The 144,179-nt window shown below is 31.4% G+C and overlaps 14 protein-coding genes across 27 annotated transcripts in view; 8 read left to right on the forward strand and 6 right to left on the reverse strand.

Annotated features, from left to right (window-relative positions):
- Positions 1 to 7,115: 7,115 nt before the first annotated feature.
- Positions 7,116 to 8,126, forward strand: LOC108337174 (zinc finger protein ZAT10). The gene has a single exon (XM_017573639.2). The coding sequence runs from the start codon at positions 7,211 to 7,213 to the stop codon at positions 7,925 to 7,927; it is 717 nt and encodes a 238-aa protein (XP_017429128.1). The 5' UTR covers positions 7,116 to 7,210; the 3' UTR covers positions 7,928 to 8,126.
- A 5,420-nt stretch (positions 8,127 to 13,546) lies between these two features.
- LOC108337873 (LOB domain-containing protein 39) lies at positions 13,547 to 15,234 on the forward strand. 2 transcript variants are annotated; one of them, XM_052880535.1, is made up of 2 exons: positions 13,547 to 13,883; positions 14,823 to 15,234. In XM_052880535.1, exons 1-2 carry the CDS (start codon positions 13,700 to 13,702, stop codon positions 15,119 to 15,121), a joined length of 483 nt encoding a protein of 160 aa, XP_052736495.1. In that variant the 5' UTR covers positions 13,547 to 13,699; the 3' UTR covers positions 15,122 to 15,234. The 2 variants fall into 2 exon arrangements, with proteins under 2 accessions (XP_052736495.1, XP_017429962.1); XM_017574473.2 differs by having other exon boundaries at positions 13,548 to 13,883; positions 14,796 to 15,234.
- A 6,716-nt stretch (positions 15,235 to 21,950) lies between these two features.
- Positions 21,951 to 27,789, reverse strand: LOC108338570 (QWRF motif-containing protein 2). 2 transcript variants are annotated; one of them, XM_017575521.2, is made up of 6 exons: positions 26,003 to 27,782; positions 25,435 to 25,554; positions 24,779 to 24,895; positions 24,570 to 24,659; positions 22,698 to 22,805; positions 21,951 to 22,575 (listed from the first exon to the last, which is right to left on the reverse strand). In XM_017575521.2, the coding sequence occupies exons 1-6, from the start codon at positions 27,353 to 27,355 to the stop codon at positions 22,492 to 22,494; spliced, it is 1,872 nt and encodes a 623-aa protein (XP_017431010.1). In that variant the 5' UTR covers positions 27,356 to 27,782; the 3' UTR covers positions 21,951 to 22,491. The 2 variants fall into 2 exon arrangements, 1 of the variants encoding a protein (XP_017431010.1); XR_008250610.1 differs by lacking the exon at positions 21,951 to 22,575 and having other exon boundaries at positions 22,743 to 22,805; positions 24,570 to 24,655; positions 26,003 to 27,789.
- Positions 27,790 to 37,385: 9,596 nt separating this feature from the next.
- On the reverse strand, positions 37,386 to 39,418 carry LOC108337567 (uncharacterized). Its single transcript, XM_017574124.1, has 3 exons — positions 39,197 to 39,418; positions 38,180 to 38,241; positions 37,386 to 37,937 (listed from the first exon to the last, which is right to left on the reverse strand). Exons 1-3 carry the CDS (start codon positions 39,291 to 39,293, stop codon positions 37,743 to 37,745), a joined length of 354 nt encoding a protein of 117 aa, XP_017429613.1. The 5' UTR covers positions 39,294 to 39,418; the 3' UTR covers positions 37,386 to 37,742.
- Positions 39,419 to 45,993: 6,575 nt separating this feature from the next.
- On the reverse strand, positions 45,994 to 48,322 carry LOC108337531 (uncharacterized). The gene is made up of 3 exons (XM_017574083.2): positions 48,074 to 48,322; positions 47,012 to 47,073; positions 45,994 to 46,593 (listed from the first exon to the last, which is right to left on the reverse strand). Exons 1-3 carry the CDS (start codon positions 48,168 to 48,170, stop codon positions 46,384 to 46,386), a joined length of 369 nt encoding a protein of 122 aa, XP_017429572.1. The 5' UTR covers positions 48,171 to 48,322; the 3' UTR covers positions 45,994 to 46,383.
- Positions 48,323 to 50,868: 2,546 nt separating this feature from the next.
- LOC108337847 (uncharacterized) lies at positions 50,869 to 51,985 on the reverse strand. Its single transcript, XM_017574446.2, has 3 exons — positions 51,787 to 51,985; positions 51,618 to 51,682; positions 50,869 to 51,324 (listed from the first exon to the last, which is right to left on the reverse strand). The coding sequence occupies exons 1-3, from the start codon at positions 51,872 to 51,874 to the stop codon at positions 51,154 to 51,156; spliced, it is 324 nt and encodes a 107-aa protein (XP_017429935.1). The 5' UTR covers positions 51,875 to 51,985; the 3' UTR covers positions 50,869 to 51,153.
- A 2,530-nt stretch (positions 51,986 to 54,515) lies between these two features.
- Positions 54,516 to 55,202, reverse strand: LOC128197827 (secreted RxLR effector protein 161-like). Its single transcript, XM_052880648.1, has one exon. It carries the CDS (start codon positions 55,200 to 55,202, stop codon positions 54,516 to 54,518), a length of 687 nt encoding a protein of 228 aa, XP_052736608.1.
- An 8,040-nt stretch (positions 55,203 to 63,242) lies between these two features.
- On the forward strand, positions 63,243 to 72,506 carry LOC108338064 (transcription initiation factor TFIID subunit 4b). Of its 8 annotated transcripts, none has more exons than XM_052880538.1 (16): positions 63,243 to 63,396; positions 63,489 to 63,644; positions 63,918 to 64,125; positions 64,234 to 64,339; positions 65,413 to 65,945; positions 66,114 to 66,215; positions 66,316 to 67,242; positions 69,386 to 69,504; positions 69,582 to 69,669; positions 69,758 to 69,893; positions 70,015 to 70,070; positions 70,145 to 70,201; positions 70,285 to 70,425; positions 71,172 to 71,237; positions 71,312 to 71,576; positions 72,026 to 72,506. In XM_052880538.1, exons 3-16 carry the CDS (start codon positions 64,087 to 64,089, stop codon positions 72,199 to 72,201), a joined length of 2,811 nt encoding a protein of 936 aa, XP_052736498.1. In that variant the 5' UTR covers positions 63,243 to 63,396; positions 63,489 to 63,644; positions 63,918 to 64,086; the 3' UTR covers positions 72,202 to 72,506. The 8 variants fall into 8 exon arrangements, with proteins under 8 accessions (XP_052736498.1, XP_052736504.1, XP_052736501.1 ...); XM_052880544.1 differs by having other exon boundaries at positions 69,398 to 69,504; XM_052880541.1 differs by having other exon boundaries at positions 63,922 to 64,125.
- Positions 72,507 to 73,388: 882 nt separating this feature from the next.
- On the forward strand, positions 73,389 to 77,776 carry LOC108338568 (acyl-CoA-binding domain-containing protein 3). Of its 2 annotated transcripts, XM_017575517.2 has the most exons (5): positions 73,392 to 74,516; positions 75,800 to 75,905; positions 76,161 to 76,261; positions 76,344 to 76,410; positions 77,516 to 77,776. In XM_017575517.2, the coding sequence occupies exons 1-5, from the start codon at positions 73,648 to 73,650 to the stop codon at positions 77,525 to 77,527; spliced, it is 1,155 nt and encodes a 384-aa protein (XP_017431006.1). In that variant the 5' UTR covers positions 73,392 to 73,647; the 3' UTR covers positions 77,528 to 77,776. The 2 variants fall into 2 exon arrangements, with proteins under 2 accessions (XP_052736505.1, XP_017431006.1); XM_052880545.1 differs by lacking the exons at positions 75,800 to 75,905; positions 77,516 to 77,776 and having other exon boundaries at positions 73,389 to 74,516; positions 76,344 to 76,415.
- A 16,988-nt stretch (positions 77,777 to 94,764) lies between these two features.
- On the forward strand, positions 94,765 to 97,491 carry LOC108338693 (subtilisin-like protease SBT1.7). Its single transcript, XM_017575737.2, has one exon. The coding sequence runs from the start codon at positions 94,980 to 94,982 to the stop codon at positions 97,308 to 97,310; it is 2,331 nt and encodes a 776-aa protein (XP_017431226.1). The 5' UTR covers positions 94,765 to 94,979; the 3' UTR covers positions 97,311 to 97,491.
- Positions 97,492 to 97,998: 507 nt separating this feature from the next.
- Positions 97,999 to 100,546, forward strand: LOC108337074 (uncharacterized). Its single transcript, XM_017573517.2, has 5 exons — positions 97,999 to 98,385; positions 98,643 to 98,757; positions 98,860 to 99,438; positions 99,548 to 99,728; positions 100,166 to 100,546. Exons 1-5 carry the CDS (start codon positions 98,309 to 98,311, stop codon positions 100,189 to 100,191), a joined length of 978 nt encoding a protein of 325 aa, XP_017429006.1. The 5' UTR covers positions 97,999 to 98,308; the 3' UTR covers positions 100,192 to 100,546.
- Positions 100,547 to 103,190: 2,644 nt separating this feature from the next.
- On the reverse strand, positions 103,191 to 106,189 carry LOC108338517 (uncharacterized). 2 transcript variants are annotated; one of them, XR_001833042.2, is made up of 4 exons: positions 105,438 to 106,189; positions 104,819 to 105,166; positions 103,663 to 104,509; positions 103,191 to 103,481 (listed from the first exon to the last, which is right to left on the reverse strand). XR_001833042.2 is itself a non-coding variant. In XM_017575438.2 (3 exons), the coding sequence occupies exons 1-3, from the start codon at positions 105,888 to 105,890 to the stop codon at positions 103,886 to 103,888; spliced, it is 1,425 nt and encodes a 474-aa protein (XP_017430927.1). In that variant the 5' UTR covers positions 105,891 to 106,189; the 3' UTR covers positions 103,191 to 103,885. The 2 variants fall into 2 exon arrangements, 1 of the variants encoding a protein (XP_017430927.1); XM_017575438.2 differs by having other exon boundaries at positions 103,191 to 104,509.
- Positions 106,190 to 128,820: 22,631 nt separating this feature from the next.
- On the forward strand, positions 128,821 to 130,475 carry LOC108337290 (peamaclein). The gene is made up of 2 exons (XM_017573783.2): positions 128,821 to 128,993; positions 130,041 to 130,475. The coding sequence occupies exons 1-2, from the start codon at positions 128,912 to 128,914 to the stop codon at positions 130,223 to 130,225; spliced, it is 267 nt and encodes an 88-aa protein (XP_017429272.1). The 5' UTR covers positions 128,821 to 128,911; the 3' UTR covers positions 130,226 to 130,475.
- An 11,250-nt stretch (positions 130,476 to 141,725) lies between these two features.
- The window catches only part of LOC108336435 (putative cyclin-A3-1), a 3,470-nt gene continuing 1,016 nt past the window's right edge, over positions 141,726 to 144,179 (forward strand). For 2 of the 3 annotated variants that reach the window (XM_017572884.2, XM_017572887.2), the window contains exons 1-5: positions 141,726 to 142,065; positions 142,156 to 142,388; positions 142,483 to 142,558; positions 142,646 to 142,722; positions 142,829 to 142,862. In XM_017572884.2, coding sequence (XP_017428373.1) covers positions 141,790 to 142,065; positions 142,156 to 142,388; positions 142,483 to 142,558; positions 142,646 to 142,722; positions 142,829 to 142,862 — 696 coding nt within the window. In that variant the 5' untranslated portion in view covers positions 141,726 to 141,789. The remainder of the gene's footprint in view (positions 142,066 to 142,155; positions 142,389 to 142,482; positions 142,559 to 142,645; positions 142,723 to 142,828; positions 142,863 to 144,179) is intronic. The other variant, XM_017572886.2, reaches the window with a different exon arrangement.

Genomic DNA, 144,179 nt, shown 5'->3' on the forward strand with positions numbered 1-144,179 from the left:
TCAGCACAAGGAATTTCTGTGGACCCAACGAAGGTTGAAGCAGTGCTTAAATGGGAACGTCCGAAGACTGTGACTGAAGTTAGAAGTTTTGTGGGCCTGGCAGGTTATTATCGGAGGTTTGTAGAAGGTTTCTCCAAGATTGTGGGTCCTTTAACTCAGTTAACACGTAAAGACCAACCTTTCTCATGGACAGACAAGTGTGAAGCAAGTTTTGAGGAAATGAAGAGAAGGTTGACGAGTGCTCCAGTTCTAGCCATTCCGAATACTACTAAGAGCTTGGAAGTGTTTTGTGATGCTTCATATCAAGGACTTGGATGTGTGTTATTGCAAGAGAGAAGACCAATAGCTTATGCATCAAGGCAGTTAAAGGTGCATGAAAGAAATTATCCCACACACGATATCGAGTTAGCAGCAGTAGTGTTCGCGTTGAAGTCTTGGAGACACTACCTTTATGGAGCACGTTTTCAAGTATTCAGCGACCATAAGAGTTTGAAGTACCTCTTTGATCAAAAGGAGTTGAATATGCGTCAGAGGAGATGGATGGAATACTTGAAAGATTACGATTTTGAGTTGCAATACCATCCAGGAAAAGCAAATGTAGTAGCAGATGCCTTGAGTCGGAAGCGTATTCAGATATCAGCTTTGATGGTAAAGGAATTGGAATTAATTGAAAAGTTCAGAGATATGAATCTCGGTTGGCAATTAAATCAAGATCAAATTTGGTTTGGTCACTTATCGATCATGAACGACTTCTTGGAAGAAATCAAGGCGGAACAAAAAGAAGATCCTAGTTTGCAGCATATATTGGAATCGTTGGGCTTAGAACAAGCTAAGGAATTCTCTATGGGGACAGATAACATTCTTCGCTTCAAAAATAGAGTATGTGTTCCAGCAAAGATGGAAATAAAGAAAAGGATTCTTGAAGAAGGACATAAGAGTCGTCTTAGCATACATCCAGGTATGACTAAGATGTATAAAGATTTGAAAGAATCTTTTTGGTGGAGCGGAATGAAGAAAGATGTGGCAGAATATGTATCATCATGCTTAGTTTGTCAGAAGGCCAAGATTGAGCACCAAAAACCAGGGGGAATGCTACAACAGTTATATATTCCTCAATGGAAATGGGATAGCATTTCAATGGATTTCGTGACTCATCTACCAAGATCAACAAAGGGTCATGACTCCATTTGGGTAATTGTAGATAGGTTGACGAAGTGCGCCCACTTTTTACCAATCAATCAAAGGTCGTCCTTGGATAAGCTAGCAGAACTTTATGTCAGAGAAATAATAAGATTGCATGGTGTGCCATCCAATATCATTTCTGATCGTGATCCAAGATTTACGTCAAGATTTTGGAAGAAATTACAAGAGGCTTTGGGTACGAAACTTAGGATGAGTTCAGCATACCATCCACAAACGGATGGACAATCTGAAAGAACTATTCAATCTCTGGAAGATCTATTGAGGACGTGTGTGTTGGATCATCTAGGAAATTGGAATGACATTCTACCGTTGGTGGAATTCACCTACAACAACAGTTTTCATTCCAGCATAGGAATGGCGCCATATGAAGCCTTGTATGGGAGAAGATGTAGGACACCTCTATGTTGGTATCAAGATGGAGAAGCAGTTACATTGGGTCCTGAGTTGTTACAACAAACGACAGACAAAGTTAAGTTGATACAAGAAAGGATGCGTGCAACTCAAAGCAGACAGAAGTCTTATGCAGATAAGAGAAGAAGACCACTTGAATTCGAAGTAGGAGACCATGTGTTCCTTCGTGTATCTCAGATGACAGGCGTAGGAAGAGTTATCAGATCAAAGAAATTGTCTCCGAAGTTTCTTGGACCATTTGAGATCATTAAAAGGATTGGACCAGTAGCATATGAAATCGCACTACCTCCACAATTAGCAAATTTACACAATGTGTTTCATGTATCGCAGTTGAGGAAGTATGTGTCAAGACCAGATCATGTGCTTGAAATGGACGACGTTCAAGTTAAAGGAGATTTATCTTTAGACGTCAAACCTGTGCGAATTTTGGATCATCAAACTAAACAACTCCGAGGAAAAAGCGTCAGCACGGTCAAAGTATTGTGGAATGAGAGCACACAGGAGATGACTTGGGAATTAGAAGATCATATTAGGAAAACCTATCCGTATCTATTCTCCTTATGACCATAATTTTCGAGGACGAAAATTTTGTGGTTGGGGAGATTGTAAGACCCAAAATAATTACGATCAATATTATTTTGTTTAGTTTGTAAGAATCTCTTGTTGAGTGACAATATTCATAAAATCATTTATTACGTTAAAAATTATTTTTTTATGAATCAAAGTTAAACTAAGTGATATTATTTTGAATTAATTATTTTTCAGGAATTAAATGCGGAATATGTTAAATAACAAAATTTTCTGATATTGTAATTGACATCAATAGGCAGTAACATTTTTCTCTTCAAAGTTCATGCTTGGTTACATTTTTTTTATTGCCACTTGTTGGTGTTTTCTGAAAATTATTTGTGCTAAGTCATCTTACTAGTAATAGAGGCTTATTGAATGGACGTTAGACTTAGCCATTTAAACACTAAACATTATTTTATTTTTTCTTAAGCTAAGCTTCCCTATGCAATAATTTTCTTAATAAACCGTACCTTACTCTTCTATTCCTCCATAATGTGCAATTATGTTTTGGTTTCCCCACACAAATAGTAGTTATTTACTTTCCAACATAGCATCTTGACTTTCTTGGTTTCATGCACCAAAAGAGACAAAACATGAAATGAACCATGAAATGAGAAAAATGAATCTACGGGAGACATGGAATTTAATTTATGAAAGTTGGGACCCATTCATTTGAAAAACTTCTCCTACCAATTATTAAGTGAATTCTATTTAAGAAATGAAATGGGGGGATATCAAAGGGCAGAGGAGGAGAACGTGAGTTAACTAAGAACTTTCGTCAAATTGTGAATTTGAGAGCAAGCTAAGTGAAAAACTAGCTTTGGACTAGAAGCAGCAGGAGTGAAGGATTCCTTACTGGACTTGAGGTAGGGGAAGCTAAACCATCTCTTAGATATTACAATTTCATATTTCATGATCATGAATCTAATTAGGAGCATATTGGAATTTATTAACAATAGTTATCGGTCTACTTTTGTGAATCTTAGTTTCCTATTATTTTCTATTTTTCGAGTTACCCTAGTACACTGTCCAATTCTACTTCATTTACCGTTAGATGTAGCCAAATATTTGATATATGGGACATAAGACATATTACTTTGCTTTGACAGTTCGGATTATTATTCTATCATCTGTAGTTAGAGAATTAAATTCCGCATGCTGGAGTAATTTGATGACTGCTTTATTTCTGCTACTAAGTCTCTACGGTAAATCATACATTCCCACCTAGTGAACCGTTAGATTGACCTTAAATTTTTATATGTGGACCATAAGATATATTATTCTGCCTTGACCGTTCGGATGGTTACTTTGAGGCCTGTACTTAGAGGAATAAATCTCGCATGATGGAATAAGTTAATGATCACCTTATTTTCTACTACTAAGTTCCCTCGGGAAAACGTAAATTCTAGCCAAGTTAACCGTTGGATTGATCTGAAATTTTGATATATGGTTTGTAAGACATCAATAGTGAATTCGACCGTTTGGATTAGCCAAATAATGTATAAAGGTGGATATATAGATTTCGCATTTTGAGGTATTTGAATTTTCAGCTTAGTTCTATCTTTAAACCACGTAAGGAAAATTTAAGAGTTCCACTTCATCAACCATTGGATCGAACTGAAATATTTATTACAGGTTTTAGATATATATAAATTTATTTTCACCGGTCCGATTTTCAATAAGAAGTCAGAAGCTATAACAAATATATATGTAATATTCCAGTATTATTAAGTGTTTGATAATTTGGATTTTTTTATTGTACTTTTGGAAACTGTACTGCAGTTAGTAAAGTGGTATAAAAAAAATAAAAAATAAAAATTTAGAATTTAGTGGTCAAAGAAATAATTTTGAATCTAGATTTCAACCAAATAAGAATCATCCCATTTGGAATTCTGTGGAGAGAATAATGAGTAAAATAGTGAGTAAAGGTCATCACTGAAAACTATAAAAAACGTAATTAGAACGTTAAAATTGGTACTGCAGTGGACTCTGTGGTCTAAAAATTTCGAATCTGGTGTATAAAGAAAGATGTTTGAGTTTAGAATCCAATAAAACAAGAATCAACTCATTCAGAGTTCGGTAGAAAAATTTATGAGTAAAACACTGAGCAAAGGTAAGATTTGACAACAAATTGTCTTGAATGTGATTTTTGGATTTAATGCAATTTTTGTATGAGATTAGTTTATTGAGATTTGATAGAATAACCATTGATGATTCTCTAGTATTATCGTGTATAACCAGTAGAGATTTATGTTTTATCTCGGTAATTAAAAGGATAATTCCTTTTACCTGAAAAAGGCGATAGGTGGATTCGAGTCCTGTTATTTTCCTCTTACGAAGGAATATGGATGTCTTACCTTAAGTTTCTCTCTCGTGCTGAGTATTGTGCTTGGTGAATAGATGTTGATCACCAAAGTTTTTACTCGTAAGACCTTGAAGGACAAGGAAGATATGTCCGAAGCTGCGGGTGGAGGACGACTCTTATCCACGGTTCATATGAGGAACCGGTGTTGATATATGTTTATCAAATTTATATGTGGGATAGAGCCGAGATAGGTCCAATAGCTGCGTGTGAAGGGCCAGTGTCCATTAGTTGTGTGTGAAGGACAAAAATCGATAAGTCTAATATCCATGTGTGAGGAATGGAAAACAAAGTGAGACTCGTGTCCATTTATTTTATACGATATAATATCAAGATATAACATTTAATGTTATTATTTTGTTGTTTGAAATGGGAAAAACAAGCTTATTTATAACTTATGTCCTTCTGTAATTGGTTAGCTCACCCTATTTATGTGTCTACGATGATCGTATAACTCGTATTGTTATACGAGAGTAGATGATGTTTCAGGTAAAGTTGAAGAAGTTTAGTGCGAGGATGCGATGTGAAAACCTCTATGGGATTTTAGAACATGTATTTTAAATTGTGAAATGTGTGGTTTGTAATTTTAAAAAGTTTTAGTATTTGGTTTGTACTTCAATAAATACTCTTGAAAACTTTGACGATATTATTGTGTAATAATATTAAGTGTTGTGACTTTAAATGTAAATCAATGCTTTGTTTTAAAAAAAAAAAATAATTTACTGTAATACTCTAAAAAGGGGTGTTACATCTGTTGGTATCAGAACAAAGATCTTCAAAGAACTTTTTGGGGATTTTGGGGATTTTGGGGAGTGAACTCGTTAGCTTATACCACATCATACTGCCTCATACACCAAACATCTCATATTTAATATTTTTTTTCATGTTTTTTTAATCATATAACTTTGAAAATAAAAAAAAAAATAAGTATTATTAAGTTTTAGGTATATATGCTAGTTTTATTCATTTTCAGATTACCATTACAAAATTATGTACCATTTAAAATTCAGATAAATATCATGTTTCACATACATCTATCTTTAAATTGACAAGAAAAATCCAACAAGTGATTTGATAATGATATATATAATACAGTGATATTCTGGGTATTTCTTGATGAAAGAAATTTTAATTGTATTTTTCTTCTTCTAAAACATCATAGTAGTTGGATATCTCCAAAATGTTATTTGATAGTTATTTTTATAATTATAACAATAAACATTATAATATTACATGTTAAGACACAATAACACGTTATATTTAAATTATTGTGCACAAAAGATTGCAACTTTAAATCACTTCAGGGACAAGACAATAAGACAACTGGGCTTTTATAAATTATGTCTAATTTCTATCATGACATGATTAATGTATATTTATATGTAAATCAATCAAATAAGAAAACTTTAAGTATTAGTACAGTTAAAATAATTGATATCGTTTTAATAACACAAACTTCCAGTTTTTTTTATGAGCTCATGAAAAGCAATAATTGTACTCATTACACATATAGAATTACTGATATACAATACAACATAATATAATATATAAATAACATCATCTTAAGAATGTCATGGAAATACAAATATAATCATGCAGAAAAAAGAATAAATTATCATAAAATATTTGATATTTGAGGAATTGGTTAAAATTTAGGAGAGCCCATTCAACAAGTCTAATTAATTAGACTTGTTTATAAAAAGAATATACTTAAAACTAAAAACATATTATTTTAATATATTATTATATGAATAATTTAAAATTGAAACAAATTACCTAAATAATTTATTTATTTATAAATAAATCTAACAACATAATTTATAGTAAAAAAGTATGTTAATAGTAGTAGTAAGTTAGAGCTTACGAAAAAGTCTTTGAGAATTAAAGAAAGCGAAAATGTTTTGTGATGTAAATTCCGACATGGAGTGTCGAATATGAAATGAGAGAGAGGCTGAAGAAGTAAAAGAAAAAAAAAGAAAAATAAAAAGAATGAATGATGAGTTTCCAAATTGCAAGATAACAGAGCTTTTAAAGGTCGGCCGAAAAGATGTTGACAAAGAAAAGTATGGTTTGGTTGAAGATTCTTTACGGCTGTCTTTAGATCGGAGTTTACGGTTTTGTTTAGATTGGAAAAAAGATTTGAAAGAAAGTGAATAAATAGATTTGATTTTTTTTGAAATTATTTAAATAAAAAAAAATGTAATCTGAGTGTATTTCAAGAAACAGTGTGTGTAAATAGTAAGTAGAGCTTACGTGTGGAGGCTGCTGTATAGAAAGAAGAAGTCTGTTTTGGGTGGAAGTTTCTCTGTTTTAGATTTTGACTAGGAGCTTTGAATTTGGAAGCAGTGTTACTCTCACACTCCCACAGTGACACCTCTTTGACCCACCTCAGCTCACTCTTGCCCACCAAGAAACTCCCCAAAACGTGCTCCACTATAATCCACCTCTTTTTCTATCTCTTATTTCCAAAATAAAAAACCTAAATAAATTATTTTATATTTAAAATCTTACCTTGCACACCACACCACTCGTCACGCAACTTCCTTCAATTCTTCCTCTCCTTATAAAAACACCAAACCCACTCTCACTCCTAACTCAGTCTCACACCTTCAATTCTTTTCATTCTTCTTTCTCTTATTCATATCCTATCAAACACTCACACACATGGCTCTCCAAGCTCTCAACTCACCCACAGCAACCACTCCGTCTTTCACTTTTCACGACCCAACCATCCCATGGGCAAAACGCAAGCGCTCCAAGCGTTCCCGCGACCACCCTTCCGAGGAAGAGTACCTCGCTCTCTGCCTCATCATGCTCGCTCGCGGCGGCGCCGCCACCACCACCAATCCCACACCAACCCACCGCCACATCACCGCTTCACCACCGCCACAACTACCCACCCCAGATCCTTCCTCCAAGCTCACCTACAAATGCTCTGTTTGTGACAAAACCTTTCCCTCTTACCAAGCTCTCGGGGGACACAAGGCCAGCCACCGTAAACTCGCCGTGCCCGACGACCAGCCCACCTCCTCTGGCATCACCGCCACCAGCACCGTCAGTACCGCCGGAGGCGGTCGTGCCCACGAGTGCTCCATCTGCCACAAGTCCTTCCCCACCGGACAGGCTCTCGGTGGACACAAACGTTGTCACTACGAAGGTAATAACGGTAACGGAAACAGTGTGGTAACCGCCTCTGTGGGGTCTACTCACACCGTGAGTCACGGCCACCACCCCCACCACCGTGATTTTGATCTCAATATCCCGGCTTTTCCCGAATTTTCAACGAAGGTCGGAGAAGACGAGGTCGAGAGCCCTCACCCTGTGATGAAGAAGCAGCGTCTCTTTGTGATTCCCAAAATTGAAATTCCTCAATTTCAGTAAAACTGGGTTGAATTTTCTCTTTATAACATGATTTTTGTGTATCTTGATTTTCCAATTATTGGGAGAATTTTGAGTGCTATTACTTGATTTTGTATATAGTGCTTGGAGTTTTGTTGGATCTTACAGGGCCAGTTCTCCTGTTTAGGTTGTACTTTCTATGCTGCAGATTTTCAATTCAATTTATTTATTTATTCATTTATTCCATTCGATAATTTTATATGATTGAAAATAATCAAAAATACATTTATCTAATTTGGTCCGCCAGCAAGTGGTGGGCATAGTGTCTCATTGTTAATTTCAGTTGAATCCTCGTTTTGCATCTTTCTCATTGTTAGTGGAACTCAACACCGATTCATTCATTTTCAAGGTGCCCAATAATTAATATATTTATATTAAGTTTTTTAATTAATAATTATGTTAGGTGATGGTATAGAATGTGGATCTAATTTGAAGTTGAGTCAGTGACCACTTGAAGAATTAGAAGCTGTTTGGTTTCATTTCCAGTTAAAATCACGTCAATTTCTAACTTAAGGCCAAACGTGTATTTATAGCTTTGAATTTTCACGTCAAAGGTGCAAGAAAACGCGGAACCAAACACGGACACGCTGTCTGTACACTTAAATTGTATTGCGTTTCAAGCATGTAAGTGCATGTATCGTCCTCCTTATATTAAGAGAATAATTTTGAGAGAAAAAATATCACAGTAACTTTTCTATTATAAAATATAGTACGAAATTATTTGAAGGATGTTTGGTGTAAAAAGTATGGTTTATAGATAAGAATGAGGTTTAAGCATTTTACACATTGTGATTAATTACTTATATATGTTCAATTATGTATTTTTTTTAATATATTACATTTGTAAATTAATTAAAAATGATAGTTGACTCTGTTCATTTATTTACTCGCATTTATATCCAATGCATTGAATGCAAATGGTCCTAACATTGCTAAATGCCAAAGTGTCATTAACAATAATTTGTGGTTTGATTCGTTTTACCTGTGTGCGTATTAGGTAAGACATGGATATGAGGTTTTCTTTTACATGGAATGATGTAGAAAAAAAAAGTACTAAGAATTGGAGCAAGAGACATTATCTCTTCAAGTTAGAAAATTAATGACGTACCCAATTTTACCTCAAACTCTCTTTGCATAATAGAGGACAAAGTAATCCTTTCTTGTTCATACTATGATGTTTCTTTCCAATTTACTAAATAGGACTCGACGCGTGGATCTTCACCTTCTCCATGTTCGCACGTTTTTTCTAATTCCGGTCAACACACGTTTTAAACTTTTCACTTCTTGAACAAGATTAGGAATAGATCACATTATATGGCATGCCAATTCAGGATGTTTAATAATGTATAGATCTAGAAGTCAGTGAAGAAAAAGTTAGTGGTGACACGTAATTTTTCAGGATTAAGACTCCAATTAAACTAGATTAGGCTATGGATGTAATTAGATCTACTAAATCATTTTTTATTATTTTTAAATAAACATTCATTTTTCTTATTATATAATATCTCTTATCTATGCATTGTTTCTCCTCCAATCAGATCTAATATTTAATATATCAATTTCCTTTTCAGAATGTTTCCTTTTATAATATTTTATTTTAAAAATTAATTATAAATAACTATATTTGAAATAAATAAAAATATTGGTGTATTCTCTATAATTTGTATTGATTTTATTGTATATATACTTAATAATCAAATTTATTACTTACATCTGTAAAGTAACAAACTTACCAGCATTATAAGTTAAACTTGGAGATATGTTGGTAAAATTTCTTTCTTGTTATCACTGTTTGCTGTATATTCTTTTCAATATAGACGTTGTTCTGATAAATTTTAAGTTTGAATATATGATTCTATGAATATATTGAGATGAGTTGATTATTATGATAAAAAACAAACAACTCACTTTTTGTTATATAAATTTTATACTTTTTATTTAGAATATATATATATATATATATATGAAATATATTTAATTATATAAATCTTATTTGTATTAAACAAACAAATTAAGAGAGTGATTATTTTTACATGTTAAGTTATTTAATTATAGTCGATAATTAGAAATGTATCTAATGAATTGAGGTTATCAAAAGGAGTTATATTAAAGTAAGGAAATTTTTACATGTTAAGTTATAAAGAAAGAAAAAATAAAACAATTTTTTTATTAGAATTAAGAAAATCTAGTGTATCTTTTTTTACAGCAAAATAATCCAAATATATATATATATATATATATATATATATATATATATATATATATATATATATATATATACTATTAGCGAATATCTACTATTATTTTAATGAATAAATATACTTATTTCATTATAGATAAGTAAAGCTTTCATCGAAAAAAGGAAAAACATTAAATTTAGCAGTTAAAAAGAGAACAGTAATGTGGTCCACTAAGTTAGAAGCAGACACCTACCCTCCAACTGCCACCAACGATGTCCAGGTTACTCCAATCTTCCTCTATCTGCTTAAGGCGGCGTTCTACTTTACTTATCAATAAACAAATATATCTATTATCTATTACACTATAAAATTCTAAAGAAATAAATAAATAAAAAACTTAAACATGGTTTTATTTTCATTTAATTTATATTATCGAACTTTTTAAATTTAACAAAACATTGGTTTACTAAAACTGGTTGGTTTTATAATATTTTTATTTTCATAATCATCATCTTATTTTTCATGCTGAGACTAGTTAAAATAACCATATTTAAAAAGAGAAAATAAATTAATATTCTATAATTAAAAAACACTTTCACCCATCTATTATTTCTTTTCAAATAATTACATTTCCAAGAATCTCTCTATGTACATTGGAACAAAAACAGTCTAAAGAATCTTTTGGCTGTTTTCAATGCACATTTTTTTAACTATGTTTTCTTTCTTTATTCCCACGTCAAATACAACAAAAACGCGGATTCATTAATTATTAATTAAAGACGCAATGGAATTTCTATGACCTTTGCATGATAACTATTAACTTTTGATGATAAATTACCATTATCTTTCTCTTACATAATATATAGTTTTAAGAATATGTTTTTCTTTTAATCAGTGTAATAATAAACTTGTTTTTTTTTATCTAGTTTTATAATTTAAAGAATTATGGTTAGGATTATGTGATGATGGATATATATGTAACTGATTAATACTTATAATAGTATATGAGAGTATATATATATATATATATAAATAAACTATGAAAAGATCTGAAATAAACATTAAGATAATAAAATGATTTAAAAAACAAATCGTGAAAGTTATAATACTAAAAAGAACCAATCATTTGAGATGAATTTGATTTCTAACGAAAACTCAATCCAATTAAATGAGTTGAGAAAGTAAAATTCCATGTCCCAAAATTATAAGTTTTTGAAAGAAACATGAAGATGTCAATATTAAACTTCTTAAATTTTATATATATTAAGATAATTATCAGACTAGTTAAAATTATAAAATTGTATGTTAAGTTTATAATTAAGGATATAATTATTATAAAATTATTTTTGTAATTATCATTAAATAATATTAAGATATGATGAGGTGTCAAATTAAAATTATAAATTTTTTGAAATATAACTTATACTACATCAGGAAAAATAACAAAAATATATTTAAAGTCTTCTTAAAATCACATTTGTGCAGTTAATTTTATTATTTACATAACAAATTCAAACATGTTTCCACATTCTTTTGATGATAAATTAAATTATAAATTTATTAGAAATTAATATAAAATTATGCTATACATTTTACATTAGGTAAAAATATATGATTAGATGCAATTATTATTGGTTAAAAATTTCCTTTTCATAAATATATTAAAAAAAAGGTTATTACTCTCCAAGGTGTAGAAAAAAAAAATTGAAATATTTAAGTCACGGTGTCCATACCATACTCTTAAAAATGATATATTGCATTTTTCTGAGTATAAGGTTGGCATCCACTCATTTCCTTTACATTACATGTGGCTTGTATAATGACCACTGAAGAACACACAACACAACGCACTTCTTCCTTAAGTTGTTTGGACCTCAAAAACACGTTTTATGAGAGTGTGCTTCTGTCTCCATACTGTGATGCCGTCCATTTCATATTTGCATCTCTTTTGTCTTCAAATCCACACACACCTTTCCTTTCTATGCTACTTCACCATATTTAACCCATCAACTTTCATTTTCTTTCTTTAATTGCTTTCTTATATTCTGTCTATCAAAATGTAAAATACTTTTAAAAAAATCACAAAATTAATTAATATACTCACGTGTGGACACACATGTTTTTAACTAAATCTTTAATGTTTTCATCAAGTAGCTGTTAAAAATGTTTTTCTTTTATTTAAGTATTTTGTTATCAACAACGTGATTGATATTTTTTTTTCTCAATTTATAGTTTAACTTGTTCTCTTTATAATATTTCTAATTTGTTTTTCGAAAAGATAAACCAACTAACAAGTTAAAAGAAAAATGATTTAATGGATGAATTGAAAATAGAAAAACAAAAATAATAACCATATTTAATAGTAAAAATCAATTTAAAATATACTAAGCAAATTATTTTTTAAATACTCAAATGAACAAAACTTTTTAATAAAATATAAGTTAAAACGACTTAAATTTACAGAGTGTTTAAAATTAATAGAGAAACATAAAAATTATTTTAAGATTATATATCATAAAGATAAAAAATATTTTGTTTTATGTTTTCTTCATCAGTAATTAAATAAAGTATTAACTTTATAAAATCTTACAATTTTAAAAGTAACGTGTTGCTGTGAGAATTAAAATGAAAAAAAATAATTAAAATCTTCATTTTCCCTTGGTTACTTCTGGGAGTTTCTTCTGGTATTCTACATATTTCTTAGAACACTTTTTTATAACTTTTGAAGAATGTATCTTTTACCGTTTACCGTTTACAGGTTTCGTTGAAACAAATGAGATACGATCAAGGTGAGATGTGATGGAAAAATGAGACTCGTAAAATATAGACAATAAGGTCGATAATAGTGACACACCCTTGTTTGATCTTTCCATCACTTTATTTTAGTATTTTCTTTTTTTTTCTACAAAAGTATTTTTAATGAAAACTAGTTTTAGTTAAAAATAACAGAACGGTGTTAGGGAAGAAACAATAGAAATACAAAATCTCATGAAAAATAAATATTAGTGTCTATAAAAGAAAGATGTTTGAAAAAAATGAGACGAGGGCAAGGAGAGGGGTAAAATTAGAATTTTGTGAGAAACAAAAAGATAGAGGTGGTGATATAAAAAAGGGCAAAATAGTGGGCCTTAAAGAAAATTGAAACTGGCCTGCATAAGTGGGCCAGTAGCATCTTCAACGACCCAGATAGAGAAAAATGTAATTTGAATCCATTAGAAGAATAAAATGAAATAAGAATGGAGGCATGTGAAAAGTCTGACAAAACACTTCTTATTCCTCATCATCACAACAAACAATAAAGTCTTATAAATTAATTTTTATATAATAAGCATTAACCTTCTTAATTTATAAAATTAAATAATACTTTGAGTTACAAAAGAAAGAAGCTAACCCACAGAAAAAAGCACCATGAAAATCAAACTCAACCCGAGTTAGTTATTCCCTAATTCCAACTTCTTTCCGCTTTCCACGCTCCTTAATCACACAGCAAGTAAAGTGCTGACACAAAAAACGAATAGTCTGCTAAAACTCGGAAGAAAACCCAAACAAGACATCAGAGAAAGCAATCTGTGAAATGAGTTGCAACGGTTGTCGAGTGCTGCGAAAAGGTTGCAGTGAAACATGTCCTTTGAGGTCGTGTCTGCAATGGATCGAATCCGCTGAATCGCAAAGACATGCCACTCTTTTCCTTGCTAAGTTCTTCGGCCGCACCGATTTAATGTCCTTCATTGCTTCTGTTCCCCAAACCAGAAGACCTGGTACATACAATCCAAACACCTAACCTACTACCCTCTACTGTACTCTCATTCTTTCATTCTACACTTGTGTTCAGATTTTCTGCTCTCTACTTTTCAAAAAATACTCTATTTAAGGCTGTTTAATTCCTAATTTCATATAAATTTATTAATATATATATATATATATATATATATATATATATAGATCAGCTTTATTCTTTGGAATTAGGTATATATAAACCAGTTCTTGGATATGTCTGATCAACATTACGTTTCTGTTTGAGTAAATATATTTTGAGATATGTATAATTCAAGAGGTGATTAAGGTTTGTGTGATTCTCTTTTTAATTTTTAATTTTAGAGTTTTTACTGTTGTTTTATAAAAATTTATACTATCCAGAGATCAACTTGTCATCTAAATTTTTTTAATTATGTTTAGAGCAATTATATTAAAAATTAAAACAACAATTACATGATATTTTTTCAACGTTATGTTCTTTTTCTTCTTTCCTTGTTCACTTTTTCCTTAACTTCACTCTTTTTAGTTGTATTAAACTTCTCAAACTTTACTACAACATCTCAAACTTTTTAGTTATATTAAAAAAAAAGGTAAATATTGGTAGTGTGATTAAAAAGAGTTAAAAGTATTTTTTTTTTAATTTTAATACAAAAATTTACTTCTCATTGTGCCCTATACTATATAATTCAGATAGTCAAACTGTGTTGTTTTATAATTTTTAATGCATTTTTTACTCAAAGTTTTAGTAAAGACGCTATTAAATAGAAGAAGAAAAATAGAAAATGATTCTAAAAATAGAAAAAAAAAATACATACTATAAAATGATTAACTTTTTAATTTTTAGGAATCAAAGTATATCTTGAATTTGTTTTAGAGATATTTGTTTTATTCTTTTTGTTATTCTTTATTATCAGCATTGTTTCAGTCTCTGCTGTTTGAAGGGTGCGGGCGAACGGTAAATCCGGTGAACGGCGCCGTGGGACTTCTGTGCAGCGGAAACTGGCACCTGTGTGAGGCCGCTGTGGAGACGGTGCTCGCCGGAGGCGTTCTTCGAGCGCAGCCGGATACAGTGGCTGGAGCTTCCACTGGTATACGCCGCCCTTTCCGGCCACTAAGATTGGAACATGATGCGAGGGAGATGAATGAGAACTCATCAAGTTTGATGAACAGAGCAGAGGAACCGGAAACGGTGGGTTACGGTGGTCACAAGAAAAATCAGATCTTAAATTTGTTCATGTAAGATAACAAGGGGTTATACATGTTGGCATTATCATGGGAAACTTTGGAATTTTACTAAAAAAATATCAATTCTTAAAATAAATTTCAGTGGTTGAAAAAGTTAATCTTTGATTTTCGAAATAAAGAAAAAGTAATTCATAAAAGAAAAATAATTAGGAGCATGTTAATTTTTGTATGGATTGTTCATACTTTTAAGATTTATTTCCACAACGATGAACTTGTGAAAATAATTGAGAGAAATAAATATATTATAAGTGGAATAAATATAGATAAATAGAATAAAAATTAAATAAAAAGTAAGTATATGTAAATTCAATTTGAGTTCGGTAAAAACTTATACCTTTTATTTGTTAGGTAATATTTGATATTTAATCAAATAATAAGAACAAGAACTTTTAAATAAATTAAAATTAAAAAAAAAACAGAACATTTTTTGGAGACTATTTTTTCTTTTATCCGAATATTTTGTCGTGCAATTGATGCGTTTATATGCCAGAATTTATTCTCCAAACAAATGGAACAATATTTATATGATCATAATTATAATTATTTTTTAGGGTATAGGCCACCTTGGAAGTGTATTAGAGTGTAGGTATGCTTTTGACAAGGCCCTTAGATTAGCCATAATTTCATTAAGTCATAATTTCATTCAAGAAAAAGTATATAAAAGTTAAGTACAGGTAATATATAAAACATATTGTTAAGCATAACATAATCTACTCTAAATAAATAGATTATTTTTATTAAATATCTAAACAAATAGAAAGTTTGTACTTAAATAGTTGAAAAAATATATAATAAGTTTATCAAAGTGATGGAAAAATAAGATCATATAACTGAATCATGTTATGTTACGTTTGAATGTTGTTTGAATGAATAGATTGGAAATGAACGGTGTTTGGGCATAGAATTTTTCACAGAAAAGAAAAGCTTTAAAAAAAGGTGAAAATGGTGCGAAGCACGTCAGCTTCTTAAGTTTAGTTTGGCACGGGACTTTTCCACTGGAGGTGGGTTCCACGTAATCTATTTTGTATTTCTTTTACGAGTTTCTTTTATAATTTTTTAAGCACTATTTCTAATATTTATTTTATATAAAAAATCTTACCATTTTAATTTTCTTTTACTTTTTTATATGTGAGATACGATTTTATTATATTCCCTTCTACTTTTAATATAAGGCACGTTTTAGAAGAAATTGATTATTCTTTTATAAGACATATACTTTTATATAAAACAGTAGGCTTTTTCCTTTATTTTTTTTATTGTTAATTATTAGGGTTAAATATGTTTTTGGTATTTAATTTTTAATGAAAATTAAAAATAATTTTTCTTCAAAACTTTGGTCCAATCTGATTTTCTAACATTAGAAATACATAGATTTAGTCATTTTAACAAAATTTTATTAAATTTATTTGGAGTTTCAAAATATATTTTTATAGTATTTAAGTTGTTTACATGATTTGACATATTTTCGTTTTAATACTAACTGTAAATTATGTTTAAAACATTAAATAAACTTAAACAAAATTTGATTAAAAGAACTAGAAACTAAATTCGTCAAAGTTTCAAAGATAAACTAATTTCAATTTTTATTTAAAGTTAAAAAACTAAAAACATATTTAACCATAATTATTATTACCTTTGTATATTTTTATTAATGAACAATATTTTTTTTAGGAATGATTAATAATGGAAATGAATTTGATGCATTGATAACATTTTCTAATAATTGAAAGTTAATTATTTTCTTCCTACACTTTATCACTTTGGGAATTTATTTTCAACAACACAATGAATACTTACGAAAATATTTGGAAATCAATGACGCTCTTTTACATAAAACAATTTTTAGAATATTTTCATGGGGGTGGGAGGTGAAATTTGATGGGGTGCAGGAAGCTTTAGCCTAGCAGTTTTATAAACTAAATTTCAAGTTTGATGCCAAAATTAAGGAAGGTTTCTCCTTACACCTCCAAGCCTTCTCCATACACCTCCAAATTTTTTGTTAATGACAAAAGTACCCATTTGATCAGGGGAATGTTTTCTCTCTCTTATAATTAGCCCCACCCACCTACAACCACCAAATTTTACTCATCTTGCGAACCCTAGCGTTGCACCTCCATTTTCTCTCTTCCCCTTTCTATCGACCCCTGCAGAAATTTACTCTCGGTCTTTTGACCCCTCCGCAAAATTTCTTTTCCATTCCCATAAATTATTGTATTTTACAATTGAGAATATAAATTTTGAAATTTGAAATGTAGAATTTAAATACATTTTTTATTTTTTATTTCAAAATACACTATTTAAAATATAAAAATTAAATTTCAAATCATACAGTCCAAAATACATTTTTTATTTTACATTCTCAATTGTAAAATCCAGTATATAAAAAATTATATATTTTAAAATATTTATGAGAGTCTAAGTGTCAGAACCCATTTAAAATCCACTAAAAATCTTAGCTGAGTGGATTACAAGTGTCAAGAGAGAGTTCAAAAATTCTCATAGTGGAAAACAGGTGGATGCAAGGAAGTGACCGTTCGGTTTTAAGGGAGGACAATATTTAAGGCAAAATTTTAAACTCTGTGCCACTTTCTGCATGCAAACCTTCTTCCCAGATTTCAGAAAATTTCGTTTTTTCCTCCTTCTCTCTAAAAAGCTTTTACTTCTCTCTAAGAAATTCTCATCTTTTCTTCCTCCGATCACCACTCAAGCACCATTTCTACTATCCCGGCGTCAAGGACTTCAGTTTGAACCGATCAGTTTTTGGTTCTGATCCGGTAAGTTCCTCTCTCTCAACCGAGTGGTTTTTCTGCACATGCAAACTCAGTTTTTGGTTGCATGAGTTTCTTAAAACCTTTCTGAACGCTTTTCTGGTCTTGCATTTGGTTAGCTTCGTAAATCACGATCATAGTCTTCTAAGAAATTGGTGGTGAGCTATTATGTACAAATTGTGAATGTTCGGTCACGCTTAGAGGTAAGAGAAACTTATATAATTTGATTTTATTCTCGTTTTTGAATGCTGGCATGTTCGTTGATTGTTGGATGAAATATGAAGTATGGTTGTTACTGAATTGTTGGCTGTATAAGTATATGAATCTAAGAGATGAGAAACTGGAATGATATTGTGTTTAATGATTTGGTTGATGATGAAATGTTGTTTAAATTATTGATGATTAATGAAAGCTATGAAATGGGTAGGGATGTTGTCGAGAGTCAGTATTGACCATTCAATTATACAAGCGTTCGTTCTCAGTAGCGTTCGTTCTTAATAAGTGTTTGGTATTAGACCAACGCTCATTCGATATAATGTTCGGTTTTCCTGTAGACTCGGTTGGAACTGGATTCTTTCATTTGGAGAGAATTCTAGTTGAAGACTAGCGTCTTCGTTTCGTTTTGTAATATTTGTACTTAGGCGTTCAACCAAGGATATTCGTTCCTTGGTATTTGGTTATAAACTTCAATATATCTATATGTATTTGTATATTTCGTTCGTTCTTGAACACTAGTCAAACGATATCTTATATTTATCAAGCCTTGATTCTATAAGTTAAGTAGTGCTCGGTCTTACACCAAGCGCTCGTACTAAGTAGTGCTCGGTCTTACACCAGACGCTCGTTCTCATTTTCGTAATCTATCTTTATAATAAGAGCGTTCGTCCAAAATCAATAGCGTTCGCTCTCTATAGTGCCCGGTCTTCGACTGACATTCGTTTTCCTTGATGTTTAACTCATTAACAAGCTAAGTATTTATTGACGTTCGGTTTCTTCATATGATTCCGTCAAGTGCTATTATTTGATGTCGTACAGTATCTGTCTTAATTGGTTTCGGCCTAGAGTCTTAGTATTCGGCTTAGGCTTTACGGTGTTCGGTTGAACTCTCAAGAGTCAGTTCGTTAAATTGGCTCACTTAGTAAATAACGTTCGATTCTATTAATCTCTGAGAAGTATTATTGTATTCGGTCCCTTTCACAACCCGTGAGTAACTCTCTTGAGTTGATCTGTTTTGAGTTGGAGACATCTTGGTCTCACTCCAAGTGTTCAGTCTTGTTCTGGGTTAAAAAACTAACGTTCGGTATTTGGTATCCTACGGGATCTGTATTCAAATTGGTTCAGTTGAAGTTTTAATAATGAAAGATGATGGAATATGATATGGATGAAATGACTTTGGTTATGAAAGAGTGTTCCGGGGAGGAATATCTCATGATTTGATATTGGAATGGTAAAGTGTGAATGTGGATAACGCTAAGCTGGCGGTTCATCCTGATATTCCGTGATTACTCGTTTCTCACGTAGAGAAGGGTAAGTCATGTGTGGGAATGATAGGAGGTCCTAGTCCTTATGGTTAATTTGGACAGATAGTATTAACCTCGGGTGGCAGCTGTTGAGGGTATCCCAGTTACTACATCACCTGGGTGCACGAACGTCGTAGCTACATAGAATTCATACAGTTCGGACGGTCAGGGTTAAGTGTTGGTCGTTGCATGCAAGAATGAATTATTTATCCTGTTTAATTGATTTGTGTGAAATACATGTTGATACTTGAATTGAATTACATAAGCTTACCCTATTTCCTGTCTCGTTCGTTTTGTACGTTCGGTCGTTTGTCCTGTTGCAATGATCATCCGTGTGGATGTGAGCAGAAGGAGAAGAGTTGTTGGAAGAAACACTGGAAGAATAATGTTTGGTCGAGGTAGAAGTTAAGACCGAACTGTAGAACCGTTCGGTCAGTAGTTAGTTTATTTGTACGATGACCGTTCGATCATCTTTTACCTTCTTCTTTTGTATGACCGGTCGATATAGGTCTTTTGTAAACCGTTCGGTCTAGATTGCTTATTTGTACAGTTTTAACTTTCTCGTTATTCTGTAAGGTCGTTCGGCTATAACCGTACGTTCTATCTTTTGTAAGAACTGATCTGAAGTATTATGAATGTGATGTTTCTATTATATGATTTTACACTGTATTTTTGGGATGTTACACTAAGTTGAAATTATGAAATGTAGGATCTTAAGGTTTCAAAATTGTGAGAAAGAATAAAGTGAAAAAAAAATTAAATGTTTGGTTTTTCTTCTCTAAACTATTTAAAAAAATTATGTTTAGTTCTTAAACTAAATTATAAGCATGTTTGTTCTTATATTATATCAAAGTTGTATAAAACATAATTTTCATCAAAGGATTATCTCAGTTTATGTGAAACTCAGTACGTTTTTAATAACTATTTCAGGTATCATTTGTTGAATAGATGTTTTATATGACTTTTGTAAAATTTGAAGATGAAATAAATATATAGTTTAATTTAACAACAAAATACAATTTTTACATATAGTTTGGATATGAAAAATACTTTTGATTCAAAAATTAAAATGTTATTTTCTTGGTTCAAAATGTTTTAATGTCATGTGCTAAATTATTTTTGTGGAACAATTCTATTATACAGTAAATTTATATAACAAATGTTACATTGTCGGAAACAAGAAGAAATGTTAAATAAGATAGGTAATGATGTGATAGATTTTTTTTAAAGGACGTGAAAAAATATATAAAGAAAAAAGTATTGCCAAAATTTGTTACAAGTTGATAGGATTAGTTATTTCTTTTACAATATTAATCCTCTGTTCTCATTTAACATAAAGCACATAAAAAATGGAGAAAAATGTAACAGTTTCAAAAAAAGAGTGCTCAAATTGGATTTTTTTTTAAAATTTATTTCAATAATCGAGTATAGTGGTGTGAAAAGTAAAAGAGTTTGGAAGTAAGCGATTTTTAAAATAATTTATTTTATATGGATTGTAGACAAAATCAATTTTGCTAAAGCAAATTTTTAAAACGGGTAAAAAAATTACTTAAAACTGTTAATTTTATGTAAACTAATTATATGTAAATTAATAAACTAATACAAATAAAATACAAAAAGAAAAAGTAATATAAAAATAAACTTTTGATCATAATATCTTACTATAAATTTGTCAAAGTTCATTAAACTTATATACTAATCCTTCAAATGCGTATAATATAATTAATGAATCTCCCTAAAAAAACTCATCAAGAAACAAGTCATATTGCTCGATATAGGTAAAGTGAGATTCCAACCTATTCTCGACAAGTCTTAATGTTCAAGACTAATATCATATATCAAGTAAGAATAAATATATTCTGAACCAAATTTAAGAAATAATGTAATAAATTTAATACAAGTTATCTGGATTAAAAATTGTACTTGATTTAGATAAGACTGACAAAACCAGAAATAGACAGACATGTTAAGTGCTCAAGCTAGTTACTTCTCTTTGCTAAATCAATAATATATTAAACAAAATGATAATTTAGAAAATAAAAAAGATACTTTTAAAAAAAACATTTCAACTTTCTTCTTTCGACTTGGCCTAAACTAAAAAAAAATCTCAAAAACTAATAATTCTAATGGAGCGTATATAGCTACGGAGGCTGAAGAGAGTAACAAATAGTGAAATAGAGAAAATAACCATAGCGAATATATCAATGAATAAATAACCTTAATGAATGGCCAGAAATAGTCACAAGGTGACAGCTCAACCTGGGAAGAGAGAACCCACGAACTTACGTGAACCAAGTTCAGGCTCATTAAATCGGCAGTTCAGCTATTTATGAACAATCAGTTATGGGACCATATTAGAGCTACCCAGGTTGTATCTATCTCTACATTTACCTGAGGCAATTACTCCTAAATTTGTTCGACAACCGACTAATCAGACAACCGTGTAGAACTTTAATGGGTAAATAATAACTTCAAAATTTTAACGTTAATATTTACCAAATCAATCAAATGCACGACAATGTCAGTAACGGACGATAAAAAAAAAACTGAAAGATATGAGTCATTTATGTCAATAACAGATAATTTTTCTACTTGACTTTAAATGACGAGGATGTCAGAAATCAAAGCAAGCGTATTTTCCAAGGGAGTGTAGAAAATACAGCAAATCGTATCCACATTTTGACATTTTTTTTTCCATAAGCTAATACAAACTCAAAAATACAAACATAAAAACAAATAAACTAAAATGTAAAATGCTACACAGTTTATATACATCCTCTAACAAAAAAACAAATAGAAGAATGTGTATACAAACTATCTCCCGAACGACAAATTTCAATCCTCACTCCTAGCACGTGATCAATAATCAGAGAGCAACTATTTGTTACGAGTTTCTTTGTACAATATGATGAAATCCTGTTTGACCAGAATATTTGTACTATCTGTAATTTTTCCTTTTTCATACTAACTAGCTTTTCTCCATCAGTAATGACTGTTTCACGTATTGAAATCAAAGCCAAAACAACCATTCCTATGTTATGATGTTAGCACTGAAAGTTGGCTGGTCAGACAATGTATTATTTGCTTGTTATTTTTACTTCAGTGCTTCTAGGTTGACATTTCAGTTGAGCAACATGCGTTCTCAGGCTACATTCTCTAACCTGCTCAAGATTTTATTAACCAATTTCTAGTCATATAACCGCAACTACATTTAACGATCATCCAAGGAAAATCAAAAAGTACTTTAAGCTTCAATAACACGTTTCCAAAATATGAAATTTACCTGCAAGGTTGTAATTACTGATAAAAGGTCTTTGCACTCTTCAAGCAAAACACGCTCCTTCGCACTTAAATTGGCAACTTCGACAACCATCGAATTTAATTGCCCAACCTATCAATTGCAAACGAATTCAGACATATTGGCATCCTAATTGCTACATTACTCCGATCCATAACAAGTATTTTGATTGATAACAGAATAAAACCAAAGAAGCAGAGATAAGAGCACCAGTCATATTTATCTCGTTTAAAATTTAAAGCCAAAGACATTGGAATTTCTCACCTAATTTAAATATTAACTTTTAATACCTAAAAAAATAGTCCCAATTTCCCTCCCTTTATCTTACTTTTACAAGTTTTAGACAGAGATTGAATTGAGCGAACCTAACAAAAAAAGCAAAACGATTTACATTAAAAATGGCATGCTCTAGTGTTCAGTGTCTTGGTTAATGTAAATATTAATTACCCGTGAACTCCTCAATGCTTTTTTCAGTACCTTTAATTGACACCAAGAGAAGAAAAACTCGGGAAAGATAATAAACTCATTAACCAATGTTTGTAAAACAAGATTCAAGTCAATAATAAACTCATTAGATACTGGATTTAGTTGTTTTCCTCACAAATGGATCCCTAACACTGCATCCCAAACCTACCACGATAGATATCTTGCACTCATACAATTGTGGAACAAAATTGGAAAAAAATGAATGCCGATGATAATCTCCACAGATATGCCAATGATAATTTCAATAAATATGCCAATGATAAATTCAACAGACAAATCAATGATAAACTCAACAGATATGCCGGACGTAATAAAACTTTCCTCCCTAAATAATATGTATTTTTTATTCTGTGAACTCTGCATTTTTAAACACTATTTTTATATATTGCTCCCTTGACCAAATTGAATGATAATGTCCAAAAAGATGGAGGCCGTGACGGGAAATTCTTTACTTGTTCAATAACGAGGATACGAAACAACTTTTGCTCATCATTTCATTTCCCCAAAAGATCCAGAAAACTTTACTTCAGTTGAGCAATAAAATAAAAATATTCACTTCACCACTGTGATATACTCTAATTTCCTTATTTTTCCACCACCATTTTTGCTCTTGGCTGCACAAACATAGGCACTCTGTCCTATATTGGCTAAATACAATGACGGAATTAGGATAAAAGTATACAATTGCGAAAATATTTTTTATTCTGCATCTCCGTCAAATATCTCACTTGATCTGAACAAGAATTTGCTTAAATTGCACGATCAGATTATTTTCATTTTACAGTATTATCCAATTATATATTGCTGAATATAAACTGTCTTTTATTTATATAATAATGTCTCCACTTCCGCTGCTACTCCACAATTTATACATACTAAAGATATCCATTCAACACAACATAGGTGAGGAAAGAATCTCAAACAAATGCATGAAAGTCAGGATCTTTCAAGAAAACAAATTGATATTTATTTGGGAAAAATATAGTCTTTTCTAAGATAATTCTCCAGAATATATTATAGGCAGCGAGCAATTAAACAAATCAACAAATAACACCAAGGATCTTCGAGTATGGAACCATCAGCATTATAGCTATGTGGTAAATTTTAAGAAGGAAGACATGCTTACACAGATTACTACGCGCTTATACATAAAAATAACACCTAATTTTTTCTCTTTTTGACACTTGATAAGATTACACTCGCAGTATAAAACAAAATCAGTTTTTTTTTTTCTTTTTTTTTCACAATCATAATGTAGCCTCATAGAAAGTTATCTAGAAAATAAAATAACACTATATGATCACTCATCACAACAGACATAATTGAAACTCAACATCTGGAAAAAGGAGGCAGGGCAAAAGAAATACGTACCTTAGGTGACAATATGCAAATGGAAGACGCCATTGCCTGCATCACATCCATTGCTGAACAAATTGCATCCTTCAAATTTAGCAAATCTGTCTGAAGCAAGCACAGAGCTCTTCATATTAGTCCCAGATAAGAAGGTACGGAATTGCTATGTCACACACTATCCATAATTAGATAATAAAGAATAAACAAGAAACTGAAAGGAGAAATACCTTTGCCCCACCAACAACAGGAAGACGAAGAGTGCTAGCCCTTAGGGCTTCGGTTGCTCCGGAAAGTGAAGTAGAGTAAACCCGATCCAAAGTAGCCCAATCTTCCAAACACAACATCTGCATAAATAGTTTTCATCAACATTCTGTCAAAGCTGAACACAAAATTCTATGTCATCATAACCAAAGCAAATAAAAATATCTCTCAAACTGTCTGTTTGAGTTTCATTCTGGTCACAGACTAATGCAAACTAACTTTTTCCCAAATGAATACTTTCTTGCTTTGCCTCATTAGAGGGGTGTGTGTGTGTGTTTCCTGTGGTAGAAAAAGAGGTTCTATGATCTTATAAAATAAATGAATGAAACACATGTACTTGGGAACAATTTCAATTAGCCTGCCTACCCGGAGTTTTCTAATTAACTATAACTGAAAAAGAAGATTGAAATAATGAGCAATGTCAATGTATTTAAACCCAAAATAAGCTTCAATATTGAATATGATAGTAATGAAACAAGATGCCATGAGATGCCAGCTATACAGTGAAGAACACGATGAAATGACAATCAACCTAGTGGAGAAATAATAAAGCTTCAAATCAAGCGAACCAAAACCTACATATACACCAGGAAACTTAGAGCAGGGAAGTTGTAGATCTTACTTGATCCTTCAGGATGTTTATTAGCTTAAATTGTTGCTTCAGCAATTGAAACTCTGTTTTTTTGGCTCTAACAGATTCTCGTATTTTTGACATAGCTACCCATGCAGCTTTGAGGCTTTCCTGATACAACGAAGAATATTTACAAAGAATATAAACAAAACACTAGCAAACAGTCAGACAAAACATAAAATCCTTCTCTACTCTGTCTTGCCTTACATGACTTCACCCTTTACATTACAAATATGATCACGTTTAAAAGACAGCCCATGGCCACAGTTTCAGCCACAACAACAAGGCTTCGGCCACGGTTTCCATCTGTAACTGGCAACGTTTATCTGGAATTTCTCTCGATATCAAGGATGTAACAAACCACAACAGGCAGTTTAAAACTTTGATGACATGGGTGCTAATGATCATATGCTAAATTCCAACTAATATAAAAAGTTAAAAACGAAGTTATCAATCCACAATCTTCACTCAATACAGCTTCAACGAATAATGCACAAGCAGGCAAATTCAAACCCGCGCAATTTAATTTCAATACAAAAAAATTCGCAGTAAAAAATACCTCTGCATTGAATGTCTGCGCAGATAGAGCAGCATCGGCTCTGGCGTTAACAAAACGCCACTGGAGGAGCCTGTTATAGAAGAGTCTCAACAAATGCGCATCAGCAATCCGATTCTCCCCAACTTTTCCCCTGGAAACGTCAACCGCGAAACTCAGAACAGAAGGTTCACTTCCGAACCTACTACTCATGCCACCAGCGACGCCGTTTTGCGCACGTGACGGACTTACTCCTCTCGAAGGAGACCACACAGAAGGTGTCGCTAGTTTAGTCGGAGAAGCAGGACGAACCGCGGAACGAATAGGAGAACCTTGAACAACACGGCTATTCACAACTCCACGTGGCGATGAAACAGCAGAATCCAACACTGATTTCTTCTGCACTAAAATCCTAGGACTAGGAGTAGTAGTAACAGTTCCTTTATTTCCAATTACGCTGTTTCTAGAAGACGGAGCCTCTGTTTGGCGCCGTAAACGGTTATTATGCTCTTGCCAGAACCTGGCCGGCATCACGATCCCTCGGGAACCTCGAATTCCATCTCCAGAGGAACTTCCAGAGGTTACACTTTCGGTATCAGAAGCAATAGGCTCAAGCTCAGCTTCAGGCCGAAACTTAGATCCGTTAATTTTGTTACTCTCCGATCTTAGCGTCGCGTCGTGAGAAGCTCGAACATCCGCCATTACATTCTGCAATGACCTAACAACGTTCTCCGGCGCGTCCGTTTGTTTTCTCCCAGGGGAATCAACACATTCCAAGCTGCGGTTCACGCAATTCGCTTGTTGTGGTCGCGGCAGTGATTTTGCCGGCCACCGGTGCCGATCTAGCCCCGTCCTGCCATTCTCTGCATGATCCGAATTGCCATTTCTCACCGGTGTCGGCGTCGTTGCAACCTTCCTCCTCTCCGGTGTGCTCTTCCTCAAACTCTGTGATGGCGGCGGTTTCGTTGTCCTGACCTGGATCGGGAACGACTCGCCCTGGAACGAAACAGACAAGCTCCTTGTGGAAGTGAAGAGCACTTTCTGAGCCGCAGGAGCGTCTGCCAGAGTAGGTCGAGGAGTGCCTTGTCGCCGGCGCTCCGCTGACTGACACCGCTTCAACGCCGGCGTCGGCGTTTGCTTTGTAGAATTAACCGTCCTTGTCACCACCAGAGGCGAATGGCATCGTCGAGGAGGAGACGAAACGGAGGAAGACGAAGACGACGAAGAGGACATGTAGCGAGAAGTAACTTCTCGTGCTTTGGGCCTTCGGGGAGGAGCGAGTGCATTGTCCGATTCAGAAGGTAACAGAGGAGTTCTCCTTGGAGTTGGAGTCTGCGCTCGTTTGGGGTTTATCGCCGTAGAAATCGCAGCCACCATTGGTTTTATTCCAAAATTCTACTAATCCCAATTACAATATTTTCATTGCTATAGTCAAACAATCAACAATATTCAATTAGTAACGCAATCAAAACTTAAAACCCGTTGTTGGAATTCACGCCGAATTTCAGAACCCTAGAAACCAACTGAAAAACGAACAAGCTACAGGAAGCATTGAACGGAATTCGAACAGAGAAAAAATTGCGGGCGTGTGCAGAGAAATTTGGTGTTGCTAATTTGCGAGGAAGGTTGAAAATGGGAAGGAAAATATGACCGTTACGATTTGCCGGGGCTTGACCGAGTAAGAAGTGTAACTGTCGAAGCAGTGGAGTCACACGCTGCGCGATTGTGCTTCGGTTGTGAAAATTAACTCCAAAATTAGAAGAAGCAAGCTCAGCCACCATCAGAGTGACGCGGGCACTGTAGCAAAAGCACGCGCGGATTTAGGGAGAGTAAATGCACTCGCGTGACCTTAAGGGCATTGCAGTAAATACAATGGTTTACGTCAGTTTGCGGTTCTTCGTGGCGCTGGAGGCTTTGTTGACACGCATTTTTAATTTTGATAAAACTAATAAAAATAGATAAATATAATAAATAAAATAAAATAGTAAACACGCATTTTTAATTTTGATAAAATTAATAAAAATAGATAAATATAATAAATAAAATAAAATAGTAAACATGAAAACGACAAGGAGAGATAGAAGAGTACAAGTATGGAAAGTACAAACAAGGGTTGAAGTTGGAATTGGATATTTGCGTTTGGGTGAGGGAATGAATCTTCGGAGAGACGTTACGCAAACGACACTGCTCAAATTTTATAATTGGTCGTTAAGGCGAAAAATTATAAGTAGCCGTTTTTCCTTTTCAGCGTATGGAATTGGACCAAGGTACGAAAAGTTCAAAGGAACTTAGTAGCCTCTTATCGATAACTATCTATATAATTAATTCAGTTTTGGAGCAAGCAGTACCTTGCTTGCTTTAACTTTTCAGTTTTTTAACCTTTATAAACCTTTCACCTTTGACGCAACACAAGGGCCTAAATCGTAAGTGTTTTTATTGATAAAAAAAGTTTTTGTTTGAAAAAATAATAATTATAGCAGATTTATTATGCTATTAATTTCCATTACACGAGCTATTTTAAAGCAAAATTAAAATTATAAATAGTAGTACACGAGAAGTCACGAGGTTGGATGACTTTAAGTAATAGTATTTTTACACAAAAATTATTCTAATACAAAATTTATTGACTTGAGTATTATACTTAAACTTGTAAGTTTTACCATTAGCCTTATATTAATATATTTAAAATTAATGTTTATTTATTTTTTCTATATCTTTCAATTTTCTTTTCTCAAACAATATTAATGAGTTACAAAGCAATATCATGTTATTTGATTAAAAAAATAATTATTAAACAATATTATTTTATTTTAAGAAATTATGTTGAGATTCATAATGTAAATAATTAGTTGATAATCATGTAATTTATTTTTAAGGTGTAGGATTGAGGATCTCCACACATCACTTCTTTACAATTTGATCTAAGCTAGCTTAAGTAATATAGGATGTCCTTAGTCAAAGATTCTTCTTTGCTTACACTCCAAACAGTCTTAATGTATCTGTCAAAAACACTTTGACGTTTTAACTCAATAATTAATCTGATCGGGACTCACAATAAAATATTAAATTCGTAATAAATGCAATCACTTACCTTCTAACCTTTGATTTTTATTTATAGGTAAGTCTTAAGATTAGTGAAACCCTAATCTCGGTCATATCAGTGTTCATTACTCGCTAAGTAACGCTTACCAGTCATCTCGATTAGAGATAATGTTTAGAAATAATTAATGTTGTAGGTTGTTCGTTCGGTCTTCATCCTTCTATGACCGAACAATGTGTATATTAAGTATCTGAATTGTTTAACATTTAGTAGATGACATACCATTCGACCGGTTGTCCTCTTGAGTAGTCTTGTCCGATTGATCCGTATGGACATACAATACACAATAAGTCATAAATAATAATAATTATATATATATATAATAATTATATATATATATATATATATATAATTTAGAACATATACTCTTCTATATAAAAAAGTTTAAACAAACTAGTTTTAATTAGTTTTTCCTAATCTTTTGATTAATTGCTATTCTATTTTCAATAATTATTTTTTTAAAAGAAACCTTACATACAATATCCTATTGTCTTCCTATTAAAGTTTAAATTTGATTGGTGAACATGATTGATCATGTTAAGAGTATGATATATCAATTTTGTTCCTTTTTTATTCTTGGTAAGTTTAATGACTCGTAATTTAGGAAAAATATTGTAAAATGTAATTAGAAGAATTAAATATATTGATTAACTTCTTAAATTAGTGTAAAAATTAGTTGACATTATTTATATTTTGGTTTTATGTCCAATTTATAGAACAGAATAATTAGGTATTATATGTTTTTTTTTGTAACTTCAAATATTTTAGTAATTTTATAATATTTGTAACGTGATGGATGTTTAAAAAAGAAACAAGTATGTCACTGTATTTGTCACAAATTATCTTATTGTTATATCTTTGGTTGTTACATTTTGATTCCTTTACAGAGGATGATCAAAAATGTCATCCGAAAATTTCGTCATTAATTTTAGTAAATATATTTTTGGTCCCATAATTTTATAAATGTATAATTTTAGTTTCTTGAAAACCAATTACACGTCTATTTTTCTTTTTAAAAACTAAATCTTTGATCTATCATTATTTTTATTGTTAGACTTTGCTATGAATATCCAACTTGATAAACAACTGACATTGTCATCATATATCAAAATGCACTTAATTTTAAAAATTAAATATGTAGTTAGATTTCTATTGGAACAAAAAATAAACACTACCAAAACTATGAAAACCAAAAGAAAATTTAAGCTTCAAATTTGAGATTATTAGATAAACGACAGGCTCATATATTTTTTATATTAATTATTCTAAAAAATTATATTTTTGGTACTTTTCATTTATTATTTTATATAATAATAACAACACAAATATATTAGTGAAAGTGTTGTTTTACTCATTTTCAGAGTCATTAATTGAATAGGGGCAAGTTTGTTCTTCTTATCTTTTCCTTTTCTCGTTTTAGTAATAAAACAAAACATAGGATAATGAGTATATGTCCACTTACGGGGACTACAAAATGACTAATCAACTGCAGACATTTAGTCCATGATTTTACACCGTAGACAAATAAACGGCACAATACTGTATACTTATTGGAAAATAATAGATAGAAAACTATAAAAAAATATTATCCACCTCATATTTCAAAATATAAAATATTATTATTATTATCTTAAATTGTTAAATGAGTTATTTTTATATCTTAGCACATTAAATACAAGATCTAACATCATTCATTATGTTTTAATACTATTTTCTGTTATTTCTGGTCCGTTCGAAAACATAAAAACAACTACCAACTAACAAACTTATAAAATATATGAATAGAATCACCCAATTCTAAATGTTTCAACTAATAACTTTAAGAACGATACTCATATACTTTTCCCTAAATCAACATCATCGATGACTAAATTACAACATCATTGACAGTGTAAATACTTTTACAGGTCTTATTTAATTCCAATTAATCACATTTTTTTTTATCAACGTAAGCTCTTCATAAATTCACAATTTCATTGAGAATGAAAATGTCAATTGAAATAAATTTATAAAATGCATCATATCATATAAAGTGTTAAGAATTAAATTTAAACCTAATTTAACCTCGTAATATTTGCATTCAATTATATATTTTGAATTGATCTTATTTTTAATTAATGTGAGACTTACAATACTTTTTTGATATATATAAATAACCGTAATATTAGATACTAACGTGTGATATGATAAGGTATAAAATAACATGTCTAACAAACAACAAATATTTTGATAACGGATGATATAATAGATCGAATAAACAAATTTTTTGTTAAAATAAACTTTAACTTATAATTTTAATATTATGATAAAAAATAAACTTTAAACGTAATTTAATTTTATAAAAGAGAAAAGAAAAATGAACAGTAAGTTGCAGCCTAAGCCATTAGATTATGAAGGGTGGGGTTGCTGCAACAAATTTCTCAGGTATTCTTAAAGCACCTGAAGTTATCGTGAGAATGTACTACTAACTACCAAGTGAAAAAAATCAAGAGTTTTGCCTGGTTGTGTTTCTTGCAGCAAAATTTGTAATTAAGGGCAGGGTAACAGTTATAGCTCTTAATAGGTTCTGTCATGTGTGATTGTCTTACCTAAACTTTACTTTCACCTAAAGCTCTGACCAACGTAGCATTATTTAATTTGCATTTATAAGAAATATGACATCTCTGTGTGCATTAATACCATGTTACAGGTAACTTTTTTGGGGTCATGAGTTAATGCTTTACAGCAAGTAAATTGAAGCGTCATATATGCATGTTTTTTTGGATTTTGGATCTGAAAATGTAGAGACATTATTCATTTCACTTTCGAAAACCAAAATTCAATAAAAATGGTGTATGAACACATGCATGCATTCACTTTTAACGCGTATAGGACCACTAAAAGCTACTTCCTTCTTCAACACTCTATGTCATTATGATTTCTTTTCTTTCCTCCTACCATACAAGAATATTAAAGATCAGTTTTACCATCACCGAAATTCCTCTATCTGGGATTTTTCATACACTTTTCTCACACTTTAAATTCTATGTTAATTAGTAATAAGATGATTTAAGAAGTTGGATAAAAAAATGTGTTTAGGAAGCATAATTTCTCTATGAAGACTTGATGATAAACATCATTAATGATTATAAGAAGAGTTGGAAAACATTAATAATTCAACAGAGATATGATGACAACTCTAGAATATTTAGTGAGGAACAATGATGTTGTCCACAGTGAGAAAACATGGGCAAGGAAACAAAGGGCACAAAGGGGCTCAAGAAGAATAAAGAAACACGAACTTTATTACCTTAAAAAATGCTAGCTAATGAAAATGCTAATTGTTTCGTTGTTGTGATTAAATAAATAAGTAACCTTTTAACAAGAGAAAGAAGGGACATGTTGTTTGACATGATTTTGCAAGCTAAGCAGAAAAGAACCACTTTTCAGGATGCTCCTGCATCGACTGTCTTTGTTCATTCTCTTCTCTTTATATCTTTCTCTTTGCTTTAGTAGTGCTTGTCTGCTTCATCTTTGGTAGGTCCTTAACCAACTTCTCTCCAACAACTACGTACCTATGTTACACTTTTTCATCACTTAATTTTTATTTTAAAACTTGCTTTTCTTTTATGTTCTTGAACTTTCATGTGATTAGATGCCAATTATCGTTCTAAATTTTAATTATTCATACTTTTGGTTAATATCAATTTCATATTACGCAATTTTTTGCCCAAACTTCACTTCCTTTCGATGTGTGTTTCATTACTTTCTAAGAAACAATAGAATTGTTTTTTCTAAAATAAAAAATGCCAAAATATAAAAAGTAAATCTCTTTGAACTTCAATTTCAAACACACGTTTGTAATATTTTTTTAAATAACATTCCTCAAATGAAAATTTAGTTTTAAATATACTATTTTAATATAAAATCTCTATTTTTTTTCATATTACTTATAGCACTCACTATTTTATTATATAATCTCTATTTTTTCTCTTTGTTGTTATTTGTATCACTTACCTCAATACATCTTGTCATGGGGTTTATCGATATGTCCTGCATATATGACTCACTTTCTATTACCTCTTGAAGATTTCTGTCGTGTGAGTAAAATTTGAAGGAAGAACACAATTATTACGGAGAAATTTTAAAAATTCAAAATTGGTTATAACTTCATAACATTTAATTTTGTTGATACAATCATAAATTCAGTTATACATTACCTATAGAGAATGTCTCGTGGTAGGACCAAAAGGATAAGACCAACTCATGTAGCCATGATTTTCTTAACCACCAAACTCTTTCCGTATTGAGAGGATAAATTAATAACATATAAATAATTAGACTTGATTTATATAAGAAAATATTATTACTTTTGAACTAAAATTTTTAAAATAATACAATATAAGTTTTCTGAAAAATGTTGCAGACTTAGGTAAATTTGATTATTGAAGCATGAGTGATTATAACTTGATTGAAGTTGAAAGCATTAGAGAAGAGAAGGTGGTCTAATTTGACCAAAAGATTGGTTGAGAACATTGTAAGAAACGGAGAGTATCAAATCACGTTGGGGAGAAAAAGTGATATATGCGGCATGGTTGGTTAAGAGGTCCACTAAAAAGCGTGTGATGTTAATTTTTTTATGATGACTTAAATTTAACCAAACCCACACTACAAAATTGCACTAGTTACAATCATCACTTGAGAAACACTTCAAACAATAATTATAGGTTTCTAAAAGCTTAACTTTTCACCAAACATGCTAATTAAGTAATATTTGCTCACTTGAAGAACTCGTACCTCCCAATGGGGCTTAAAAAAGTTATTATATGCATTGCTTGAAAGGAAGTTACAATGACATGCTAGGTATTATTACGAAGTGAAGAAAAGTGAAATGGAAAAAGATGAAGTTGTTGGGACAAGAATTGAAGGACTTCTTCACTGGCGGATGCAAAGGAAATACTATACAACCCAGATGAGATTTTGTGTATGATAAGAAGCAAATATCAAAAAGTAAATTTTTCATATTCTGATTGGTGGTTTTGTCCTATAAATAAGAAAAGCTTAACTTTTCACCAAATTAACATGCTAATTAAGTAATATTTGGTCACTTTGAAGCACTCGTACCTCCCAATGGGGCTTTAAAAAGTTATGATATATGCATTGCTTGGTCCCATATATATATATATATATATATATATATATATATATATATATATATATATATATATATATATATATATATATATATATATATACATATATGAGTTGGGTTTGAAAGGAAGTTACATGACATGCTAGGTATTATTAGGAAGTGAAGAAAAGTGAAGTGGGAAAAGAAAAAGTTGATGGGACACGAATTGAAGGACATCTTTAATTGTAATAGTAGGAATCCCAGTGGCACTGGCGGATGAATAAATTTCAGTCATGAAGCTACATTAGAGACAATAATTTTATCTTAAGCAGTAAGTTACTCAACCAGTTTAGCCCAAGTGTGGTATTATTCTTAATCAATTTTCGATTTCAATGGAATGCTCATATGCTTTCACTTCAGGTTTCGATTATCTTCAATAAAACTATTTAATAATAACTAAGATGTGATTATACCGAATAATGTTGGGAATCCAAGTATGAGTTTAAATCCCAAATTAGATAAAAATGAGAAAATATAGTACTATCTATATATGGATGAAAGACCCCATAACATATTGTCTTAAGGTTTTTGGTAAAGAGTGATGTCAATCCTTGTATAGGTTCAAATTTCATTAATGTTTGTATCTTCCCATCCGTGTGGAGATATGTACATGTGTTAGACCTCCCTACAAATAATACCCTCTATGAATTTTTTTCTTACATAATATTTAACTTTTTTTTTGTTATTTATATCACAATATTATAAGTTATCAAGGCGAAGCTATTCACTCGTTGATGAGTTTTTTTGAAAGAAGATTATATGAACTATGACTAATTTATATAAGGGATTGATTTCACTTTCTTTTATAATAACAATGTTATAAATATATTGCAAAAGATATATATACATTGAAGTTGTTGTAATGGTAAGTTTCGTTACTTCTTTTTCAAATATTGGTCAAGCTTGTTATAAAAAACTTTTGTTGAACAATTCTTCGTCCGCAAGCTCTTGTACTACTTCCACAAGTCACGAGATTCATATGGAACAACTGAGATTTGATGTGGATTTCTCAATGGGCTGTTGATCTTGATCCATCTCCTTTATAAATAGAGACTTTTGCTCACCGTTGAAACACACTTAAAACTCTTTTATTTTTTCTGTCACTCTGTCATTCTCTTTTCTCTCTTATATTCTTTTTTACAATATCCTATGTATATTTTCTCTATTAAGAGATAATCTTGCTAATTTTTAAGATTCATAGAAAATTTGGAAAGTTGTAGTGGTATCCTGGAAGCTTACGCAATAAGTTCTTAAAGATAGTGAATCTACACGTCTGTGAAAGTCCTTTTGTTTGTGATTTTGTTAGCTTTTACAACAATTTTAAAGACTTATGATTAATCTCAACAACCCAAATTTGTAGAATTAAAACATCATTTTTGGAACTCAGATGATCTTTGCGAAATTGTTCTCGGATGTGTGAAGAATCAAAATCTTCTATAGTAAGAACTTTCGATAGTAGCAAGAATGTGTGTCTATCCTATTAGACATGTATGAAGTTGTTATTGTTCTCACATCTTCAAAACCTGACTTTATTTCCCTTCAAAATAAGTTGAAGATTGGATTCATGCGAAAAAGGTATGCTGACACATCTTACTTAGTTCTTTGTCTAATTAGTTGTTCAATGTGTACTTCTTATATAAGAAAGCGATAAGAAAGCGAAAGACATTCGTTAATTCTCAAATATGCATATGAAGACATCGTTCGACCAAGATTTGTCATAGGGAACTATTATCGTATGGAGATGATTAAGGATAAGGACATCAAGATCCAAGTCAATGAGCATCACAAGTTGTTGGAAGATATAAAAACAGAGAAAATAATTCAATCGGATGTGTTCGTCTCAGAACTTCATATCGAGAAACTACTGTCATCTTGGACGGACTACAAACAACAATTGAAACACACACATATGTCACTTCTAGAGCAAAAACAAGAATAATGAGGATGTGATTGATAAACTGTTAACACACATAAAGTCTCTTTGGTTTATATAATTTGTTACCAATTATGTTATGTGTTAAGTTCTTCCATCTAAGATTGATTCATATAATTTGTTATATCAACTTAAATGCATTATATTTTATATGAGACCTATGATTCTCTTCTTTCAATCTTTCTTTTCTCATCTTTTGCAATATGTGGGTATTATTATAATAATAATGTTATAAATATATTGCAAAATATATATAAGTTGCCACCATAACGTTGCTTCTTTTTCGGATATTGACCAAGCCTTTTATAACAAATTTATTGTTGAACGATCCCTCGTTTGCAATCTATTGCACCACTTCCATAACTCACGGGATTCATCGGAAACAACTTAAATATCTGTTGTGGATTTCTATATGGATTCATCCATAAATGGAGGCTTTTGCTCACCTTTGAAACACTTTCTATATCCTAGGTATACTCTTTTAAGAGATAATCTTGTTAGTTTATGAGATGTTTAAAAAATTGGGAAATTTTTTATTGTATCGTAAAGACCTATGCTATATATCACATAAGTTTTTAAAGATGGTAAATTTACATGTCTCAAGAAATTTTTTATTTATATTTTATCAACTTTTACCACACTTTGAATAAAAAGAACGGATTTATAGATATTTCTTACATATGATATTTAATTTTCTGATTTTTATATCTCATGACTTATATTCAAATTTAGATTCCCAACACCTTTATATGTACATTTCTTTTGACATCAAATACTCTATTTATATATAATTCTTTCTTACAGATAAAAAGTAAGATTGATACTGGGAGTTAAAAGAAACAATTATCATAGATAAACGAGATTAGTCTTTCACAGCCTTCTCATTTACTAACTCCCTCTCATGGTTATTAGAATCACAGTAACTATTAACTCCCTCTCATGGTCAAAATGAGTGTGAAAATTAAGCAAAGCTAAAATAACTGTCTCATGTTGATAAAATTCCAGTTAAAAATAAAGTCATCAAAAGGGTCTAGGCTTGCTATATATATACCACATATTCGCCAGTTTTAAAGTACATATTTTATTTCTTTTGACACAATCTACCTCATGTTTCAATGAGATACAAGCATATCTATATGCAATTCTATAACAAAGAATATATGATCAAAAAGTAAATTCACATCACATAAGAAGGATACAAATCGATCTAAAAGAAAAAATAAACATACTGAAGCTGCACAAACACAACCCAACAAAAATAGAAATTCGCACGATCCTTAGTTAAAGATCGTACAATGCTCAAAGGCACAACTGGTTTTTTCACAATAGCACACGTGAAAACTAGGATTACTGTCTGGCACACAGAATATAAGCACAACAACAAAGAAAACTGACTAAACGTGAGAACAGTCCTATGTTTATTTTCAGCATGAGCAATCTACCAACACATACTTTGAACAATTTCTTATTTTCCCATAATGGGAATTATGTTAAAGAGTGTGGATAGCGTTCCTCTTCTGACCATAGTGTCTACTATAGCATGGTTTAAGAGGGCAGAAAGTTAGTCAGAATCTCCAGGAGGTGAAGGTTTTGGGATGTATGGAATCAGAGGGCTTCCATGCTCAATAGGATCAGGATATAGAGAGGCCTTTGTTCTAGAACCTGGTGTTGGATCAACGGGATTGTAATCAGTCAGAATCACTTGACTCATATCACCATTGTTGCTGATACCACTTTTAACATTGTTTCCATTTTCCTGAAATTTCAAAGGAAATAAACTGTCATCTCATTGCAAGAGTTTAATTATACATCTTGTAAGTGTATAAAGTTTTACATAATCAACAAGTAAAGTTCATCTTAGTTTTACTTGCAAGGTAGTAATATTATAATGAAATTTACCATGTAAAACCCCATTATAATTAGGTTTTTATTTTCTTAACCAGAAAGGTCAAGGACCAGCCAGGGCTTTCTAGTCTAAGGATTATAAAGCATTCATACCTTCAGTTTCCTGCTTACTGCAATCAGTGTTGCTTTATGACCATTGTTGGTCCCTATGAAATCTGAGATGGTATTATAAAATGTAAGGCTAATTATAAATTAAGTTCTCAACAATGTAGACAATATAATATGCAAAATAATCTACCAGATCTCCTTAGTCAAAATGATAGAAAAAAAAGTAATATGTAATTAGGGCAGATTGATGCAATATTTTGATTCAATTAACTGTCACACAGATCATCGAGAGGAACTAAATTACTAACTAATATATGAACACTGACATATTAATAAAATCTATTTATCTTTCAGAGTAAATCAACGAGTACATTTTAGGTTTTTGAGGGAGTATCTTTACAGACATTTTTAATTAAAAAAAATTGGGAACAATATTAGAAAAACTTTTAGATATATGATTTTTAATTTTTAATTTTTCTCTTTTTTTAATGCTTACTGAGAAACTTCTGTATAAATGGGATACATTTCTAAGCAGGAATGCATTTTAGCTTGTACAAAATTACAACTGCATGTTTAAAACTTTAAAAATGGATTTTACCTGTGTCAAATCATGAATTACTCATACAATTCAAGAACTCATCCTTGGAGCAAAGCTACCATGTTGTCGGAAGTTTCAACTTAGTAGATCATGTTGGTAGTGAGAAAACAATCAACAGAATAATAACAAAAACAGTTTGTCTACTGCACAAAATCGTACCCAAGAAAAAAAAAAAATGAGATTTTTTCCAAGAGTTTGTGGATAGGAAGCTGCCATCTCTAATGCATGTATACCCTTATCTCTCCAAAGATAACCAAAGTAAAAAAAGGAAAAAAAATTATGAAACGGGAAGAAACATAAGTAGTTCAAAACACAAAATTCAAAACACACCCCATGTGTCTTTTAAAGGACGAGCTTGTCTTACATGGTGATAATAACAAACACTTGACAAAGAAATCTAAGATTTTTGCATTACAGAGATCTAATAATTTTCTCAAATAATAAAGGAAAGAAGATGTGTATACCAGGTGACCAAGATGCACTGGTAGGAATTAAGATGTTAAAGAACATCAAAGTTGCTCCAACCACCAAGAGCAAAGCAAAGAAGCCAGAAACCTTCATGTTACCAACACAATATACCTGAAGTGGACAATGTCCTAGAAATGGAGTACTGATATAATATAACCTTTATTGGAAGAAAGTGGTTTTAGTCACTGTTGATTGATGAAACCAAAGTCCACCTCAAAATTTTCCAATATTTTATTATTAAACACTTTTGTGAAGTTGCTTTTTCTGTGATGATAACGTGCTTGAGGACTCGAATTCCACAACAAGCATTAGTGACTGCATTAAAGACTCATCACTGATCACTCATCAGCCTCTTCATTCCCCAATGTTCTATTTAAAGCTCCAGCAATGGCAATAAAATCTCAACAGGCACCGCAGAGTGAATGATGGCAATGAAACTTCCATGCTGCCCTCTATCATTTAAACTTGCCACATTATTACAGGGGTATCCCAATCAATTCTCTACACACTTCCCAATCTGTTAACACCACTCCTGCAGTAATTTTTTTGTAAAGAAAAAAAAGTTTTTTCTTACACCATTTGACAATCACCATACCTTCTTCATCACACATCTTCGTCTTTGCATCTTTAACAAAGAAATCAGTAAGCAATGAAGCAAACAGCCAATTCATCATCTGCAAACCCAGAATCACACACTCATATTCATTCATCACCAAACTTTCCATTCCCTCCAATATTGGCACAGTTCGCCCCGCTCCACTGGGCACAATAGAACACACAAGACAGACTTAATCCCTACAAATAACGATGCTAAATAAATCCGCTCTCACCAATATTGTCCGAATCTCTTTCCGTTTTGGCAGAAAATTTTCATATTGATTGAATATAAGTAATATTCAATTTTTTAATTGGATATTGGGATGCGTATGTATGTATTTATACTATTTCTGTCCCTAAACCTATCTTAACACTCGTTTCCATTCTTGTCCTAATTTAAATTACCACAAACTCACAGTTTATTATATAGTAATATATATAGTATTCTTAGTATTTAATTTTATAATTTTTTACCTACATTCTTTTTTTTTTCTTTTTTAATGTTTGACTTACTATAAAATTAATTCATATTTCAAAATATTTATTTTTTTTATTTGAAAAATTCTTTTTATTTTGCTAAATCAATTTTTATTATCTCTCAATAGTTTGATTAATTTGATATATGAAAAAATTTATTTAGATCTTTAAAGTATTTTTTATTTCATGATATCCATAATTATACATTTCAATATAAGAAAATCACGTAGTTGCAATGGAATAATCTTTAACTAATCTCTCGTTCATCCCTTACAAAACAATTCAGCAAAGAAACAATAATGTCATAGCTAAATGTAGGTAGTCAAGTAGCAAAGAACTACTCGGTTGCTAATGCTTGGAAATTTCGTTGCAAATGCTTTTTAAAGCCTTACTAAAGAAAACATGTTAATCCTTAACTAATAAGTAGCAAACTGGTTGGACTGAATCCCTAGCTAATTCGTAGTAAACTTGTAGCAAATTCCTCGCTGATCTATAACAAACTGATTGTAACAAATCCCTTATTGATCTGTAACAAACTTGTTGTAGCAAATTTCTTGCCGAAATATAATAGTTTATCCCTAGCTAATCCATAATTAATATGTAGCAAATTATAACAACTCTTCTCTAGCTAATCTTTAACTAATCCGTAGCAAAGTGAAACAATTGATCCTTAACAAATTATAAACTTATCTCTAGCTAATCTCTACTATAAGCGTAGCAAATTGTAATAGATTATTATTAGCTAATCTCTAGCAAAATGCATTAGGCCAAAATATTCCATACTCTTATAAAATGCATTTAATATAAATATAACAATATTAAAAATATAATAAATCTTGCCAAACAATTTATAGGATACATGTCAAAATAATCAAAGTCAAGAACATAATGAAAATGGACTTTTAACCTCATAATTGCCAACATACATTATTAAAATAATAAATTTGTTTGGTTAAATTGCTTCCAAACCTATGCATCAAATGGATGTGTCATCACTAATTCATATTTGATGCACTCTATCTACATGCCAATACAAATATTTTGAAGTATTCTTAGACATATATAGGCATTGAAGTCTAGGAACAAAGGGAACATATCTCAATATTGAGTAAGGAAAATCATTCTTATTTGTAGATGTCTTCAATTTAAATTGTGGTTTTTTTACTGCCCAACAAACATTCTTGTCACCATTTTATTTGTTATACAACATGCAGTGATTAAGACATGCATTTATCTTCTTGTATCCTAATTCCAATTCATTAACTATTTTCTTCTAGACATATTAAAGTGACTCAAGTTGACTCATCACAGGTTGGATTAAAAAAGAGTGCGTCAAACCCGGCTCACTTTATGATGAGCTAAAAATTTAACAATCCAACTCAACCCATCATGGGATGGTGACACTAGTGTAACAAATTACTATGACAAAAATTATTTTAGACATTAAATTTCGATTCTATAATCGAAATATGTCAAGACAAGGTAAAAAATGATGGATTTATGGTCTCGATTACAAGTTCAGTATTTTGCTTTGATTCACTAAGAAGTGAAGGATTAAACCATAAATAAAAACTAAAAAGTTAAAAAAAATGGATTTAGCTTCATTGAGCTTATAACCCAAGACAAATACCCTTAATGTTTTGATTACGGTTATAACCGAAATTTAATGTAGTTTTGTTTAAATATTTTTTTAAATATCCTCGTCACCCGAAAAGACTTTGCTCTTCTTCATAGTACTCTTCTCCATTATCCTTGTCGTCACAGTTCTCTTCATATATACGCACTAGGTTTGTCGCTACCAGGAGCGTCTTCCCACCACAATGTTTTTTGTCGTTGCCTACGCTGTCACTCCCGCAATCTCAAAGACTAGACACCGCAACCCTCAGTGACAGGTGGCTCACTCACTACTCAAGTTGCACTCTCTGCATAGCTTATCTCAAGGTTGAATCTTTTTTCCTAAAGATTTTGATTTAAGAATCACTCCTCAGAGTTGATTTTCAGTTTTAGCTTTCTTTTTTAGAATCAATAGTGTAAGATTGTTATTCTCGAAAAATAATTCTTGTATTTAAATAATCAGAGCTCGAAATTGAAACTCTGATTAAGTTAAAAATAATATTTGTTTTCTTTGCAATTAAATATTCACAATTTAACTTTTTATTGTGCTTACAAAAAATGAAAACAAACAAAATTGAGTTTTATAAATTTTCATGATATACATGTTTCTTATCTTGAAGCGGAATTTCTGGCAAATTATTTACCAGAACTCTCTTTGTTGAATACATCTTCTCGCAGTTTCGATCATCCATGACAAATTTGCAACTTAACAGCCTGCCTCACTTTTTTCTTGTCCTCAGGGCTCGCCATGTATTATCATCTTAATATATACTTATAATTTCATGTTAACTACTTTTATTTAGCATAAAAATGTTTCTTTATATTGAGCTTCTTATATCAAATATAAACCAATCATTTTTATTTTTCAGTAGAATTAAACATGAATAAATAAATAAAATGATAATTTCTCACCTCAGAAAATTGCATATGTTATAAAGGAGAATTTGACTCTATTTCTTATTATACTAATTGAGAAAAATATGACGTGTTGTGCAGTGTGTTATTATATATTAACGTAGCAGACATAACAATATATTAGTATAATAAACTATATTAATACCTATTCAAAAAACATTTTGGCAGTGCATATTACAAAAATATACAACGGAATAAGTTGTTTCATTGGGATTGTGGCATGATGAGGACCATGTAGTGAATTAACTCATTTTCTGTGTAACTTTATTTCCAAAAGCTTGTGTGAATTAACCCATGATGAGGATTCTGCAATGAAGTTTAAAATTGACGCCTCCGACTACAATTCTTTGCTTTAATTGATTATGATATAACAATTTCTCAGTATAATAACGATATGCAAGTACCAGAGTTGATACCTTCTTACAAGTTACAACTATTAATCATACTGCAATTTAGAATTAAATGATCAAATAAATCATTACAAGCAATGAGTAATACACATTTCTTCTATGTGAAATTTCAAAATTCAATATCTAGTCTTCTGGATACCATCATTTGCAACTTTATTCTCCAACCTCAAAAAGTGTCTGCATTGGTTTTGGAGACAAATTTGCCACCCTTCGCGCTAACTTTCATTCCTTGCGTGATAAGTTTCTTAGGTGAGGTGGTCAGCTCCTTAAGGATTCAACGACATTTTTTCTAATTTTTTATTTTAAATAAACAAAAATTCACGTTAAATCACGTCATTTAAAAAGAAAAATAAAATCAATGATACACTTTTACATCCATTTGACACAATATAAGGATAAAATGATTTAAAAAATATAAAGTTTTGTAGTTTTTTTTAAAAAGAATAAAAAATAAATAAAAGTAATATAAAATAAATGTAAAAAATTTAGGTGGATTAAATAATATTTTTATTTAAGAAAAATATCTTTTAACGTTATCAAATGATGTCTTTCAATAACCATTTCTACACCATGAACAAGGACAGGAAATGCGTCCTGTTATATCAGCAAATGTTTGGTCTCTAATACCTATTCGAATGAAATCATCATCTCCATTTTTAAATTCTTCCCTTATCATCCCAAATCAATCCTTTCTTTGTAACATCCATGTTCGATTAGATCTCATGACTTGTCATTGGTTTGATACATTAAAACAATAACAATTTCAATAAAAACCAAATTAATTAAAGAAAATTACTTTCAATCAATCGAACATCGTTTATTCTTTAAACACCCCTTTCAAAATCCTAATATTGAATCACAAAAAACTCATTATACGACAAGTTTCAAGTTAGGTAAGTTGAAATTGGAAACGAACATGGGCTATCCAAACACAGTTTAACAAAAACCAAAAGTATTGGTAGCTAGCTATCTATCTTGGGTGTAAGCACCAATATTTTGTATTAGTATATGACAGACCCAAATAAGAGAAATCCCCATGAAATTTTATACATACGCTAACATTTATCAAAGTATAACAACTTTTTTTTTCTCGACAGGTGTAAGAAAATCTACTTTGACGTGTCAACTTGCTAGTGTAAAGTTATGTTTCCACTGTAAGAGAAAGACTAGGATGAAAATACCAAATTCATAGCTTTTCTTATTCAGTTGATTATGGTTTTTAAAACTGACTAACATGAGTTGTGAAGATATTATTTATACTTTCAAGTTTTATATCATAAATTAATGATTTTTTTGATACAATCATAAATTCAGTTATACATTACTATAGAGAATGTCTCATGGTAGGACCAAAAGGATAAATGTAGCCATGATTTTCTTAACCACCAAAATTAATAGCATATCAAGAAATTCAACAACAATTAGACTGGATTTATATAAGAAATTATTATTACTTTCAACTAAAAATTTTAAAATAATAAATTTACAAGTTTCTTCTCATATTTATTCAAATTTCTTACTTTTTTTAAATATAAGACTTAAATGTATGTTTGTATTCCTAACATGATTTTGTATTAAGTTTAAATGTTAAAAATCTAAATTTGAGTTTTGTAATGTATAGAAAAGAAAACTCGTAATTTTATTGTTTTAAAGATGATATATTTGGTGATGAATTAGATAATACAATATAAGTTTTCTGAAAAATGTTGCAGACCTAGGTAAATTTGATTATTGAAGCATCAGTGGTTATAACTTGATTGAAGTTGAAAGCATTACAGAAGAGAAGGTGGTCTAATTTGACCAAAAGATTGGTTGAGAACATTGTAAGAAACGGAGAGTATCAAATCACGTTGGGGAGAAAAAGTGATATATGCGGCATGGTTGGTTAAGAGGTCCACTAAAAAGCGTGTGATGTTAATCTTTTTATGATGACTTAAATTTAACCAAACCCACACTACAAAATTGCATTAGTTACAATCATCACTTGAGAAACACTTCAAACAATAATTATAGGTTTCTAAAAGCTTAACTTTTCACCAAACATGCTAATTAAGTAATATTTGCTCACTTGAAGAACTCGTACCTCCCAAAGGGGCTTAAAAAAGTTATTATATGCATTGCTTGAAAGGAAGTGACATGCTAGGTATTATTACGAAGTGAAGAAAAGTGAAATGGAAAAAGATGAAGTTGTTGGGACACGAATCGAAGGACTTCTTCACTGGCGGATGCAAAGGAAATACTATACAACCCAGATAAGATTTTGTGTATGGATAAGAAGCAAATATCAAAAAGTAAATTTTTCATATTCTGATTGGTGGTTTTGTCCTATAAATAAGAAAACAAGATAGCACAAACAAGATTCTAGGTGGACTAACTGAATTAACTGAAAGAGATTGCAGAGAGATACCTGACCAAACTCAGGCGGCATAGCCTAGAGGGTTACATCTTGCAGTTATACAAGTGAGATGTTGTCCCAACGTTGCAACATTACAGTTCAAAAATTCCTTGTTGGAGTACATACCTATTTCAAGTTCTATACATTTCATCTGCAGATTTGGTCAAGTGCAAGGAGTGGTGGGGGAAGACAAATGTCAAGTACAAAGTTGAGGCTACTGTCATACGAGGAAACATATAAATTCTTTGAAGTTTTGATATTCTGGTGCAAAATGAGTGGAAAAAACAATCAAAGCTAAAATAACTGTCTCATGTTGACAAAATTCCAGTCAAAAGTAATAGTAACCAAAATGGTCAGGCTTGCTAGCTATATATAACAGAGTAAATTCAACATCACATAAGAAGGGCATATATATATATCGATCTAAGAGAAAAAATAAACATACTCAAGTTGCACTTACACAAACTAATATAAATAGAAATTTGCATGATCCTTAGTTATAAGTACGGACATTGGCCACTGCATAGGATGCTCAAAGGCACAACTGTTTTTTCACAACACTAGAACACAGAATATAAGCAAAACAACGCACAAAAAACTGACTAAACAACGTGTGAGAATGAGTCTTATATTCATTTTCAGCATGAGAAATGCTACCAACACATACTTTGAACAATTTCTTATTTCCCCATGAAAAGAAATATGTTCAAAGAGTGTGAATAGCCTTCCTCTTTTTAGCATAGCATCTACTAGCGTAGTTGAAGAGATCAGAAAGTTAGTCAGAATCTCCAGGTATAGGATGATCAGGAGGTGAAGGTTTTGGGATGTATGGATTCAGAGGGCTTCCATGCTGAATAGGTCCAGGATATAAAGAGGCCTTTGTTCTAGAATTTGGTGGTGGATCAGCTGGATAGTAATCAGTCAGAGTTACTTGACTCATGTCACCATTGTTTTTGATACCACTTTTCATATTGTTTCCATTTTCCTGAAATTTCAGAGGGAATGCTTAGAATCCTGAAATCTCAGTTGAACACTAACATTATTCTGATATTGATACTTTAAAAATCTTTTTAATGTATTTTAAAACATCAAAATTAGTGTTTATCAGTATATTTTGAAATCACAGCAGAAATACCATAGAAAAGTCTAGTAAATCCAAATTAGAATACTTAGAAGATACAATTCAACTGAAATAAACTGTCATCTCACAGCAATAGTTTAATTCTGCATATTGTTAGAGTACAAAGTTTTACATAATCAACAAGTAAAATTCATCTTAGTTTTACTTGTAAGGTGAATAATATTAACATCAAATTTATCCCATTATAATAAGGTTTTGATTCTTTAACCAGAAAGGTAAAGGGCAAGAGCTTTTAAGTCCAAGGATTATAAAGCATTCATACCTTCAGTTTCCTGTTCACTGCAATCGGAGTTGCCTTATCACCATAATTGGTCCCTATGAAATCTGAGATGGTATTAAAAAATGTCAGGTTATACATTAAGTTCTCAACAATCTGAACAGTATAATCTGCATGATAATCTCCTTAGTCAAAATGAGAGAAGAAAATTAAGAAAAGTAATATGTAATTGGGGAAGAAATATTAATTGATGCATGATTGAATTATGCTGCCACACACAACATCAAAATGCAGATGAAGATAGGAACTCAATCATCAGTGTCTTTTACCAACTAGTATATGAACACGTTAATACAATCAATTTAATTTTCAGAGCAAATGTACTAAGTACCATTTTAGGTTTTTGAGTATCTTTACAGACATTTTTCATTAAAAAAATTGGAAACAATATCAGAGAAACATTTACATAAACTACTTTTAATTTATATTTTTTTTTCATTTTTGTAATGCTTACAGGGAAAATTCTCTATTTAGATGGGTTACATTTCTATACATGAATGCATTTTAGCTCACAAAATTACAACTGCATGTTTAAAACTTAAAAGCATGTTGCCGTTTTCTCTTTATCAATAGTGTAGTTGGAAATTGAAACCTTTAAATACATGAATTAGTCGTACAATTCTAGAGCAACGCGACCAAGTTGTCCCAAGTTAATTTCAACTCAGTGGATCATGTTGGTAGTGGGAAAACAATCAACAGAGTAATAACAAAAACAGTTTGTCTACTGCAGAAAATCGTACAGAAGAAAAAAAAATGAGATTTTTTCTAAGAGTTTGTGGATTGGAAGCTGCCATCACTAATGCATGCATACATTTATCTCTTCAAAGATATCCAAAGTAAAAAAGGAAGAAAAAAAAAACCGATGAAAGGAGAAGAGACATAAGTAGTTCAAACACAAAATTCAAAACACCCCATGTGTCTTTAACAGATGAGCTTGTCTTGCATGGTGATAATAACAAAACACTTGACAAAGAAATCTAAGATTTTTGCATTACTGGAAGAGATCTAAAATTTTCTCAAATAATAAAGGAAAGAAGATGTGTATACCAGGTGTCCAAGATGCACTAGTAGGAAGTAAGATGTTAAAGAACATCAAAATTGCTCCAACCACCAAGAGCAAAGCAAAGAAGCCAGAAACCTTCATGTTACCAACACAATATACCTGAAGTGGACAATGTCCTAGAAGTGGAGTACTGATATAATATAACTCTTATTTGGAAGAAAGTGGTTTTAGTCACTGCTGATTGATGAATAAAAAAGTCTACCTCAAAACGCGCAAAGATAATGAGAAGATGAGTTTCTAAAACAAAACCTACCTATAATTATTTCCCAATATTTTATTATTAAACACTTTTGTGAAGTTGCTTTTTCTGTGATGATAACGTGTTTGGGGGCTCGAATTCCACAACAAGCATTAGTGACTGCATTAAAGACTCATCACTCGTCACTCATCAGCCTCTTCATTCCCCAATGCTCTATTTACAGCTACAGCAATGGCAATAAAATCTCAGCAGGCACCGCAGAGTGAATAATGCAATGAAACTTCCATGCTGCCCTCTTTCATTTAAACTTGACACATTATTATTGGGGTATCATAATAAATTCTCTACACACTTCCCAATATGTTATAACAATTGGAAGGAAAAATAAGAGAAAATGGTGGATTCAATTTTTTCACTATAATTTTAGATCTATGAGATTAGTTTGAAGTGTTTTGAGAACATCTAATACATAAGTGATCGCTTTAATAGTGGCTATGCCAAATTGGTTATAAATTAATGTTTTGAGGTTCATTTATTCAAGTTAGAGACCCTCGACACATGCCAAAAAATGGTGAGAGTTGGTCTAACCCATATAAAAAATTTGGACTAATTTTGTTGGTCTGTGGACATGTGGCAATAAAAATAAATTCTTGTTTTAATGATTTATCTTTGTTATGCCTTACAAGTACATGTTAAGCTAAAAAATATTATAACAATTAATTAAGATTAAAGATGGTGCATACAATTGTATTTCTTTAACTACTAATTTTCAAATATAATTTAAACTATAGTATAAAATAGATTAAAAACACCTAAGACATTTACTCGTGAACATAAATATAAAGTAAGTGTCATGTGTCACCACATGAGTGGAAAAAGTTTTAGGTGAATGAGTGTTGAGATGGGTCATTAGAATGGGGTATGAAAATGAAAATGTAGGGAGTGAGAGTTTTAAAACATATTAGATTTGGTCTAAAGGGTGTGAAAAACAAAAGAGAATGGTGGGGATATTAAGAATGTTATGGGCTTTGTTTAGAGAGGTTGTAGAAATGAAAATGGTGGAGTGTCGACAGTAAAATGAGTTGGTCGATTGAAAATAGAGGTAAAAAAAAAGGAAAGATAAAGGTTTCAAAATCGTAAAAGGGATTGCAAATAGCAAATAGTTTAGAGAGAGTTGGGAAAAAAGAAAAGGCCTCAACTCATTCTTTTCTTTTCTTTTTTCTTCTTTTCTTTTTTTTTTCTTTTTCTATTTTTCTTTAGTTTTTTTAATTATTTTCTCTAGAAAGAGATTCTCCAAGTTTTTCATCAAAAATCTTTTTAACAAACTTAATTAAAGAAAGGAAAAAAGTTACTTAACCACCTATTTTTCAAGCATTTTTTTTAAAATAAATTTTATTTACTTAAGACGAAATCAGATGTTAACACGTCTCACACTTATTCTTACAAACTAACGAATTAACTTATATGACTTGTTTTATATTGTCATCTCTACTTGACCCTAATCCAAAGAACGACTCCAAAATATGCAAGAAAACCTTATTATGTACAAATTAATTTTAGTCATATTAATAATTTAATAAACTTTTTTTTGAAAATTAAAGCTACCCTTAACTATATCTTATGTTTTAGTTAATCCTTTATTTCCATTAAAAATATTTAACTTTATAAGTACATGAATAAAATTTAGTAATATTAAAGCATCAATTATAACTTGTTATCATCATCATGCTTTACTTAGATTAGAGTTCATTTTGAAATATGGATCTCAAAAGACCGATAGCTTTTCAGTTATTCATAATATATTATTAAGTTTGACATAAATAAGTTATTTTAACTAAATACTATTTCTTAAAAAATATTAAAATATATATTTAATAGTATCATATAATAAAAATACTATATCAAATTAGACAAACAATTATATAAGATTAAGATTTTTTTTATTTTATTTTTTTATATCTTATCCTTTTCAACACGAAGGGAATTGTTGTAAAACAAAATGTATTGCAAAGATAAAATATGTCCTTGGATTTTACAATATTAACTACATCTATTGGTATATAGATATTCTTTAGATGCTTCCTTCCATATTCATAAATATCCCACATACATGCATTTTGTAAACCGTAGAGTTGACTTATGAAGTTCTTGTACAGCATTACTGTCATTTTCTTTAAATATGGCAGTATTCTTATAATGCCTGCGCAGCTATTGCTTAAGGCACCACCGCAAATAATGAAGAAACCTTCATTGAAACATTCACTAAAAAAACATTCAAAGAACCGACCAATAAATTAGTGATAAAATTTACTAGTCACAAAGTTCCAAGATATCTTTTACTATTCATTATAGGCTAAAATGAATATCAATGAAAGAAGAATGAATGTTGCTTGCTGTTGACCAATTATCCTTTTTTATTATCTCATCCTAATTTTATTTTAAAACTTTGATTTTTCTTTTGATAGTTTTTTTATCTTCAAAATATATATTATTTATTCCATATGAGAATTTAGACTGGTAATAATAAAGAATCTGTAATAAAAATAAATTCATATACTTCATAAGTAAGAAGGATAGACATAAGGAACATAAAAATTCTGAGTTGCACAAACACTGAACAACAAAAGTAGGAATCATGATCCTAGTATGTCCATTGATAACTACATAGATGATGAAAGGCACAAAATATACTGGTAAAAGAACAAGTCCTCCATTTTTATTTTCAGCATGAGAAATGATATACCAACACATAACTTTGAACAATTTCTTATTTTCATCAAAAGAAATATGTTAAAAGAGTGTTAATAGCTTTCTCTTCTGAGCATAATATCTACTTAACATAACATGGTTCAAGAGAGTAGAAAGTTAGTCATAATCTCCAGGAGGTGGAGGTTTTGGAATGTAAGGATTCAGAGGGCTTCCATGTTGAATAGGTCCAGGTTCCAAGAACTTTGATGAAGTTGGCACTGGATCAACATCATAATCAGTCAGACTCACTTCACCCATATCACCAATGTTGTTACTATTCCCATTTTCCTAAAATTTCAAACCAAACATAAACACTTGTAAGATACAAATTCAACTGAAATTAAAATAAGCTGACAAGAAAAGTTTAAATTTTCATTCATTTTGTAAGTGTAAGAGGTTTTACATCAATTATTCAACAAGTAATCAACATTCATTCTGGGTATTATTACTTTCAAGGTACTTAATATTAACACATCAAATTTACCATGTAATAATAACATCATTATAACTAGGTTTTGATTGCTTTCACCAGCATTATCAAGTGTCTGAGCTTAAATCCAAGGATTGTAAAACATTCATACCTTCAGTTTCCTGCTTACTGCTGCAATCCGTGTGGCTTTATCTCCACTGTTGGTTTCAATCAAATCTGATATGCAGCACAACAAGACCAAATGAAAACAAAAAGAGTTTGAAGATTTGCTTTATTGAAATAAAGAGTAACAAAATCAAGTAGCAGAAGAACATATGTACCGGAGGCCCTGGTAGGACTAAAGATGTTAAGGAACATCACGGTTGCTCCAACCACCAAGAGCAAAGCAAAGAGGCAAGAAAGCTTCATGTTTTCAAGTTGCTCTAACCAGTTACCAACACAATAAACCTGAAGAGAACAATGTTCTTCACGTGAATTACTAATAAATAACTCTTCTTGGAAGGAAGAAAGGAACAGTGTTTTGAGATGATAAGTTTGAAGGGGTTGAAAAAAAAATGAGAATCTAAAAAAAAATAGAAATAATGCTTTGAAACACACAAATTATTTATATTAATTTAATATATTTTTTTACTTTTTATTTTTCTTTTATAATTGTTTTATCTGTGTAAATTTATATCATTTTCTTATATTAAAACAAAACCTACCTATTTTAAGAAATTTGCTTTTTCTCTGTTATGTTATGACAGTGTGCTTGGGGACTCTCATTCCGCTACAACCTTTGGTGACTGCATTAAATTCAAACCTGCTCAATTCAATTTCAATGCAAAAAACTTTTGATTCAAAAGATTCTTGTGCATTCAATGCCTGTTATGGAAGAGTCTCGATGAATGAATGCATCAACAAAAGGATTACTTGGAGAAGCTGGAGTATTTTATTAGTCTCATTTTTCACCTTGGTTAAATTAATAAAAATCATTTGTTTAATTTAATGAAATTAAATACATTTATAATATATTATTTTGTATAAAAAAAAAACATTTCAACCAAACTCCAAATTCACAAACAAAACATATAACCTAATAATTGGAATCCATATCCTTGAACACCAGGAATATGGTTTTTAAGATATAGAAAAGCAGTGCCCTTAAGATTTATCCATTTTAAAGAGATATAAAGTGTCTTATAAATAGTTTTAAATGTAAGAAAACAGAACAATTTAAGACTTTCTCTTTTGAAATACTAATATTTGAGGTATAGAAAATATCTTAGTTATTCTTTGATATTTAAAAGGATTTAGAGAAAATAAAGTTTTAGATTAATTTAATTTATCATAAAATAGATTTTTTCATTTAAATTTATCTCTATTAAAATTTTATGTCCTATAGTTATAATAAATTTTTTTTTATAATCATATAAAATTTGTTTGTAATTACTTGTAATATGATTATTTTCATAAAAATAATATTCCATTTCTTAAAATGCAACACTGAAAATGATTTATATATTGAATAGTTTAGTATTTATATTTGTCAGGGGTGGTTTTGTGAAATGAGAAGGGGTTTGACGTCTAGTTTTATGAAAACTAAGTCAAGATCGTTGAGTCACAACACAGTTTTCCTTTGGAGTGACACTATGAGTGAGTTGACGTCTATAAATATATAGGTCGATATCAATTGACGTAATTTAACGTCAATTAGTGCATAGTTCGACTTTTACATAATTTTTTTTAATAAAAGATTCGTTTTTTGAATTTTATCAAGCTTGAAAATCAGAAAACCAATTTTTTTATTTGATATATTCATAATTCATCGATATAAAAAGAAAATGAAAGTAAACTATTGTAATCTAACTCCATCTTTCCAAAGGATATCCTACTCATTTTCGCCTTAGCTTCTTGATTGTGGAATCTGTTAATGGGAATGAATTGTTGAACCGCTACAAAAACAAAAAAACTTTACTATTACTTTCATTATAAAGTTGAATGTTGAATGTGATTTGTAAGATTTCAAAACTAAATTATTACCAATTATCTTTATTTCCTCCTTGGATGATGGTCTTCATCCATAACATTATGTAGTACCTGCATGCCTATGAATATGTCTATTTTTTATACTAAACATGGCAAAGAAAATAACAAATATGATAGTCTAAAATTCACATACAAAAATTAATAAGCTAAAGATCAATGACTATCAATCTTAGGATGTATTATTTTAATTTACTTTGCTCTGGGTAGACTCACAACTCTAAACCAAATTCAAACATTTGAAACACAAGTTAATATATTAATTGTAAAAACATGTTCATACAATTCATACTGAAGATTCAATAAATCTAAATATATCAAACAAACACATTTAATGATATTCAGATTTACAAGAATAAAAGCGGAAGCAGAAACACCAACCTCCAGTCATTGTTGTACGCTTGCCTAATTTCTGGTTTCTGAACCTTTGCTCTTAAAACACGATGGTGATGTATATATGAAGGAAAGAGTAGGCTCAGTGACCTGATATGAAATTTTCTGAAAGAGTCTGTATTACTCCAAAAACCATCACAGAGTATATAACGTTAAAAGAGATTGTGGTGGAGAATCATGGGCACGTTTTTTTAAAAACGGTTTTTTATCTTAAAAATAAATGGACCACTTTCAGAATATATATTAACTGATTTATAATATTAACTGAAAAGGAATAAAAATAAATGTGAAAGATATAATATTATATAATATAATATTAAAATGTAACCTCTCTTCTGTATAAGGCTAACATTCTCCCACTTGGTCCATTTTATTCAACCATCAAACCTAATAAGAGACCAAATATATGAATCATGGTGATAGTTCCTCTAATAATGAGTATTATCTCCCATGTACTACGATGTATTTAGTCTCACATCACAATCTCTTAACTTTAATGAATAAACCATATGTCTATTCTAGGTCACAACTAAATGAGTTTTCTCAAAATAATTAATTATGTGCACAAATAATTGAGAAAACATTAAACTGAATAAGAGTTTTATCAAAATGAAAGTACTTACAATGATTGTCACATCATGGAACCAAGTCTCATTCGCGTTACATGATCCTTAAAATTCTTTGGTGGCATGCCTTTAGTTAAAGGATCAGCAATCATCAACTCAGTGCTAACGTGCTCAATAACCACTTTCTTTTCTTTAACACGTTCTCTTATGGCTAGATATTTAATGTCGATGTGCTTACTTCGACTTCCACTTTTATTATTCTTAGCCATGAAAACAGCAGCAGAGTTATCACAGTACAACTTCAGTGGCCTAGCAATTGAGTCCACAACTCTAAGCCCAGAAATAAAACTCTTCAACCATACACCATGTGAAGAAGCCTCAAAACAAGAAACGAATTCAGCTTCCACAGTAGAAGTAGCAGTCAAGGTCTGCTTTTTGCTACTCCAAGATACTGCTCCATCAGCTAACATAAAAATGTAACCAGACGTTGATTTTCGTGAATCAACGCAGCCAGCATAGTCTGAATCGGAGTAGCCAATCACTTCTAAATTAGCAGTTCGTCTATACATGAGCATGAAATCTTTTGTTCCTTGAAGATATCTCATTACTTTCTTTGCAGCTTTCCAGTGGTCAACACCTGGATTACTCTGATATCTTCCTAAAACTCCAACTGCAAATGCAATGTCAGGTCTAGTACAAACTTGAGCATACATAAGACTTCCGACAGCTGAAGCATATGGAATATTTTTCATCTGTTCCCGCTCAAGATCATTTTTCGGGCATTAACTTAAATCAAGTTTGTCACCCTTTACAATGGGAGCTACACTTGGTGAACAATTCTTCATATTAAACCTCTCTAAAACTTTGTTGATATAGGTCTCTTGAGACAAACCCAAAATGCCTCGAGATCTTTCCCTATGGATCTTAATGCCAATGACATAAGATGCCTCTCCCATATCCTTCATGTCAAAGTTCTTTGAGAGAAATTGTTTCACTTCATATAGCATACCCTTGTCGTTGGATGCAAGCAAAATGTCATCCACATATAAAACAAGGAAACAAATCTTACTCCCACTGACCTTTTGGTATATACATTGATCCATGATGTTTTCTTCAAAACCGAATGAAGTGATAACATCATCAAATTTTAGATACCATTGGCGGGAGGCTTGTTTTAATCCATATATGGATTTATTAAGCTTACATACCAAGTGCTCACTATCTTTAGAAGAGAATCCTTCAGGTTGTTTCATGTAAACCTATTCTTCTAGATCACCATTAAGGAATGCTGTTTTCACATCCATTTGATGTAACTCAAAATCAAAATGAGCTACTAATGCCATGATTATTCTTAAAGAATCCTTCTTAGACACAGGAGAAAAAGTTTCTTTATAATCAATTCCTTCTCTTTGAGTGAATCCTTTGGCAACAAGTCTTGCCTTATGTCTCTCAATGTTGCCTTTTGAGTCCTTCTTGGTTTTGAAGACCCATCTACATCCAATGGATTTTACACCATCAGGCAACTGAACGAGATCCCAGACTTTGTTAGATGCCATAGAATCCATCTCGTCTTTCATAGCATCATACCATAGGTTTGATTCTTTAGAACTCATGGCTTGTGAAAACGTTTCAGGATCATTTTCGGCTCCAATGTTGTAATCCGATTCTTGTAAATACACTTCATAATCACTAGAAACTGCTGGTCTTCTGATTCTAGTAAATCTTCTTAATGTTGTGTCAACATCTTGATGAGAAACTTGTTGTTCAACATTTACTTGTTGCTCCTCGTTAACAACTTGATCTATATTATCATTTTCAGCAATTTGTGGAACATCAATTATTGGTTGTTCAATACGCTTTTGAACTGAAGGAGCGTGAATGACTACCAATCTTTCATTTGATTGAGAGGTTTGAGCTTCATAGTGATCTTTTTCAAGATCAACGTCTTGATTTAAATCACTCCCACTAATCAAGTCATTTTCAAGAAACTTTGCATTTCTTGATTCCACAATCCTAGTGTTATGATTTGGACAATAGAATCTATACCCTTTGGACCTTTCAGCATATCCAATGAAATACCCACTAATAGTCCTTGGGTCTAGTTTCTTCTCTTGTGGATTATAAATTCTCACTTCAGAAGGACATCCCCAAACGCGTACATGTCGTAAACTAGGTTTCCAACCTTTGAATAACTCAAAAGGTGTTTTTAAAATAGCCTTAGTTGGGACCCGATTTACTAGATACACAGCCGTCTTAAGTGCTTCAGTCCACAAGAATTGAGGAAGTTTTGAATTACTCCTCATACTTCTCACCATATCCATCAAGGTTCGATTTCTTCTTTCTGCTACACCATTCTGATCTGGAGAGCCAGGCATGGTATATTGGGCAACAATCCCATGTTCTTGAAGAAATCTAGCAAACGGACCAGGTGCTTGTCCATTCTCCGTGTATCTACCGTAGTACTCTCCACCTCTGTCTGATCTCACAATCTTAATTTTCTTTCCACATTGCAATTCTACTTCAACCTTAAAAACTTTAAAGGCATCTAAGGCTTCATCCTTAGAACGAAGTAAGTACAGATACATGTATCGTGAGTAATCATCTATAAAGGTGATAAAGTATTTCGAACTACTTACATCCATATCCGGACAACAAATATCTGTATGAATAATTTCTAGTAAATTTGAACTCCTCTTAGCACCTCTTTTGGACTTGTTAGTTTGCTTACCCTTAATGCAATCCACGCAAGTCTCAAAATCAGTAAAATCCAAAGTACTAAGTACTCCTTCACTTACTAATCGCTTAATTCTCTCAATGGAGATATGTCCCAATCTTCGGTGTCATAAAACAGAAGAATCCTCATTCATAACACATCTTTTTAACCCAGCGGAAACATGCATAGAACTATAGGCAGCGTTGTTTTGCAATTTAATAAAGTAAAGACCATCGCATAATTCCCCAAAGCTAATAACCTTGGATTTATTCAATAAAGTAAAACCAGAATCCATAAAATTAAATGAAAAACCCAAAGGTGCAAGTTGTGAAATAGAAATCAAGTTCTTGCTAAAACTAGGAACATAAAAGGTCTTTTCTAAACATAAAACAAAACCACTGCTTAAAACTAAATTGCACGTCCCAATGACTTCAACAAGTGAACTCATCTTGCTTCCTGAATAGATGTGTTGTTCACTTCCCATCGGTTTCCTTAGATTTTCCATACCCTGCAAGGTATTAGAAACATGGATTGTAGAACCAGAATCAATCCACCATGTGTTATGATTAAAACTAGTCAAATTAGATTCATAACAGACAAAAGCAAACAAATTACCTTTCTTTTCAAGCCAATCCTTAAACTTTTGACATTCCTTCTTCATGTGTCCCTTCTTTTTACAAAAGAAACATCTGGACTCCTTCTTAATAACTGGCTGAGCAGGAATCTTTCCCTTCTTATTAACTTGGTTCTTCTTATTCTTAAATGAAGTAGTCAAGTTCACCTTCTCCCCTTCTTCAATCAATAGCCTTTCTTCTTCTTGAACACACATAGTCAATAATTCATTAATAGACCATTTGTCCTTATGTGTGTTGTAAGAGATTTTAAAAGGAGCATAATGGTGAGGCAAAGTGCACAAAATATAGTGCACTAGGAAAGAATCCGACATGGTAACTTCCAAAGCTTTTAGTTGAGCCACAATGTCCCTTATGCGCATGATATGATCACGCACTCCTCTAATTCCAGTGAGCTTTAAGGATGAAAACTGCATTATAAGAGTGCTGGCAAGAGATTTATCAGATGTCGTAAACTGCTCATCAATAGCCTTCAGTAAATCCTTGACATTCTCATACTGATCAACCGAACCCCGAATTCCAGCGGAAATGTTAGTTTTTATGAACGTTACGGAGAGACGATTTGACCTCTCCCATTTTTCATAAAGTTCAATAGCATCTGGAGTGCTGGTCTCAGTAATACCCGGTGGTTCTGGTTTTCTAATAGCATAGTCTATGTCCATCCAGCCTAAATGAAGAAGAACTCTCTCCTTCCAAATCTTATAATTATCTCCTTTCAATTCGGGAATACCACATTTGATATCAGAAAAATTCGCAGATTGAGAAACTGCAAATCCAAAATCATGTTCATTATCATAATTTGAGACTAAAATAAATGTCATGTTTTACCAATGCAAAACATGTCTTTACTAATAAGTCTATTAACATAAAACTTGCCTGTGGGCTAAAGTCTTACTCAATTAGACTCATTTAACTTTATGATAAAACTATTAAATTATATTTCATTCCTAATTCCTGTGGGAAAATTAAGAATTATAATTAATATTTTATCCTAATTAATTATACAAATGTAACAAAAATCCTGTGGGTATATTTCATCACACTATATATAATTAACTACAATTAATGTTTTAATAAAGTGATCTTTATAATATAATTTAACTAATTAAAGATGCTGTGGCCACTCTCTAATTATTAAAAATTATATTTATCACTAAACATTAAATTATCTTTAGGTCTTATATTTAATCTAAATATAAGAATTATATTATAAATATAATTAATATTCAAAATTTATTATACTAATATAAAATATTAGTAAATATTCCACGCGCACTTTAATCCTAATAAAGTGTATAACATGCCTATAAAAGTGCGTAACATATATACAAATATATTAAGCATGTAACAGTAACATGAAAAGCAGCGAAATTCACTTTCAATCTAAATGTTCAACGCGCATAATTAAATGCCTATCAAACGTGCATATATCAGTAACCGTAAAAGACATCCAATAAAACGTAATAATATATATTAAGATATATGTATGGAAAGCAATCAGTGTGCAGAGTGAAAAGACAATTCTGGATTAAAATCTGAATTAAAACCAGAAGCAGGAGCGTAACTTTCACTTCCAAACCTCCAGTGCACGTACGTATCCAACAGGTAAAGAAGAAAAATAAAAAATTGAAATATAGGTTTATGAAAGATACCCAAAATGAAACGCAATGCCAAATGCCGTTTCAATCATCTTCAACCTTTCAGCATCAAAATTTTCACGGAAAATTTTACAGAAAATTTCACCAAAAATTTCTTCTTTCTCCAGTTTCAAAACAATTAATAAAATTGAAAACACAATACGCAAAGGAGTGAACCAAACAAGGCAGAGGATAAACATGCTGTGATACCAAATGTAAAAACATGTTCATACAATTCATACTGAAGATTCAATAAATCTAAATATATCAAACAAACACATTTAATGATATTCAGATTTACAAGAATAAAAGCGGAAACAGAAAGACCAACCTCCAGCCATTGTTGTACGCTTGCCTAATTTCTGGTTTCTGAACCTTTGCTCTTAAAACACGATGGTGATGTATATATGAAGGAAAGAGTAGGCTCAGTGACCTGATATGAAATTTTCTGAAAGAGTCTGTATTACTCCAAAAACCATCACAGAGTATATAACGTTAAAAGAGATTGTGGTGGAGAATCATGGGCACGTTTTTTTAAAAACGATTTTTTATCTTAAAAATAAATGGACCACTTTCAGAATATATATTAACTGCTTTATAATATTAACTGAAAAGGAATAAAAATAAATGTGAAAGATATAATATTATATAATATAATATTAAAATGTAACCTCTCTTCTGTATAAGGCTAACATTAATATCAAAATGAATTGATATGAAAGAATGTAATACTTAAGTTTGTAACAAGGATTTCAAGTCAGATTTCATCTTCTTATGCAGGGAGTAAAACCATAAAACTTTAGCTTATCTTGGTATGATCATTATCACTTGTCAATAACTCCTATCATGAATAACAAATAGTGAGTCGATTAATTAAATGTTCATAAAAGTGGACAATATCGAGTAACACATACTCATGTATGGCGTGATATACAACTCTCTTTTAGACTCAAGTCATTCATGTTTACATATATGATTGCTTATTTTCTGTTGTGTAACTAAATGGTTTAATGACCTGAGGTTCAAAAAAGTCATACATTGTCTAACCTTGGTCCACTATGATAGTGTCCATGTACCTATAACAATAAAGTTAATTATATATATATATATATATATATATATATATATATATATATATATATATATATATATATATATATATAAGGTAATAGTTTAAATATTTAAAGATGGAAAGACAATTAAAAATCTCACATACATAAGAGTTGTACGACTTAAATGTTTAACATTTTTTCTCCACCAACGACCCTTGGTGCATTATTTAGAGAAATATACAATGACACAAAATACTGGAGGTCAAATACTCTTAACTCCCACTCTAGCTCTATCGGTCCTTTATTCAACTTGTGTAATTTTTTCATCAACTTGGCTAGAGGATCATCGTCTTCTGCTGCCTCATCATCTTCATAGGTCATAGGTTGAGCCATTGGCTATTTGTCAGAATGGTAGAATTGAAAGAAAAATTTATAAAAGTTATAATTATTTATTTATAACTTGAACATAAAAATACTAAGAATAACAATATAATACCGTTGGTGGGCCAAAATATGGCATGATCATAGCCTTAGGTCAAGCTATAAATGTGCTTAAGACCTCCCCACGAATTATATTTCAGAAGTTGGCACTACTTGAGCGTGGACTTCATCAATTGTCACCTGCACGTAGGTCGGCAATAAATGAGCATCATGAATGGTTTGTCCTCCTACAATCTGTCGTTTCATGGCCACTACGTTCGGAGGATCCTCATCAACTAAATAGCTTATACTGACAAGTATAATCAGTAGAATCTACAACAGAGCATGAGCCTTTGGTGCTCGCACGATGTCCAGTTGGATCTTTTGTGGGGATGTCCTCCCTCTCTTCATCATGTGAAGTCTTTCTTCAAGTGCCTTTTGATATTGTTCTTATTGTTGGAGGCGTTCCATAAAGATGCTCATGTCTTTTGATATTATTCTTTTAATATTACTCTTAAATTGTCAATGAGATTTTTTTTTAAGAAAAACATGAGATTTTTTCTTAAGAAAAACATAACTTTTCTTAGATTTGAGATCATTATGTAATTAACAAGTTGTTTATCATATTTAATAACGTATCAGGGTGTTGGTTGAATGATTATTAAATATGATTAAATTTTTATAACTTTAATGATTAATTTTTTTTTTAAATAATTTTTAAGAATACCTATTATGGTTTAAGTTGATTAAACAAACAAATTTATACGGGAGATAACTTTTTTATATTAGAGTATAAACTATTTGTGTGGTTAATAAATATATATTATTTTTTAAATAATGTTATTTAAGAAATAAAATTATATATTTTTTTAAATTTAATTTTATTAAATGACTAACCAAATAATTAGAAATCAGATAAAATAAAAAATAAAAAAAATAGTATAAAAATAATTAATACTTTTACATAAGTTATTCTTTAATAATTTATTAAATAGCCAAATAATTAGAAATTATAAATGAATAAAATTAATAATGAAAAAACAGTATAGAACAAAAGAGTTAATATTTTAAATATAAGTTATTCATTAATAATAGATATATTGAAAATAGATTAGAATTTTTTTAATGAGGGTTAAAATGTGTTTAATGACACACATTAAAATAATTAAATATTTATTTATTTAAAAATAAATAAATATTTTTTAAAAATGCATATAATGGATTAAATTGATCAATAATATAATTCAAACTTTATACTTAATTAACATTTTGGATATTGATATGAAAATTTTAAATTTGAAAAAATAATAATTTTATTTAAGATATAAAATAATAATTTATTAAATATTAAATGATAAAGTTGAAATATATTACTATTTTTACGGTAAATAAATTTGAAACCAAATCAAATTGATAAAATAGTAAAATAATATTTTAGAAAGATACTTTAGTATAAATAAATTTCAGACATAAACTATTTTCAATTTCACATTTAACTTAAGCAATTAAAAACATACTTAATTCTTATTTAAAACTTTTTACAAATTATATATAAAATAATAAAATAACTTTTTAGAAAGATAATTTTAATACGACAGTATAAATCATTTGAATTATTAATATATATACCATTTTTTAAAATAATATTATTTTAAGAAATAATAAAAAAATATTTTTCTAAATTTAATTTTATTAATGATCAAATGATTATAAACAAAAAAGGATAAAATTAAAAATTAAAAAATATTTTAAAAAAAATATGCTTTAAATATAAGTTAACTTTTAATAATTTGTTAAATGACCAATTAATTATAATTATAAAAGAATAAAATTTAAAACAAAAAATAATATAAACAAATTAATTTAAAAATAAAATAAATATATAAAAAGGTAAAATAATTTTTCTGCAGGTAACAAAACAAATATAAAAAAATAAATTAATAAAATAAAATATATAAATAAAAAATTAAAATAATTTTCTTATAACAGTAAAATAAATATAAATAAATAAAAATAAAAAATATCAAATGTCTAAAAATTAAATTTTGATATACTTGTGAATAAAATAAAATGAAAAATAATAAAATAAATTTAATAATATCTTTTTTTTATGTCAAAAAAATATAAATAAAAAATAAATTAAAATGTCAAATGATTTAAAATTAATTTTTAAGGTACTTATTAATAAAATAAAATAAATGATAAGATAAATTTGTTAGGATTTTTGTTTATATTATATAATTATATTATATAATAGATTATATATTTTGTAACATTTTATCAAGGTATATAAATTTAATACTTTTAAAACTTTTGAAGACAAATGCGTTTTAAAGAAGAAGAAAAAAAATCATAATATAAAGTTTTGATCTCTTCAAAGCTTCATCTCTGAATCAGAAAAAAACAATTTCGTTCTTCAGTGCTCGCGAATCTTCGTCTTCAAAACAATTTTACTCTTTGATTGTGCATCTCTCAATCACAACATTCCATTGGTAAAGAGTTTCCTTTGCCCTTTTTGATTTCTCATTTTCTCACGCCCTAAATCTCTTATTCGTTTAATTCTCAGCAGGATGTTTGTTTTCAGGTTCGTTTTGCTTCCATATCTGTGGTACTTTTGAACCGGTTGCCTTTGGGGTTCCGTATCTGTGGTGTCTGTGTCGCGGGTTCACGGCGGTTGCTTCGGTGGTTAGCGCTTGCTTCGCGTTCATAGCAGCTTTAAGTGTTCGCAGCTGCTTCGCAGGTTCGTTATACTTAGAATGAAACAATTATCATTCTGCTTATGTTTTGCATAATTGCAAAACAATAGTTGTTAGGTTTCGTACTTTCACCCATGTGTTTGACAAATCTATGTGTATTTTAATTTAAATGTTTAGAGCATTCTTGCGAGCTTGTGAATAACCTTATTCTTCACCCTAACATGACATAATGGAATCTCTTTTTAAGTGGAAAGGTTAGTTGAATTATATTATGCGATTGTCAATACTTAGGTAGAAATTGAACTGTCAATATTTAGGTAGAAATTGAACGTGTGGTCGAACTGCTTATGGATTGGCACATGGTGGCGTGATGCCATTTCAGTTTGTTTGCTTCCTCTTATGAGCTAAGATATGGTGTGAAGCAAATTTTCTGAGTTTGTTTTGGTTAAATAGAGCAACAGAGATTACAACTGCAGTAAAATCGCCATGGACCCATCTATCATGAAGCTTCTAGAAGATGACGAGGTTTATCTGCTCTTCTTTCTTCATCTTCTTTGAAGGAGAAAAACTGTGGTCTTAGTCTTACCGATTTGGGGCTTTGCTTACCGGACCAGTATGTTTAAATGTTCACAGGATGAAACAATGCATTCAGGGGTGGATGTGGAAGCCTTCCAGGCTGCTCTAAATAGAGATATAGGAGGAGATGTGTCTGCTTCTCAGTTTCCTGGTTCAGATGCAGGTATCTGCCAATTTCATTCATCATTTTCTGTTCAATACTGACCTCTCTTTCTCTCTTATTTTGGTAATATTTGATTTCTTTGTTATTTTTTATCATTTCATTCAAATTCACTGCTTCTTCTGTCCATGTTTGAGTTTACTGTTTATACATCTAAAACATAAAAAATGATATAAACACATTTATGTTTGGTCATAGTGTTTGATCACGGAAGTATTTTTGGTTGTCAAAGAAAGTTAATTAACTAGGTTTCAATTGATATCTCCTTTCAGTCTTTGTGTTTCTTCTAATGGAATTTGGCCAGATGTAGTTACAAAGGTCCAAGATATATTTTGTGGTATCCTAAATAAATCTCTATCCTTCCCTTATTTGAGTTTCTTGTGTGGTCAGCATACAAATACCCAACAGTACCCACCAAATAAAAAATATAATAAGGACCAGCTTGCCACCAAGGTACAGGTTCCTGTGGTTTCTTGTACCAGCTACAAGAATTATCCCATTGCTTGATGTGTGGTGGCAGGGAATCCCAATCCTTTGAATCCTCTCTTTTATTAAAATTGGCATTAGAGATTTGTGTGATTGGCCTGTAGCTGCTGAGAATTTCCATGGATCCCTTTGTTAGAAGTAGGCTGGCTGGAACTTCCATCTCTTGGAACCCACTTTGCCATTAGAGTTGGCATTGGCATTTTCCGGATCAAATGCTAACAAGTCATAGACCAACCCAACCCTCATGAATTGATTGTATGACTGTTGCATCACCAGTAGTTGTCATTACTTTGTTTCTTGCAATTGCTTTCATCATTTCCTTCTGGATAGTAACTATAGGACTATAATTCTGAAACAAAGCTGCATGTCGCATTCTGGCTTTGTCTCCCGCATAATTGACTGAAAAGTGGTCGTTCTTCTCTGAAGCTCATTGAAAGAACAAGCATGGTATGAGTTAAACTTAATAGGAAACGTGTTAGTTTAAGTTCTAAATTTAATTGAATGTTTGGGACACAACTCCTTTATATTGCTTTGTGATTTCTCAAGTGAAATGCTCATTCTTTATGTTTATGGTGCTATATTTGCTGCAGTGTTGTCTCAAGGAAGCAATAATACATCAAGTCAATCTTCATCACAGTGGCCTACTTCTAACCATGACAGCCAAAGTGATGGTCAAAATCAAGAGCCTAAAACTGCACAAGAGCAACATCCATCTGAGATGGAGCCAAAGCAACATGGGTCTCTTGGCGAACACCTTCAGCATGTTGCTTCTCAGGATGTAAATAATATTCATTTATCACAGAAACAATCTCAAGATGACAGTCACCAAGCACCTGCTGTACAAGTTCCCCTCCACAATTCTCAAACTATTGGAATTCATAATTCTGGAAAGGATTCAGTGCTTAATAAAGAAGTAGTAAAGAGTCATAATCCCAGCAGTGAATCTCAGTATGCAAAGTTGCAGCAGATGAGTAATCAACAGGCTACAGTCTCTGAGCAGCCAAGTAGCCAAGTAAATCGTAGTAATAAACAAGTACCATTTGGCCTGTTGCTACCCATCTTGCTTCCTCAACTTGCCAAAGACAGAGCCATGCAACTTCAAACCTTGTTTACTAAATTGAAGGTGCGTTTTCGAAACCCATCCAGCTATTACGTCCTTTTCCCCCTCCCCCTTTCCATAGGACATTTTAGTCTTTCTTATGATAGCCCAGAACCAGCTTATGAACAAATATTACATGCAGTATGCATTATTCGTGTATTTCATCAATTTCTTTTTATTTTTTCATTCTAGAAAGACGAAATACAGAAAGACAGTTTTGTGCGGCTTATGAAAGGTATCGTGGGGGACCAGATGCTTAGATTAGCATTAGCAAAGGTGCAAATGCAACCTCAGGTAGTAAGATACGTGGTTTGTGTTGTGGGTGGCTTTTATAATCCAGTTAGGTATTGATGTCACATGGTCATGCTTAGATTCATTGTTTCATACTATTTAGGCAAGGCCCAATCAAGCATCTGCCGGGCAGCAGCTTCCTGTAAGGATGCCAACTGTTAGTTCAGGTGCTAGACAATTGAACGATCCCCATGCTTTAGCACAGATGCATCAAAGAAGTATGAATGTTGCCGTTGACCAATCTCGCATGAGTTCTTCAGCTGGCCAAACCATAGATAGCAATGCTAGAAAATCTCAGGAATTTGATGTTAAAATAGAATCTCAAGGATTGCAACCAAACCAGTTGACGTCTTCCACTTCCAACTCTCCAGCTCAAGAAACAGAAAGAGCATCAGTTCACATACAAGGGCTCAATAAGCAGCAGCAACATCATCTACATTTTGCATCAGCATATGGAAACAGTGGTGGTAACTATAACCCTTATTCTGGGACAACAAGCACTTCCACTTCGTCTATCAAACCGCAATCACATGATTCACACATGAGTCAAATTCCTCATCAAGGTATTGGTTCAAATCACTTAGGTGGGTCAACACATGGTTTGGGTGTAATTGGTATGCCAAAACTTGAACAGCAGAATTCTTTCAATGATCCCAAGAGACTGCCAGGTGGATCTGTGTCCTCTGCTGTAAACAATGCAGCATCTCAACAAACTTCAAATGCTTGGCAACCATCAACAAACAAAGAACAAAATTTGGGCTTAATGTCATCTGTTTCTTATGTCAAGAAGGAACCTGGTGACTTGTCTACTGAGCAGCAAAATAGGCATAATTTGTCTAAATTGCATGGGTATTCTTCTGTTAATTCTGCTCAGCTTGAACAGAGTGGTGCCAGTCAAGGAGGTCTAAAAGACGAGTTTTCAAGAGGTCTTCCAGCATCTACAAGCATGCCACCTACAACATCTACTGGCTTGCTACCACACAGTTCTGCTTCTGCTTCTGCCGTGACCCACCTAGATTCCAGTGTCTTGGTAAGTTGGAGACTGTTTTACACGATCTTGTCTTAAGATATAATGGTAGTTTTTTGCAGATAAAGTAAAATTCAAATGTGTTTTTGTCCTCATGTGCACAATGCATCCTTTAGTACTATGTTATTCTGAATCTATATATGAAATATCAGTTTTCTCAGCTCAGATATGTTTTCCATAATTTTTTTTGTTAAATTGTTTTTAGCTAAGAATCTCTTTCACCATTAGTTTTTGAAACCATTTTTTAATAAAATTGCAATTAAGCATGGATAGTATTCACTGTCTTTTATTTGGGTTAGCTTAGTTGCTGTACTTTTGGGTATAATAAAATATGCAAGAACTGATTTAAACAACTCTGGAATTCACCAATTTATGCACCCCACTTCTCCCCAAAATATGTAATATGAAGAACCAAACTGGAAGTTAAGTGGAATAGTAGTACCCCTAAGTGGGAAAACCAAAATCCCCTATTCATAAACCAAAATTAATGATTATAAATAAGAACCCTGATTGATATCATCTTCACAATTCTGTACTTTATCTGTAACTAGGTCAATCACGCATTTATAAAATATATGGCACCTCTATTCATGGTCAAGCTTTAGTTAGCTTCTCCTAAAAGATCAAACGTTTTTTTTTTTTTTAATTAAACTCTAAGGGCATCCATAAATTGACAGTTTGACACAGGATGTACCAGAGCCATGCAAGCCAACTATACAGAAAAAAATTGTCCTGGATTTTTGTTTAAAGTATCTATAATTATGGGGCTGATTTAGATACTTTTGATTAAGGCTAGATCTTAATTTTGAGCATTGTTAGGATTGCTAAGCTGTCACGTGGTTAATTTCGTTAGTTCCATCCTGGGGGTGCTTTTGTATTCATTTGATCGTAGGTTTATGTTCGTGTCATTTTCCTTGTAGGAAAGACCAATTAAATTTCTGAAAGTTTCACTGTCTGTGCGCATAGGACTGAACATGAATAAAATTCAAACTCAACTAAGATGATCTCATACTCGGCTAGTTCATTTTTGTCCTAGTTTAGTCATTCTGTATGACAAGTTTCCAGGCTCAAGTTAAAGTCATGAGCTACTTGACTCCACACAATGAGCTCAATTGGGTTAAGCCTAGTAAACTCTATTTAATGCGCCAAATGGGTTTTAGAAGGAGCTTCAGATTGCAGAAAAATCACTCAATATATGTAATATACTTACTGTAATGCAACCAACACTCATGAGTAGAAACTATTATGTAATACTTTGAGAATCATTTATGTACTTTCCCCCAATGGTTTGATATTTTGTTATGGCTTGTTTGTGACATGTCATTTATGTTCTAGAGGTCATGAGTTTGATCCTTTGTGTCCATAATCATTTAAATAAGAAGGCTAAATTCAAGTGCAAGGTATGGTAATGCCTGGGCATTATTAATGTGTTAAGCATGAAAACCTTTACGTGGGGGAACATTTTTTATGTAAATCCATTCATGTATTTTTACCTTACTGCTTAAGCTTTGGGAATAAATATATATGTTTTGATGATGTATATGTTATGCCAGTTCATGAGCAAATGAGGTGAGAACTAAGTGGCTTATGCTTAGATTATATTTTCGAGAAGTCATATTTTAGCTCATGATCCTCTCGTTAGATCTTGAGCTCAATGTACTGAACTAAAATTGAGTTGAATCATGAGCTGCATGTAAATGGATAGGCTTCATTATAGTCCTTGTCTTCTTTAATATGCACTATTAGATCCATCGGCCCCTATTTCCAATTTTGTTAGCGTTGAGATTTAACTCTTTAACCAATTGTTTGCAAAATTGCTAACCTCTTACAGGATATGTAAGAAACCTTTGATTCACCAGTTTTGTTATGGAAGGTTATGATGTATCAAAGATGTATTGCAAATTGAAATAGAGGGTAACAAGTACATATTGTTGTGCTTGTTTTTTCATTGGATGTCCTTGTGCTCCCAATTTTTTCTTTAACAGAATCTATTATTGAGAAATAATAACTTTGTCATGCCTTTTCTATGCATTTTTTTTCTTTAAATACCAAGATATTATTTTTGCACCGAGCATACCCCAGGTTTATAAGTATGTCTTCAAATTTGATGTCTAATTTCTTAAGTCCCACTTCTGAAATTAATCAGCTAAGCTCTCAGATTCCATCAAATGCTTCTGGAATTGCTGCAAGGCCATCTCTTAAAAAGTCTGCTGCTACCCAAAAGAAACCACTTGAAGCACTTGGTTCCTCACCTCCTCCTTCTAGGTCAGCCATGCCTTTCTCTACTGATTAATTTCTTAACCTAACTAATTCAATATACATAATGTTCCTTTACCTTACAGTAAAAAACAAAAAACTTCTGGGGGATATGCTGAACAAAGCATTGAACAACTTAATGACGTCACTGCTGTTAGTGGAGTTGACCTCAGGGTATGATACTACGTCAATGTTCAACTAAATCAGACAGTCAAATAAGTAGGGAATAGTAAATCCTGTACTTCTAATGTTTCTTTTACAGGAAGAGGAAGAGCAGTTATTTTCAGGGCCCAAAGAGGATAGTCGAGTGTCAGAAGCATCTCGAAAGGCTGTGCAAGAAGAAGAGGAGAGGCTGATCTTGCAGAAAGCTCCATTGCAAAAAAAATTAATTGACATCAGTCAGTGTCCAACTTGTGCCATAGCTCTGTCCATATGTTTTAATTTTTTCATTTTGAGCTGATCTGGATGTGTGCTAGGCATACAAAACCTTATGGTTACTTTATGTTGTTACTTTGACAGTGGCCAAATGTGGCTTGAAGGGTATGAGCAATGATGTGGAGAAATGCTTGTCACTGGTAAGACCCAAGCAATTTTTCACTTTTCAGTGCAATTGGTTTACATGTAATCTTACCACTGAGTAAATGTTCAGAGTGTGGAGGAAAGGATGCGCGGACTGATAAGTAACCTGATTAGATTATCAAAACAGGTTAGTTGTTTTCTCTAGCTGCTTGCACAAATAGTCTTTTCTTATTGTATAAGACTTTGTACTCACAAGAATTTTTCTATTAGAGGGTTGATTTTGAGAAAACGAGACATCGGACTGTTGTCACTTCAGATGTTCGGCAGCAAATCATGACAATAAATAGGAAAGTAAGGGAAGAGTGGGATAAAAAACAGGCGGAAGCAGAGAAGCTTCGGAAACTAAATGATGTAAGTTCCAAATATTGGAATTGTGTTGAGCTACTGCAGGATAAAAACCTTTTTTCATGCACATTTCCTTTCCATGCATTTCTTTTGGGGATAAGAGTTCAGACGGCTATGGATAATACCTAGTCGCAACCTACTTCATCTAAAAAAATCTGCCTCATTACCGTCTTACTACCAGTTTGGTATATGCATAAAAATATGTGGCATATAATTTTTCCTTTCAGTTTTTGAATTTTAAATAAAATTATTTAAAAAAATATTTTAAAATATAAACTTAAATAAAACATTTAGTTTTAAAATACAACTAAAATAAAATTTCTTAATAAAATATTAATGCAAATATATTTGATCTTTCTAAAACACATTTAAATGAGTTGCACACACCACAAAATATAAGTTTTAAAAAATTAATCCTTTTAAAAACAAATTCAATTTCATAGGTCTAAATAAAAAAAATATAAATATATATGAAATCAAATTTTAAACAATTCTTCAATGGTTAGTATTTCTCTTACTAGTAACTTTATTTTGATCACTTAATTTTTTTAAAAAATACTCAAATAAAATTCATTAATAATGGTTAAGATTAGCGGGTACTTGTACTTCATTAACAAACGGATGATTAAAATACTCGCAATATTCCCACTGTATTCGTGGGTACAGAATTTTTTACCATCTCTAATGGTCTTTTGTATATTTTCATTTGTAACTTGTGTTACTATCATTTATATTACTGTTTCTAAATATAGGTTGACAGCAATACTGGAGGTGATGGTGACAAGGATAAGGACGACGGCCGTGCTAAATCAACAAAGGTATTTATATCTCATTCTTATACTTCACATTATCAACATTGGAAATCTGTTCTTTGATTTGTAATATGCTGTAGGTGAACAAGGAAGAGGATGACAAGATGAGGACAAATGCTGCAAATGTTGCTGCTCGTGCTGCTTATGGGGGAGATGACATGCTGTCGAAGTGGCAACTTATGGCTGAGCAAGCCAAGCAGAAACGTGAAGGGGGAGTAGACGTGTCATCTGGGTCTCAACCAGCTAAAGATGTGAACCGCAAATCTTCATCAACATCTGAAAGAAATACAAAGGATAACCAAGAAGGGGAGAAAAGAGGTTCAACCCCTTTTCTAGCAAGTTCAGGTGAGTCTGCTTGAAGGTGTATTTCTGTTATTTCCATTGTTAATCTTTTTAATTGCCAGCTAGCAATCAATTTTAGTTATTCAAGATTCAAATGTTTCTTACTATATGGGTTAAAAAAATTAAGATAGAATAGAAGTGGACTCTGTCGTATTCAGAAAACTTGAACGTATGTTCTCTCTATACTGTTAGTTGAGAATGTTTTGATCAATACCTAAATGTAGATTGCAGAATGTCCCACACTTTCCACTTATTTGGGGCTGAAGGGTTTCAGACTCCGCTCTTGTATAGTGTATGCATAATACCTACTGATTAATGTTACCACGAAAATGGCTTCAAGTAACTTTATGTTGGAGAAATGCTATGTTGGTTTGAATAAAGTAAACAGGCGCCTTTTGTATTGGTTTGTGCCACTTTACATGTTGTTTCTCCCATTTTGATTCTTCTGACAGTGGCCAGAAAACTCGGGAAGAGTCATGCCATGGCCCCTCAAACTAGGGTAGCTCGAAGCATCTCTGTCAAGGATGTGATTGCAGTCCTGGAGAGGGAGCCCCAAATGTCTAAATCCCCACTCATACATCGCTTGTACGAGAAAATTCATTCTGAAACCCCAGTTGAACAAGGTTAATCGAAGTGCCTAGGTGATCTTGTGATAGCAACAGCCTTGTTGATACAGGGCCAATTGTTGAACAGGTGGTTGGGTCAAGTGTTGATAACAGAGAAGCCAATTTTATCTTCTAACATCTTGTTTATTTTAATTTCTCACCGAGCTTATTATGCTATTATCATCTTATGCTTCCCTACGGAAACTGAAACGGTTCCATCAAGTTAAAATTTGCTGGTTTGACTTACACTTCATACAACCCAGATAGTTTACTTTTTGAATTTATATTTTCTCCTGTATCCATGATCTCCCCGTGAGGGATTTACCTAGTTTTTTGAGTTCCTTTGTGCGTATTGTTTTGTATAGTCAACTCTTTCTTTTCTTTTACGAACACAAAAGTTTACTTTTTTTTATAACTATTTTATCGTATAAGTACGTTGTCAAATAAATCAATTTGTTAAAGAATCGTTACTCTTATTCTTTAGCATGGCCAAATCCATGCACGTGCAATGCTTTCACTCACAGCAGCTTAACTTTTTAGACATTCTGTTGAATCAGAAACTGTACGCTCACAGTTATCCATATGATTAATCGGACTACACCAAGGGGAATTAATAATGCTATTTCAATCTCAATTTTAAAAGTCTGGTAAATACTTTGGTTTGGTTGATATGGTACCGGGATTATTGGCTATAGTTTCTCATTTAGCTGCAAATTTGGTGGGTATTTTATAACACAGATTATAATGTATCCAGTAACCAATACGATACAGAATAACGCATTAATTGATAAACGGCTAACAAAAATAATGACAACATAAAATCACGTTTCTCTTTATGGCATTGTGTTGGAAACCGGAATGATTACGTAAAACAGTGATGGAATTAACTTATTTTGTCATCGAAAGTATTCATAATACTTATAGAATATGTTCAATTAAAACAACTTTTTTACCAAAATTAAGATACGTACACATGCTAACAAGGTTAGAAGGCAACCAAAGAATAAGAATGACTCGCGTGGGGTGTTGGAGTTGGATAACGATTATGGCAGCGAGTGTTGAGTCAGCATGATCGACGTGGTCACGGATATACACCTTTTTACGCTTGTCTGTCACACACGTCGGTGACCCCTTCACCCTTTTCTCCGCAACAACGGGACCCACACAACACACAAAAAATGAGATTGTTATGAATTAAAATTGAAATTTTGGGTAGCCAAAGCATAAAGTAAAATCAGCGTAGAATATGCTTTGCGCTGTTACGCAGATTATCCTTTCCTTTTTTTTCTAGCTCTTGTTTCAGTTCCTTCCTTCTTATCAATTCCTTCCTAAATTCTCTCATTAATTTTCTCCAAAAAAACAACCACTTTTTCAACCGATCCTAATCCTTTGCTTAAAACCCTCACTCACCAACTTCTTCAGCGTTTTCCGATATTTCCACTAGAAACAACGAAAACGAAAGAATTGGCATGGAGTTTTTAACCGTGGTGGATGATTTTTTTGTCACGGCGTCTCTGGCTCTTCTTCTCACTTTCATCGTCTTGAAGCTCGTCGAGGCCGTCAACGACATTCACGCCACACCAAAACGTCACCTCCCTCCCCAACCGCTCTCTCCGCTTTCTCATGCCGAACGCTTTATGGTTCAGCGCGCTCAAAGCAAGACCAAGGTCCGTTTTATTAGTCCGGTTCACTCTGTAACCGAATACAAGATACAAAACCCCACGGTCGAACCGGTTCCTCACGGGAAACTGTTCTCTGCTCAGCCGGCTCAAATTAAGAGTGTAGAAATCGAATGTGAAGAAGCTACGATCGAACCGGTTCCACCGGTTCAGCCCGCTGAAAGCAAGGACACGATCTGTTGTATTGGTCCGGTTCAAGCTGCCACGTCATCAGACATTGAGCGCAAGATAGAAGAGGCTGTGGTGGAATTCGATTCCAACGTTGTTCTCGAGTCACTGGTAAAATCACAAACAGACATTGCTGTTATAGAGGAAATAGCAGAGGCTAATGAGGGAACAACACGAGAGTTTGACGAGAAGAGGGACGTGGAAAATGTTGAAGACCCTTCCACTGAAATTGAAGTTTCTGCTGTAGAAAACGGCGTGAAAGAGAATGATTACAATGATGATGATGATGATGATTGGGAAGGGATTGAGAGGAGCGAGTTGGAGAAAGAGTTTATGGCAGCTACGGAATTTGTTACTAACGAGGGTGATCGATTGGAGAGTGTTGGAAGCAACGTGAAAATGGATTTGTATGGGCTTCACAAGGTTGCCACGGAAGGGCCTTGCCGTGAACCTCAGCCAATGCCTCTCAAGCTCTCTGCACGTGCCAAGTGGTATCAAATTTCAACTTACTTTACATACTCCCTTTTTTATTTCAGTGTTGCCAGTTAATGCTTCGTGTGATGTTGTTATGCCTTGTTTGTCGAATTGCCTAATTCGCTTTGCTTTCGTTGCTCTTCTGTTGTTCGAAGCAATAGTTAGGATTATAATAAATTATAACTGGGTTTCTGTTCGAAACATTACGGGCCACGGGGTAAAGAATAATAGTGTCTAGCTGATTTTTTTAGAGATCAGTCACCGGCATTGTCATCAATAACACAGTTAACAAAAATATTCAATGGTGCAATTAAGAAATATTTTATCGATTATCTTGATGCACACAACAATATTATACAATCTATTGTGGGTCCATTTTATCTGGTAAGTTAAGCGATCCTAGATTTTAAATAACATGACAGAGTGCATTGTTAAATAGAGATATAGTTTTTAGACTTGCCGAGATTAGCTATAGAATTCACTTTTTATATATGTTAGGAAGACAGGTTGTCTGTTTTTCTTTTTTTGAGCATCAAGATGTTTTTGAGTGGTTAGGAAGAGACTAATTCTTTCCGCTGCTCAAAACTTACATAATTGGGTGTAAATTTTACCTTGTGTTTTATATTAATAATTAAAGTGTTCTTGTAATCTATACTCTGACTAACGTTATTTAAGAATGGGAGTCGATCCACATCCCCTTTATGAATGAGCTTCTAATGTTCATTTCAATCACTCCCTCAAAGTACAAGAAGCAAAGCTCAGTTTGTGTTAGATTATGTGGTATTGTCAGGTAAAGTAAACACAGAGTTCTCGTACATTTGATTAGGTAAGGCCGTCTTTGTCATACTAATATTTGGATCGATGGAATGAAATGGAATGGAGTGAAAAATAATATATTGGAGTAAAACTTTCACTTCATTCTATGGATAGATTGTGGTGGAACAGAACAAAGTTCTCACTTCATCTTATTCCTCGCCAAAAAAATGAAAGCAAATAATGGAATAAGATGGATAAGATTACCAATTTAAATAACGAAATATAACACTATTAGGTCCATTACAATTCCATTTCCTCCATTCATCATTTTCCATCAATTTAAATATAGCCTAAAAGACATAAGAATTACCATTCAAGAGGGTCAGAAAAAATGTGTCAAAACACTCTAACATGATAATCAATGTAAACAACACATGCGGCCGTGCTGTACAAGTTACACGGTATGGCTTGATTGCTAGTTATAACAACAGGGTTGAGAGCTGCTTTTTATGAGTGATCGACAGTACTGATTCCGTTGTGCAAGGAATGCTTGGCAAAAGCTGGGGAACATGAATCCAGAGGTTGCAATGGAGCAGTATATCAGCCTTCTTTCGAACAAATTTCCTGAATGGATGAAAGATACTTCAACTGTGAGTTTGTGCTGTTGAGGCATATTATGTTTTAATATCTTAAAAGCAAGAAAAATGATTTTTTGACACACCTAAATCTTTTATATTTATTTGACACTACTCTTATTTACTTTTTTCTTTCTCCTTTCTTAAAAAATACAAAACTTTACAGTTTTATGACTATTTTATCCTTATATCCTGTGTCAAATGAATGTAAAAGTGTGTGATGATACCATTTCTCTAAAAGCAATAGAATTGAAGCAAATCCTTTTGCAGGGAATTAGTGGTCATGAACACACAAAGCCTGAAGTTTCTGAGTCCGCTGCTTCTGATCTGAGAACAACTTGGTCTCATCAGCAACTGATCTTAGCTAATAGGTAGTTGATAATCGTACTTTTTGTTATTATCTCTGATTTTGTTGGTATATTTTGTTTTATGATGGTTTCATCTATCTTTCAGGGAACTTGAACAAGAGTCTTATTCCGAGGAGCGTAGCCCACTTGCAGAGTCAGATTTAAATAACAATGTAAGATCTTAAAATCATTCACAATTCTACATTGACTAATAATGAATAATATCTTAGATAAAATTTAAAACCATTCACATTTGGACACATTATTTTCGTTGTCAAAATAATTAGTTACGACACTTTCTCTGAGATGAGCAGCTATATAGCAAGTAATCACACAAAATTGTAGAAGGAAAATTTAATAAGGCAAATTAGTTGATGACTGTTGTTCATGTTGTAAATGTGGGATATCATTGTTGTGTGATTTACTTGTGTCACTTCGCTGCTCTGTCATTCTTTGGCCTCTAGCTGAATTAGTTCTCAAAAACTGCAAACAAGTGGAAATCGGCATGACAATGGTATGGGATCAGAAACTGATTTTACTCTTCCCATTTCTGATTCCATAAATGACAGGGTGGGTTTGAATTGAAAATTTTAGTGTTATTTTTGTTGAATTTTATCATGTTTAGATAAATCTAGTAGGAACCCATCATATACTCTTTAGTAATTTTAATTTACTTATTCATTTTTAAACAAATTTTATATTAAATTATTAAATATATTTTAATTTGAATATATAAAAAATTAATAGATAGCAAAAAATAATAATGCAATTATATTTTTAGTTATTGTATAACTTTAAATTATTTATTTAATTATTACTATTTAAATTATTTAATTATTACTATTTAAATTATTTAACTATTAAACTAATTGATTTATATTTTATAATTATATAAAATAAAGGCTTATATATATATATATATATATATATATATATATATATATATATATATATATATATATATATATATATATATATATATATAATGTGCGATTTATGTTGGAATGTTGATAATCATTGCTTTTTACTATGAATAATTCTACATGGATAAAAATAAAGTTAGAAAGATTGATGATTATATATAAGTTTGAGATAATTTGGTATGTTTTACGCCTTATAGCATTTTCTTCCTTCCTTCTAAATGATTTTGCATAAAAAAAATTTCGATGGCATATTACCATCTACACTTCTATATGTCATGGTCAGAATTATTTCAGTAACTGATAATTGAAACTGTACAGACATAAGTTAGCTTAATTAGCATGCAAAATTTTTCAGGTTAACAAATGACAGGATTTCTCTGCTAATTTCTCTCCAAAGAAGACTGATTCCAACTGTCTAAGTTTGTTTCCAAGTACGAGAGATTCTTGGGTTGTTTGTTTTCTCCTTTGGACCTTAAATTATTTGTTGATCATGATTGTTCTTTAATATCAAGTTGTTAATATATTTTTTGTACATAAATAAATGTGTGTATAGGATAATGTACGCATACTTCTGGTTGTTAATAACTAATTTATTGATATATAATGGCATTGATAAGTAGATGTTGTTATGCTATCTGCTTAAATATCTCAATTTCATAAACCGTATATGGTATTGAACTTTGCCAGTGAATAATGATGAAAATATGTTCTTTTGTATCCCTTAAAATATTTCAGAGTTAGTTTTAGTTTATAGTTTTTTATTCTTAGAAATTTCTTTTGCCCGAAATGTTTTGACATTTTCATGAATATCATGGTGACAATAATCATTTCCATCTTTATTATTATCAAAAGAGAAATCTGGAACATCTCTTACTTATATTTCCGTGTCTACAAAGTTTTTATTTCCTTGATATGGTGTTAAGAGAATTACATTTTATTGTGATAGTTGAAATTGTTTTCTAGCTCTACATTAAATTGTTTTAAAATTCAAAAGATATTGCTAGAATCATATAAAGTTAACTAAACTCTTTTTTATATATAATTGAGTATAATATTCCCGTTATAATAGTTTTGACGATGTCATTTCTAAAAATTCATCTCGAACCGTAAGCTCTTTACATCTCTTACTTTTTTATTTATTTATTACAAATCTTAAAAAAGTGAATGTGTAATGTTTTTAAAATTTGTAAGCGTGTAAGTGTAAAATTTTTAAAGGGCTAACTGTAATGTTTTTAAAATAAAAGAGAATTTGTGGAAATTTTAAAAAAATGCATTGTCAACGTAATTTGAAAGAATTTCACCCAATATTTGTATAATTTACTTATAAGCATATTATTGTTATTATTAGCGTAAACACACGTTTATGTGTTGTATTTTTTAAATATTTATAAATTATTTAAATTTTAATAGTAATAATTAAAAATATAAAATTGGAAAAATAAAAGGTGTATATAATTATAGATATAAGTAAAATAAATTTTAGTTATTAAAATAAAAAATATTATAAGTAATATTGTGTAAATAATTTTTTATTACGAGTAATTATTTAAATTTAAAAAATCAATTAGTAAAATGATAAAAAAAATAATTCTTTTATAATAAGTAAATATTTGAATTAAGAAAAATAGTTGTTAAAATAATAAAACTAAAAAATAGTTTTTATTAACAATTATTTAAATTTAAAAATAATAATTAAGAGGGAAGATTAAAAAAACAAAAGCGGACACAATTTAATAATAAAAGAATAAATAATTTTTTTATAATGAATAATTATTTGAATTAAAAAATTTAGTTATTAAAATAATAAAATTGAAAAATAATTTTTTATTATGAATAATTATTTAAATATAAAATGTAATAATTAAGAGAATAAAATTAGAAAAACAATTACACAGTTTAGTGATAAAAGAGTAAATAATTTTTTATAATGAACAATTATTTGAATTAAAAAAATAATTATTAAAATAAATAAAACTGAAAAATATTTTTTTATATTATGAATAATTGTTTAAATATAAAAAGTAATAATTAAGATAATAAAATTAAAAAAACAAAAACAGGACAACAAAAAGAGTGAAATATTTATAAACATGATTTTGTTTTAAGTGTAACATTTAAAAAAAATAACTCTTTTTGGATTAAAATTAACATTTTAAAGACAATAATACATTTTACCTATCAAAAATTGTTTTAAATATGTTTTAGTTCTTTAAATTTGGTGTAGATTTATATTTTGTCTCTTGAGATTTATAACTTTTCAGAAATTTGAAGTTTTTTTTTTCAAATATATCGATAACGTTGTCAAATTAATAATAATAAATTATAACAAGATGTAATTTATGTTGTCCATTTCTTCTTTTCCTCTTAGTCAATTTTTTTCACTTTTTTATGATTTTCTTGTCTTTTTTATGTCATCTTTAACATGTAATTTTGATTATTTATTATTTTTATATTTATTTTAAGGTTTCGTATAAATTTAAGAAATTTATTTTCACACATTCATAAACTGTGTTACATGTATACTAAGACATTTCAAAATATAAAAAAAAACATTTATATAATTAAAATATTATTTTTTAACATGTTTTTTACTCATGTTAAATAAACCTAATTATAATAAATTCTAATTAAAACAATATTTTAAAGCATAAAAATCCATTAACAATCTAAGATTAAAAGTTAAATAAAAACATAAGTATATACTCATCGCATATTTTACTATCAAAACGAACACTTAGAAAAAAATGATAAAGTATTTCATTATAAGAATATAAAGTAAACATAGAACATTAATAATTTATAATTAAATAGATATTTAAGTAAAGTCATTAAAATGATAGACGGATTAAAATAAATGTTTGAAATAAAACATTAAAATCTAATTTAAAAATTAGAAGACAAAATAAAACAAATCTATTTCAAATTTCATGAATTAAAAATCAAGCAGTCTACACTTTACAAATGGCACTCGAACCTTTTCGTTAACCTTGTCTAGCCTATTGCTTCCTGCACTCCAGTAATTATTAACTGCACCTCATAATAAGAGGAAATAACTCAAACGCCGTTCATCACTCCACCACACTGCCATTATTACTCCCGCCACGACCATCGTGGCTGTCACTGTCACCGTTAATGTTATTCTAGGAAAAATAAAAGAGTGAGAGAATGGTGTAAGAAAAGAAGAAGAGAGAAAAGTATGAAAAAAAGTTTTGTGATTTGTGATCTGAAAAACTTTTTGTAGAATAACGTAAGAGTATTTCAGAATAAATTATATATATATATATATATATATATATATATATTTGTTAATTTATGTAATTTTCTAAATTTTATAAATTTTAGTTGATAAAAATACACTTATATATTTTTATGAATTTTAAGATTTAAAATTAAAGGTATTTAAATAATTTCTAATTTTTTTATTTTTTATTTTAAATTAAAAATAAAAGTTATTATAATACTTCTATGTTTAAAGTAATTTTTTTTATGAATAAGAATTTTTTCGTCAACTAAAATTTAATATATTTTAAGATATTAGATAAATTAGCAAATCTTATATATATATATATATATATATATATATATATATATATATATATATATATATATATATATATATATATATATATATATATGAAAGTTTATTCTATAAATCGTATTTTGAAAAACTTTTTCTAGAATATATCTCATATGTTTCAAAAGTTCTATTTCAAAAATCACACTTCAAAAATCTTATTCTGAAAAATTGTTTCGAATTTTTTCTTTTCAAAAATTCCGAAAAGACTGTTTTCGAAATATATAATTCGAAAGTGACTTTTGTGTAAAGGATAAAATTATCATCAGGGGGTGCAAAAAAAAATTGTGGTGGGTGTGAACGAAGTAAAAGCCCCTTGTCTTTAATGCATTTATATTATAATTTATGTGTTTTTCGTCATTTAGTAGAGTGAACTCAAGCATGCCAAAGTTGAACAACTTTGCAATGCCATCGAATTTATACTTAGTGTTCCATTACATTCCCTCAAAACTATATACCATAACCAGTAGAGTTTGTCTTTATTGGACTTTGTCTAAAACATAAATATCTGCATTTCTTTAATTCAATGCCGCAGGGGTTAATTTATGTATGAAATGAATCATGGACAAAGAAAATATTCATATTTAAAGTTATTCTTATCCAATTCAATAGGCATATTAAGAAACATAGTCTGATAAAATCTTTAAGTTTTTTAATTATAATATTCCAGTTAGAAACATGCAACGGAATATTCACGGTTTTGACAAAAACCAAGAGGTGCATTAGTTTACTTAATAAAAAAATAAAATTTTCTCTTTTTAAAAATTGATTTTACTGACAGAGAGAATTGCACGTAAAGTCCTGCATCCCCTTATTAATATATTTAAAAAGAGATTAACTAATTATTAAGAAATAATTAAAACTTATCATCATATATAATAGATTTAAGGTTAGAAAACATATGTTTTGAGACAAATGATGAACAACACCTCATTCGATACACAAATGATCAACAATTTTTTTAACAACAACAACAACACTCCTCAAGACACATTTAGTGAATTTTAAAAGATGTAAAACATATTAGTATTAATTTAAATTTTATGTGAATATTAATTTTTTTTCGGTGAGAGAAATTACATTTATAAAGAAGTTAATAAAGGAAGATGTTGGAATCGATATCACACAAATGTTTAAAAGCACACAAATGTTTAAAAGCATGTTCGACGAAAACCAAGAAGGAGAGATGAATTGATTCTAATTAAAAATTCGATTTTCTTTAAAAAAAATTTCGAAGTGAATGAGTAAAATAGAGTAAGGATGAGAAGATTCACACAAGCAAATACTGGTTTGAATCAAAAGATTCTACGTCCAATTGTTAATCATTCTAAAAGGAATGATTAAATTTTCACTAAAATGTAGTTCAAAATACAATATGGAATGAATACATCTCTCTTAACTGATAAAAGATGACAAAACATCTTTCTTCGACACACAAGGGAATGAACACTTCGAATCTGCTTTGTAGATAACCACTTCCAACTCAAACACATTAAGTAAAACTTCTCCTTCTTCAAGCACCGAATCTCAAGCTCTCTTAAACACTTGGACTCAGACTATTCTCTGTACTCTATAATGGTTTAAGCTAAGTATTTATAAACTCTTATATTTGAAAATTAGGTCAGAAAATTAAGAGTCAGATTATCATAAGTAATAATCAATTATTTCCGAAACATTTTCAAATAATAATTTCTTAGGATTATCCTTAGTGATAATCGATTATCACATATATTTTTATGAAAAATAAAATTATTTCTTAGTGATGTGCAACTCGAGTTCTACCTATTAACTATTGAACTACTAAATTAATTACAATACAAATTACAAGTCTTTAACAACTAAGTTATTGATTCTTCAAAGTATTTCTTGAAACAAGCACTTATTTAATTCTTCAACACTTCTCCATGAAATATCATCATCAAAATCCTTCATTGAAGGAAGATGTCAATATACTTCTTTTTGCTAACAAAAGACAATTTTTTTTTATATTTTTTCAAATATTAAAATTTAAAAATTACAATAAGGCTTTATTCTTAGATCACACAAGATGGTTAGGAGGCATTTTGATCAAAATTTAAAAAAAAAATTATAAGTTTAAAATAAAATTTTAATATTTAGAGGATTAAATATGTTTTTCATCCCTTAAGTATCACACGATTTTGGTTTTAGTCCCTACTCAAAGCTTTGATGGTTTTTAGTCCTCATAGCTTTGAAACTCTTACTATTAGTCCTTAAAATTGGATAACGTTAACTTTTGTTTGACGTGGCTAACGGTCAGCCCACGTGTCATGCCACCTGACTACTTTTATTTGACGTGGTAGTAAAGGTTTGGTGGTCAGTCGGCCTGGTGGTCAGTCGGCCTGGTGGGTGGTCGACCACTCGGTCTGGTGGTCGGCATGGTGGTCTTTGCCTATAACCGTTCGTCCTTTTCCCAACACCGTTCGGTCTTTCATGTATTGCACTCCACCCGTCACCATAACCGTTCGGTCTGTGTCCAACACTGTTCGGTCTTTGCCCAATATCGTTCTGTCTTTCATATATTGCACTCCACCTGTCACCATAACCGTTCGGTCTTTGACCAACATCGCTCGGTGTTTACGGAACACCGTTCGGTCTTTGTCCATAACCGTTCGGTCTTTGTCCATAACCGTTCGGTCTTTGCCCAATACCGTTCGGTCTTTTATATAGTCCACTCCACACGTCACCATAACCGTTCGGTCTTTGTCCAATACCCACCAGGCCGACCGACCACCAGACATTGTCATAAGAGACGAAAACATATTTAACCCATATTTAGATGAAGTGATTTGTCATATAACTTTAAAAAAATTATTTTAATATTGATATGTAAGTCATAATTAAATTTAATTACTAATATGATCCTATTTTGGACACATACACTATTATCTGATTTTAAACAAAATTAGAGATTAATTGAGTCAAACGATAAATATTGAAACTAATTAAATACAAAATATTTACATTTAGTATACGTGACACCGACCATGACACTAATATTATTAATATTATCACTTAATATAATATTAATCTTGACACATAGAAAAACTTAAAACTGAAATGTTACAAAGAAGACATTAATAACATTTATAAAAAAATTTAAAAAATGATTAAAATAAACTCATTTAATACAAATTAAAACTTAGAAAAAAAGTAAGAGAACCGAACTAATGAAGAGGAAAAAAATTTGGGATAAAAATAATAATTAAGTCAAATTTTGTCACAAGAAACTAATCTGTGGTGAGATTTTCTATTTTTTCTCAAAAAGTAATTTTAAAAAAGCAATAAATAATTTATAAAAAAAATTAAAAAAGTGATGAGAATTCAGCTTTATAATTCAACTTCCAAAAGTGAAATTCTCATGAATGGGAAAAAAAATTGTAATATGAGAATTAACGTTATGACATTTTCATTTGTTTTTTTGAAATGGATTTATGGTGGAAAAGGAAAAACGTGTCCTTGTCACGACACCTTTGTGTCCAATCAAACTCTCGTCATTAATGTATTATTGAGTTGTATGGGTCGAAAATACTGTATCATGTTATATAAGACAGTACGCAAGAAGGTTAATGCATGTGAACTGTGGAAGAGTCTTTATGCATAGCGTATATATATCCATATCACATCTTCAAAAACCACTTTCCTAATGTGTTTAGTTCATATATTATAATCCATGCAGTTAAGCTTCATTCCATGTCAATTATAAACAACATGGTCCCTCACAAACCATTTCTATTAATGCTTCAATATGGTTTTTGTCCTTTTTCTTTTTGTTTACGACGGTGACTTATTAACTACCGTATACATATCCTTTTTCATATCTTAACTACTCTTCTTTATGTCTATTTATTTATTATTATTCTCACTAGTTCGAAAATCACATATTTTATGACATAAAAATGACATATTATGACACGTATAAACGTTATAGTAGATCTACACGATAATCATGATAGATCGTCACAGAAAAATATTCTTTTACTAGTGCCGGTTAATTTATCAATCATGTTAAATTTATTTGACATTTTTAGCGGTTTTCTTTGGAGAAATGCAGAATGGTGTGAAAACGAGTCGTCAAAAAGTCATGCAAATTATTATGATTGGTTGGATATGTATGACACGAGTGGGTGTTATTTTCAAACCTGTTTTTGTCACTAATGGAATATTATGTAATTTGTTTTTCCTAGTCATCTTAGTAATCAATATAAAATTTATTTAACTTTTAGTTTGATGAGAATTTATTCTCTGTATATCAATTAATCAGAAATTATTATTAGTCTGAATAATGCAACCAAACTTATGATTGAAAACCATTTCTTAAAAATCTGAATGACATGTAAACGACCCTTAGACTTTATGCATATATTATCAATCCCTATTTTTTTTTTCTTTTTGATGGTGGAATTTATGTAAATATTCTTCACCTTCACCTTTTCTTTTTATTTACCCTTAATCGTGTTTGCGTCTTAAATTTTATTAAAGCAAAGATCATAATACTAGTTTTTTTTTTTCCTCTCTTCCTTCTTTATTGGTGATTCTTTCATTTTCTCTGGCAACTCAGCCTTCTATGTTTATGATTTAGACTGGTTCGACAACTATTGACAATTTAGAAAGAGATTTGAAAAAATGAGGGGAGGATGGTCTTAGTGTTCACATCATTCTCTTAAATTTGGTTGATTTCTGAATGATGTTGACTTCCAAATAAGTTCAGCATGGTAAGTAAGATTTGACAGAATATGTTGTGTAGAAAATTTGTTGTTTTGTTCACTTAGCTGGGTTGAGCTCACTCATTTTTTTATGAAATAAATATATTTTTTTATCAAATTATTTTTAAATATTATTTTTCATTTTTAAAACAAATATATATATATATATATATATATATATATATATATATATATATATATATATATATATATCATGATCTTTATGCTTTATAAAAGTTAAATAATGTAAATATCTTTTACAATAAGTGGTATTATATTAATATTGTTATCACATTATAAATTTTTTAAGTATTGATAATGTTTGGTATAAAAATAATATAAGTTAAATAATGTAAATATATTTTACAATAAGTGGTATTATATTAATATTGTTATCACATTATAAATTTTTTAAGTATCGACAATGTTTAGTATAAAAATAATATATATATATATATATATATATATATATATATATATATATATATATTTAATTTAAGAACAAAACAATTTTTTTTAAATATTAAAAAAATATTAAAAAGACAACTTCAATATTATAGCTAGAGCTGTCAAAATGGGTAATCCGGCCCGACCCGACCAGATCCACCACGAGTTGGTCACTTAATGAGCCAACCCAACCCGACTCATTTATTAACGAGTCGGAAAAAATTTGAACCCAACCCGACCCATCACATGTTGGTGGGTTAAACGGGTTGACTCATTAACTCACTTAATTAACTTTTTTTTCACCCTCTTCTTCTGAGATTCTTATAACATGTTACTTTAATTGATCAAATTGAAATAGTAATAATTGGAGCAATTGATATAAAAGAAAATGAAACAAAAGAAATATATTGTTATATATATATATATATATATTCTAAGCTATCAAGCATAAAATTTTGCCAATTTAGTTTAATGAGACATACACAATCGTTTTAGCAACAAATTACATATAGTCGTTAGCAAAAATATATAGCACAAGATAAAACTGTCATGCTTGTAGATAGGTCTAAAAAAGAGATAAAACAAATGATATATTCTTGAATTATCCAATCTATATTATTATCCATCTATTAAATTGGAGTCCTGAATGGATAAATTCACACTATTATGCTCCCTTGAAGCATTTTCTTCTTTATCTCCATCTATAATATTATCCAATCTATAATCTTAGGATTTTATTTGCAGAGGGAAACTTTTGGAAAGACAGCAACACAAAAGGCTCTATTGCTAGGTAAAGGTTATGCGTTTTGAATAATTAATTTAATTAATTTGATTTCAATAAAAAAAATAGGATTTGAATAATTAATTTGATTTAATTAAAAAAAAAAAGAGGTGGGTTGGTGAGCCAACCCGACCCACCACGAGTTCAACCCGTGTGAGCCGGGTTCTTAGTGACCAGGGTCAAAATTGGCTCGCATCAAAACTTTTGCATTTTTTTTCAACTCAATCCGGCTCAAACCCGTTGTGAGTCGGTTGGCTCACGAGTTTCAACCCATTTTGACGGCACTAATTATAGTTGTTCATTCTCTACCTATCCATGATGTTTTCATCATCATCAGAAGACCTTATTACGATCCATGACGGCTAGAAGACAACTCAAGAATGTTACATTCTGAGTCTATGGCTTCCAATTCCATAACTCAGTATTAACAATGTTGAGCAAACAAACATGGTCGATACAATAAATTGAGACAATCTCGATCTCAGGATAGGTAGTAATACACATTTAGAGCCCATTGGAGAAACCTGAATTTTTCCTTTATAGGAGGGTCGAGCTCTGAAGTTAGAATGAACGAAAAAGGAGATAAGGTTGTAAGTTAAGTTATAACCAACAATGCCGATCTATTTGCATGGACAATAGTTGACCTACTAGGGGTTTACCTAAGGGTAGCCTTCCATTGGCTATCTATCTTAAGTGAAGCTAGGCTGATATAAAAAAGGAAGAGGAAGTTAGGAAAAGAAAGAAGTTTGGCTACTAAAGTTGAGGCAGAAAAGTTTTTATAAGTCGACTTCATCAAGGAAGCACGTTACACAACATGGTTGACAAATCCTATGTTGTTAAAGAATGTCAATGTAAAATGACAGTTGTGTGTGGACAATATAGATCTCAACAAAGTATGTCCAAAGATGCCTACCTATTATTCACGAACTAATAGATGGAGTTGCCGACCATAATGTATTAAGTTTCCTGGATGCCTACTGAGGTTATAATCAAATTCTTGTGGTTGAGGGTTGTAAGACCCATGAAAATATATATATATATATATATATATATATATATATATATATATATATATATATATATATTTATTTATAATAGTAAATTTTAGCATTTTATTAGTAATAATATTTTTAATGGATAGAAAAATGTAAATTTTTGGATATAAAATTATAGTAATTCTAGAGGGAGAGCTTCAAATTTTTGATAACTTATTTAGGATTTTTTTTTAAGAAAAGTGAATAGTGAATAGTAAATAGTGAATGGTTAAAAATATATATATATATATATATATATATATATATATATTAAAATAAATTGTGGAAGAGAACACTCCACATAGAATTAATCATTCAGAGATAAGAATGGTGAATAAAAAATAATTTTTGAATAGTAAAAATGAATAGTAAAAGTGAATAGTAAAAATGAATAGTAAAATTAATAGTAAAATTTTTGGCTATAAATAGCCAAGGGGGGGAGGCTGAAGATTTACACCAAAATTCTAGAGAAATTGTGAGAGAAGAGAGTTGGAGGAAATTCTAGTTGAAGAGGGGAAGTTCTGGAAGTTTCCGGAGAACGGTTTGAGAAGAGGAAACTAAGTCTGGAATAGAGGTAAGGGGAGCTAACTTTGAGTATTTCCTTTTGTATTATCTTGAGTCTAGAATATGCTATATTCTGCTTTTGTCTGATCTTAAATCTTGAATATGGAGTATTTTGTTTCTGTATGATCTTGAAATTTAAATAAGAGTATGCTTCTGTGATGATATCCAAGTGTGATAATTGTAAAATGTGATATTGATTATGTTATGCCATTTGTATGTTATTAGTTGTTTATTTTTTTTTTTTTATTTTGGAAGGATTAGAAATTGTCTAATCGGCTCTGCCAGATTCAATTTCTTGTTTCCCCAAACATTTTATTGCTTTCCTTATTTATTTTTATTGTATTTTGGAAGGATTAGAAGTTGTCTAACCGGCTCTGCCAGATTCAACTTCTTGTTTCCCCAAACTATTTATTGTTTTACTTATTTATTTTATTGCATTTTTGGAAGGATTAGAAGTTGTCTAACCGGCTCTGCCAGATTCAACTTCTTGTTTCCCCAGACATGTTATTGTTCGTGTTATTTAATTATATTGTATGTTTGGATTGATTAGAAGTTGTCTAACCGGCTCTGCCAGATTCAACTTCTTGTTTCCCCAGAAATTTTATTGTTTTATCTATTTTTTTTATTGCATCTTTCTGGAAGGATGAGAAGTTGTCTAACCGGCTCTGCCAGATTCAACTTCTTGATTCCCCTAAATTTTTATATTAATATTATTTTGATGGTAATGGGAGCTAATTATTTTTGTATGAATTTATTTTATAAAATATTTGCATATGAATGTTGAACTGGTGTGCTCTTGTGAAACTATTTTATGACTTTTATTATATTGGGTATGATAACTGAAACTGTGAAATTGTACATGTTGTGATGTGATGAATTTAATCTGTTCTGAATGAGTTTGTTGGCTGAAATTGATCTTGTTGGAAGGTCTGAAGTAAGGGTTCTGAAATAGCTTATATATGGGTATTAAATAGATGTACAGATATTGTTTGAGGTTGCTATGAGAGGAAGTGAACACATTAAAATTTGGCATTTCAAATTTAGAGCATAAGAGAACATGGTAGATAATTTAAATAAATCAATTGTTAATTATTGAGGGCCTTTCTTTGTTGGTAGGATAGAGGAACCTTAAAAACCTGAGTTGGCACATCCCTGATCATAGAGCAGCCCTGGCCTGGTCCAGTCAGTTGTGACTAGTCATATGTGCTGGCGTCGAAGGTGAGTTTGATGCGTTCAGACATCTGGGTCCTCTTCGGTGACCAATTGGAGTAAAGAAAAATCTATACTAGGATGAAAATAAAATAAAACAAGTTGATTGTAGATGCATAATATTATCATGGTAAAAATTTCATATATATTTTATTACATTGAGCCCAGACTTTAATATGTAGTTCCTAAGATATGTTGATATATTTTGGTTGATCCATGATCTTTGTTTCGTGAAAATACGTTGAGTTATACTCGTTATGGGAAAAATGAGTTTATAATATGAAGCATGATATCTGGCAATATGTTTAATTTATTGATACTAAAACGGGTTATTATGAATTCATGATTAAAAAATGAACATGATTGAGTTAGGTGGATAAGAGGGTATGAATTGTTGATTTTATGAAATGTTGGGGTGGATATGAGAAATCATTACTTATGAAATGATGTTACTACCGGGAGTAGTATGTTCGAGTTATACCATGAGAGTTTGGTATGAGCAAAGTAACACCTGAGGTTTATGAAAGCAGGCAGAAAGTGGTCTGACCATAAGGCTTTGACATAAACATATGATTCGTAAGTTTTATAAAAGCAGGCAGAGAGGGGTCTGACCATAAGGCTTCAGAAAGTAAGACATAGTATATAAGTGAGGCTTAAGGAAGCAGGCAGAGAGCGGTCTGACCATAAGGCTTCATGAGTAAGCATGGTACACTTGTAAGATTTATGGAAATGAGAAAGATGATTTTGATAATGATGAATTAATGACATCGAAATAATGATATTTTATCAATTGCAGAAATACATGATTATAATATTTTTATTACAAGTTTAATGATTTTATGATATGGTTGGCTTACCCTTATTTGTTTGTACTATGATCATATAACTCATGTTATATGTGATTAGATAATGTTGCAGATGCGGTTGAAAAAGCTTAGAGATGAGAGAGATGCGGGGAAAAACTTTCAGGGATTTTTGTAAAAAGAATAAATTTGTATTGGGAAGATTATGTTGTGTAAAATTTATAAGTTGAAATTTCAATGGTGAAGACTATATTGTTTAAAGTTTGTAAGTTTGGTATTGTACTTTGGAGTAATTGAAATAAAGTTTGATTGTTTATATGAGATATCAAATTAATTTAGTCTCTACTATCAGTAATACCCTTTAAAATATTTGGGTGTTACAAGGGTGATAAGCTAAAGATCGCCTTCATTATAGAGGAAGTCAACTACTATTATAAGGTCATGTCCTTTGGCCTTAAGAATGTTAGAACAACATATTAGAGACTTATGTGTTGGGTACAAACAAAGTCTCACATCAAATAAAATAAGGGATGAACATGGGTTTACATACACATAAGATACCTCCATTGATAAGAGGCCTTTTGGAGTAGTACCAAAAGCAAATCCATGAGGGTTTGGCCCAAAACGGACAATATCTTATCAGTGTGGAGATCTGTGTATCTGTGAGTGTTGTACTCTCCCTACAAATGGTATCAGAGCTCATGGTTCAGGTCTGGTGACCGGGCTCAGACGAGTACGTGTCCCTCCATGATCAGGTGAAGCCCTGGTAGGTGGCCAGTGGGCAGATAGCCAGATGAGTCATGAGAGGTGGAGAGCAAGAGATGCTCAGTGTTGTGACCATGGATTGTGAAAGAGAGTGTTGACCATGGTGTACTCGAGGATAAGAAAAAAGACTTCCGTTGTAGGGGAGTCCTTTGTTTGAGGGGAGGATGTTGGGTACAAACAAAGTCCCACATCAGATAAAATAAGGGATGGACATGGGTTTATATACACATAAGATACCTCCATTGGTAAGAGGCCTTTTGGAGTGGTACCAAAAGCAAATCCGTGAGGGCTTGGCCCAAAGCAGACGATATCTTATCAGTGTGGAGATCTATGTGTATGTGTGTGTTGTCCCTCCCTACATTATGGATAGGGTGTTCAAACACCTAATCGATAAAAGTGACAATATACGTAGACATCATGGTAGTGAAATCCCTAAACCTCTTTTAGTGTTTGTAAGATCTGACTGACATATTCTCAGCTTTATGAGCATACAACTTGCGACTTAACCCAGATAAATGCGTATTCAGAGTAGATGAGGCAAGTTCCTTAGTTTCATGCTAAGCATAAGGGACAAACGATAAGTAAGTTCTTAAAAACAATAAATATACATATCCATCTAATTCGTATATTTGTCAACATTTACCATATTTTTATAACTAATAAAAAATTATACCCCTCCTTTTATAAACAATCAAAAGCTAATGAAAATTATTATAACATTTAACATATATAAAAAATATCCAAATCTAAATTAAATTAAGACAAAGGCTCACTTATGTTTCAGATTCCAAACTGAAAAATAATTTTATTGAAAAATGCATTCCATTGGACGTTATATTTTACAACTTAATTTGGAATAAAACTTTACAGTTAGAATTAATAATCGAAGGACATTGATACGAAAAAGAAATTAAATTTAGGTATTTGTGAAGCAGACGACCGACATATATTGACGGTTGATGGTACCTTATTGTTTGTTGCTGTAATTAGGGACCCAAAGGATGAAATGTTGAAGTGAATGAATGAGTAAAGTTAATTATAATTTGGGTTTGAATTATTGGAGAAGTGCTTGAGTAGTCAAAAGTGTCGAATTGTTTAATCAAAACATTAAGTATAGATAGGAGATTGCTTAACCTACGTGTTTAGCATTAATAAGAAGTAGGTCCTCTCCAGCTAATTGCCTTCATAAAGAACAACAAACAAGTTTACAACTTGGACAATCTATCTCTCATACGTCTCTATTCTCAATCATTAAACCTTTTTTCTGCTTTCTCTTTTTAACACTCCATTTTCTTCTCTAAATCAACGTCATTTATCAACACTCTCTTCTCAATTCTTACACCACCATGGTTATTTTAATTTTAAAAATTATAGATTTATCGTATAGTTTTTAATGAAATATATATTAGCTATTTATTTCTATAGTTTATATATGTAGAAAACCTTAAAGTGATAATATATAATTAAAATAAAGGATGAAAATAAGATGAATATAAAATTATTTTATATATTTTCATAAGTTTCCTTTAACGAAGTTTGATTTGAACTACATAAAATATAGTTACATTAATTAAAAAAATATGTTTCTCATGTATATTATTTCACTATAAAAAAATCATTAAAAAAAACAACTAAATTTAAAGACAAAAATAATTATTTATTATATTACCAAATTAAAAATATTTTTATAAACTAAAAATTATTAATATTTAAAATAGTCTATATTACTAATAAAAAATTATAATTAAGTTTTGAATTAGAATCTAAATTCATCTCTAATACTAGTTACAAAAATTTTAGTTTAATATTATTTATTTTAAATTAGTCTCTAATTAAAAAAGTAAAGACTAATTTAGAATTAATATAGTTAAAAAATTTAGTAGTTAATGTTAAAGTCAATTTAGACTTTAATTCACAAATTAATTATAATTTTTTATTCTTAAAAACTATTTTATATACTGATAACTTTTTAGTTTATAAAATAGTCTCTAATTTATCAATGACTAATTATTTTTACCTCTAAATTTAATTATTATTTAATAATTTTTTATAGAGTTTATACATAATTATACTTACATAAACATTAAGAACTTCATCCTCAACTTTAACTAAACACTTGTCAAATCCTCATTACAATAACTTGAGATTAAAGTTTATAAAAAGGTTGAAAGGTTTGTTCACTTAAGTAAATCTATCAATCTAACTAGACTTATTAATAATTATACTCTTTCTATATTATAATATGCTATATATATATATATATATATATATATATATATATATATATATATATATATATATATTATAATGGTCGATTTATAAGGTATAATATGTGTGTCCCTTGCTTCCACTCTTAACTAAGTGCTATAAAGATGATTCTTCTTACCATAAATTAAAGGCTATCTGATCTTGGAGAATTAATATATATTTTGATATTAGAAAAGCTTTTTTGTCAAAATATTGAAAGCTTCTTTTCGTGTGTAAAATGAGTGGATTGTTAGTAGAAAAAGCTTACATCACATACTTAGTGTTTGTCTTAATCATGATTATCTCTCTCCTTCAGCAGTTAAATATATGAAAGGGACGTAATCTGAATTTGACACTACCGACCTGACCATAGTCGTGAAAAAGAAGAAGAATCTTGTGTTTTGATTTCTCGTTGATTGAATTTCTTTGTCCAAAAGTTTTTAGACTTATTTGATAATACAAAAGAGAGTACTCGAATTCAATAATTTATAAAAGGCAATCATTAATTAGATTTTACTTACTTCTCGACTAAACCATACTTATCAGTAGGTGAGAATTTTCAGCCTTATGACTTCTCAAGCACATCAAGTTAATGGAATTTTATTGTACCAAAGAAAAATATTCTTTTAATAAATTTTTTTTTTGACAATTTTTTACAACAGCAGCTTACTTAATAACTCGTGATTAGTTTATTTTAAATATACAAACCAATAAATTAATAATATATAGTCTATTGTTAAAAATTATTAAAAAAAATTATTAAGATATCATAGTTTTTATAAAAAAATGTTATTAAAATATCAATAAAAAAAAGTAACTTATTTGATTAGAAAGATAACATACATTCATGTATGATGAAAGATAATGCATGAAACAATTATACTTAATTAACAAAATAGGTTTACATAGTTTGATATGGTTAGTTAAAGAGTTTTTCTTTTCTAGTTAATTCGTTCTAAATTGCTTTATAATTAAAATAAAAAATATTATTTTATATATGTTGGTCACATTTAGAATAAAAAATAGAATAGCTGTGTATCACTTTTCTTTCTCTAAGAAAAGGAAGAGAATTTTAGATACGTAGAAATTCATTTTAGTGTTGTGCTGACAGTATTTCAACTATTCATTTTCATAAAAAGCTATATGCAATTGTTTAAAATTTTAAACAAAGTACGATGATGACGTCATCGAAAAAGCTACTTTGTCTCCTTACCTGTTCGACTTTTGCACCCCCACCATGTACGTGTGTTTTTCCTTCATAAAGCAAGAACTAAGTTGCTTCTTTTTAATCTTTTTCTTTTTTTGTTTTCTAAAAAAACAGGTCTCAACAAAAAGATTATGGGGAATAATAGACCATTTTCAGTGCTTCAGAATAGAAGGAAAAAACATGGCAAAAAGATAGATATAACACATTCTACGACTAAAAACAGAGAGGTACAAAGAAATCTGCATCTCTTAACCAATTTTATCATCTGTGGCTAACAAAGTATTTTGTCTAGGGTGAGAAAGGAAAAGGTAAAATTGATATACCAGAAAAAGAAAAGCATTTCTTATTCATTTTATAAACTCTTATATTCCTATGGCTCAACTTCAACTGTTACCATATCTTCAACTCAACAATAAATACCTCACAAATCCCGCAATCAGAACCAACACAACCAAAACAGAGCAATGAAGACGCAAATTCTCAAGTCTCTGCAAACCCTTATTCTTCTGCTGCTGCTGACAGCGTTCTTTAGCAGCACCAACACCAAAGCAGAAGAAAAGCAAACACACCGCCAAACCAAAAAGACATACATAATCCACATGGACAAGTCCACCATGCCCTCGACTTTCTCCGACCACCTCAACTGGTTCGACTCCTCCCTCAAATCAGCATCAGCCACCGCAGAGATCCTCTACACCTACAAACACGTGGTTCACGGCTTCTCCACCAGGCTCACACCCCAAGAAGCAGAAACACTCGCGAACCAACCAGGAATTCTCTCAGTGACCCCAGAACTTCGATACAAGCTCCACACCACAAGAACACCGCAGTTCCTCGGACTCGACAAAAGCACCACGCTCTTACCCGCGTCCCAGCAACAGAGCCAGGTCATCATCGGAGTCCTTGACACCGGCGTCTGGCCCGAGCTGAAGAGCCTCGATGACACGGGCCTGGGCCCGGTACCCGCCACGTGGAAAGGCGAGTGCGAAGTTGGCAGCAACATGAACTCCTCACACTGCAACAGAAAACTAGTGGGTGCGAGGTTTTTCTCCAAAGGCTACGAATCCGCTCTTGGACCTGTTGACTTAAGTACAGAGTCAAAGTCAGCGAGAGACGACGAGGGGCATGGGAGTCACACGCTCACCACGGCAGCAGGCTCGGTGGTTCCCGAAGCTAGCTTCTTCGGTTTGGCGTCAGGCACGGCTCGTGGAATGGCGCCGCAAGCGCGCGTGGCGGTTTACAAAGTGTGTTGGCTTGGTGGGTGTTTTTCTTCCGACATAGCCGCGGGGATCGACAAGGCCATAGAAGATGGCGTGAACGTTTTATCCATGTCGATTGGGGGAAGCTTAATGGAGTATTACAGAGACATTATCGCGATTGGTACCTTCTCTGCCACGTCACACGGGATTTTAGTTTCCATGTCAGCAGGGAACGGTGGGCCCAGTTCGTCAACTCTATCCAACGTGGCGCCGTGGATAACCACGGTGGGAGCGGGAACTTTAGACCGCGATTTCCCTGCTTACATAACGCTCGGAAACGGAAAAACATACACCGGAGCCTCGCTTTATAGCGGTAAACCCTTGCCGGATTCTCCGCTTCCTCTCGTTTACGCTGGCAACGCGAGTAACTCTTCTGTTGGGTATCTTTGCTTGCAAGATTCTCTCATTCCTGAGAAGGTTTCAGGGAAGGTTGTGATATGCGAGAGAGGGGGAAATCCCAGAGTGGAAAAGGGTTTGGTGGTGAAGCTAGCGGGAGGTGCTGGAATGATTTTGGCCAACAATGAAGCTTACGGGGAAGAGTTAGTTGCTGACCCTCATCTTCTTCCTGCTGCATCGCTGGGCCAAAAATCAAGTCAAATTCTTAAGAGTTACGTTTCTTCTTCCGTAAATCCCACCGCTAAGATTGCTTTCGTAGGAACCCATTTGGAGGTTCAACCTTCCCCGGTTGTGGCGGCTTTCAGCTCCAGAGGACCCAACGCTCTCACGCCCAAGATTCTCAAACCGGATTTAATAGCTCCAGGGGTCAACATTTTAGCCGGTTGGACCGGCGCGGTTGGACCGACCGGGTTGACCGCTGACGATCGCCATGTCAGCTTCAACATAATTTCCGGAACCTCCATGTCTTGCCCTCACGTCAGTGGCTTGGCCGCGATTGTCAAAGGCGCGCACCCTCAATGGAGCCCTGCGGCTATTAGATCCGCACTCATGACAACAGCCTACACGAGTTACAAAAACGGCGCCGCAATTGAAGATGTTGCCACTGGGCAACCTGCAACGCCGTTCGATTATGGCGCGGGACACGTGAATCCCGTGGCTGCCCTTGATCCTGGTCTGGTGTATGATGCCGACGTGGAAGACTACTTGGGATTCTTCTGCGCGCTAAACTACACGTCGTTTCAAATCAAGCTTGCTGCGAGGAGGGACTTTACTTGTGACCCGAAGAGGGTATACAGAGTGGAGGATTTCAACTATCCTTCGTTTGCGGTTGCTTTGGAGACAGCTTCGGGGATTGGGGGTGGTTCGGATGCTCCCCATACTGTGAAGTACTCTAGGGTTTTGACTAACGTCGGAGCTCCGGGAACGTATAAAGCTTCGGTGGTGCCGTTGGGGGATTCGAATGTGAAGATTGTGGTGGAACCGGGGACGCTGAGTTTCGCGCAGGAGTACGAGAAGAAGAGCTATACGGTGTCGTTTACATACACCTCCAAGCCCTCCGGGACCAGTAGCTTTGCGCGTTTGGAATGGACGGATGGAAAACATAGGGTTGCAAGCCCAATTGCGTTCAGCTGGACATGATTTGATAAGGGCCTGCCGAAATTGTGTGGCCCAAAAGGCCTCGTTTAATATATTTAGCACATGGAATAATAATAATTATAACGACAACAATAATTGTACATAAAAAAGTATTGGCGCATCTGCATGTATCATTATGGATTACTGGCTCTATCAATTATTCATATCTTATCTTTCCACTTTACCTTTTTGTATTATGTTTCATAGAGATGAAAATTGAATAAAAATAACTTCAAATTTTAATTTCTCAATTCATATTTACTTTCTAAATTGTGTACCGTAAAACTAAAAAAAACGTACTATTATTATTTATATATATGAAAAAATATATTTATATCACCTCGAAAAAGGTTCCGCGTGTCTAATTTGTACGCACATTAGCCACACTTCATTTTGTGCGTCTGTCAATTCTTTGTTACTGTACAGAAAAGTGATATAATATTAAATTCGCCACGCATTTATTAATTCGATAATATATATTATTTGAATTAGGTAGTAAAATAACAGTGTACATAGTAATTCATAAAAGAAAGACGTAAAAGTTAATTATTTCACTCATTTGTTTGGTGGCAATAAAAAGAACGCGAAGCGAAGCAGGATGAAGCAGTACATTATTGACCACAAACGTTGGAAAATCATTACGACCATTATCACGCGTTACATATCCGCATCCAAAAAATAAAATAAATAAAAATTGGCGAAAAAAACATTTAACGAAGGTCACGAGAACAACCTTAGTCCTAACCTATTAATTACGTTTCGGATACGCTTCATTCTCGTCCAACTAACGAATAATCAGAACCGTTCTCACGGATCCCTCGTTCTTCGCTTCTCCTTTCTTTACTGCGTTTAATTTAACGAATACCCGCATAGACCAATTTTATTAGTTTATCACTGCAGCAGAGGTTTCATCGCCTAGGGTTTTATACACTGAATTCATTGTTTTTTCCCAAATTTTTTTTCAATTATTATTCGGAATTTTTGGTAAACTAAATTTATTCATGGCGTCGAGTTTTGACCGGTGGGAAAAGGATCCTTTCTTTAACGCCGCCGAAGAAGTTCAAGAATCTGCAGACAGGTATGTCCATTTACATGAGTTTTGTTCGATTTTTGTTCCAATTAGTTTTGTGCTTTTATTTAATTTATAATTTATTTTCTGCTGAAGAGGAATATACTGATTTAGGTCTGGAAGTACAACTTGACTTAATTTGTGCCTTTTTCTACTCTACTGAATTCGAAGAGTTGGGAAGCTTGATTACTGAAATTTCTAGGTTTATCTGTGTGCACAATCATGTAATTTCTTCTTGTTGATTTGTTATCTTTGTGTTTTTGAAGGATGGAATCTACTTATAGGATATGGTTACACGCAACAAAAGATGCGTCCAGCATGTGGAACTCTGATGAAGTGTGTAGAGATCTATATATTGCACTTGGCACTGCCAAATGGCAGGTAATTCCTACTCACGGTAAATGTCTACTAGAATAGCTAGTTCATTTGAAGTATTTTGTTGTTGAAGTGGAGATATGATTGTATATTTGTTGGAAAATGCAGTTAGAGGAATTTGAGCGGGCAGTGATGCCAAGTTATGGCAAAATTTCAAGTGATGAAGCGAGAAGTAGGCACCGACAATTTATCACTGCCATTGAGGATAAGATAATGAAAGTTGAGCATTCGATAAGTGAATCGGTAGGCAAGGCATCTCTGCCTTGGTTGCGTTTAGACGAAGGAGAACAGGATGAGCTTGCTTTGTTTCTTTCGGGAAAACCAGAAAGTAACAGCAGGGACATTGAAGATCCACCAGTGACTAATTGTTCGAAGGATTTTCATGTTTCATATGGATGGGGTGAACCAAAGGGGGAGATATCACGTGGGCATCGCAGGGTGGCCAGTGCTAGTGCTGATATTGGATTTTGGAAAGTTTCAGTTCATGATGATGCACAGCAGTGGAGTTCATCAAGTGGTTCTTCTGGTCCAATGCATAATAAGGCACCCAGTTTATCAGGATTTCTTAGTTCAATGGAATCAGTCTCTAAGTTGAAGTGGTCTAGGAATGCTTATAAAAAGCTGAAAGCAGTGAATCCTCATACAGAAACTGATAGCACACTACTTCCAACTTCTGAATTCAATAGGGTATGTAATCTGCAGTTGTTGTCTCTCATAATGATAACTTGCTTGAGTGATTTTTTATACATTTGTTGATTTACTGATATGTAATATATTTTTCTTTTACTGAAAACAGGGCAACAGTGCAAGCTGTGAAAGTAAGAATGGCCTTGATAGTTGTGATGAATGCTATGACAAACAACTCCATGGATGGTATGGTGCTATTCGGAGAAAGCTTCAAAGATCTCAATACCAAATTCAATACAGGCAGCCTGTTCGAATAGCTGTTTGGATTTTTTTTCTCCTTTGTTTTATAGGTGAGTTGTTGGTATGATTGTAGTTTGCTATATAATAATTATATGCAGATGCATGCAGTGGAATTTTACCTTTTTATTCTTTCTATTCTTACTCATACTATTTGTTGAATCATTGTATGGCCTTCTTGCTAACGATTTGCTCATCCTTATCTTCATTCTAAATCTGTTTTGTATGGACCTTTGCTTTCATTTATTACTTCTTTTTTCTTTGAAAAGTCACTCTGTTGCTATCTCTTCATGTTTTTCTGTTCATTTTTTTTTCATTAGTTTGTAAGCTGACATCTTGATATCTTGGTTACTGTTTGAATTTTTGTCTGTCCACACTATGCATTACAGCACATGCTTGCATTTATGTTGGTTGTGTTTACCTACTGATTTTCATTTTTTCACTACGCATTATGTCATCGTGGCTCACACTTATTACTGGTATCCTGCAGCATTAATTGCATTCCACACATTGTAGAAGGAAGATATCAGTACACAATAAAAAAATGTGTAGCTGCAGACATCACGGGGTATATAGACAAGCTTTTGATGCAAAAGTTCATATAGTCCCACTTTGACACTTGAGCTGGAGATATAGGTTAGATTTTGTGGTTCTGAGTTAAGTTTTGGAATTACAAGTAGAGTCTAGTATAGTTCATGGAAACTCCACAATTTTTTGTTATTCTGCTATTCAATCTGTTCTTCCCTTCTCTTTTCTTAATAGTCCCTGAAGAGCTCTCTGATAAAGGGACTGATAGACATTTCTTGGAACATTAAAATACAATAATTTTTTTTGTTTTTTATTTTAGTACAATATTAGTTTATTTCAAAAAGTTATTTTGACATTAATTACGCCATTTTTTTTATTTTCACTCTTCCATGAAGAAAAAGCTGTCACATGAATGTAACTCGTATTACATACCTGTGCTCTAGTTCATTTTTATGTCTTTTATTGTTTGAAAGCATTGAGTTTTGTTGAATTTTTTCCTTCAGTAAATTCTTTCACATCTTTATTACTAGCACTAGATCCACGTGCATTTTATTTTCTCATTTAGACCTTTTCATTATAGATGCAGTTTAATTAATTTTTTTTGAAAAAATATAAATTTTTATTTATAAAAAAATAAAAACGTTATTTTAAATTATAGAAATTTTGTTTAGAAAAAAAATTATTTAGAAAAAGAATATAAAGTAGAAAACTAAATATCTAAATGTAAAGAAATATCTAAATTAAAAAAATATAGCAATTTAAGCTATTTGAAATAAATTTGATTATTTTCATTGTATTTAAAGATCTTAATGTAAAGAAATATTTTTAAGGATTTAGTGTTTTTATATTTCATTATTTAAATGTGAGGATATTATTTTTTTAATTTTTTTCTGTAGATTTTTTAGTTTATTTTTTACATGGAACATTTAGAGTTCTTTTTAGCACATTTTGCACAGTATTTACGGGAATTGCATTTTGAACAGTATTTAGGTAATGATGTTGTGACACCTATCAATAAAAAAACACTCATTTAATAACAAAATAATAATATTTTAATTTTACTTACTTTATTTTTTAATTTTATATTTTACATTTAAATTAGTATATTATTAAATTGAATTATAGGATGGGTGTAATTATTTTAAGAGTCAAAGTATTATTTTTTTTCTCTTTTCTTATTAATTATGTCAAAGTGTTAATATTTATCATGTTCGCTCATTTTCTTATATCTATATCATTTAGATTCCATTTTCTCTCATGTATAGCTCTCCTACTTTTTCTTTGTATATTGTTTTTATTTCTTTCTTTCCATTTCTCCACCTCAAAATGGGGTGAATGATATCTACAGTTTTTATCATAGTTGACACTTAAAAAGAAAAATATTAATATAATAAGTTAGAAGACAAATAAAAAGAAAAATAGATATTAAGATTTATAGCAATGAAGTTTTACTATTATTAGTAGCGTGTCCCTCTTCTTTCTTTGATGATTGCCTTTAATTGAAACTAAAGTTCTCTGAACCATTATTAAAGTCCGAACTTGATGTCTGTAATTTCAACGCATGTGGTACGGCCCAAAAAATCTAATAGTGGAAAAGAGAAACTGAATTACTCAAAGGAAATAATCACGTTCAAGAAACCCGTTTCACTTTTTATGTCACGTTCTATTCTCTTCCAAATTTATTATATATTTCGTGAGATTTCAAATTGATCTTCAAGAAATTTGAAATTCAAACACTACCAACTACTGAAAAAAAAAATCTGTCAAAAGAAACTGAAAAGAAAACAGAAAGCAGTCCCCCAAAACAGGCATTTTTATTCTCTAAACTAAACTTGTCAATAAACCAAATAATGAACACTTTTTGGATATAAAAGTACACATTTTACCAAGCTAGGTTTTTTCAGGTCTGCTAACTGAAACATAAATTTTCACCTAATGTATACAAAAATAGCTTAATACTTATAACCTTTTGGAAGGCTCAGGCTATATAATCCAAGAAAGGGATGGAAAAGGAAGGAAAGTAAATGCACTACTCTTTTTTGCTTTGAGTAATGGACTTTCTACTTTTTTTTTCCATTATAAAGTTAAGGAGAATCTTCTCACTGCACTTTGTCAGCCTCAAATTCTTTTGAGGGATAAAAAAGGTAACAAAAATAATGTTAACACTTCATGACTCAGAAAATCATATAAATGTTGAACTTTATAACCGATGCAAAGTAAAAACAAAATGACAAATTAAAAAAATTATCAAAGTAAACAGCTTTAAGTAAATTTAATTAGATTATTTTATAACAAACCGAAAAGTTTGATTCAACTTGTGCTTGAACCAAATCACAAAAAATATCATAGTACAGAGTAACACAGGTTCATATTTCTTTAGTCTTTTGCCTTAATTGTTTTCAAATCCATAGCAATGGTTACTTATTTATCATTTGATTTCGATTTTCATAAATGTATGCGGTGCAACATATACTATATAATATTAACTTAAAAGTCTCATTAGAATGAAGATCAAGTTTATCACATGATTACCAAATGAAAGTAATGTTTATATTGGTCTAAGATTACTTTGAAAAAAACATAACAACACTTAACACCCATATATGAAACTTAGAATCTGATGAGAGGGAATTTAATAAAAAGTTAAGGCATTAAATCATGTCAAATTGTCGTTTTATCTGAACTACAAATTTACTCTGACTTCATAGCTGAAAGAAAATTCCTAAACACTCCTTCATTATCAAGGATGGCACTAAAAAACTGGTGAGTCATAATAAATTTCAACGGATAAGGAAAAGGTATGCTCAAGAATACAAGTTTTCCAAAAAAGATTCGATTAGAATAAATCACATATACCAACCAAAAATTATCTCCAAACGTGAAGATCCTGAAAGCGATATGTTGACATCTCAACCATAACCAAGGCATTAATGATGAACACTATACCATAATATATGAGAAAACAACATCATCCATGGAGAAGATAAATAGAAAGGAACAGTTCTGATAATAAAGGAAATCTTGACATATTTCTAACAGTTACAATTAAATATTGATACAAGCTTTGTCAATATATATGTCCTTTAAAAGCATAAAAATTTAGATCTATGATAGTTTAGCTTCTACTTACTCTGGCTACTAGGTTTACAATTCATAATAACAACCAGCACTAAACATATTTAAAGTTCTTCAATGATATATAGTTTCCTCCAAAGACGGAAGAAATTTCCTTGCGGATGTCACCAGCAATATCGATATTAAACCTCAAAGTGCTGGCCCTTGAAACACAACGCCAAAACTTTTTCAGTGACGAAATCAAGGTTATAACTGTGATTTCCAAGCATCATGGTTAATGCTTTCACAGGAAAAAAAAAAAACTCTACAGGAATTATAAAGCTTATAAAATGATCAGCAGATTCCCAATTTCACGCTGATGGAAAGCAAGTGGGCAAAACAAACCTTGATGCACATAATCATCCACCAAAAACTCAGTATAGAAATTCACTTTCCAGGATCCACGACTGATCATTTCTATTTACAAATTTGATGAGGCAATGACCCACAGCAGAAAACTCTTGACAACCCTGCTGCAATCTTACCATTTACCTGCAGTAATTTGTCAGATAGTTCACAAAAAGTTAAAAAAACTAGACGCCTAGGCTAGTCCAGAACTGCCTCTTAGCTAAACATCCACTGTCCAGTTAATGTTATTAGTGTTTCCTTCATGCGATTTTTGTAGTTGAGCAACTTTGGCATGGTATGCAGCTGCTGCCACGGCAGTCTTCACCCTCTGACCTTGAGGAAGCTCACAGGCTTCACTCATGGAAGCAAACCTTAGCTCAGATGGAGGAATGAAACAGTCCAAGGAGAGGCCAGGAACATTGAACGCAACCTCCTCAATCGTCCAAGCTTCTTCCATCCTGGTTTTAGTGTGGCTCATAGCAGTTTCCCCAAACCTGAAAAGCGTCACTACAGAACGACCCGAGTGAGCAATCATGATCCCCTCAACAGGCCTGTAATCATCAAGAAAGGAATTTATTGTGGTCTCCCAATACACTGCATCACCACCGTTATTCTGAATGCGGGTCAAATGGGAGTCCTCCAAGTGTACGAGAAGCCCCGTTTTCTGGCTAAAGTACCCAAACAAAACATGCCTTATGATCTCCGCTGGACCCTCACTCCTGGCTTTTAATGTTGAGGGGTCTGCACAGAGCTTCAGGATGAAACAGTCCTCTTCATTTATCTTCTTCTCCCCAATGCATCTTGCATTGATAAACATGCTTGCAGTCGTTCGAGGGTCAAGGCCCTGCAGACAGAAAAAGTAGTCAGAAATGTAAACCACCTAGGCCCCGCTAGATAAATTTTTCCATAAACACCTATAAAAAAATAAAATAACGTAAAATGATTTTACTTTCTCTGATAAATCAAAATCAACTTATGCAGTTAAAATTTTGAAGAAGTTGGATGAGAGAACTTTCATAAAATCTGGTCTACATATCATTTTAGCTTGTGGAAGAAACTCGATTCATTTTTCCTTCTTATGTTCTTCTCCTACAAGTAACTAAATATAAATTTAACTAAGCAGTACCCTGAAACAGTACGGTTACAGCCTCACCTGAAGGGCGCGTCGCAAAGGCCGAACTGGCCCTTTGGCAGCGTGTGCACCGAGCCAGGGCGTGTGCCGCCACACTAGTCTCCCATTGCAACCGGCATGAACCTTGCTGCCACCAAGAGCAAGCTCAACATACCACATGTCGGGGTTCATCTGCCACAAGACAAACCCACCGGACTCGGCAGCCTTGGAGGAGTTCCGGCTGCGCGTGACCTTGTTCGCTGTCTCAAACTCAGAGGCTATCATCCTCACCTTCCCCATGGCATAAGCATTGTTAATCGAATTCTGAAGCTTCTGCCCCCCAGAAGCAGCAATGTACTGCTGCAATATGTACTGAGCAGACGAAGTTTCCTGCAACAAAACCACCTTATCTTAAGGAACTACCACAAGACAAGATCAACAGTTATATTATCCCCTTCACTGTATACACACATTTTCCATTCAATTTTCCAAATGTGACCTAACAGAATGCTTAACATGGTAAAACATTTACTGATTAGACAACTGAACAAAGAATTGACAAAAAATTAAGGTTATGGAAGCAAGTCATAAACCTAAGGCCATTTGATCTGGGAATATAACAAAAAGAGAGAAGTTAAACATAGTGAAAAGAGTTACTAACAATGGGGATGTCTTTGATGCTGAGGTGAGGGAAGGGGTCCGTGGTGCACACGTGCACGGGGGCAAGTGGAGCACCCAACACGCCAAGCAGCAACCTCAGATCGGACTTTTTGCACGAGGAAGAGGACGATGAGGAGGAGGAGGAAACAGAGGGTGCTCTCGCGAGTGGTCCTTTCATCCACTGGCCCCACCTTCCCTCTCCGCGCGTCGAGTCATGGCCATCGGTTCCGTCTGGTCCTTCCTTCAGCGGCGAGAGCGCCTCCGCCGGCCTCAGGCTGCCCGATCTCGCGATGAAGAGCTCCGGCGGCGGCGCGTGGTGCTTCCGTCGCCGCCGCAGCAGCGAGGACATCGGTGATGAGCTCCTTGCCGGGCTCTTGGCGCGTGAGCGCGCCGGCGACAGACCACGAACCACCTCGTCTTTCAGCGCGGAGAAGAACCCTTGCTTCCGCTCCATTTTTACGACTTTGCCACACGCAAGTTAAGCGAATGCGTTCGTTTGTTCTGAAATGGCGAAGGTAGCGCACACTCAGTAAGTGATTAGAGTTTAGAAGAAGTGCTGTTTGTTAAAATGCTTGAGAGAGAAAGAGAAATAGAAAGAGAAAGAGGTGTCTCGCAACGGATTCGGACAATGTTGCCGCGAGACAAGTAAACTGTGGTCTACACACTGTTGCGCTAGATTGCTTCTCACAACACAATTTCACCTACTTCAACTCTTTTCTTCTTTCTTTTTAAATTAACTTTGGCCCTTTTTAATTATATCTTATTCAATTTGTATTGCATTTTTACATGTGTATACATCTCCACTACCCTATTATAATATAAATTATATATTTTAAACTAATTAAAATTAATAATTTAGGATAAATTAAAAGTATTATATTGACATAAAGGAGTAAGATTAACTATGTATAAATAAAAATATCTATAAATCTATTAATTTAAAGTTTTAAATTGAAAATGGGTAATTAAATTTCATATGAGTTTATACATAATTTAGTATATAATCTTCTCAATATCTCTCCTAAAAATTTAATGGTATCGAGGTCGATTATAATTAAAAAATATATAAATATATTAGTTTAAAATTTTAATTCGAAATTGATAGCATAATATCTTATATAAACTTATTCATTATTTTGAATCTCTTCGATATTTATATTATGAAAACTTAACCATCAATAACTTATACGTATTATATAAGGATACGTGATTCTTAAGTACATGACTTTACAGTTTAATTATTATACTTAAAATATTTATCAAATATGATAACAAATCTATTTTCTAATTTTCTAACAAAATTATGAAACAAAATCGTAACATGTATCTTTAATTATAGTTTTTTACTATAAAATATTTAATATTTTTAATAATATTTAACTTTATTTTAGTAATAAAGCCTGTAAAAACCAACATTAAATTAATTTAAAATATATTTGATTTTTATATGGTGAGTTTAAAGAAACTTTACGTTGTCATAAGTTATAAAAGAACGTTTTTATTGTAACTAATCTAAAAAATCTTATCCGCTATAACTTTTTTCTTGGAAATTTCATATTAACCAAGGAAAAATCGGTAGTATATATATTTTAAAGAAAAAATTAATAAAAATATAGATAATTGGTAGCGTATTGCGTTATTAAAATGTATAGTTACTTTTAATATTGGCATAATACCCAATTTTGTCCCCACTTTGGTTCAGAAATCTCAAGTTAGTCCCTTTATAGAAAAGTGAGTTGAATGGATCCTTACTTGTAATTAATTGACTCTAATGAGTCCCTTCCGTTAAATAGAAGGAAACGGAGTTAGTGGACTGATGATGTGGCAATTGTCTTTGATGATGTGGCAGTTGTACCTCACTAAAGTATTAGCTTTCTTGAAAGTTGTTTGTGGGTATTGACTTTTTGCTCTTTGCCAAAGTTAAGTGTTTTTTTTTTTAAGGGATTGGGTCATGGTGGTTGTGTTTTTTTTTTCTCTAAAGAAATTCGAGCATTGCTTGTAGAAGGGTTGATCTGAAAATTGAAATTTTTTGTTGATGCTTGGGGTGCTGTGTCGAGTTTGTTTCTGGAAAGCATAGGAATTTGGAGTGATGGTGGTTTGAGAAAGTATCAGAGGAATGGTGATGGAAGTGTTTAACTAGTACATTTTGCTTTTGAGGGAAGATTTGTGTCGTGATGGCTTCAACCAACCCTTCTCCAAATGCTTCCCCTGTTGCAGTGCCTCCTGTTCTTGGTGGTATTTTATCACCACTACCTTCTTCATCTTCTCCAACCAATTCCTCCAACCCCCCATCATCTCTCAATTCTTCCCAGCCCCATCATCACCACAAAAGAGAATTAAAATAAATTAAAGAATGTAATAATCGAGTAAAACCTAAGCAACGTGGTTCAGAAAAAAAATGAATGAGTAAAAAGAGAGGGGAAAATGTTCGGTGGTGATGCTGGAGATGAAAGAACCCTTCTTAGAAGAGGGAAAGAAAAAAAGGGAGTGGTGGCATCGGTGGAGAAGCAAGCTCCGGCGAGGGCAGCGGTGAATCTGGGCCGCGAGCGGAGAGAGAAGAAGCGTCGCAGCCATCTGGGTCCTGGTGACGTGCGGCGGCGTGGGATCCGTCCGCGGTGGCTGAATCGAGGCGCGGCAAGGATGGATTCGGAGCAGATCTGGGGCGTACGTGAAAAGCGAGGTCCTCCCTCGCACGCGAGAAGGAGGGGCTGGAGCGGCGTCCGACGATGGCCGTCCGTGGGTGTCGGAGATGGCATCGATGCCGGTTGGAATGCGGTGGCCATTTTTGGTTGGGAGGCCAGCGAACTGTAGGGAGAAGAAAGAGACTTTGGGTCTCATCCCGTTGGAATGGCGCGGAGAGAAGAGGAGAACCTGAAGCTTTCTGAACCACGCAAGCACGCAAACAATTGCGTATTGACACCTCACCACAGACAACTGCCACATCATCAGTCCACTAACTCCGTTTCCTTCTATTTAACGGAAGGGACTCATTAGAGTCAACTAATTACAAGTAAGGATCCATTCAACTCACTTTTCTATAAAGAGACTAACTTGAGATTTCCGAACCAAAGTGGGGACAAAATTGGGTATTATGCCTTTAATATTTGACTAACTTATTTTTTTTAATTTAAAATGATTGTACGTGTATATATATATATATATATATATATATATATATATATATATATAAAGTTAAAATAATTTTTGTTGTATTTTTAAAAGAATACGTTATTAATTGGTTATACTAAAATTTGTAATGATTATTATTGTCAAAATGGATCATTCAGTTCAATTCAATTCAATCTGATTCATTAGTCTGGTCATTTAGTCTTTAATCCAATTTGGTTTACTTGTTAACGAGTTTAAAAAATTAAAATATAATCTAATTCAAAACAAGTTGACTTATTAACTCATTTAATTACAATTTTAAAAATATTAAATAAGATCTAAATAAAATTCACTCATAATACAATTCAAAATGAGATTAAAATTTCATATATAATCCAAAATAAATAAAATATATAATACAATTTAAAATCATGTTAAATTTTAATTATAATTCAAAAACACAATAATAAAAAGAATTAGTATCAAACATAAATGTTATCACTTATTTATTTATAATATTAAAATCTTAAATAAATAAATTTATATAAAATTTATTTTAAATTTTAAATTTTTAATATAATTTAAATTTATAAATGAATTGGTGAGAAAGACGATTTCATCTAAATTAATCGGATTCGTAGTCTTAATTTTGACTGGTATCAAAATTTACAAATTTTTATAAAATCCAACTCAACTCGAAAATATGATAAATCGGTTCACAAAATTTAACGCGTTATGCTTATTAGTTAATTTAGTGAAGGGTTGATTGAGTTTAATAATTGATGCAGCAGTATTAAATATAATGGTCCTCTCTGACACGAATAGAATAGTGTGACTAAAAAATTCTGTTCTTATTAAATTTATTCAGCTGATTTAGATATTTATTTTCTGTGAAAATATAAAATAAAGTAATTGGCATGTGATTTTTAATTGTTTGGGTATGGAGATGGGGAAGTGATAGTGGGGAGGAATTGCAGAGAGCATGGGAAGAGGACAGCGACAACACGACGAAAACTCAGTGGTCATATTCATCTTCGCTTCACCAATCATAAGCGGTTCAAACAAATTAACACATTTTACATTTTCTTTTTTACAACTTTGAAATAAATAATTTTTTGTTAAAAAACATTTTATAATTTTACGGTCAAATGTTGTGAAATGCGCCGTTGGCAATGGTCAAAAACTGGAAAAAAGAATTTTGCATTTTTGTTTTCACACCACGGTGGAAATAGAAGGAGCATCATCATATTTCTAATACTTTAATGAGTGCATATCCATGATGAGATGAGAGACATCCTCAAACCATCACCAACCTCGGCATGCGCTATAAAACGCCTCATCCCAACATTGCATCTCTTTCTTTATTATATATATATATATATATATATATATATATATATATATATATATATATATATATATATATATATATATATATATATATATATGTGTGTGTGTTTTTTTTTGTTAATTTATGTATGTTCTTTTTTCCGTTTGTATATTTTAGCAATGTGTATCGAATTTTAGTAGACAAAAATACTGTTATATGTCATGAATTCTAAGTTTTAAGGTTAAAAGTATTAGAATAATATTTATTCACAAAACTAAAAAAAACAATAAATTTCACATCTATGTCTTTCATCATTCCTCTTAACCCTTTCTCTTTCATCTCTCTTACTCCAACCTTCTCTCTGTCATTCTTACAGTAGTCCCAACTGAAAAAACCATAAACATCCACCTAACCCTAATTTACCTTTCTAACTTATCCAATTTGTTTCTCTCTCATCTTCATCCTCTTTCTCTCACCAGTAACACCACAATTTGTTGTTCTTGGTTTGTTGGTTCATTTATTTTTTACTTTAATAATAAAACAAATATATATATATATATATATATATATATATATATATATATATATATATATATATATATATATATATAAAGAGAGATAAAGGGGAGGGTTACATCCACACTTATTCAATCATATGTATCAAAATAGCGTAATGTTTCAAAATAAAAGTAGATTCGTGATATATAATTCACCAAGCAAATTCAAATAGAAAAATTATCTTATTACTCTCAAGTTGATATTGATTAGAAAATTATTTGAAAAAAAAAATAGAATTATGCAAAATAATAAGTTATACGATATACAATATTCACTAAAATAGGATACAAATTCAAAATACCCATTTTTCTTCCATTGAATTTACTATACAACTTCAGGCACATGTAATATACAATTTATATAATATAACAAATATAATTTAGATTGTCTTTCAAACCAAAAATGCATACTTAAAACCAACACAAACATAATCATAATTAGTTCACTTCAGATACTTCAAAAACACATTGTCCATTATTTCAATATTAAAAATACTTTATAAACTTAAATTCAAATTCAATAAAGGTTGTATATAATATCAGTGAAACTTCAAAATACTTTTAGGTAAACAAAATTATAAAAAAAATTGGAAGATTTTCGAAGAAAATAAGGCTTGCTTCAAATTGCATTTATATTTTGAGTTCAAGTACTTTATATAGTATATGTTTATGGAAAAGATAAAAATGGTTTTAAAAAATAGGAGAAGTAGAGAAGATAATGGTAGGAAAGAGAGACACGTGGGAAAAAAAGGCAGAAAAATAAAAAGAAAATAAAATAAAGAAAGAAGAGAAAAAGAGAGAGAAAAAGTCTACCAGCAGGTCTTCCTTAAAATAATTTTATTTATCAAATTAAATTTCATCAATAGTTAACTAAGTTTATCTATGAGTAAACTAGAGTTAAAAACTAACCTCAATGCTCGTAAGATTTTTTTTGAAAGTAAATGTTCGTTAGATATCCTCATTCACCATATATTGTCATATACAGTTTATTAATTTTTATAATAAATTTTATAAATCACATTTAAAACGATTCTCAATTACTTAACAATATAATTTGTAGTATTAACAATACATGAAATTTAAGAGCTGCCTTCTGAAATATATTTTAAAACATAAGGTTAAAATAATATCAGGCATTTTCTTTTAACTGAAGAGATTGAAACCTTTTATAAAGCTATGAATCATCGTTCAGCTTTTATTAGGAAATAAAGAACATGTTTAAAAAATTTAATCAATTTTCTTTGTATATTTTTTATCAATAAAAATTTTCACATTAATCGTTCCTCCAAAAAATTTGTTTATTGGCAAAAAAAATATATGTACATGACCCTTTTTTAAATGATTTTCGAACAGCAACCACCAAATTAAGTTCATAATCTCTATTAGTTTGACAGACATCAAAGAATAGCCTAGTACATATAACTTATAATTGATTTTTTAATATGTTTATAGCAATCTTTCAATTATTAAAACTTTTTCAGAAGTGTCATTGAAGGTTTTTCTTTCTTGATAGTAAATTTTGTAGTTATTGAATACTTGGGCACTGAAGTGTGTGCGTACATACATGGCTATTGAAAACGTAGTTATTGAATGCAATCATTCCACGAGGAGGTGTGAATAAATAATAAAATAAATGTTTATTCAATGTGTCGGATTCCCACATTAAGAACTCACATACAACTAAACATCATTTACATGAAAAAAAAATTACGAATTTGTTTCGGGTGTAGGGCCTTTGATCGAATTCGAAGTTGGAAATTGTTGAGGAGCACTATAGTAGATTCAATAGGATGTGTAGAAGACTGATTGAACATTGAGGAGACTGATAGAGTTGTTGAAAAACATGACTAAATTTTCTTCCGCTCATCCAAACCATGTGAAAAGGTATCTACAAGAGACACTCTAATATTTAACCATTTGTTCACTTGAATGGATTTTGCGGAAAGTAACTGAGTGGATTTGAGAGAATTTGAAAATAAATTTTGTTGTTGTTTATTTGAGTGAATTTGGAGGTAAGTGAGAGTGAATTTGGAATCAACGTTTGTGAGAATTAGTGTAGGATTTGATTAATGGACAGATTAAAAAAATTTACTTCCAAATCCATTCTCACTTACTTCCAAATTCACTCAAATAAACAACAACAAAAATTATCTTTAAATCCTCTCAAATCCACTCAATCACTCTCTCCCAAATCTATTCAAGTGAACAAAGCCTAAATCAGTAGATGATCGTTCGAATGACTAAATATGCATATTGTTTGCATGATGATCTAAAATCACATCTGAAACCTTTATATAATAGTTTTAATGAGCTTTTATTTTTCATTGACTTAATGATAATCTAATTACACTTTAATTTACATTAAGATTTTAATGAATTATTATCATTAATAATTTAATCATGTAGGTCGATCTGGTAATCGATTTGGATAGTCAACCTCTTAGTCAATCTAGTAATGTGGGTGCTCGTCTATTGATACTTGGGTACAAAATTTATATAGTTTATCTTTTGAATTAAAATAATTTGATAATTGGGGTTTTATCTAATGTCCAGTACTGTATAAAAGAGAATAATTTAAAGACAATGGTGGTGTTGATTTGAAAATCACGACATCCCAAAAAAAAAGTGATATTTTCTGCCATACAAAGATGCTCCAATTTTCTCCATGAAAGGTGCATCGAAGTGAAGTAAGAATCAGTGACCAACTACTTGGGAATTTTATAGTTGATAGGTATAGGTAGGTCGCTGAACTGTGGAAAGAAAACCAAAATGGAAGTTAAATTTCCTCATCTAACCCTTTTTTCTTTCTTGCCTTTCAATAATAGTAACTGGTCATTGAAAACGTTGGACCATTTCACTGTTTATAATTAGCAAGTTGCAATCACTGCAAAATGGAAATTAAGTAATGAAGCACGTACCCTAGCTAGCTACCCAATTCTTATACGACAACATCTCGGTGTAAGGTCAATTCCATTTTTATGAAAAATAGCTAAAGTTTATTTGATGCATGAGTCTATTATAATAGAATATTGATGGCTAATTTCGGTACTAAAAAATTAAATATGGTTGGGGTGTAAGGTGGAGTGGGCCCATTCATCAACCCTAATTCTAGATGGAGAGAGACTTTTCTTTTGACCAACCAAATTTGCATTTTGGCAAAACGACATGCACTTCATACCACCCACTACTACCAAGCTTTTGCTTTTCTCCAAGTAAGCACTTATCTTCATCACCTCGCTCATCACGGACATTTTTACGGTTATTTTTGTTTTTAAGGTTTAAAATTTTAAGTATAAATTTAAGTCTCATATTAAGTAAAAAGTAAGAAAATAAAATATTATATAAAATTGAAGATTCATTAATTTATTATTTTAAAATTTTGGATAAAGAATGTTAAATATCATTAATATTATATCTTCTAAATAAACTTCCTCCTTCATCAATCCAAGTAAAACTGTTACCATTATAATTTACTATCCTTCTTCGTTTCTCTTTTTCACACCATTATGTTTTTCTATTGCGTAAAGTTTTCTACTTGTCTTAGTTTTTGGTATTTAATATGTATAAAATTTGTATATCCTTATGTTTTTTTAGATAATGATTACATTATATGTACTTTTATATTATCAAATATTTCTTTATATTTGTACTATATAAGAGGGAGGATTTGATAATATATTTTTAATTAAAATACATTTTTATAATATTAGAAAAAGTTGTGTCATACTAACGAGAGAATTAACCATTAAATTGTCTCTAACATTCTTTAGTTCTAATCTATCTCAAATTTTGGTGTGATTTTGTAACACTGGTATCTTTAGTTGCTGGTTTAAAGCCTAAAATATAAGGTATTCTTCCGGTTTGCGTGTGCTATAAACAAAGTATTCATAAAAGATATTATTATTTTAACATCAATAAATTTTATACACTTTACGTATATTATTTTACTTTTAAATTTCTCTCTTTCTTTAAAAATACAAAAGTTAACTATTTATATTAATTAAAATAATTGTAATAAGTTGTCAACCGCTCAAGTGCTCTTAAAAAAAACATTTTCCATTTATAAGTGTCTTTGACTATCAAAATTAACTCTACTTTGTTGTATAAATTTATAATTCAAAACTGGCTAACTAAATAGACTTCTTGTGAAATTATTTATCATTTCTCTTTCAAAATTAACATCAGCTTTGAAACATTTGACTGGATTCGGTAGTTTAACAAACAAAAATAAACATGACTAATGATGAGTTCTTGTTAAATTAGACCAACTTTTCTTTATCACTTAACTAATCAGAACAAACAAATCAGTTGATCCCATTTAGTAAATGGTGAGGAAAATTTATGAAAGTGGTCTATTATATATTCATAAATTATTTGAATAAAGTCTCTAATACAAATAGCATACCTACCCTTATATAATCTTATAATGTATCAAACTTATTCTTGTTTCCATAATTCTACAAACATAGTCCAGTGGACCTAATAACACATAATTCTTTTTTCATTCTTATGAAAGGAACGGAGTGGAGAAACTAATACAAATGCTTTGAGTTGAGACCTTTGACAATATGATTGATTACACAATAGGTTGAGATTTGAAAATTTGATAACTATACTTTCCATTTTCATCATTAGCACGCACGCCAACGGTGGACCCTTTTGGTCATCGTCACCTTCGTTAATCCAATCATCTTAATTTTTTTTTTCATTGTTTTTGGATTTTCAATAATAATATAAAAAAATATCTTAATACGTGGTATTTCAATATTTCTATCCGATTCAATAGACATATTAAAGAGTTTAGTCTAATAAAATATATTAAGTCTATGTAACTATTTAAACTTAAGTTTATTAGGACAATATTCAGATACTATAACTAATTTTTATAATTTAGTATGATGAATATTATTTATGATGTATTATTTTGTTATTATTAACTATACTATTAATATATTTTTTAGCTAATTATTATTTCAAGAGAAATAGACTCATTATCTATGTTGATTCTATAAATACAACTTTTATTGTCAATATTCATTTTTTAATTATTCATGTTCATTGTATCTATAAAGATACTAAATTCTCTTATTGACTTAAACATTGTAGAATCATTTTTATCCTTAGATCTTTTCTTATGAACAATTAGAAATTCCATTTCGACGAACAATAACTTTCAAGTTTCTCTAGAACTTTACCTTTTTTTACAAATTTACGTTTAAGATCTCGATAACAACATGCACCAATTAATAAAACAATTTTTCACTTGTTACAATTAAAAATTTGCACACATGTTTTGATACACATTGGACATAACTATATTACTTAATAAATTGAGGTTAAAAACAATTTACAGATACGTTTTTCCACTGCACATATATCACCTTCCTTTAAACTTCTCAACACACTTTTTTTCAAAAGAGTATGTACACAATTAACAATGTTAACAAACCTTCAAATAACATTTATTATTGGTATGGTAAAAGAATATTTTGGGAAATTCTCACCTAAAATGTTGGGTTGAAGAATGAGGTATACCTAGCAATAACTTAAGATGAAAAGTTGAGTGGTCGATTCCATATGCCGAAAAGAAAATGATTGAATTGGCTTCGTTGCATGATAAAGAATAATGAAATTTGCAAAGTGAGTGATGTTTTCATGTAGATGGCTTGATTGATTTGGCAGTCTGACAAAGATATACTCTTCCATCTTTCTTCTTTTTGCATTGAGTACCTCTTTCTATTCCAACCCATTGCATATGGACATGCTTCTTATGGAAGTAAACTCACCTCTTAAAAAAAGAATAAAACAAAATCTACTCCAGAACATGCCAAATCACAAAAGGGAAAAACAAAACTTTTAATTAAGATATAAAATTAGAGAGACTTGTGATGGTGTGTTTGGATTCTCATCAACCATGTTGCAGCAACGTATATTTGATTTTAAAGTTAAATATACTTTTTCTTTTAATTTTAAATTTTAGTGTAAATATAGAATTCATGTCCTAAACTTTAATTCAGATTGGTGTTCAAATTTTAAAAATAAATAATTACGTTTTATTAATGTGTTAAACTATGTTTTATATCTAAATTGTTAATGGAAAAAGTTGAATTCATAACTTTTGTCACTTTCTCTTCTAATTTTAGCACTAAACTAATCTTATAATTAAAATCAATTATCAATCTTCACTTACTATTATAACATTCGCACTAGTGTAAAAAAAATTTTGATGTAATTTTTCTTTTGTTTTTAACATTTAAAAAAATACTGATGTCATATTGAAAAATATTAAATTAATGTTGATTAATTTAAAAAATTACTATTTTTCGATGTTAATTAACATTTTTTTTATTTTATTTTCCAACGTCAATCAATTTTTTTATTTTTTTTAATAAATAATTATTTATTTTTACAATTTTATGAGATTCGAAAAGCATAAAATTAGTAAATATAATTCAGTTTTGACATTTTATATATCCTGAATTATAAACAAAAGTTATCGCAAGAGTATAGTGTTATTAACTTGTGATTTTTTATTTTAATAGCTATGATTTTTTATTTTGGTTATAATCTTTTTTACCACTCCTTATGATCCCTATTTTAGAAAAAAAAAAACACCACGAGCCCTTTCTTTGGATCTTTGTGAATTATAAAAAATATTTAGAAATTCAATTATGATAGATCTTTAAACTATTATAACATTTGCTCTAGTTGATCAATTTGACAATATTATATATCGATTTGGGGTAGAATAAAAACTTCAATCATGTGACAGCCTGCAAGGTTGGTTATTCCTGGCCACTTTCTATTTTATGTCAAATTTTGTTTCAAACTTTGAAAAATTATTTCACATAGTTAGACTTTGAATTTTGATCTAAATTTTTTTGTGGGAACTTCTCATGATATTTTGGTGTTTGAAACAAATTTTCAAGTCATTTGGGGTTGTTTTGAATATACTTTCAGTTTTACCCTAAATTTGGATGTATAACATGTATGAACAACAAATAAGTTCAACCATATCAATATCAACAATACAACAAAAAAGTTCAACAATATCAATACCAACAAGTTCAACCTTTTTGAGAATGAAAACGAAAATTAACAATCTTAAAGGTGGGTTCGTTGAAATAGTGAGGGAGAAAGGAAAATGCCCTTATGTTCAAAAGAGTATCTATGCATTAAATCATCGGTCAAAACGAACGAAAATCATACCTACAGTAGTTAATCAACATGCATTTGTATAAAATGAAAGAAAAATTACATGTGTTGGTTGTTGAAAGCTTCATTCGAGAAATGTTTGAGAAGAGAAGAAAGTCTCGTATAAAGATAAAGTTAATGAATTTACAACCTCCCGCCTAAATTTTTAATATATTCACTAACATATAACGTCTGAAAAGTGATATTCCAACGTTTTATAACCTTTTGACATTTGAAACCATGGCATTCGACGTCTTTCGTTAGTACATTTTCACCTTTGCGCCAAAGATTTTCACAAAATTTACCTAATATGACATTGAAATTCTTTTTGACTTCTAAAAACCAATTGACGTTGAAAAAATCTAAATTTTTCAAGTCTTAATTGAAGCTGTATTTACTAAAATGTCACTGATATTTTTAACATTAATTTTGTCTGTTTTCTAACGTTAAAGTCTCATTTTGCACTGTGAACAACTATGTAAAAAGAAAGTTTTAATTTGTTTGAACAGTTTAATTATAAATATATATTGTAGACATTGTGTGTGTAAAATTATTATAACATTCAACAACTATATAAAAAAAAGTTTTGATTTGTTCAACGGTTGAATTATAAATATATATTGTAGACATTGTGTGGGTAAAACTTTATAAAAACGAATAATAAAATAAATTTTCGAATGGTTTATGTTTTACTACATATTAAAAATATGTAAGTTAAAAATTGGATCAATGCAATAATCTGTATATAAGAAAATTAAAAATTAATTACGAGTTTTGAAAATATTTTTTTGAATTAAATTTACTGTAACAGTTAGTCTCAAATAGATATGTACCATCTTATCTCTTTCGTACTTAACTAATTATATATATACATTGAGATTTTCACTCCTTTTTCAGTCTAAGACTATAGAATGTGGAATTTTTTAATATTTATTTTAGAATACACTGAAAAATAATTTTTTTTGTTTCATAATCTTAACCATTTAAAATGCAAAGAAAGCATAAATATGTTGCGGAATATACTTGTTTTAAAATATATTCCTAAAAAACACACTTTGGAAGAGGATAATACTTGTTTTTTTTTTCAAAAACGGGTATAAAATGCTTTTATGTACAAATCAAAACGGAAAAGAAAATCTGGTCTTTCCTTTTTCTTCCACCCATAAAAAAATATTAAAATATCATTCTTATTAAAATATCATTCTTATCATTATCCTGGTTACACCTCTATTATCCACTGAAGAGGAAGAAAAAAAAAATAGAGAGCTTATTCCGAAAAAAGTTCGTTTTGGAATGTATTTATGAAATTTTTTTCTAAAAGGTATTATATTTGTTCTAGAAATTTTAATATCAAAAGTTTGCTTCGGAATGTATTTCTTGTATTATGAAAAGTTTATTCCAAAAATCACATTCTTGTAAATTCTAAATTTTTTATTCCAGAAATATTTTAGAACAGGTAATCTTAGAAGCCACTTTTATGAATCCTCTACACAAGCCTGGGTGTTGGAGGGCACATCACAAGAGCTGCATATGGATCCATGGTGAGAAAGTATGGTCTTGGAGCTCATAATGTTGAGAAAGTATGGTCTTGGAGCAGATAATGTTCTTGATGCAAAACTGGTTGATGCAGATGGCTAAATCCTTAATAGGGAAGCCACGAGGAAAGACCTATTTTGGGCAATTAGAGGAGGTGGAAGAGCAAACTTTGGTATACATATTCTTAAACGGATATAGACATCCGTTCATCCTTCAACGAATGTCGATATTCGTGCACGAATGTTGAGCTTCGTTTAAGAATCCAACATATATTCACATTTTTTAAATATTATTAAAGGGTAAAAGAAGAATAGAGAAATACAGGAAGTACTGTGTGATGGTGGAGGGAGTAACTCCCATGAGTTTTTTTACGTTTGTCATACGGTAAGATCCACTAAATTTTAGGCAATTCCTTCCTGCACTCCCATATGTTTTCCTGCACCCCCCATAGTCTAAGGAAAATTACCTAACTAACCTTGATTTTAAAAATATTAAAAACCCTAATACGAAACCTAACTCCATCTTTGTCATTGTAATCGTCACACCTCTATAATGTTTCATCTCCATAGAAGGTGCAACGGCTATATGGAGGTTCGGCACTAATGCTTTGAAATAAAGAGGGTGCATTACGGTTCTAAATCATTTTTCAATGGAGGATACATATATATATATATATATATATATATATATATATATATATATATATATATATATATCATTTTCATCATAAACACGTGAAGGTATAAGAAAAAAATATGGGGTGCAGAAAGAAATATTCTAAATTTTATTAAGATTGTATGATCGAAAAAGCAGCCCAAGCCCACTCTATATGATCATTATTTGTCAATCTGAAAGATTGGTCCATGTTATTGTCATTCCTTTGTTTTTTCTCTTTCCATTTCATTTTATAAACTTATAATAAGGTTCTTGTTATTTTCTTCAGTGAAAAATTTCATTAAACTAAAATAATTATTTAAGTTGTTATTTTTTGTTTAACTTACTTGTTTTCGTTGAGTTAAATATGTATAGACAGAAGAAAAGTTTTAGCTATGTATTCATACATTTTCTACTCAGCAAAAACAAAAAAATGCACTCATACATTTCACATCAAATTGATGAGAAGTGGAAAATTTAAACAAAAAAGAAACACGAGTGAGAGAAAGAAAGTGATGAGAAGGTGTGATGTATATGTATTCATCAGTAATTAATTGTTTTCTTTTAATTATTCTGATTTTTTTTTTGTGTGTGAATGAAAATACGTAATATTACTTTTAATTTTTGTTGGACTCATATAAATAACTTTATCAATATATATATATATATATATATATATATATATATATATATATATATATATATATATATATATATATATATATATATATATATATATTAAAAAAAAGCAGTTTTACAAACATCCTTTTTTATTTTGGAAAAAGTAAATATTTTAAAGATTATGTTAATTTTGTATATTTGAATAGACGTAATTAGTTTAGGTAAATGCTATAGAGTGCTAATTTTTTTCATATTCTTTTTTATAGTTTTCTCCATCTCATTGTAACCCAAAGTACGATAGCAATCATCTAAAGGTTTTTGAGATTGAATTTTAAAAATATCGAACAAATCTAATATTAACGTAGGATAAAGCATTGGATGAGATAATAAATATATAATGAATAAACACGATTTTATTTGTAGTTTTTATTTATTTATATTATTTTAATAGACTTTTTTAATAAACCTTTATCAGGTGGCTACTTTTACCTAATCTTATATTAAAATCTAAGCGTCAATTTAACTTTTAATTGTACTGATTTAATTTTCAGTTGGGATATTTAGATTCTATATTAAGAAATGGTTTGAGAGATCTCAATAATTTACCCAATAAAAAATAAATTAAAAACTCTACATATCATCGAAATAAGATTTCAATCTAATTAAAATAATGTAAAACAACATTTAAAATACCATCAAAGTTTTTTCTTCTATAATATATATATATATATATATATATATATATATATATATATATATATATATATATATATATATATATATATATTAGATAGAATATGAAGTAAAACACAAAAATCTTGATACGTATATTTCCATTGTTTTAAATGTTGAAGCTAAATCTAGTAACTCTGTCAAATTGTATAGTATGATCTTTGATTGATTACAACGCAATATGTCGATATGTATATATAAGGAAAAGGAAATCAATCTCATACATCAAAACTACAATCACATAATTGACATTCACAAACCACAATTTGTTAAACTTGTCCACCAACAAAGGATACACAATAATAACCATAAGATATAAGACCTACAAATAATATTTTATTCTTATTACTCCCCTCAAGGTAGAGCATGGAGGTTATGAATGCCCAACTCATCCAAAATTGAGTGGTAGCAAGAGGTTTGGTGAAGAGGTCAGCAAGTTGAGAGTGAGTGGACACATAGGTAGGTTGAATACAATTTTGTTGTATTTCATTGTGAATAAGATGACAGTCCACTTTAATATGCTTCATCCCTTCATGAAAAACAGGATTTTTGACAATGTGAAAGACAACTTAGTTGTCTTAATAAAGATTCAAGTCGTATCTTAGTTTATGCAACAATCACGAGAGGAGCATTGGCGTCCTGCACTACGTGTTGTGTGTTAAGGGTCCACCAACTCAAGGTTTGCTCTTAAAAAGGAAAAGTGACCTTCATCTTTATGATTGGTGTGACTCGGATTGGGCTACTTATCCTTACATGCATCGCTCTCTCACAGGTTGACTTATTTTCTTTGGGCAATCCCCAATCTCGTGGAAAACCAAGAAGCAACACATAATTTCTCGATAAGAATAAAATCTTATTTGTAGATCCTATATCTTACCATTATCAGTGTGTTTCCTTTTAGTTGCACCTGTGTAATCACATTTCTAGGATTATCATTGCACTGAGATACTAGGACGATGATATTTTCTTCACCGTCTCGATTTCAATATTCTCTTATTCTTTTGTCATTTCAGTTATGTATCTACGTTATGGGAGAGTGAGATATCATAAATTTGACTCTGATACTATGTCAAATTGTATGTAAAGTATGATCTTTTATTGATTATAGTATATATATATATATATATATATATATATATATATATATATATATATATATATATATATATATATATATATATATAAAAGAAAAAGGAAATCAATCTTAGACTACCATCAAGGCTATAATAACATAATTGGCGTCCACATACCACAATAGGTTAAATTTATTCACTGGTAAAAGAGACACAATGATAATGGTAAAATATAAGACTTACAAATAAAATTTTATTCTTATTAAATTAAACACTCAAAATCTCGTTGGTTGTGTACTGGACATAAATCTAAAATACAATTAATATATTTTTGTGTTGTTCAGATTTATTCATTAGGTAAAAGAGAATACTCCTTGAATAATTTTTGTCCACTATTATTATTCTAAAACGTTTGCTAATTTAAATATTAAAAGAGTCTAATGTGATTGTGTCTTGGATGATTAAAGGGTTTATGAGGAAATTCTTTAAGTCGTGTAAGGATATAAAGTTCAGAGTTTCTTATTTTTCTTTCGAAAAAATATTACTGTGTTAATAAATTGGCTAATTTAATCTTATATTTTGATATGTTTTCTAATATTAATATGAATTTCTTTTATAATCGATACCAGTTTTTATGTTTAGGGACATTTAACTCATAAGAAGTTGCTCTTATATATTCATAATTCTATCATAAGTATCAGTGTGGTCTCATAACTTTTGTAGTATTTTTATCATTTTTAATAATATTTTTCATATAATGATAAATGATAAATATCTTTTAGAGTGTCAACATAATTAAAATTTCAAAGAAAAAAAAGGTTTTAAGAGAGTTTTGTATAAATAAATATTTGGCTAATTTATGCATTTATTTTACAATAACGATAATTATGTTTTACCAAAATAATTAGGAAAAGATCTAACAAAAAATAATCTTATGCATGTCAAAGATTGAGTATTTGAAGGAAGAGATTGGACTTGGGAACCACCAAATATTAAATGAAGGAAAGCACACAATAGTTGCTTTATTTTCTGTTACACATGTTTGTTGAAGAGAACATAAAGGAAGAATCCAATTCATAAGCGGTGGTGTACTGAAACTACAGAAGAAGAGAAACAGTTAAGTGACAAATTTTGTACAAAATATTATATAATGAAAGTGGTAAATTTGGTGATGGAATTATATGTAAAAAGAAGGTGAAATGAATTGTGCCATTGGCACCGACACATCACGTGAACACAACTTATTTAATACCCAACACGCTATTGAAGCAAAGAAACCATAGTATGCTTTGTGGATCCATCTCTCTTTTCTATGCAGATCTAGACACTTCCAAACACAAGTTACAATTACAACTGCCTAACTTTATGAAAATTAATGATATATAGTTAAGTTAAAGAACATAAATTCTTAAAACAAAAATATTAGAAAGATATTTAATGATAAGTTAGAGACTGTAATTTGGAAGAAGATCTCGTATCACTAGGTCAAGCCAAGTAATCTGATCAAACAGATCAATCTGATCAGACCGCCTAGGTCGATAATTAGATTGATTATTAGGTCGATCAAACTGATTACTTGATTAACCATTAGACTAACCACGTCGACCATCATGGTTAGATTATTAACGGTAACGACTCATTAAACTTTAAGGCAGATTAAGGTGTGATTAGGCTGTTATTAGATCAATAAAATGTAAAGATCCATCACAACTATAAATAAAAGTTTCAGGTATGACTTTACACATCATGTACACAATATATTTTTTTAGTCATCTGAATGATTACCTACTAATTTAAGCATCAGAGTACCTTTTGAAGATATCCTCTCACTATGAGTGGAACAAAATCTAGTCGAGCTTTCCAACAACTCGGTCAATCTTCTCAATAGCCTATTCGGCCTGCTACAGTGCTCGATCAGGCTTTTGCACGTCCTACTCAGTCTGTTACTATGCTCAATCGGTCTTCTACATGTACTGCCTGATCTACTACAATGTTCAGTTTATCTCCATCACATCTTATTCGATCTGTTATAGTGTTCTTCAACCATCTCCAATCTCGAATTCGACCTAAAACTCCTATATCCAAAACAGAGACCAATAACATAAAAAAAATGTTGATATTATTTTCCACTTAAAATCTTAATATGTTTATAAGTTTATTTTTATTTAGACCTTGTTTATCTTACTCCAATTCTAAAATATAACACTTTGCATTATAATTATATTAATAAGATTTTTTAGGAGTATCAGAGTTTCATATTATATAAAAATGGATAAATTAAATAATATTATTTTAAGAGTTTGGGTTAAAGTAATGTCAAATTGTCTTTTATCATTGACCCTTACTTCATTAAAAAAAATGTTTTTGGTGTGTTTCTTGCCCTAAATGTCAATGAATTTAGATAAAAAAATTTCCACTTAAATGGTCCGGTCCTGTCTTATGATTTAAATTTTAAATTATGTTTTGAATTTAAGATTTATTTTATTTTATTTTACTTTTTTTTGGCCAACGAACGCTTAATGAGTAGATAACATGTTAGGTTGGTTTGAGACATAAAATTGTATAGGTTGACCATCTATATAATACGGGTGCGGGTTAATTTTGTGGGCCAATTAAGATATTCGGTGGTTCATAGCACAATTTAATACGATTTTTTTTACTTATATAGTATACAAAATATGATATTTGCATTTAGAAAAGTAATTTAGTTACTTTTTTCTCTAATGTTAATGTTAGTAAGCTACCCTTTTGAATATTTAGTGATGTATTTTTAGAGAGAAATTAAAGTAATGTTGAATAAAAATAATTTGTGCATGTAACATGAGGCGAAAAACTTAAATGTGTGGCATAAATTGAGAAAGTAGGTTTTAGGGTGGGCCCAAAGGGGGATATTAATTGCTAAGAGAATAAGAACAAAAGATGAATAGACATCTACTGTAAATTTTAACTACATACACTCAGAAAATATGGTTATGTTTATTAATTATCTCTTTCGTTATCAGTACTTGTTATTTATTAGATATTATTTGCATATTTATTTGATATTTGTGGATGCTCGTAGATATTTTTGAAAACACAAATTTACATGAATTGAACTAAGATATAAGTTTTAAAAAATTAATTTTTATAAAATAATTTTAATTTTATTGGTTATATAAAAAAGTCTAGAAATATTTAAAGTCAAATTTTAAATAACATATTTTTTTATTAATAATTTTATTTTGATTACTTAAATTTAAAAGACAAATACTCAAATAAAATTTACTATTAATTATTAATTGTCAGTGGACATCCGCATGTCAGATACCATAATACTTATATTTATTCTATTAAGAAAAAAGTAATTAAATATTCGTTATTCACATGTATCCATTAAGGATATTATTTTACTAGCAAATATCTGTGAACGATTTTTTTATCATCCTAAAATGTATTGATCAATGCATAATTTTAAATATTTACAATCGATTGAAATAATAAAAATAATTTGTTGTTGGGTTATTTTTGTTTAATTAGTAGTTATTAATTGAATTCAAACTTTATACATGAAAATTGTATTAATATTTGGAAGAAATGTCTATGTTCTATGTTTGTTAAAATTAGCGAAATCGATATCACTCAATGATTGAAATACAGATTGAAGTGTTTAATTTGATGTCTAAAAAGAAGTATAATAATTTGGTCTGGTTCAATGAACTAGACAAACTAGTGAATTGAACTAAGCTTGAAAGCTACTATACTCATCTTATGTTACATACCCTTTTTTTAATGAAAATATGTATAAATTTATGTGAAATAAAAATGACACAATCTCGCTTAGAATGTGGTAATATGTGATTTACATTCAAGTTGGATCGATCTAAATCTTTTTATTTTATACTTTTATGACTTATAATATGATATTATTGATTTGAATATGATTATTATGTTTTACGAAAAAAAGATAAAGTGTTAAAGAAAACGAAAGTAATAAAAACATTAAAACTCCCGAAATCAAATAGTTATTATTTGTTTCCATCAAATGGTGGAAAGTAGATGAGTAGAGAAAGAAAACGAAACAGAAATAAAGTGAAAAATATATTATTTGAATGAGAAGAAAAATATTAGAAAAAAATTAGTTAAATATTTGTCTACAATAATTGTTAGCAAAACAACTAGAGGGTATAATTTTGTTGACGTTTGAACATTTTGTTGGTGGCTTCTCTCTAAATTATTTATTATCTTAATATGACCAGAAGCATAAATCAATTAATCTTAAACAAATTTACATTAAAAAATGAATTTATTTGTATCTTTCTAAATATAATGGTTAATTATCATAAGTTCATAAGTGATTAGCCTAGTAAAAAAAAGGATTTTCACAATTTCAAAATAATCAATTATGTTAAATACTACGAAAAACTACAATTTTAGAAATAATCAATTATAATTAATAATAATCTATTATATTAGATTCAACATAATAATTAATTATATCTAAATATAATCTATTACAACTCCTTCAATTTACTTTTAAAAACAAAACCTTTAAATTTTTTCATAAGAATTTCATTCAATATTTTTGAAAACATTACAAGAATTTTTATGATTACTAATGGATTTTTATTGAAAAATTTCAGTAAATTTAAATTTATTAACAAATTTTAAAATTTAAATTATCAATAGATATTTTTATCTTAATAAATCTGTTAATAAAATTTGTAAATAAGATTTATCGATAATTTACAATGTGTATTACTGATAAATATTTTTATTGATATTTGTCTGACGTTTAACTCTGTCAATAATTTATAATTCTAATTAAAAAAAATTCAATAAATTAAAAAGAATGCATTATTTTTTAAGATATTTTTAATATGTTAAGAAAATATGAGTGAGAAGAAAAAGAGAAAGAAAAGAAGGAGATGCTGAGATCAGTGACGGTGGCAACAAGTGTGACAATGATGTGGAGGTACAACAACAATGTGGAAGTGATGCAGAGACATGATTGTGGTGTCAACTAGTGTTAGAGGAGAGGAAGAAAAATAAGAGAAGAATGAGAAAAGACAACAACTAGAATATATTACTAATAAATATTTATCAACAAATTTACTATTAGATTGATAAATCCATCGATAAAATTTATTGATATATATTCTGTAGTTAGTAATTCTCATTAAACTCAAATTATTGAGTAATTATGTCTATCAGTAATATACAAAATTCTTGTAATAAAAAAAAAAGTAATTGACCTTCAAATAAATAGTTTTCTTAAAGTGTTATAAATTGTGTTTTGTTTATAAAATAGGTGTTCAAGATTCACGGTAAAAGGTGATCATGTTATAGTTTTTCTCATACATTTGTTACATTCTAGTGATTCTTTTTTTCTTTTTTTAAAACTATTGATAACTTTACAACAGTGTTTCATAAGATTAAGAAGGAAAGAAATAATAACTAAAGAGTATACTCTCTTTTAAAACAATTTTAAGAAAGAAAATAATAATAACTAAAGATTAAGATCCTTTTTAAAACGGATTCACGCCACCCTAGTTGTGTTTTTAACCATAATTAGGAATCATGGTCTCAAAGAATAATATTAACACATAAACCACCTATTAGTAAGAAATACATACAGAAAAATTTACCAATTGAGGTGTCTTTCCAATCAAATATAAGAGTTTAAGTGTAAAAACTTTGAGAACTGAAATCCACAAACTTTTCATACATTTTCATATAAATTATCCAATGTAAATAATATTTCTTATACAACAAGTCATCCTCTTAAAAGATGATACTTTGTTTGCATCCTCTCTTTCATCTTGGGAAAGAGAATACATGATGATGCACATTCTATTCAGTTTACCCTACTTTTTTTATATCCATGTTACATTTAATTACATTTTTCCTCATCTTTTTCTGTAATCAAATATCACATCTGTTTATTTTTCCATATTTTATCTTCTTCATCAAAGTCAAAAGTGTGAGAACCAATTCCCAAAACTATTTAACAAAAAGCAGTAACTGGTATAGCATTATCATTACCATGTGCTTTATTTATCCATTGACTAGTGATGATTAACTGAAATCAGGGGTTTTCAAATTTGATAGTTTGAGAAATTTTGTAGATGAACTGTTTGAATAAAGTTCTGGAAGCATTTACTGCCACAATCTGACAGTGAAATACGACAAGCCCCACCTAATGCTACGAGCTTAAAGATTTTTAGAACAAGGAAGAGAAAAACGAGGGTGGAGGGACCAAAGTGTAGCCACGTAAACAAAGGCACAGTGCTGTTTCCTTGAAGAAAGAACAGCTCATAGAATGCAATGAATGTGGCAAATTGCCAATATCAACATGCAATGCTACGTCCATGTCCATGTCCATCACACATATATAGGAGACAAGTAACCATTTAAATGTTTGAGGTTAATAAAGCCAAAGGGTACGCAGATTCCATACAATATGCACCAAAACCAAAACCTAGCCAGCTGTGTATTTTGAAGCCTAGTGATTCAGCTGGATCAGGGTAGTAATAACTAATAAATTCTTGTTGTAATACTTTTCACCTACCCTTAACTTTTCTTACTATAAATAGCCCCACTCAGTACCTCACTCTGTAGTGTGTGCCATTCTCATCAATTATTACACATTGTTCTTCTTCTCCCTCTCATTCTTCCACACTCTGAAACCAAGATGAAGGTATCATTTGCTGCTATGCTGCTTCTGTGCCTTCTCCTAAGCTTCTCCTTCTTCGAACTCTCATCTGCCGGTTCTGGTATGCCGCCTTAATCTCAATTAATTAGTGCATCTAATTATCTTTTAAGTTTTCATCATCAATTAAGGATAGTACATATAATGATAAGTTTAATAGCCATGCATTAACATCTATAATGAGTTCTTGTGCTAGATTTATAATTGGAGGAATTTTAAGTTTGGAAAATGTTTTTTTTTTGACAACTTTTTTACAACAGTTTACGTGATGTTGGTTTCAAATATACAAACCAATAAAATACTAAAACATAGTCTATTATCAAAAAAATTTTAAATGTTATTAAATATCATAGTACTTTTAAGTTATAGTAAGAAAGGATTTTTGTACAAATAATCGGGTTTTTTTAATTAAAATTTAGAAATGATGAGTTTATTTCCTTAAAATATATCTTTTTATTATATTTTGAAGCTGAAAAAATAAATCCTTGAATTTCTTTTGGAACTTCGTACGAATCTCTACAATTTAAACCTAGGTTATTATATTCTAAAACTAAATTCTAGATTTTTTTAGTTTTTTTACCGTGTTAATTACTATTATTATTTTAGATTATTTTAACAAAAGACTAAAACTGACTAATACTCTCCTTCCACTATTACTGGCAAGCCAATCTTTTATAACTTCACAAGATATCTGAGTTTAGAATAATGCACTTTTGATACAAATTAAAACTAAGCAAACTCATTAAAATTTGTAATTTTTTGAAAAAAAAAATATGGTGAAAAAGAAGTATGTTATTATAGTTTTCATGTTTGAATGAGTACAAAAAAAGAGAGTATTATAATGTGTTATTTTTATTGATAAATTAAAGAGAAAAATTTATCTTCGAAAAACATAAATTTAAAACTCTGTACTTCTACTCTGGATTAAATCCAAATTTAAAGTTGGTTTAGTAATATAATTTGTTCCTTATCAATCAATTAAAACATCTTTAATATAAAAAGTAACAATATTTTTCCCTGCAAGATTATGACATAACAGTTTTAACTAGATTAGCCTATATTTAAACCTAATTCTATGTTGAAATGTCCCTCTACTTAACCATGAAATCAGGTTTCTGCTTCCCAAAGTGCGCGAAGAGGTGCTCAAAGGCAGGGATGAAGGACAGGTGCATGAAGTTCTGCGGAATCTGCTGCAGCAAGTGTAAGTGTGTGCCCTCTGGGACTTATGGCAACAAACATGAGTGCCCTTGTTACAGGGACCTTAAGAACTCCAAGGGCAAGGGAAAGTGCCCTTAATTTATGTATTTACCATGCATCAACCTTCAAACCTTTTACCTCGTGCATGTAACTCCATCTTATGAGATATTAGTACACCTCGGACCCTTCTTTTCTGGGTTGATTAGGTTTTGGTTCTTTGTATGTTTGTGTAATATATACAGACAGAGTTCTATGGGAGTGTGTGCATGATGAGAGTCTGAATAAAAGGGTCCACTTTGTCCTAAGTCAGTTTTGTCTGTCTCAATAAAAATGAATTATTGTTATTTTATTTGTTTGTAAATTTTGAAAATTCACCTTCTAATCAGTGAGAAGTGATGTTTTCATTACTGAATTAATTATACTCTACTTTAGTTAAAACTTCGTCTTTTACACTCTACCGTATAAAAAATATTTTAATTCAATTTCAAGGAAAATGCACAGAGTATCTTTAACTTTTTTATGTGTTTTTATATAGATTTTGACTTTTTAATTCTTTGGTTTAATTAATTGTGAGGAACATAAATTCGTTTTTTATATAAATTGTTATTTTTTTTAATAACCTCCATTTATACTATATAGAGATGTTTTTTTTAATTAATGGATAAAAAAAATAGCAATTCGAGTCTATTCAAGAATACTTTCATCTATCAACTAATGATATACCAGTCAAATTCACTCCTGAAAAAGAAAAGTAATTTTGAATTAATATTTTGGTTTGGATAAAACATTAAATATCGTTAAACTTTATTTTACCAGAAATACAACATTATAACAATGTTACTAAAATTAGGATAAGCTACTCTAATAGAGATAGTGTGAAAAAATTAGTATCGTTCTAATATGTGCATGATAGATTTTAGTGAGTATAGATAATTTTTTTTTTTAAATAGTTCAAAAACTTTTCTTTCTTAAATTAATGTAACAATTATATACCATGTAACAAGATCAGAAAGGAGATAAAGATGTTTTTATATTGATTTGTTTAACAAAACACAAATTAAGTTTAGTTGTTAATTAATACATTAAGTTTTATTATGCAAATTATCGTTGTTTTATTCTTTTAAATCATATACAGTCACTCCTTACTAACTCAAATGAGTAATTTTTGATAATATTGACATTCCTAACTAGTTTAATATTTGAATAACTAATTATTTTTTTGTAAAAATTGGTTATTCTCTAACAATAACCAATTTTTAAACGCTATATTATAGAAGAAATCATTGAAATCTGGTTAAATTATCTGTCAAGTTTTAAACTAGTGAGCTTCCAAAGGCTAAATATATAAGTAAATGTGAATGTAAGGGTGTTCGAGGATTGAAGATTGAAAGTGTTAGTAGAAAATAAGTTAATCAAGTTTATTTGTATCTTTTAAACAACACAGACAATGTTCCTTACATTTTGTAAGACATTGATGAAATAAAGTATGACACCCAAGAATGAGTGAAAAATGGTCATTTCATGAACACAACAAAACTTTCTTAAGTTGACTTAAGAAAAAAAGTTTACGCGACTCGAAATACTGCTAAAAGTTTATTGAGACTAGCTAGTTCTAAGAATAAAAATCCAATTATAAGTATACCTTGCTAGTTATTATAAGATCTATGAGTTATTTCAAAATAATACAAGAGATTTGGGAAGTTGACTATGTTAATTTTAGAGTTCCAGTTTTCAAGTGTAAATAGGTTGATAGCAATTTTGGTGTGGTGACAAACGACCTCGGGTTCACTTTGGTGGATTTTAACAAGATGAGTTATACGGATGAACCATTTATTATGTGGTTAGTCAAGCAAGACAAATACTCCATGTCACTGATCCAACACATCATAAATGATCAGTGGTATTGGAAGAAAGAACCGTGCATGTAAATGATGATGAAAACTCTCTAGATATACTTAAGACGTCTTTCTCATCAAGAACCACTAAAAATAAGGTCAATGATGTAGCCGATGAAATTCATGCAATTCAAAGTTATCACAACGAAGACATATGAGATAAAACAATTTCTTAATAAGTGTTTTTTTATTATTTTTTCCACTTTTACTGTAAGACCCTGAAAATTAGAAGAAATAGTAAGTTTGGATCATTAGGAGACTAAGAAACTCAAGATGTAACAAGTTGTAACAAAAGTACGAAATATAGTACAAAATACAATGCTGTCGACTTTGACAAGGTTTAGTATTTCAATTATAACTTTTTTTATAAATTAGATTTTGAGTTGATTCTTCTTCCATTAGAAAGTAGATTCGAATAGCTTCGATTCAAGTACTCATACGCGTAATTCCGACATCGGGAAGGGGTTCAACCAGACTGGCAAAGTTGTCCGAGTGAGTGGACACGTTTTTGACGCGTTTTTGACTGTTTAAACGCGTTTTACTGTTTAAACGCGTTTCTGGCCAAATGTTTGGCTATTTAAGGACGTCCCAGGGGTTGGAATGGTTCCTAAGTTGAACCAGAGGCTAGAGTACGAAGGTTTTGGAGCAGAGGGACTTTAGAGCTGTGATTTGAGTCGGGGGAACGTTCGCAAAGTGTTTTCGAAAGGCTAGCTAAGGAGAAAACCGTAAGGGGAGCTAACCTTGAGTCTTTTTGTTTCTGTATGATCTAAATTTGGTATATGTTTAAGATCTTAATTCTCTTTATGATTTTAGAATGAAATTCTGCTTCTGTTGTATCTTTTGAATTATGAGTGAGGGTTTGTATAATAATGAGGAAAATTGTTATTCCTCCTCCTATCAACTGTTCTATTGTATCAAAAATGTAAGAACTCTATTATAGTTTAATGCTATAATAATTGGGATGTTACATTAATGGTATCAGAGCAGTTCCTTTCCCCTAGGAATCCTGTAGGTTATGAAGATATCATGTTTTAGTTGTGTGATCTTAGTTGTGTCTTCCGATTATAGGAATTAAGTTTTAGACTAATGGTTCCTCTCTTTGGACAGAACCATGGCATCCAGACCATCTTCTCCTCCTTCACCTGTTCGGTCTGATGTTTCTAATCTGGTAAGAGTAATGGAATCATTTGTGGTGGCGATGCAGCAGCAGAATGCATCCTTGATGCAACATAACACCATGACATTACAACAATTGGAAGCTGCTAGGGTGTCAGCTGAGGCACAACAGAGGCAATATGTGGAATTAATGAATGGTGGTGCAAGAATTTCCACTGACCATTTTTATATTCCACCTACTCCAATACATGAATGGAGCCTGGAGAATTTTCTTCAACACCATCCAGCTAAATTCTGTGGCAATACTAGTGCAGATGAAGCAGACCAATGGTTTAGAGACATGGAGAGGATTTTCAATGCCAAAAACTGCCCAGAAGAGAATAGATTGGCTTATACTGAATATTTATTATCAGCAGAGGCTAGTCACTAGTGGACCAGTACAAGGACATTGTTGGAAAGAAGTGGTACCCCGATCACCTGGAACTTATTCAAGAAGAAGTTCTATGCTGAATATTTCCCTGACAGTGTAAGGTTTACCAAAGAACTGGAGTTTCTTCAGCTAGTGCAAGGGGGAATGTCCGTGACAGAATATGTTGATAAGTTTAAGCATCTGATCCGCTTCCACACTCTGGATATGGATGAAGAATGGCAATGTAGGAAGTTTGAAAATGGTCTTCGAGGAGATATCAAATTGCTAGTAAAAGGTTTATGTATTAAGGAGTTTCCTACATTAGTGGAGATGGCCAAAGTGTTAGAAAAGACCAAGAATGAAGTGCAAAATCAGCAAAGACAGCCACAGAGGATTGGTGGACCATCTGGGTCCAAGTTCAATCATGGAGATAACAAGTTCAATCATGGAGACAAGAGGAAGCCCTATTCTAAACCTCCTTTTCAAGCAAACAAAAGACCTTCGTTTCATCCATCAGGTCAAGTAGGACAATCTAGCGTGGTGAAATGTTTTCGCTGTGGAGGACCATATTATAAGTCTGTTTTCCCTCAGTTAGTTGGTCCGATGAAGTGTTATACCTGCGGGAAGGAGGGACACTTTGCCAGGAATTGTCCCACATCTAAAGAATCAAGGCTTCAACTACCAACTAATCAGCCTCAACAAATGGCAGATACCAAACCTCAGGTTGTGGGCAGAGTGTATGCAATGACTGGAGCGGAGGCAACTGGGCCAGGTAATCTTATCATCGGAAATTGTTTACTGTTTGGGAAAGCTTGTTGTGTTTTGTTTGATTCTGGAGCTACGCACTCCTTTGTTTCTGATGATTGTGTGAGAAAGTTGGGACTGACTGTGAGTGAGCTACAGTATGACCTAATAGTATCTACTCCAGCTTCTGGCTTAGTTAAGACATCTCTAGCATGTACTAGATGTCCTGTAGTAGTAGAAGGACGTCATTTTAGAGTTAATCTTATCTGCTTACCTCTACAAGGTTTAGAGGTAATTTTAGGAATGGATTGGCTAACTTCCAATCACATTCTCTTAGACTGCGGTGCAAAAAGATTGTTATTTCCTCAAGAGGAAGAGTCGAAGATATTATCTTCGGGGAAATTGTGGCGCGAAGTACAAGAAGGGTCGTGTTGCTTCATAGTGTTAACACACATGGAGGTTAACAAGAATGGAGGGAGCATAGATCACTTAGTGGTGAGTGATTTCATGGATGTGTTTCCTGAAGATGTACCGGGGCTGCCTCCTCAAAGAGAGACTGAGTTCTCAATTGATCTGATACCAGGCACCGGACCAGTATCAATTGCTCCGTATCGGATGGCTCCAGCGGAATTAACAGAATTGAAAAAGCAGATAGAAGACTTGCTGGAGAAGCAATTTATCAGACCAAGTGTTTCACCTTGGGGTGCGCCAGTGTTGTTGGTCAAGAAGAAAGATGGGAGCTCCAGATTGTGTGTGGATTACAGACAACTGAATAAGTTGACTATCAAGAACAAGTACCCGTTGCCAAGAATCGACGACTTAATGGATCAGTTACATGGAGCGAAAGTGTTTTTGAAAATTGATCTACGATCAGGTTATCATCAGATTTTAGTAAAGGCAGAAGATGTACAAAAGACTGCTTTCAGGTCTAGATATGGACATTATGAATATGTGGTTATGCCTTTTGGTGTAACCAATGCTCCTGCTGTATTCATGGACTATATGAATAGGATATTCAGACCTTTCTTAGATAAGTTTGTCGTGGTCTTCATAGACGACATTCTTATATACTCCAAGACTCGGGAAGAACATGTGGATCACCTTCGAACAGTTCTTAAGGTGTTAAGAGATAAAAAGTTGTATGCCAAGTTGTCCAAATGTGAGTTTTGGATGAAAGAGGTGCAATTTTTGGGACATGTCATATCGGATGGTGGAATATCGGTAGATCCGGCTAAGGTCGAAGCTGTGCTTCAATGGGAGAGACCTAAGTCTGTAACTGAGATCAGGAGCTTCGTAGGATTAGCAGGGTACTACCGTAGATTCATAGAAGGATTCTCCAAGATTGTGTCACCATTGACGCAATTAACTCGTAAAGATCATCCATTTGCTTGGACAGACCGATGTGAAGCCAGTTTTCAGGAACTAAAGAAGAGGTTGACAAGTGCTCCAGTGTTAGTAATCCCTGACCCAAGAAGATCTTTCGAAGTATACTGTGATGCTTCATATCAAGGACTGGGATGTGTACTTATGCAAGAAAAGAAAGTAGTAGCTTATGCTTCGAGACAACTTAAGAATCATGAGAAAAATTACCCCACTCATGATTTAGAGTTGGCAGCTGTCGTATTTGCATTAAAGATTTGGAGGCATCACCTATATGGCGCACAGTTCCAAGTGTTCAATGATCATAAGAGTTTGAAATATCTTTTTGATCAAAAGGAATTAAACATGAGACAGAGAAGATGGATGGAGTTTTTGAAGGATTATGAGTTTGAACTTCTATATCATCCAGGTAAGGCTAATGTAGTAGCAGATGCTCTGAGCAGAAAGACAATGCATGTATCTACTATGATGGTAAGGGAGTTGGAATTGATCGAGAAATTCAGGGATATGAAGTTGTATGTTGAGCTGAAGTCGGATTTCATCAGGTGCAGCAACTTAATGATATCAAGTGATTTGTTGGGTTTAGTCAAAGATAAATAATTATTAGATGCCGAGCTGCAGAAAACAGTGGGTTTATTGGGTACAGATCAAGCCAGAGAATTTATGTTAGGAGCTGATGGCATTTTGAGGTTTAGGGACAGAGTTTGTATCCCAGATAACGTTGAGCTAAAAAGGTTAATTCTCGAGGAAGGACATCAAAGTCGTCTTAGCATGCATCCTGGTATGACTAAGATGTATCAAGATCTCAAGAAGTCTTTCTGGTGGTCTGGAATGAAGAGAGATGTGGCATAATTTGTGTCTGCATGTTTGACATGTCAAAAGGCTAAAGTAGAACATCAACGACCTGGAGGTATGTTGCAACCACTAGAGATACCTGAGTGGAAATGGGACAGTATTGCTATGGATTTTGTAACCCACTTACCGCGGACAGGAAAGGGTCATGATGCTATCTGGGTTGTGGTAGATAGATTGACGAAGAGCGCTCACTTTTTGGCGATGAATCTAAGGATGTCTATGATGAAGCTCGCCCAACTGTATATAAGAGAAGTAGTAAGACTACATGGAATACCGTCGAGCATAGTGTCAGACAGAGATCCGCGATTTACATCAAAATTCTGGCAGTCTCTACAACGTGAGTTGGGTAGCAAATTACAAATGAGCTCTGCGTATCATCCACAAACTGATGGACAGTCTGAGAGGACGATTCAATCCTTAGAAGATCTATTGAGGACTTGTGTTTTAGATCACTTGGGTATTTGGGATGAGGTCTTACCATTAATTGAATTCACTTATAACAACAGCTATCATGCAAGCATTGGCATGGCACCATATGAAGCACTGTATGGTAGGAGATGTAAGACACCCCTATGTTGGTACCAAGAAGGAGAAACAGTGATGTTAGGACCATAATTAATTCAACAAACCACAGAAAAGGTGAAACTGATACAGGAAAGGATGAAGGCATCACAGAGCAGACAAAAGTCTTATGCAGATCATAGGCGCAGGCCTCTTGAGTTTGAAGTGGGAAGTCACGTGTTTCTACGAGTTTCTCAGATGACTGGAGTAGGGAGAGCTATCAGATCCAAGAAGTTGTCTCCGAAGTTTCTTGGTCCATTCCAAGTTATCAAGAGAATTGGACCAGTAGCATATGAGATTGCTCTACCTCCTCAACTGGCAAACTTGCACAATGTATTTCACGTCTCTCAATTGAGGAAATATGTGTCAAGTCCTGATCATGTACTCGAGGTGGATGATGTTCAAGTCAGAGAGGATTTGTCATTAGATGCAAAACCAGTACGAATTCTTGATGTTCAAGCGAAGCAACTAAGAGGAAAGGATATTCGTACAGTCAAAGTATTGTGGAATGAGAAGACCCAAGAGATGACATGGGAATTGGAAGAAGAAATGAAGACCTTCTATCCTCATCTGTTTGATTAACAAGTGCATTTTTCGAGGACGAAAAATTTTAAAGGTGGGAAGAATGTAAGACCCTGAAAATTAGAAGAAATAGTAAGTTTGGGTCATTAGGAGACTAAGAAACTCAAGATGTAACAAGTTGTAACAAAAGTACGAAATATAGTACAAAATACAATGTTGTCGACTTTGACAAGGTTTAGTATTTCAATTATAACTTTTTTTATAAATTAGATTTTGAGTTGATTCTTCTTCCATTAGAAAGTAGATTTGAATAGCTTCGATTCGAGTACTCATACGCGTAATTCCGACATCGGGAAGGGGTTCAATTAGACTGGCAAAGTTGTCCGAGTGAGTGGACACGTTTTTGACGCGTTTTTGACTGTTTAAACGCGTTTTACTGTTTAAACGCGTTTCTGGCCAAATGTTTGGCTATTTAAGGACGTCCTAGGGGTTGGAATGGTTCCTAAGTTGAACCAGAGGCTAGAGTACGAAGGTTTTGGAGCAGAGGGACTTTAGAGCTGTGATTTGAGTCGGGGGATCGTTCGCAAAGTGTTTTCGAAAGGCTAGCTAAGGAGAAAACCGTAAGGGGAGCTAACCTTGAGTCTTTTTGTTTCTGTATGATCTAAATTTGGTATATGTTTAAGATCTTGATTCTCTTTATGATTTTAGAATGAAATTCTGCTTCTGTTGTATCTTTTGAATTATGAGTGAGGGTTTGTATAATAATGAGGAAAACTGTTATTCCTCCTCCTATCAACTGTTCTATTGTATCAAAAATGTAAGAACTCTATTATAGTTTAATGCTATAATAATTGGGATGTTACATTTACAATTTCTTCATTTTGTTTATTCTATCTTTATAAAAATAATTTGTTTTTTTTCATCATATATAATTTACTAATACTGTGTTTTCAGGTATGATGAGCTTCAGATAAAGAAATAGTGGACATGGTATATCTGTGACTCAGTTGCTTGATGTCACATATTATTGGATTGTAATGAAGAAATTGGTGATGGAGATTGATCCTCCGTGAGGTACACCTAGTCGCCCATATGCAAAAAAGTTTATTAATCCTTGGACATGTTGGCCAAAATGCATGTCTCGATTGTCATTGTCTCTTGGAATGGCGTAACGGAGATAAAGAAGAATCTCCTATGATAAGATTTCTACTTGTCAATAATTCATCAATAAACATAATTTACCAATAGATTTTTGTTATTACCAACAAATAATTGACCGTTAATAATATGTGATTTTCTTGTAATAATTGAAATATGTTTTTTTTATTAATTTATAAAGTTCTGTGTACTTTTTATGAAGATGTTAACTATTTTTATTAAACATCATCCGTAATATGGAAATAAAAAATTGTAATTCATAATTATCATATGAAAAAGAAGATTGATGTTTAAACACAAAATTATTAAAGGATATAATTAATAAACTATAGAGCAGGATTTATAATTTTATTTTGTTAACAAGGAATTTGAATACATAAATAGTGATAGACATTTCAAAATCTCTCGTTTAAAAAAATTATTTCACAACAAAATGAAGAATTGCATATTGTTAAAATTTGTAGGTAACACACAAAAATTCCCTACTAAGTACATATCTAATAGGTTTATATTTAATACTTACTAATTTCAATATTTGTAAATAAATTCATTAACTTGATTCAAATAATAACTAATTTTGAAATTAACAACAATAACTTGTAAATCAATTATCAGGAAAAATTGTTCATGATCTATCGAGTTAATTATCATTAAAAAAGTAATAGTGTACGAAACAAGATTGAGATTATGTCATTGTGAAAGACATAATCTCAATCATGATTAAAAAACATAATTAAAGAAATCAGGAGATTATTGCCCAAATTAAGAAATCCTAAGTATTCTAGGCTTAACAGGTTCATTTAGATGAAGATTCATAAAATATTACATTGTTCACAAGATAAATTTGATTATTCATTTTTATTATATTTTGTTATCTAACTGAATTACTTATTTGAGTGCTGAGTCTTTGTAGACCATCGTCTTTATTATTAAAGAATTTGTTATCATATCAAACAAATAAAAAGATTAAAAAAAATTAATAGGACATCTCAACCCCAAACAAATAATAAATTTAAAATCATTTCCTTAAAACTTAAAGAAAATTGTAGTTTTATATGTTAACAATATTAGCTAATAAATTAGTAAGCATATTAACATTAATCCTAGTAATTTACATGTTAACATTAAGAATTAGTAGCATGTTAACATTAATCCTAGTAATTTAGAGAAGAAATTAAATGGATAAAAACATATTAGCAATAGAAGATATAACTTCTTTCAACTTCAAAATTACATATGGTCTCATCTTCTCGTGCACGTGAGTTTGTCATAAAACAAAGGAATCTAAAGTTTGACATTATAGTGCTACAAAGAACATCCAACGAAGCAACTCAATAATAAACTCCAAATCCATAATTTTTTCAACCATAACAGAAAATCCAGAACATGCTAAAATTTCAATACTCTGTCAAGTAGGATATTTGAAGTTTTCAAATTATGGCATATGATTTTAGGTTTTGTGTATTGTACCAGGGAGTGCAGGACGCCGTACGGAAGGACGCCCACATAGACGGTGCCATATATACTGATAGTGGACGTCTACCCAAAGTAGAACGTCCGCCCGAGACTTGACGTCCGCGCAAGGTAAAATGTCCGCCCCGGAAGCTGGACCGAACGAGTGGCCCAAGGTTTGACGCCCATTTGAGAAGTGGACGTCCGCCCAAGGTTGGCGCGTCCGCCCAATAATCTGGACCGAACGTCCAGCCATTCCAGAATCACGCGTCCGCCCAAGATGGGACGTTCGCCCAAGATGAGACGTTCGCCCAAGGATTGGACGTCCGCCCTAGAGCTGGACGTCCGCCCAAGGAGCGGACGTTCGCCCAAGAGCTGGACGTTCGCCCAAGAGCTGGACGTCCGCCCAAAATGGGACGTTCGCCCAAGATGGGACGTTCGCCCAAGATGGGACGTTCGCCCAAGATGGGACGTTCGCCCAAGATGGGACGTTCGCCCAAGATGGGACGTTCGCCCAAGATGAGACGTTCGCCCAAAAGCTGGACGTTCGCCCAAGGATTGGACGTCCGCCCAAGGATTTGACGTCCGCCCAAGAGTTGGACGCCCACCTAGGGTAACATCCCTGGCCGACCATCATTCCCAACCGACGCACTTTGCTGATTACACGGTTAAATGCTAATGACACATTAAAGTCCTAAATAAAGATTAAGGCATTATTGGGCCGTTCCCAGGCCCCCAAAAGGTAAAAGCTCATTTACAATCAGTATAAATAAAGGTCTCAGGTATGATTTCTGGAGAGATTGCTTAGAACGCAACACATGCATGCATTATAGAACGCTCTGTCATATTACTGACTTGAGCGTCGGAGTGCCTTTAGCAGGTACCCGGCCCCCCGGCTTGGAGCAGAGAGCGAGCGTCCGGTTAGGAGGACGTCCGCCCGGCTTGGAGAAGAGAGCGAGCGTCCGGATTGGAGGACGTCCGCCCGGCTTGGAGCAGAGAGCGAGCGTCTGGATTAGAGGACGTCCGCCCGGTTCGGAGCGTGGAACAACGATCGTCCATCTTGGTGCCGCCCGCCAGTGCAGCTTGCTCCGGTTTGTAGGATTCAGCAGTGTCCGCCCGGTCCATGTATCTTCGCCGCCCGCCCGTTCGTCTTCGACAATAAATTTGTGTGTTTTTACAGGGTCCCCACCGATCCAGTCGAAACATGTATTATTTACACCAGAAAGAAAGATTGAAAGTAAAAATCTCCTCTGTTTACGATGATTTCAAGCAACATTGATGTTATAACTTAGAATTAAATTTTATATTAATTTATTCATTACTATTTAGGAAAATGAAATTTATTTAAACGAGTACATCTTTTAGTTATTTATTTTTCTTCAAATGTTTAGTTATGAAATACCATCAAATTAATTACTAAAAAAATTATCATTTTATAACAAGGATATAGATTTAAAAAAAAAAAATCACCAGTGATATTAATTCATAATTTTGGTGAAATCTTGAATATTCCTCAAAAATTAAAGAAAAAGGTTGAAAAAGAAAAACGTTTTCTTTGTCTCTGTCTCAGAATGGCATCGCCCACAGAGAAGAACACCAACACCAACACCACGCGTCCCCAGAGCAAGGCGAAGAAGAGAGCCGCAGCTGCCATATGCCAGTTGCTCGGTAATGCCAAGAATAAGCGCGTCGTTTTGGGAGACCTCACGAATGTCTCAAGCGCCGTTGTCGTTTCGGAATCTCCGAAACGGAAAAAGGTTAAACTCAAGAATGTCGATGAAAGAAGCGACCCTCAACTCTGTGGCCCATACAGTTCTGACATATACCAGTACCTTTGCGGATTGGAGGTACTACTAGGGCTATTCGTATTTAGTTTTTCTGATATTTGAAACTGTGTCGTTTTGGGAATGACGTGAGGGTTTCTTTTTCTGGCTCAGGTTGCTCCTCGTTTGAGACCGATCCCGGATTATGTTCAGAAGGTTCAGAACGACGTGGATGGAAACATGCGCGGTGTTCTGGTGGATTGGTTGATTGAGGTGGCAGAAGAGTATGGGCTGGTTTCGGATACGTTATACTTTTGTGTGGCTTATATAGATAGGTTTTTATCGTTGAAGGTACTGTCCAGACAGAGATTGCAGTTGCTTGGGGTTGCTGCAATGCTCGTTGCTTCGTGAGTTTCTCCAGTACATGAAATCTGGATGTGAGTTTTGTGTTGTGGTTGATGAGTTTTTCAGTCATTTTGTTTTTGTTACTTTTGCAAATAGGAAATATGAAGAGGTTAAGCCACCCGAGGTGGAGGACTTTTGTTACATTACGGATAATACATACTCTAAGGAAGAGGTGGTTCTTGTGTTTCATTTGTTGTTGGTGTTACTGCTCTCTTTGACTCTGGGTTTTGCTGATTTTTTCTATTTTTTGGTGATGAAGGTTTTGAATATGGAAGCCGATATATTGACGGCGTTGAAATTTGAATTGGGTGCTCCTACCGTGGGGACATTCTTGAGGTGTGTTTCTTTGATGATCCTATGGCTTCGTTGCATTCAATGGTGTTGTTTTTGTTGTTTTTTCCTGGCTTTTTGGTTCAGTCTGTATGCTTTGCGGTTGTTGCAGGAGATTCTGTGGAGTTGGTCAAGAGGGTGTTGATGTAAGTTAGCTCCTGTTTCTACCCATTTGTTAAAGCTTACTCACAGGCTTAAAAGTGATTTTATTAGCAGCAACTGACTCTATATTAGGTGAATTGCCAAGAAAAGAATTTTTCTCAGTTGCTCAATTCAATAGAATTTTGGAAATCATTTTCTTAGATTTTATCTGTAATGTACGCAATGGTGTTGTGGTTGCAGAACGAGTTCTTGATTCTCTTGTATTCCACAGCTAGTCTTTGACCAATTAAATTAGTTAGTATTATGCCTATTTTATGATATTTTTATTTTTTATTTTAATTTGTAAGCAACTTATTTTTTACAAATATAATTGTTTTATATTCATGATTTAAATTTTTGCTTTTACGCATGTATAATTTAAGTGTCAATCAAGATTCATATGATAATAAGAATATTAAATCACTTTTGTATCTTGCAATGTGTGAATGGAGTATTATTGATATTATACACTACTAAAAAAATTGTAATTTCTTAAATCATTTTTTTTTTGTTTCATCAATTCTCTTGTAGAAGTTTGAAAGTTGTATAAACTTTAAATTGTTAAACGAAAAAAGATTTGAAAAAACTCTTTTGAACATATACTATTTGAGTTTATTACTCTGCTAATTTATTTTGTTACCAACTCATTCATGCATTCATTCTATTTGGATATTTTATTGCTTCACTTCTATTCTTCTGGAAAAAAGCAGCTTCCCCACTTTGGTATAAATAATAATTTTCTTTAATAAAAGTGATTGTTTGTTAAGTTGCTTTATTTACTTCTATTTGAAATTTATTGCATTTAATGCTATATACAATCTAAATGAATACAAATTATGATTGATGATTCAAAAATTAGCTTTACAATTCACTGATTGAATCTTGATTTCGGAACCTGATTTCATATACTGCTATGCATATGACTTATGTTATTTGCCTGTGACCCACTCTGCTCTTCGGTGGAGCAAATTATTGCTTTCTACCACCTCATGCTATTGATAAGACTGGCACAGAAACATTTTGATTTATTGTCTGTGAAAAATGTTCCATTTAAACCGGGCCGTGTCTAACCCGAAACGGGAACTATAGCCGGCCTGGTTGACCAGTTGTATTGGTTATGTAGTTGGTACAGTAAAAAATCGATCAACCATTAGAATTGGTTATTTCACCTGGCTGATCTGCTCGTATTTTACTGTGATCACCAGCCTCCTGACAACCTGACAGCTGCTGCTACTCTATTAATTTATATAATTTGATTTTGTTAAAACTGTAACTTTTCGTTTTAATTTTATTTTGTTAAAACATTAAACCTGCACTGCTGT

Source organism: Vigna angularis, chromosome 7, assembly GCF_016808095.1.
Source record: "Vigna angularis cultivar LongXiaoDou No.4 chromosome 7, ASM1680809v1, whole genome shotgun sequence".
Lineage (NCBI taxonomy): Eukaryota > Viridiplantae > Streptophyta > Magnoliopsida > Fabales > Fabaceae > Vigna > Vigna angularis.

Coding starts and splice junctions, on each gene's coding strand:
- LOC108337174 (XM_017573639.2), top strand. CDS start 7,211: ATGGCTCTCCAAGCTCTCAACTCACCCACAGCAACCACTCCGTCTTTC.
- LOC108337873 (XM_017574473.2), top strand. CDS start 13,700: ATGAGTTGCAACGGTTGTCGAGTGCTGCGAAAAGGTTGCAGTGAAACA. Junction 13,884..14,795: donor TCCCCAAACCAGAAGACCTG/GTACATACAATC, acceptor CTTTATTATCAG/CATTGTTTCAGTCTCTGCTG.
- LOC108338570 (XM_017575521.2), bottom strand. CDS start 27,355: ATGGTGGCTGCGATTTCTACGGCGATAAACCCCAAACGAGCGCAGACT. Junction 25,555..26,002: donor CGCAGACATTCAATGCAGAG/GTATTTTTTACT, acceptor TCGTTGTATCAG/GAAAGCCTCAAAGCTGCATG. Junction 22,806..24,569: donor TTTGCATATTGTCACCTAAG/GTACGTATTTCT, acceptor TGCAATTGATAG/GTTGGGCAATTAAATTCGAT.
- LOC108337567 (XM_017574124.1), bottom strand. CDS start 39,293: ATGAAGGTTTCTGGCTTCTTTGCTTTGCTCTTGGTGGTTGGAGCAACT. Junction 38,242..39,196: donor CAGTGCATCTTGGTCACCTG/GTATACACATCT, acceptor ATACCATCTCAG/ATTTCATAGGGACCAACAAT. Junction 37,938..38,179: donor CAGTAAGCAGGAAACTGAAG/GTATGAATGCTT, acceptor TTGAAATTTCAG/GAAAATGGAAACAATGTTAA.
- LOC108337531 (XM_017574083.2), bottom strand. CDS start 48,170: ATGAAGGTTTCTGGCTTCTTTGCTTTGCTCTTGGTGGTTGGAGCAATT. Junction 47,074..48,073: donor TAGTGCATCTTGGACACCTG/GTATACACATCT, acceptor ATACCATCTCAG/ATTTCATAGGGACCAATTAT. Junction 46,594..47,011: donor CAGTGAACAGGAAACTGAAG/GTATGAATGCTT, acceptor CTGAAATTTCAG/GAAAATGGAAACAATATGAA.
- LOC108337847 (XM_017574446.2), bottom strand. CDS start 51,874: ATGAAGCTTTCTTGCCTCTTTGCTTTGCTCTTGGTGGTTGGAGCAACC. Junction 51,683..51,786: donor TAGTCCTACCAGGGCCTCCG/GTACATATGTTC, acceptor GCTGCATATCAG/ATTTGATTGAAACCAACAGT. Junction 51,325..51,617: donor CAGTAAGCAGGAAACTGAAG/GTATGAATGTTT, acceptor TTGAAATTTTAG/GAAAATGGGAATAGTAACAA.
- LOC128197827 (XM_052880648.1), bottom strand. CDS start 55,202: ATGAAAAATATTCCATATGCTTCAGCTGTCGGAAGTCTTATGTATGCT.
- LOC108338064 (XM_052880538.1), top strand. CDS start 64,087: ATGGACCCATCTATCATGAAGCTTCTAGAAGATGACGAG. Junction 65,946..66,113: donor CCTTGTTTACTAAATTGAAG/GTGCGTTTTCGA, acceptor TTTTCATTCTAG/AAAGACGAAATACAGAAAGA. Junction 69,670..69,757: donor TTAGTGGAGTTGACCTCAGG/GTATGATACTAC, acceptor TTTCTTTTACAG/GAAGAGGAAGAGCAGTTATT.
- LOC108338568 (XM_017575517.2), top strand. CDS start 73,648: ATGGAGTTTTTAACCGTGGTGGATGATTTTTTTGTCACGGCGTCTCTG. Junction 74,517..75,799: donor CTCTCTGCACGTGCCAAGTG/GTATCAAATTTC, acceptor CCGTTGTGCAAG/GAATGCTTGGCAAAAGCTGG. Junction 75,906..76,160: donor GGATGAAAGATACTTCAACT/GTGAGTTTGTGC, acceptor ATCCTTTTGCAG/GGAATTAGTGGTCATGAACA.
- LOC108338693 (XM_017575737.2), top strand. CDS start 94,980: ATGAAGACGCAAATTCTCAAGTCTCTGCAAACCCTTATTCTTCTGCTG.
- LOC108337074 (XM_017573517.2), top strand. CDS start 98,309: ATGGCGTCGAGTTTTGACCGGTGGGAAAAGGATCCTTTCTTTAACGCC. Junction 98,386..98,642: donor GTTCAAGAATCTGCAGACAG/GTATGTCCATTT, acceptor GTGTTTTTGAAG/GATGGAATCTACTTATAGGA. Junction 99,439..99,547: donor CAACTTCTGAATTCAATAGG/GTATGTAATCTG, acceptor TACTGAAAACAG/GGCAACAGTGCAAGCTGTGA.
- LOC108338517 (XM_017575438.2), bottom strand. CDS start 105,890: ATGGAGCGGAAGCAAGGGTTCTTCTCCGCGCTGAAAGACGAGGTGGTT. Junction 105,167..105,437: donor GCATCAAAGACATCCCCATT/GTTAGTAACTCT, acceptor GTTTTGTTGCAG/GAAACTTCGTCTGCTCAGTA. Junction 104,510..104,818: donor CTTTGCGACGCGCCCTTCAG/GTGAGGCTGTAA, acceptor TTCTGTCTGCAG/GGCCTTGACCCTCGAACGAC.
- LOC108337290 (XM_017573783.2), top strand. CDS start 128,912: ATGAAGGTATCATTTGCTGCTATGCTGCTTCTGTGCCTTCTCCTAAGC. Junction 128,994..130,040: donor ACTCTCATCTGCCGGTTCTG/GTATGCCGCCTT, acceptor CCATGAAATCAG/GTTTCTGCTTCCCAAAGTGC.